The sequence below is a fragment of the Erpetoichthys calabaricus genome, chromosome 6, assembly GCF_900747795.2.
Source record: "Erpetoichthys calabaricus chromosome 6, fErpCal1.3, whole genome shotgun sequence".
Taxonomy (NCBI): Eukaryota; Metazoa; Chordata; class Cladistia; order Polypteriformes; family Polypteridae; genus Erpetoichthys; species Erpetoichthys calabaricus.
In genome coordinates, this window is record NC_041399.2 from 83,492,057 (window position 1) to 83,636,235 (window position 144,179).

General features: G+C 38.2%; 3 protein-coding genes across 4 annotated transcripts in view; 2 read left to right on the forward strand and 1 right to left on the reverse strand.

The window, feature by feature from the left end:
• Positions 1-8,892, forward strand: part of cidea (cell death inducing DFFA like effector a) — a 26,945-nt gene extending 18,053 nt beyond the window's left edge. The window contains exon 5 of the mRNA XM_028803779.2: positions 8,286-8,892. Within this exon, the coding sequence (XP_028659612.1) occupies positions 8,286-8,427 (142 nt within the window). The 3' untranslated portion in view covers positions 8,428-8,892. The remainder of the gene's footprint in view (positions 1-8,285) is intronic.
• A 23,956-nt stretch (positions 8,893-32,848) lies between these two features.
• tubb6 (tubulin, beta 6 class V) lies at positions 32,849-43,321 on the forward strand. Its single transcript, XM_028803782.2, has 4 exons — positions 32,849-33,016; positions 33,307-33,415; positions 35,383-35,493; positions 42,035-43,321. Exons 1-4 carry the CDS (start codon positions 32,960-32,962, stop codon positions 43,099-43,101), a joined length of 1,344 nt encoding a protein of 447 aa, XP_028659615.1. The 5' UTR covers positions 32,849-32,959; the 3' UTR covers positions 43,102-43,321.
• Positions 43,322-43,536: 215 nt separating this feature from the next.
• afg3l2 (AFG3-like AAA ATPase 2) lies at positions 43,537-94,951 on the reverse strand. 2 transcript variants are annotated; one of them, XM_028803781.2, is made up of 17 exons: positions 94,710-94,951; positions 81,667-81,766; positions 81,482-81,559; positions 80,164-80,294; positions 75,705-75,857; positions 70,743-70,817; positions 68,594-68,718; positions 59,465-59,738; positions 58,542-58,679; positions 57,976-58,129; positions 57,260-57,367; positions 56,997-57,122; positions 56,046-56,156; positions 53,611-53,726; positions 47,844-48,044; positions 46,937-47,131; positions 43,537-44,499 (listed from the first exon to the last, which is right to left on the reverse strand). In XM_028803781.2, exons 1-17 carry the CDS (start codon positions 94,803-94,805, stop codon positions 44,257-44,259), a joined length of 2,424 nt encoding a protein of 807 aa, XP_028659614.1. In that variant the 5' UTR covers positions 94,806-94,951; the 3' UTR covers positions 43,537-44,256. The 2 variants fall into 2 exon arrangements, with proteins under 2 accessions (XP_028659614.1, XP_028659613.1); XM_028803780.2 differs by having other exon boundaries at positions 80,164-80,297; positions 94,710-94,950.
• Between the last annotated feature and the right edge of the window lie 49,228 nt (positions 94,952-144,179).

Below are 144,179 nucleotides of genomic sequence, written 5' to 3' on the forward strand. Positions count from 1 at the left end.
TTAATAATAGCCAATCTGGATCTGAAAAATAGGGCAAAGGTGAACGTGACATCAGAGATTCTCATTTTATTGATTTGTAGATAACTGAGAGTAATGATGTCTTGTAGCAGAGGAGAAATGTCTTGAATAGGTATTTAATGAAGTAGCTAAAGGGCTGATTTTGATCAATTTATTTTATAACCCGAAAAACTTTATGAAAATCAGACAATTTCAAATTGTATGAAATATTACTAGGGACATTTCAAAGAAGAGAACAAAACAGTGATATTTTATGATAGAAGTCGGACATCAAGATTGGGGTAATTTAATGGAGGAGTTCTTCAAACTCTTGAGCCCTTATCAATTGTCTGAAGAGCAACAGGGATAGAGGGTATCCCTACTCTGCACCTTTAAAATTCAGAAAGGGCAAGAGAGATTTGAACTAGTGAGAACCACTGCCAGAAGAGATGAATAGGAGTTCTAGATTGTGCTGATAAATCTTGACCCAAACCCCATTGAGAGCATGACGTGCCATAGCAATCCCCAGGTCATCCTGTTGAAGGCCTTTTCTGCATCCAGAACCAAAAGCGCAGCCAGATGTGATAGAAGTGGAGCCTCGTCTCATATGGGGAAGGTGCCAGACACTGTCCACTGCTTGGCATACTTCTAGTAAAACCAGCCAGATTCCAATGAATCAGTGTGTGAACAACATTGTAGTCACCTTGCTAAAAACTTAGCATTTTTCACATCTGCATTCATCTGACAAATTAAGCTTTAATTTGTTGTTCTACTCAGGATCTTTATCCTACTCTAAAAGGAGAGTAATTAAAGCTGAGTTTACTGAGGGGTTCCCCTGTTTGGAGAGAGGAGTATTTAACAACTGCTGATGAACAGTTTCAAGGTGGCACCAAAAGGAAGATTGAACCTCAAGTGACAACCCATTTAGGCTAGGGGCTCTACCAGTTCTCATGGAGTTCAGAACATATTTCAGTTCTCTTATTAGTGGTAGAATCGAGTCCATCCGCCTCCACAGCTTGTTTTAATCTGGTAAGGTGCACATTTCTGAGAAAAGTGGATGTTTCGTCTGAGAAGCAGGAATTTTCAAGGAATAAATTTGAGTAAAACTCTTAATTTGTTGGTTTGTAATGGGTAAGGTGTGGTGATGCTGTAATTTATTTTTAATGACAGAAGATGGATGCAGATTCCTGACAACAAGTTGGCACCTGAAACGCAGTATTTGGCACAGGTTCGATGGATCTCGGTACGAGAGGGTTTTTAGTTTGTATCTTGTCATAGAAATCTGTGATTCATGGTCAGGATCTAAAACACAACTTTTCCTAAAATATAGATAGCTGTGCTTCTTAACCATAATCTTGTGGGTACATGCCTATGCTAAACCAGCTGAGTAACTAATAGTTAAATTCCTTAAGACACCTTTAATTGCCATTCGGGCATATGTAGGGTCACTGGCAGTGTTAAACTTATTGCTTAAAAAGCTATCCAACATAGAGCTTAGTTTATTACAAAAATAAGCAATCTTAATCAGAGACTTATTAAAGCACTATCTTGAGGCACACTTCAGGACTTAACACTGGTACATGTAAGAGATAACACGGCGATGATCTAACAAGGAGGCCAGATCCCAGAGACTGTGAGACAAGAATATAATTCAGTCTAGACATGATTGTGAAAAACCAGAAAGAAATAAGAGAACACCTGACTGAAAGGACTGGCAAAGTGAATCTGTCAGGTTAAAGTTAAAAGTAAGTTTGCATAGTTGAGTGGGTATCTGTGGGCCTATTAAGAAGGGGAATCAAGTATGCATTTTTCTTCATACCTAAAACAATTTCAAAATCATTAGACTAGGAATTTGTCATATACAGAAAGAAGTTGGACTGATATGGTGTGGGACCATATAGCAAGCAGAACAGTCTTCCCCCAAATTCTGTTGGTGTAGCAGAATATGTTGAAGTCATCAGAACTCTAGTCTAAAATTTATGCCTGCAGATTGTGGCACGCTAGAATAGCCACACCCTGTTTCCAGGAGACTGTAAATGAAGAGGCCATCACCTTGAAATACCTTTTTCATGTCCTTGACATATCACACCCCAGTAGCTTGGTCTCTTGTAGGGGTGCAATATCACCTTTTTTATGTTAAATAAAACCCAAAATGGTGGCCCTTTTTCACATGTGACTCTAGACCTCAAACATTCCGAGAATTAATTGTTAAATTGGCAATTAAACAAGATATCTATCAATAAGGATACAATAAAATACAGTAAGGGGGGGGGGGCACAATATAAGCATCCACCCAACTCATAGGGCAACCAGGGCTTATACATAAGAAAAATAGCAGGGCACAATCTACTTGCCCTCCCAAACTAGAAAGGCTTCCCAGAACCATCGCCCCCCCCCCCCCCCCCCCCCACAAAAAAAAATTAGCAATAAACTGTCAAGTCCACATAAAAAAGAAAATTATAAAGGTAACCTGAAAGAATAATAAAACAAAAAAAAATACAAACTTCATGCCCTCCTGCCTCCCAGGATTGAACTAGAAAATACCTCCAGAATGAAAAAGCATTTGCAATTCAGTATGAAGGTAAAAAGGGCCAGCAACAAATTTGAATCTTACAATGAACTGTAACAACATTGATCAAGACAAGAAACTAGAGTATACTAAACTGTAAAGTGAGAGGACATCCAGTAAAAAGACCTTTTATGCCTGCATTTAGAGAGAAATCCCCCCCCCCCCCCCCCATAAAAAAACATACTGCAGGACATCTTCTGATGGAAAAGCTGGAAGATGACATTATAAGAGAAGGATGCCGGAAGAGCAGAAATTATCAGTAACTTCCATAGCCTGTTTTGGGTTGTGAAGGCTAACCTAGCCTGTTCTGTTGGTGATCTTTATTTGAGGTGGGTACAACAAGAGCAAGGATTAAGATCAGATTTCTCTGCATTTTTCAGGACTGGAGACATTGCCTTTTCCCCTTGTGCGGATGGACCACTGAAGAAGTGGAGGAGTAAAATATGGTGACTGTTGTATGACAAATTAGTTGTTGGTTTTGTTTTCTTTTTTTTCTCTCCCCCAAGGCTTCTTTCAAAACCATTTGTTGACATAGTTAAAGATTTTTAGAATAAGTGGCATTGGAGGAGAATTGCGGTTTGAGTTGTAGATGCAACAACATTTTTCCATAGGAGAAACCTAGTAGGTGAGATATGGGAAGAGAATGGCCTGTAATTTTTTTTTTTTTTTTTTAATAAAACTCTGCATTTCTTTTGAATGTGCGGTACTGAAACATTATTTTGCCGATTTCTACCTATAAGATATGTCAGTTTTCTGTTTATGGAGGTTACCTAAACTTTCAGTGTTTTTAATCTGGTGTTTTGTTTTGGTGTGTCGCTTTAGTTAGTTTTTGTAACTCCACAGCAATCATCTTCTACTAATCTTTAAGTTCCTTTTAAGTGAAGCTAGTTAACACCAATTTCATCCTGAAAGCTCTACTAAAAGTAGGCATCAGTGGCTGCCACCTGCTTAGTGGCAATGAACTTAACATGGAGATGTTGCTTGAAAATATTAAAGATTTCATTTTTGGGCTGGGCAGTTATTTGCGAGTCATTCTTAACCAAATCGACATCACAGCAAAGCAGAAGGTAACGCTCGTTATAATTTTATATATATTAGTAAATTAGAAGTGTGCAAAACAAATAACACAAGACTGACAAAGGGTGTTGTGATTATATAAATAAAATCATTTTTTGCAATTGTTGGCATTATAAATGCTTTAAATAGTTAAAAACCAAAAACATCTGTGAAAAGTAAACAATAAAATATTCTTGTTTTACACTAGAACTGCCATGCATCTTTCTGTAGTTTTACTGCTGTTTGGTGGAAAACTTCTTTAGTATTAGTTGAACTCAAAACCACACATTTCAATCAACTGGGCAGATGCAAAATATATCCTTCATTTGTTATTTTATTTATGAAAATAGTTACAACCATTCTTGTATATTTCTGTGGATATGTAAAATTTGTAAACCGTAATTGGCTTGTTTTCTAATTACAAAACAGTCCTCATTAGCAGACAGTGCAAATTCAGCAGTATTTTCTCGCACACAAAATAGCAACATTTTAAAAAGTCTGCTTTTGTTTAATCATCTGTTTGTTTTATGCTCATCTTCCTACCTGGCTTTGCAGCATTCTATAGAAAGTGAGAGTAATGCAATAATGCTGTAATGCAAGTGAAATTTCAGTTGTTCTGCTGCTGCAGGATATAAAACCACTTCAGTATTTAATTGTAAAAAATCAAACCAGCAATTCTCTATACACCTGGAAACTTAAACTAGTAAATGAGGCAGAAATTAATATATTTTTATGTAAATAGTTTATACAAATTATGCCCATGCGTGCATATGTATGTATGTGGCAAGTAGCATGATGAAATGCTTGTGAAACTAATCACATCGGTAGTCCACATTTATCTTGGAGCCTGTAAGAAATTCCCACACTACAATGTGGTGACAACTCATTCACTTTTTTGTTATATGAGCAACCTCTCGCCTGACACTACCTTTTCACTTTATCTTCTTCTGCTAACCTGACCATCTCTGTGCTTCCTTTCATAGCAGAGTGACCGCTATTGTCCCTATGTGTTTAAAGTTTAGTACTGATCAGATTTGTCTTTTTAGCAAATAGTGTATTTGCGATGAAAAGTGATACAAAAATACTGTATGCAGTGACATTGTCACCCATTGCCTGTGAAAGTTTCAACAAGTCACATCACCACCTTTGCAAACCATCTTTCCTTAGAATCAAATGGGATCTTCCCCCCCCCAAGTAGAAAATAGCCTTTAGCATATATTTGTCATTTACTTCAGCAGCTAGCCTTAATTTGATGCTAGATCTTTGCTTGACTTTAACTGATTGAAAGAGCCTGAATATTTCTTTGAAAATAACTACTCTTCAGTTATTGTGGTCTGCCCTTATTTGTAAAGCATGGTGCAGGTCGGCAAAAAACTTGGCAAGTGTCTAATATACTGATAAAACTGTCAGCATACAAACACACAGAAAGCATCAGTCTGACAATGTGGAAAGGAACACGCGAGACAGCACTTTATGAATGTAGAAAGCTGCAATTGAAGAGTATAGCACTGGAAGGTGGCTTAACTCGCAACATTTTCACAGACACTGCAGACTAAAGAATATATGGAAATGTAACAATAAGCTGTTGGCTTTCTTTACTTGTATCAATGAAGATGCAAGATTCTAAAATTAAATACAGTACTTTGTTATATACCCTTTGTTGGCAATGACAGAGGTCAAACGTTTTCTGTAAGTCTTCACAAGGTTTTCACACACTGTTGCTGGTATTTTGGCCCATTCCTCCATGCAGATCTCCTCTAGAGCAGTGATGTTTTGGGGCTGTCGCTGGGCAACACGGACTTTCAACTCCCTCCAAAGATTTTCTATGGGGTTGAGATCTGGAGACTGGCTAGGCCACTCCAGGACCTTGAAATGCTTCTTACGAAGCCACTCCTTCATTACCCAGGCGGTGTGTTTGGGATCATTGTCATGCTGAAAGACCCAGCCACGTTTCATCTTCAATGCCCTTGCTGATGGAAGGAGGTTTTCACTCAAAAAAAAAAAAACCCATTCATTCTTTCCTTTACACGGATCAGTTGTCCTGGTCCCTTTGCAGAAAAACAGCCCCAAAGCATGATGTTTCCACCCCCATACTTTACAGTAGGTATGGTGTTCTTTGGATGCAACTCAGCATTCTTTCTCCTCCAAACACGAGGAGTAGAGTCTTTAACCAAAAAGTTCTATTTTGGTTTCATCTGACCATATGACATTATCCCAATCCTCTTCTAGATCATCCAAATGCTCTCTAGCAAACTTCAGACGGGCCTGCACATGTACTGGCTTAAGCAGGGGGACACGTCTGGCACTGCAGGATTTGAGTACCTGGCGGCGTAGTGTGTTACTGATGGTAGCCTTTGTTACTTTGGTCCCAGCTCTCTGCAGGTCATTCACTAGGTCCCCCCGTGTGGTTCTGGGATTTTTGCTCACCGTTCTTGTGATCATTTTGACCCCACAGGGTGAGATCTTGCGTGGAGCCCCAGATTGAGGGAGATTATCAGTGGTCTTGTATGTCTTCCATTTTCTAAAAATTGCTCCCACAGTTGATTTCTTCACACCAAGCTGCTTACCTATTGCAGATTCCGTCTTCCCAGCCTGGTGCAGGTCTACAATTTTGTTTCTGGTGTCCTTTTACAGCTCTTTGGTCTTGGCCATAGTGGAGGTTGGAGTGGGACTGTTTGAGGTTGTGGACAGGTGTCTTTTATATTGATAACGAGTTCAAATAGGTGCCATTAATACAGGTAACGAGTGGAGGACAGAGGAGCCTCTTACAGAAAAAGTTACAGGTCTGTGAGAGCCAGAAATCTTGCTTGTTTGTAGGTGACCAAATACTTATTTTCCACCATAATTTGCAAATAAATGTGATTTTTCTGGATTTTTTTTCTCATTTTGTCTCTCATAGTTGAGGTATACCTATGATGAAAATTACAGGCCTCTCTCATCTTTTTAAGTGGGAGAACTTGCACAATTAGTGGCTGACAAAATACTTTTTTGCCCCACTATATGTACTGTATAAAGTTGTCTTGTTTCATTTCTGAGATGCCTTCTCAAATTAAAACATTTTTGTGTATTAGAGTGACTATCTGTCATGTATACTGCTTATTCTGTAAATATAATTTTCAGGCATTTTGTAATTTTCTGCTACCTTGGAGAAGTATCTTCAAGGCAGTTGTGGATGACTCGACCTTTGTTAATGAGTTTTATTACACTGAGGCCTAATACAGCTATAAACATTAAATGTATATTTGAGTACTGCTGATTTTTTTTTCCTTTTAATAAATGCTTATTTATGAGTATTTTTATACTGTGCAAATCTTACTCCAGGCTTCAAGTACTGCACAGATGAGATATAGTAATGGCATCTCAAAGCCTTCAAGCCTCATTGACGCCCTCATTCCTTACCCACACCCATCGCATCTGACTTGTCTGTGCAGCTGCTTTGACAACCCCTGAGCTAGACTGCCAAATGACAGGTGATACCTCTCACTCATATTCATTATCTGTCTGGTTTAAGCAGAGGATTTACTTTTTCAATTTGTAATCCTTCATTACCTTTTAGACTGATTGATTAATATTTTTCATTGCAGACAATTTTAAATGGTAGTAAAACCAATATCATGGATATGAGGTATACTTTTATTATATAATTTTAATTATGGTTTAACTAAACTTCTGTTTGGGTAGGTAGCACTAGCAGTAGACATTTTGCTTTTGCTTTTAACTATTAGAGATACTGTATACTACTCGCAGAATTCTTAACTTCATGTAATTTAACTGGAATAAGAATTTTAAGAAGAGTCTAATAAACAACCATGTTAACTAAATATGAAGAAAGATACAGACATAATGGATTAAGCATCATCACAAAATGATTCCAGTGCTCTATGAAAGTTATTGGAGTTTTCGTTCATGAAGTATTCAACAACATAAAGTTAACTATAGGTGATCATCATTTAAAGTCCAGCAGCTTTGTGACTTGCAAGAAAAATCCTCAAAATATGAACAGGAAAGAATCCTGCTTCAGATGTGGAGATGCAGCTATATTATGAGAATCATAATGCTAATGCTACAGAGAAAGGACTGTTCCTAAACAAACTGTAATTTATACTGTCTTTTGCACATATTTAGAAGTATAATTAAAGTGTGGTACAAAAATAAAAGTCTGGTGGGTGGCAACTATTTTTCCAGTAATGAGTTCTGTCCTCAAGTAAAATTATTTGGTAAGTATTTATTTGCAGTCAAGAAGGTAGTATGGTTAGTGTTTAAAAATACTAAAAAAGGCACACAAATAACTGGCTGATCTCTGTGTTTTTGTTTTCCCCATTTTTTTAGCTTTATTTTTGTCATTCAGGATTTTGAAATTTTCTTTTTTTGTATTACACATAGTTGTCTATTTTGTATCATTATTAGTAATTGAGAGCTACGAGCCCACAGTGACGAACTTTTCTACTCACTGTTTTTGTTTCAAATTTTCTTAATTTGGCATCTTCAATGATACTATGTTTGAGCCAATATAATGTAACAGCATGCTTTGTTAATCAATGTTGTCATTTTGTCTAATGTAGTCTTCAAGTCAGTGAAGCTTGTTAAAATTTCAGTTGCTATAAGTGATTTGTGATGTGTTTCAAATATTAACTTGGTCTTTTTGTTTTTTGGGATTTTATAGAAAACTGCTTCGCTACCTCTCCTATATTGCTCAGGTCACAGGACAATTCTTACTTTATGGATCCACATACGTACTGCAGTACACAGATGAAAGCAGTGACATTGGATCATTGAGGAGCCCAGCATCTGCATCAAATAACTGATTCTGGAATAACCAAATCTGTCAACAAGAGCAGGAACTTTTTCCTTTGATTCTGGTTTCTTTTTTTTCCCCTCTTTTTATCTGTAAAGTGTACCTTTTATCATGATCTTGGTATGATTTGGTATTAATGGAGAAGAATTGTATTTGCACATATTTTTAACTTATATGTTTTCTGTAGTCCTTTTCTGAGTAAGCTCTTCCAATTGTGAATACGGAATAGCTGGACATTTGTAGTATTTATAATATAGTGAAATATCTATTGTGCATTCCTCTTTACACAACATTGAACTCATTCAATTTTTGGTCTACAGATCCTAAAATGACTAGACTTTTTTTTTATATCTTTGGTCCACATCGATTGTATTTATTTTATTTGTTTCTTTACTATAAAAGAAATCTGTTTAGTTGTCTTGTAATTTGTTATGATCACTGGTATATGTTTTAGTTATCAAGTGGTGATGTTAAATGTATGTTTGTATTTGAATTTTGGTTATAGTTTAAAGACAATTGTATCTTTTTTAGATTTTCCTAATTGTTTTTTTTAAAGTAATGTATTTAGAATTAGACTAGTTTCTGTGCATTACTCATGACAAATTTCTGACAAGAATGTATTTTAAAATAGTATTATACACAGCATGTGCTGAATCTCTAAGTTAAATGCTGGAGACCTTGTGCCTTCTACCTAAACTGTTAATTTAAAACAACATTTTTGTCATGCTAAACTGCATGAATTTCTACTGAAAATGGCATTTAAATAATTAGCAAAATTACAGAGAACATGCAAGCTTAGGTAACTGTGAACATTTTTTTTGCTGTACAGTATTTCAGAATCATGAGTGTAAAATCAGCTGTCCTGAACAAGAAATATAACTGAGTGCGCACACAAAAGCTCAATTATGTCAATGAGGTAAGAAACTGTGTCCTTTGGTGTCTTAGTTACTACTGTTTTTATTTATTTATGCTTTTTTTTTTTTTTTTTTTTTTATTCAAATTTATTGGTTCTTAATTTGGAACAGTTTAGCAGTGTTGTGTGTTTCTTAACCCATAAAGATTTAGTTAGTGGTGCTTTATTTACCAAATCAGGTAATGTCAAATATTAAAACACACAATTATCATTTTGTAACTTATGTAAATATGTCTGTGTAGAATCTACTGGAAACCTTTCATAACTGTTTTTTTTGTTGTTTTTTTATTATTATTATTATGAATACAACGACACTGCTGAAAGTGTTTACTTTAAAAAATGTGTTAAACAGCAGTCATCATCTTGGCATGTGCAGCTCTGTCAGCATTTTTAACAGTTACTTTTTTTTCTGTTCTTTTCAATACACAAATTCTGCTCTTTGCTACATTAACTGACATTTTATGAACTTACATTGCACTGATTTGCCTTCTGTTGAATATCAGTATTACACTCATTGCTGTATTTTGTATATCTATAGTGCAGATAATTTTATGAATGCAGGTTATCTACCAAGACATTTAATTAAAAGACTTAATGTGAGCCTCAACTTGGTACGTGTATCGCCATAAATATCATGTTTACAATGCTGTATATTTTTTAACCTAAACAGTTTATTAAAAAAAAAAAATTATTTTATTTGCATCCGTTTGTCTTTCTTAGAATAAAACTGCTCAAATCGGGGGGATCAAGGAATTTCTTGCAGCCCAAATAAAAATATAGGCCCTTCCAAGTTGTGACAGTCATTGCAGTGCTACTATGTAACAGTGACATTGCCTTCCATTTGAAATAAGAACATGTCACCTCCACTTACATTAATCTAAGGGGTAGCACTTCAAATTTTGGTGCTGCTTTTGACTCCACATAAATAAAACTCTTGGCATAAAAATGTTTATTTAATATTTTCTCAATGAACCACACTAAATTAATATTGCAGGTTTTTACTGGAAGTAAAGATTTAATACATTAGGGATGCATTCTTACTTGAAAAGGGCATATACTCCACTTCAAGCTCCAGTTCCAGTTCTACTCACCCAAACTCTAAACTGAATAAGTTAATGAAAAAAATGATAAATGGATGTTCCTACTGCTTAAGATATTAACGTTTTTATAGTGATTTGAAATTTTTGAGGAGCCTGTGGTATACTGTATGTTTTGCTTTTCTAAGAAATGTTAGAAATTGTGTGCTGCATTCAGAAACAGTTCTCAAAACTTCATTGATCTACTCCTTTTACAGCTGCAGTTGGTTTTTCAGATTAGTTTGAAATATGGTATATCACAGGAGCAGATGTGCTTAGAATTTTGAAGATGGGTTGCATCTAGTCTTATGCCAAAATCCACTAAATATTTATATTAAAAGGGATATTTTAAACTACACCTCAGTGAAAGTATAACGGTAGGATATAATCTGTATACTGATAGTCACCATTGTATATCGGAATACTGTTCATCAGGCTAAATGTCACTGTTGTAATTCATTTTGAATTCTCAAAATGAAGGTAGAAAAGATTTTTTTATTAAATGCCTAATATGAGGTTCATTTGAAAATAACTAAGAACCATGATATCCATCATCAGGGTGTTCATATTAAGAAATGGGGCTCTGTTTATATTCTTATTTACTAACTCTTCAAAAATGAAGCTGAGCTGGCTTTCCTATCACAGTGAGAATCAGAAATAGGTTGTTGCATGACGTCAACATGATGTTATGTATTAAACAAAAAAAGTTAAGAGTAGTCTGTGTTTGATCTAAAAATGAATGGCTTCCTTATACATGTTCAATTTAAAATGGAGAACCGGTCTCTAAAGAAGACATTTTGTTCATATTATATAACTACACAGTCTTTGCAGTGATGGTTTTTTTTTTTTTTTTTTTTTTTTAAAAAAAAAAAGGTTCGTTTTTCAAAATACAGTTTGAGGTTTTACCTGAAAATGTTAATTTAGTAGGTAAATGCTGCATTGTAGTGACACTCTTGCATCTTCATTTCTAATTGTGGAAGCTGTTAGCCTTTAAGGTAATCCACTGTGTGGTCCAGCTTATAATTTGCAATAATGATCATCAAAACGGATGTGAGATGCTCAGAGCTGGTTTTGGACTGTCAACCCATTGTGCTTACAATACCCCCAACCTCCTGGACCTCACCACAAAGCCAGTTTAAATTTCAAGTATGTTAACACAATGAGTTTTACAAAGCAATGAGTTTTATTGTGTGGATAGCTATTCTCCATGATCCCTAATCTGTCTCTCTATTCAGCTTTCAAGTTACACATAATGAGCCTTTGAAAAACAAACATTCTGTGTGGGCAGGCACAGAGCCGGGATAAGGCGAACTGCAGGCCTCACTGACCTCTCACATTCCCTGCATGCATGCAGCTTTATATAAGCACAACCAACTTTAACAAAGAATGTGTTTATGGCAATAAAAAAGAGAAATCTTTGCTGCATGTCTTGCGTGCCACCCCTCACTCTGAGCAGAAAGATAGTTTAAATGGCATGTATTTTTAACAGAATGTCTCTTAAACCGTGACATTACAGCAGCCTGTATACAGAATGATGCAGCAATTAATGTCAAAAACTCTATGTAGATTCTATGATGTAATTTATATTTACATGGTGTACATGCTAGTTTCTCTGCTCTATATTGGTTCAGTAAAAGACACAACCTTTTTACATGAAATGTTTTAAAGTTATGACACTGATCTTGAACATTGCATTTTTTGGCTCATAAACATGCTGTTTTGGTGTAATTTTGTTGCAGAACTACAGGTAAATATGTCACAAAAAATGTATTATCTTTTACCTTAATTTTTCAGGAAAGAGTTTAAGAAACACCAAGCAAAAGTTCATGTACATAGTTAGCATTGCTTTTTTTTTCTTTCCAGAGTCATAGTGTGTCAGAGCCTGTTGTAACTGAAAACTGGTGCAAGGCAAAAAATCACTCCATGACTGGGTACTCAGGCTGTACATACCCCAAATGAATGTTGTTTGTTTTTTTTTTAAGTTTTGACTGTTAATCTGTTTTTGTATTTAAAGGAAACCTGTATGAGCTGCCCTGAGAAGACACTCTAGTCATGTTTCAAACTGGAAACTTGTCATTGTCCATGTTCCTGCTGCCATACAAGATTAGTCTGCCTTTGAAACCTTATGGAATGGCCTACAGTGTTTAACATGGGGAAAGATGCTAAGCCTCCATTTTTTTGTGCCATACACAATGACTTGGAACATTCCTAATTCCTCTGTACCGATGGAGTGGCCTAGTGGTTTTAAACCACAATGTTGTCAGTTAAGTCTTGACCACAGACTTACGATGTGGCCTTGCCTGTTCTCCAACTGTAAAAAATATGCCTTGCTCATTAACAAAAATATCCAATTATATGGGATAAACGTTATATACTGTACACATACTCAAGATGCTTAGTTTTTATTAGTTAAAGGCACATGTCTTGCATATTCTATGGTATAATTGTTTCTGCCAGCCATAATGGTTCCAGAATCTTAACAAGTTATAGAGGCAGGTACTGGTACTCTCAATGGACTGAGTTCAGAAGGTAGATTCTAAAACCTTCTCAATTCATTTAAGAGGTGGAGGGGCCCAGAGGCTCTCTCATCAGGATTGGGCAAAAGGCTGAAAACAGGCCTGGCAGGACTCTAGACTATCATAAAGACCACTTCCACTCACACACACACATAAACATACACATGCTCACACCCCATATTCATATACAGTGACAATTTGCAAGTACCAATGACCATAACCTCAATATATAAAGAAAAAAAAACCTTTGTAATGAATTCCTTCTGTACTTGAGACTATCTGGTCATAGTAATTTTTCATGAAATGGGACTTGCAAAGCTATTCAGTTATGACAAATGATAGGGAATGAATGAAAGGCAAACTTATTTACAGCGACTAGATTGATATGGATCGCTGGTGAAGGTGGCAATGTGATGGCAAATTATAAGGTGACCAGATTTTCAAAGTCCCAAACAGGGACACTTGTGCAGAATGTATGCCCACACATAATATCCATCATTCAGAAATGATTATTGTAATAACTACAATGCTTGATTATGTGAGAGCTGTCTGAAATGGTAAAATTCTTATGAAATGCATGCTGGTCAATAAAAGGACTATGTAAAAATGGAGTCTCTAGTATGTGGCTGTCATCTTTGCCGGTATACATATTAATAAAAGGATCCAACAAGTGAACACTAGAAACACAGAGGAATGTACACAGTGCTTGAAGTAGAAATAAATAAATACTGGTGCTCTGTTTTTGTCTGCTTCTTTTTCCTCGCTGGGCTGCTGTTTAAATGTAACACAAGTTGTTAATCAAGTGGGGCTCTTTCTTAGAGTTTGGTGAGAGCTGTTGTATAAATATTCTGACAATGTTTCAGCAAAGCAATGCTTGCAGCACTGAAAAACTTTATTAGATGGGCAGAGTGTTAATACCGGGATATTTTAATTTTCTTCAGTTATTATGAGGATGCATTGCCTTAAATCGGGACTGTCCCTGTCACTGAGACATCTGGTCACACAGGGCACTTCATTCATACCTAGATAATATTTTGCTTTCCTTGCTTGTAATTTATACTTTTATGGCTAGGAAGATCATTTAAGTTACAGTGGTTCTGAAGATTTTTTGACAAGAAGTCTGGTTTTAGTTAGATCGTGTCTCCATGGCCTGGCAAGATCTCTATGAAGTTTCAAGGTCCCCTGGGGGCTGAGTTGTTTCATGTGTACAGATGAACACATATGGCCTATCGCAATGGGTGCTTTGCACATTATATCCAAACACACCTTAAAATAGCTCCAGGGATTTTCATGCACTAATGTCTGTAAAGTTTATAGAGAAAGTTGTGATATACAAAAAACATTGAGTAAATTCTGAAATAGCAGGAGAATGGACAGACTAATTCAAGACACTCATAACAGCTCTTTAAAACTGTAATGTGCAAAAGAGCATCTTTGAACAATGTGTCAGACCCTGAAGTGGATGGGCTTCAACAAAGGAGGATCGTGTCACTGGTTACAGCTTAGTGAGTCTTAGCACACATTAGTCCTACTAATATCAATTGAATAGCACAGCATACCTAAACATTGTTGCTGACCATGTGGACCCCTTTATGGCCTTTTCAAATAAAAAATGTACCTTGTCACAAAGCACCCATCATTTCAAACTGAGTCTATAAACGTGACTATAATATGAGTTTATGCCTGCCCTGCACATTCCCCAGATCTCAGTCCAATAGAGCAACTTTGGAATGAGGTAGAACAGGGTGAAAAATTGGTAAGAACTGCGTAGTATTATTAAATCACAATGGGCTAAAGCTATGGGAATTTTTCAGAATTCAGGCAGTTCTGGAGGCAGAGGCAATCCCAGCTTATACTAGGTAGGTGTACATAATAAAGTGGCCACAAGATGTGCGTGTACATGGTTAGTAAATAACAGTAGCCCTGTATGTGTAATAGACTTGGAGTGGTGTTCAGTATAGGAAGTGTCCACAGACACTGTGGTAAAACTTTATTTGTCTCAGCAAGTACTGCAAGTTTAGCTGGCCTTTTTCTAAATCTTTTGTATTTGTCTGTGAGGGATACAAAGGTAAAGAATTTCTAACTGATATTGAAAACTACGGTTTCTTTGTTTTTCTTCTTTGTTTTTCCCACTAGATGGACAGTAAAAATGATGGAAGGTACACTCTAAATTAAAACCTGAAATCGTTTTATTCTTACTCTTGTCCTAGTATAATACAAGTAAAAAGGGAAAGAAATATCTCCATTATGAGAGTACACATGAGACAAAATGACCTAAGAATAGAGGGGGCAGAAGACACTGTGACCTGTAGAAGATTGGAGAAGGACGATGTTTGTTCATTTATCACATAAATGATGGGGTTGGAAGAGTCTCTGCCTGAGAGCATTGACTCATGGGCTTTTATGTGTTTTATTAGTATACTTTTTTATTCTGCATGAATTGGCTTACTTTATGTAAAGTTATTGGCTTTATTGGCTACTTTACTTCAATGCACACAATAGCGGTCCAAAACATGCAACAGCAAGACAGAAAACTGATTTGATTATAGAATTGATTTAATAGGAAAATTGAATTGTATTTGTTATGTGAATTGTTATGTGGAAATATTTCACCTCACTTGAAAATTTGATGTTGATGCTAACAAAGAAACGGAAGTTTGCATATCCTTTTGTCCAGTTACATTTGTGTGAATAGTTTTAAAACTGAGTTCTATAATTTCTGTTTAAGAGCCCACAGCAATGCAGTGGACTGTCATGTAACACATGTATACAGTGAAGAAACTCAGGAAGCCCAATCCAAAACAGCTATCACAGGGGTTCTACTACAGTTTTCAGAGATTAATTGAATAGGGCTGCTCAGCTCAGTCCATGAAGGGTGTGATAATTCTTCTCAAACAAGGGTCTCTCACAAGCATAAAGGTTTGGGGACCATCCCCGTATAATGTCCGTAGGACAAAGAAACAGACATACACGTTGTAAGTTGATCAAAACAGTAAGTATTTGACGATCATTACATATAAACATGGTATTTTTATACAGACAAAAAAAAAACAAAATGGAGACGGGAAGTGAGTTGGCAGGAAATGATGTCGAAGCTGTGGGACGCAAGCGACGTCATCAAAGATGGACCGGAATTCATGTGGAACTGGTAACGATGTCATCAGGAGGAGCTGGAGTGGATGTCATGTGAAGAGGCCAGAAGAGACATCATTTGGGTTGGACGGATGTAATGTTTTTGGCAGCTATCTTTGGAATGTGTCCGTGTATATTTATTTTTCTCCTTTTTGTCTGATGTGAACAAAGAGAGAGAGGCACCATTACCGTATATATCTACCCTTCATCTCGCGATATTTCACTCACCTTTGAGCTTACCGACTGTCTCCTAAGCGCACGTGTGTGACAAGGGTTAAATGTTTTTATGGGAATCAGTGACATATCCATGAAGCTAATTCTGTATTGTATTGCATTATATATTCATATGTATATTCCCACAGTTTAACTTAATTTGTTTCACTGCTCTAACATCGCCCTGCGGTGGGCTTGTGCCCTGCCCGGGGTTTGTTTCTTGCCTTGCGCCCTGTGTTGGCTGGGATTGGCTCCAGCAGACCCCCGTGACCCTGTAGTTAGGATATAGCGGGTTGGATGATGGATGGATGGACTTATATGCAAAATTTACTGAATGAATGTTGAAGCATCCATCCATCCATCATGGGCTCTCCCTTAAAGATAGGGTGAGAAGCTCAGTCATCCGGGAGGGGCTCAGAGTAGAGCCGCTGCTCCTCCGCATCGAGAGGAGTCAGATGAGGTGGCTCGGGCATCTGATCAGGATGCCTCCTGGATGCCTCCCTGGTGAGGTGTTCCGGGCACGTCAAACCAGGAGGAGGCCCCGGGGAAGACCCAGGACACGCTGGAGGGACTATGTCTCTCGGCTGGCCTGGGAACGCCTTGGGATTCTCCCGGAAGAGCTAGAAGAAGTGGCCGGGGAGAGGGAAGTCTGGGCATCTCTGCTCAAGCTGCTGCCTTCGCAACCCAACCTCGATAAGCGGAAGAGGATGGATGGATGGATTCTAGAATATGCCAACATAAGTCCAGAAAGTAACTAATATTATAGAGGTACAAACCAAATTCTTTACACATTGTCTGATAGAAAAGAATTATCTTATAGATGAAAGTGCTGTGCCAAGTAAATGGTGGAAACTTGCCCTATAGACATGTCAGATTACTTGGTGTCTCTAAATTATCCCAGGTTTATGCCCTGAAGTGGAATGATGCCCCTCTAGTAATGGCTCCAGGCTTGTGCCATATGTTTCTATGATAGTTTTTGGCTCTTTACTATTCTGTAATGGAAAATGTTTAGTTTTACATAATAAAAACTGACAAATGTATAGCATTTGTCACTTGAGCTGGTAGAAAAGGATACTGGGAACTCCAGATGCCTCACAGCCTCTGGGCTGTGAGTGGCTAAATAGAGGAATTTTGATAAAATGTGGCAAAGGATTCCTACCACTATCTCAGATTGCCTGACAGCTTTAGTGGGTTCTCCCTATGCACAGTAGTACATGTTGATACATAAATAGCATTTAGTATTTGTTGTTGGATACACAATAGAAGTGAAACATTAATATGTCTCAAGAAATTATCATTTACTGAGCATGCTAAAATGTAGAAATCCTATGTCTGGACCATTAATGTAGGATAGGTAATGTTATGTGCCTCTCAGATGAAAAAATTTGCAAGTTCTCAGCTGTGGGCAGGAAAGTACCCCCCATGGGGAAAAATCTAGAGGGAGAAAGAGAGAGGAAAGTAGTACTTTGTGTGGTTACACAAGTAATGCCTCATTACAGTTACAGCTTAGCAACGTGAATCAGCATGTTTACTGTGTTTTACATCATTTTTGATCTTATTGTATTTCGCCGGGCCAACTGTTTAGATCTTTGTGCTACAATATACTCGGCAAAAAACAGTTTTATTTAGAAATTATTGTGAGAAGTGATGTGGCGAAAAATTGTCACCAGAAGCCTTTTTACCTGAAATGAAGGCTATTAGGACTCAGAGGATAGGCAAACAGTGTCTATAATTTTATTGCAATAAAATAACAATAAAAATAACACGGACTCAACCCAATATGGCCAAATTGAGCTGAGCCCTGAACAGTTCAGAACCCAAAACTTATATATCATTTCTTATCACTCTGACCTCATTCAATTAGCTCATTCTGTACCTGTTTTTACTGTCCATTGTTCATCTCTAGTTTCTGTTTTGCTTATTTTTGATTGGTCTTTGGCCGGGCAGATGTTTTCCTTTTTCCATCTTTGGGCTTTCTTGTGTCATTTCCTTTCCTAGGCCTTTCAAACTATTTTATAATGGTGGCTTAAACCTAAGCTTTATTTAAAAAGAAATATGGCATGTGCTTTTATTTAATCATTTACTTGGCAGTCCTGACTTGCATTAGTATCTACTCTAAGGTTAATGCTTATATATTTGTCTATATTTATTTATGCTAATACATGAATACACTAATTTTACTTTCCATTCATTACATCATCTTCCTTTTGCTGTTTCTGCTGACTCACTGTTCCAGCTGGCTTCTTACATGCCTACCAGAACCATTTTTCTATATTATGTCAGTGGTATCGTTCCTCAGCTTCCTAACCTTGAACACAGGTGCTTCTGTTCCCCCTTCTCCTGTCCTCAGGTAGTTTCCACACGTCATTCTTTTCCTGTTCTATCCTTCCTTTCTTAATACTGGTAATTTTCCTTCAAACTTTAATTAGAAAATGCAATAAATCTAAGATCTTTATTTTAACTATTTGCTATCTTATTAGTTTGTCATGTCTAAATTACAACAACAACAACAACATTTATTTATCCATCCATCCAGTTTCCAACCCGCTGAATCCAAACACAGGGTCACGTGGACATTTATTTATATAGCACATTTTCATACAAAAAGTAGCTCAAAGTGCTTTACATAATGAAGAAATGAAAAATAAAAGACAAAATAACAAATTAAAATAAGACAACATTAGTTAACATAGAAAAGGAGTAAGGTCCGATGGCCAGGATGGACAGAAAAAAACAAAAAAAATTCCAGACAGCTGGAGAAAAAAATAAAATCTGCAGGGGTTCCAGGCCACGAGACCACCTAGTCCCCTCTGGGCATTCTACCTAACATAAATGAAATAGTCCTCTTTGTAGTTAGGGTTCTCACGGAGTCACTTGATACTGATGGTCATACAGACTTCTGGCTTTTAATCCATCCATCATTGTTGGAACATCACGGTGCTTTAGGTAGATGGTGGTGGCGCAAGCCACCACCAACAGGACACCGGAAAAGGAAACAGAAGAGAGAGTAGGGGTTAGTACAGATTTTAGAGCCACCATGAATAGTTATTATAATGAACGGGATATACAGAGTATCAGGATTTAAATTACAGTGAAGTTATGAGAAGGCCATGTTAAAGTAATGTGTTTTCAGCAGTTTTTTAAAGTGCTCCACTGTATTAGCCTGGCGAATTCCTACTGGCAGGCTATTCCAGATTTTAGGTGCATAACAGCAGAAGGCCGCCTCACCACTTCTTTTAAGTTTTGCTCTTGGAATTCTAAGGAGACACTCAGTTGAGGATCTGAGGTTACGGTTTGGAATATAAGACATCAGACATTCCGATATATAAGATGGGGCGAGATTATGTAAGGCTTTATAAACCATAAGCAGAATTTTAAAGTCAATCCTGAATGACACAGGTAACCAGTGTAGTGACATCAAAACTGGAGAAATGTGCTCGGATTTTCTTTTCCTGGTTAGGATTCTAGCAGCTGCATTCTGCACTAGTTGCAAACGATTTATGTCTTTTTTGGGTAGTCCTGAGAGGATTGCGTTACAGTAATCTAGTCGACTAAAAACAAACGCGTGAACTAATTTCTCAGCATCTTTCAAAGATATAAGAGGTCTAACTTTTGCTATGTTTCTTAAGTGAAAAAATGCTGTCCTAGTGATCTGATTAATATGCAATTTAAAATTTAGATTACAGTCAACAGTTACCCCTAAGCTTTTTACCTCCATTTTGACTTTTAATCCTAATGCATCCAGTTTATTTCTAATAGCCTCATTGTATCCATTATTGCCAATCACTAAGATTTCAGTTTTCTATTTATTTAACTTGAGAAAGTTACTAAATTATGCTAAATCTAATGCTTTTAGAAGCTGTTAATTACTTTTACGGCTATTAATGCTAATATATGCTATTTATGCTTAATGTATAATTTTTTTTTCCTTCCATAGAAGGAAGTTTAAATTCTATAGTCACATTTCAATTCAATATTATTAATATTAATTAATTAATTTGTTGATTTAGAACATGCCTTTATTCAAAGCAGCTTGCAAAGCAAGATATAATATATAAAAGAATGATTAGAAGGTGCAAGCATCAAAAGCAACAGAAAACAAGATAAAAAGCCAAGCAGGAGGGAGTAGTACTACTTACTAATACATAAATTATACTTGAAACTAGACTAAGGTAAAACAAAGTCAAGTCAAGTCAAGTTGGGGAGCATGCACTGGTACAATCCATTGCTACACCCAATACACAACGAAACAACTTTGGATCCCGGTTGGCAACCCCCCAGTCCCACCCTCCAGAAATGACCCTCTACCTGCCACAGCCAGGTGTTATGTGGGCGACCCCTTGGCCTGGTCCAGCCACTCAAGTACCAACAATGAGGATCTTTTACGAGCTGGATCACCCTTGGGGAAATGTACCACACGGCCATAGTGCCGGAACTGATGCTCCCACACAAAGCAGGTAATGTGCCTCATTCGGGACTCCAAGAGCAACAGTTCATTCGACACAAAGTCAAGCCAACGGTACCCAAGGATTTACCGGAGAGACACAATACCAAAGGAGTCCAATCTTCATCTCAGGTCACTGGATAGCGTCCATGTCTCGCAACCATATTGCAAGACAGGAAGCACCAGAACTCTAAAGACTTAGACCTTTTGCAAAGACATCGGGAGCGCCACACACCCCTTTCCAGTGACCTCATGAGCCCCTATGCTCTCCCAATCTGTCTACTGACTTCATAGGAAGAGTCACCAAAGACATGAATGTCACTGCCAATTTAAGTAAACCTCTCGACAAGGTCGACATTCTCTCCGCAGACAGACACACTGCTGATGGCTGTGCCCAAGAGGTCAATAAAGGCCTGGATCTTGGTTTTTATCCAGGACACTCGCAAGCCCAGACACTCAGACTCTTCGCTCAGTCTCTTGAACGCATCAGCAAAGTCAAGATCCGTGAATCTTTCTTCACCAACAGATGCCCCACAGCCACTGGACCCCACGACCTTGCCCAACACCCAGTTCATACAAGCATTGAACAGAGTAGGAGCAAGAACACACTCCTGATGAACCCCAGAATCAACTGGGAAAAACACAGAGGTTCTGCCTCCACTCTGCACAGCACTCACAGAACCAGTGTATAGGCCAGCCATGATATCCAGCCACCTCAAGGGGATCCTGCGAGCTGTCAGGATGTCCCACAGGGCAGCTCGATCAATTGAGTCGAGTAAAACAAACAGTATCCTAAACTTGTTTTCAGTACAAAAACAGCTATTTTCTAAAAGTGAAACTTAAACAGTTCCAAAATTTCCAAAAGACGTCTAAAAATGAGTAAATTGGGTGCAGTTCAAATAGTGAAAGGGAGATCATCCCACAGTTTTAGTACATCTTGGAAAAGCAGGAATGGTCAGGAGACAGGCAGAAACAGAAAATTAATATCTATTATGTATTCAACCGTAAACAGTCAATAATAATCAATTTATGTACCAAGAGAATCAGATTGCTGCTATGTATAGTATTTTACTGCAATTCTCTCTTAGTAAAACCACTTCAAAGTCTTTTTCATTTGTGCTATATTTGTGCAAACAGGACATCTGAAGAGGAAATGCTACCTGCTGGATTGTTATTAACTTTTCGTTCTTAGTTTTTTTTTTTTCTTTCAAATGCCTATCCTGTTTTCCTGACCATCCACAGTTATGAAAACACTCAGCAGGGCTTATTCAATTCTGATGAATAAAGTTTAGAAATGAATCAGATTTTTTGCTCTGAATACAGCAACAGAATATGAAATAGTGAGACCTGTCAATTTCCTGAAGACTATTTGCTATTCCAAAAGTTTTACATGTATTTATTTATTAGCAAACAATAGGTTTATTTATAAAGAATAAGTTGGGATCGATGGATTTTTTTCACTAAAATAAAATCAAATATTTCAGTCTGGGTAATTCAGCTTAATTTAATAAATTCTAGCCATTGGTGAAACATTGAGTTCAAAAAGGTTGGTGGGGATCTTAAAAGCCCACTTTTCCCATTTCCCACTAATGAGATTTTGAAGTCATGAAAAATTTGGTCATACTTTCTTTTTGTTTATTCTATTTGGTGGAGACAGGAAATATAATGAGCACCTGCAATCACAGTGTGCTTATGCTGACATTCTCTATAATTTTTAGTTAGTTAACTGACTTTGGAAATTATATTTCATTTCAAAAACTGTGGTAAAATGTTTCTAGAGACCCCCTCAAAGTTTTGCCCAGATTCTGTGAAGTAAATATGAAGTTTACTATTTCTTCAGTTTTTGAGTGATGTTAAAGAAAAAAATGTACAGTTTTACATAGAATTGCATAGAATTACATAGAATTGTTTTTTAAACATACTTGCATGTAAAAATACAAAATTATATCCTCAGTTTTGAAGACTGAAATTAATCCAGCAGATGTGTTACATGTAAACAATACTTGGTATTTTTTATCATTGCACATCAGGATTATATGACCCATTTAGGAAAAAATATTTTGTAGTAATGTTGTCATTTTTCAGCAAACAAACTGCAATGTCAGACTGCATTCTTCTGCCTTACTTGTCTATTTCCCTCCTCATATACAGTACAGTAGTTCTGAAGTAGTTTTACCTTACTGCCTATAGGGCTGGCAAATACCAAGTGTATGCACTGCCCTGTGCTTTATCCTTAAGGATGGAAGGTGATGTTTCTGTAACTCTGTTTCCAAATAATGTGGTGAATCCACCGAACCTTTTAAAATGAAAAAAGAAAATGAAAAAAAGACTCCAGCAAAGATTGTTGAGTCTCTGCCCCACCTTTGCTGTTCGCAAATAACTTTCTCTCTGAGTGCCCAAAGAGCATGTTAAGACAACATTCTGCCATTATGTATTTGCCTCTTTCAGTATTCTGAACTCTAGTTTTAATTATTTTATAAGACATTAATAGTAACTGTGGGTTTTTGCTTTAATCTATTAAGTATCTGTTCTAAAATACACTGGTTTAAATGGCAGGCATCTGAGTACAGGGGAAGTCAGAGGTAGGAGAGATACTGATTATATTCTTATCATTATTTGGGAGGATAGAGGTTAGGTGCAACACTTATGAGGGTCAATATCTGTCAGTGCAAAACTAACTCATCCACTCACTTTATTTTAGATTTTTCCTGATAAATACTTGTAATTTATCAAAAACAGGTTATGAACGGCTCAGAAGGAACCAACAAACAAGTTTGTCACTTTGTTTTTGATCCTCTGATCTGTGATATAGCTTGTGCAGTGAGACATTGCAACTTACAAACACACAAATGTTTACTAGGTGCACTTTTGCTCAATGAAGTTCAGTTGGAATAATGCCTGATCAAGACACTTTTAAAAAGGGCCTTAACTCAAAGCTTTAAATGTTACAGGAACACAAAGGTTTTCTGTGCATTAAGTAAAGACTTGAATGTCACTAGTATTAAGAGAGGGGGCCACTGGCATGCAACAAGCAGGCATGCCATTGTCCATCTGTGAGATCTGACACCCATACTGCTGTTGAAACCGCCGGCAGGCACAATGCCAGCATCAGTGGCAGCAAAGTGAGAGCTAGGGTCCAATAGCACTGTCCTCAGTGGTCCTCAGTTTAAACTCCTAGATGTCAAGCCACACACACAGACAGTTTTCTGTTGCACCATCACTGTCAGCGTCTTGCACGGGTGTGTCAAGCAGTCACAGTCACACAACATGCCAAAGGATTGTATAATGACTGTTGGTAAAGTTAATATTTGTTCTTGTTGTTCTGTTGTTTTTATTGTTGTACTATTTTGTTTTCCTGTTATTTTCAATTGCTTATTGTTATTTAAGCAATGAATTATTTCAAAGATAAAATCTACTCTATAAACTGATTTTTAGCTGATTTAATTCTCATTCTGTAAACTACCTACTGTTGGTTTAATGGAGAATTTTCTGTTCTAACCTATATCACATTAACAACTAGCGACAGACTTTGACAGAATAATTAAGATATCTTGGTAATCAATTTTGAGTAAATAACCTTCAAATCTTTTTATCTACTCATTGCATGACCTGCTTATTCATTTAAAAACTATTTCAAATTGTCATTATGCTTTACTCCCTACATCCATTTATTAAATTGAAGTATATTTAATCATCAGCATAGGATCCCATTATGTCAAAAATTTTACCACTGGTGCCAGTGAGAACATATTACAGTGCATTCGGAAAGTATTCACAGCGCATCACTTTTTCCACCTTTTGTTATGTTACAGCCTTATTCCAAAATGGATTAAATTCATTTTTTTCCTCAGAATTCTACACACAACACCCCATAATGACAACGTGAAAAAAGTTTACTTGAGGTTTTTGCAAATTTATTAAAAATAAAGAAACTGAGAAATCACATATACATAAGTATTCACAGCCTTTGCTCAATACTTTGTCGATGCACCTTTGGCAGCAATTACAGCCTCAAGTCTTTTTGAATATCTGTGAATACTTTCTGGATGCACTGTATATAAAACAAGTTAAACGTTCAAAACATAAAAAAAAACAAAGAACAAGCAACAGAGAGTCATTCATGAATAAAGCAAAGATAAAAAATGTAATACTAAATATGTAAAATAAATGAAAAAAAAGAATTAAATATGAGATCATTAAAGCTTTAAGCAGCTTCAGATGACTTGCAACAGTAAATGGGAGGAAAAACAATAATAGATGTGACTCTGGGCATGTCTAGGGATAGATAGATAGATAGATAGATAGATAGATAGATAGATAGATAGATAGATAGATAGATAGATAGATAGATAGATAGATAGATAGATAGATAGATAGATAGATAGATAGATAGATAGATAGATAGATAGATATGTCCCCAAGGGGAATTTAAAAACTTTAAAGAACCTCAAGAAAACAGGCTTATAGATGGGAGTAGGATGTGGTCAGATCTGCCCAGTTGTGCCACATTTTTACATTTAATGGCTTTTAACATTTCAATGTTATCCAAGCCAGACATTTTTATGTGTGTTTTTATGGGTGTTGTTTGCTTTTATTTATTTTTATTTTTTGGGCACTTCTGTAAAATTTTTATTTCCTCCTGGGATAAAATATAGTAATGTATAATCTAATCTTATCTAATGCAGGTGCAGTTATTGTGTGCATAAATGGAAAATGACACATGCTGAAGGAATTTTCCCTGGTTGAAGTCATCAGAAGTCATCACAATTCCAGGGTCAGGATGATTCATCATTAGAGTGTTCGTAACAGAGTGAGTCATTTCTGTTGCCAGTCTCAGGTTTAAATTTTTGCTCCATCCAATTGTCAAAATTTATGGCCAGTAGATTAGTGCCTTGCTTGCAAATGAGTTTACCACGTTTTCCTAATTTTTACACATATTTAGTTTCATGACTCTGGCTTCTTTCAGCAGTCTAAATACATGCCACTACTTAAGTTTATTTGGAGTGATTTAGGATGTGTGTTTGTATGTATAGTGGGTGCCTATAACCTTGAAGTAGAAAAGCATAGGGAGCTAAGTTTATGTTAAAAGGTGGAGTGGTGGCTCTGAGGCTAGGGATCTGCACTGGCAATCGCAAGGTTGCCAGTTCGAATCCCGTAAATGCCAATAGGGGCTCTGCTCTGTTGGGCACTTGAGCAAGGCCCTTAACCTGCAATTGCTGAGCGCTTTGAGTAGTGAGAAAAGTGCTATATAAATGCAAAGAATTATTATTATTAAAATCATACAGATGAATTAATGAATAAGGCACAAAAAAATGTATAGACATACTATGAAGAAGCAGTCTTTTTCTAACATTTGAAATGTAGAGAAAAGCCAAGCAAAATGACACCTTTTATTGGCTAACTAAAAAGATTACAATATGCAAGCTTTCGAGGCAACTCAGGCCCCTTCTTCAGGCAAATCTTGCCTGAAGAAGGGGCCTGAGTTGCCTCGAAAGCTTGCATATTGTAATCTTTTTAGTTAGCCAATAAAAGGTGTCATTTTGCTTGGCTTTTCCCTACATTCATAATGGCTAACACGGTACAACACCCTAGTACTAACATTTGAAAGTAACCCATGTTTCTAAGACACATTACCTGAAAAAATGTATGCCCCCTAGAGTGGCAGTTTTATTATAAGAGTAAGAATTCACTATGCAACATTGGTCAGTTTTTCTATACCATTTTAATACAAGACTTGTTATAGTTCTGGAAATTCTAAATCAAATGAAGAATTTGTGTGACCTGCAGATCAACTACATACACAGCTGTTGCAATCACTTATGCTTTAACAGTTGTCCACTTGGGATCTGATGGACTGCTTTCAAGCCTTACAAAACCTAAAGCCAATAGGTATCTGGAATCTAGTTTTAAACTGGCTGTGTGATCTCAGGAGCTGTAGCAACACAACCGCAAGGTTAACAGGGTTTATCTGCAGACTCCAGATACAGTAAATATGGTGCCTAGATATTAAGATGACTTTGAAAGTGACACCACTCATTTTCATTTCTTGATATTCTCTTAATAATGACTATGCACAGACAGTTCTGAATTCTTAGTTTACAACACTCTGGTGCTTGGTCTGGCACTCTAATGTGATTTTTTCAAGCAGGTGTCACCTGTACACAAACATTTGAGTTGTGTCTGTTCTTGTTAAAGGGGACACTCCAATTTATCTCAGCATGGGATGCTTGTCATATAGCTGCAAAATGAGGAAAGACAACTTAAAATGTAAATAATGTGCTGGAGCAGCAGATGTTTAAGTTGATTAAATGCACACTTTAAGTTTATTGGTTGTACAGGGTGAATTTTATTCTGCTTACCAATAAGCACACAACTTTGCCTCGGTTCATTGTGGTTACCCATCTATGTTGGTGAATAAGAAAGAGAACAGGTTTTCAATGACAACATGCATCATTTTATAGAATTGTTCTGCGGTTCATTTCTTCAATATGTTCTGCCAGGCCATTACAGACAATTATGAAATCCAAACACCTGTGGTGAGTACATTTCATTCTTTCCTGTCAACATTTATTCAGGATTCTATTGCAACTTTTGCTGAAGGGCATGCAGTTTAGTGAAACATTAAGAATTCTCCCATGCAAAATAAATATGAGCAATATCAGTATTTCATATAACAACACATAATTCATTTAAATAAAGGTGTTTAATCATACTTCATTTAAAAAATATTCCTTTTAAAACAAAGAAACATGAAAACTCACTAATGCATTAAATGAAGTTCAAAAGGAATACTTTGCAACATGTATACTATAGCAGTTTGAAATATTGGTTGATAGAATAATTTGTTTTATACTATAACAAAAATAGTTTAACTTCTGTATTATGATATACCAGACCACAACCACTTTCTAAAGTAATTTATGTCACCACTTGATGCATATAAAACCTTGATTGCTTGTTTCCATATATATATTTCAATAGTTAGATAATACAATACTTACCTGATGGACAGCTTCATCTGTGTTTGATTTTTAGTGATCTTACTAAAGCAACTATACTATAAAAACTAAAACACTGCAATTTAATGGACCCTAAAGGGTAAAATATTTGTAATTCCTTGTAAGATGCTGTGTTTGCATCAGGTAAATATTACACACATGGTAACTAATAGACCTTAACAATTCTTGCTAAAAGATCAAAACAGAAATGCTAACATATTAAGTACATGGCATCTGGAGGAGAGGAGAGTTCAAAAAGAAAAGCTGTCCAATATGCTGGAACTTTCTTATAAGATACAATAGAGAATCAGGTCGCACAGAAATTACAAAATCAAAACACATGAACATTTTGGCTTAATTTAGAGGGAATGCATACAAAAAGCCACGTCTGTACAAAGAATAGATAGTAGGTTAAAGTTGGATAAATAGCTGAAGTAGTTAATAAAAGAAATGACTAAATAAATCCATTTTTATAATTTGTAAACTTTTCCACCATTTTTAGTTCGCTCACAAGTTTACAGGCTTTTGGGTGCAAGCTTCTAAAGTGAATTAAAAAACATAGATGATAGAAGACAAGTAAAAAGTAGTCTTACAAAATATGGTCCTCATTTAAAATTCATCATCCTTTTCCTCTGCATCATAAACTTAAGAATTAATCAGACGTTTTTTATATTATGCACAGTATTCCACAGAAATACACTCCTTTCAGTGTAATTAACATTAAAATACTATACAAGATGAATTAATTAATGTATTCAGAAGGTAAATACAAAAGTTCAGTATACTGACTCAAGTGGTGTGTTACTTATATAATTCACACATTATCACGATACAGGGATATTTTTTCTCATGTAATGGAGGAATTTTGTCATGCCAGTTTGAACAGTTATGACAAAAGGGGCTTTTTGCAAGGCTAGAGCTGGCATCCCAAGATCTATAACTCTTGTGCTAAGTACTCAGCATTGACAGATATTGTGACTGCATTTTAATTTGAGCCATGCAAGTGTGTAAGAATATGTATATGATGAATCTAAAATGTGCAAAAGACCGGCCTCATCAGGGCAGTTGAGGAGAAATTAGACCGATGTGTTTTGCCCATGTGAAGATTTCATTAAAAGAAATCTGAATCATATACAGCATATTAGAACTTCATAAATGATGTTCATTGAAAGAAATATAGTAGTAATCCAAACTTCAAAGTTTAACTGACTGTGATAGCATAAGAGGAAAAAGTAAATGTACTTGATTTGCTCTGCTGATTATTAAGGAAGGAGTACTCTTTTAGTAGAAATTTGATTTAGCATTCTTTGCTAAAACCACTAAAATCTGTCCTGACTTTGCTTATGTGTGTTGTGGCTCAAAAGCAATTTTCTACTAGAGTGGGACACGAGGAGCACAAATGAGGAACAAAAGTGAAAGCACACAACCTGGAGACAAACAATTGGAATGATACTGTAGGCAAATGTCTGCACCACTACAGAAGACTAACTGGGTGCAGTAGGAGAACCCAGTCATACCAGTAGAATTCTTTAGATGCATCTTAACAATGTTGTGACAAATTGTGATGAAAGAAGTTAAGTCACAAAGGATAAGTACAGATGTAAATATTGCATCCGCATTTAAGGACAGTTTTTAGGGACAACTGCTTTCGTGCTTAAATAAGGTCAAGATAGATAGATAGATAGATACTTTATTAATGTGTAAAGCTTCATATAAATCCCAGACTGGAAAAACATCATTCAAAACTTGTAAGCATGAAGGGGGGATATAAACATTTTTAAAGTAAAACTTAACAGAGCAGCAGCAATTGGTCTATTCATATAGCGATTGCTATTTGTTGACCCTCAAGGACTGGTCGCTACCTGGATTTACTATATAGTTTTTGATTAAGGTGTATTCATTTGGGTACTGGAAGCAAAATATACTGTAATAATAATACAGATTCAAAAGAAATTATCAAAACCTTGCTTTTTATTCCCATTGGTGCATTATTTGTTATAGCAAAGCAAAACATCACAACATATGAAAGCTGATGTAAAATAAAGAGTTTTGCTTTAAGAATCAGTTATACCTGTGGTATTAAAGTATCTCTCTTTAAATGGAGATGTTACATATGACAATGTTTCCTTTAATTCTGGCAAGTTAAGTGTACCTAAAGTGTTTGCTGCAGTTCATTCCTTCCCCACCTGGGATCAAATCTCAGCCTTTCCTCCAACAATTTTAATGGCCCAACCAGATGAGATGATGAACGTCCATAGTTTGCATGTTTGACTAGTGTCTAACATATCACTACCCTCTGACGCCATTATCAATGAAAATATATTTAGATATAAAATTTATTTTATTTTAATATAAAACACAAATCTTATCTGTTGCACTCTTTATTCCTGTTTAAATGCTTCCATTCCCTAAAAACTGAGAAATGTGCAGGTTGAATCAGCACCCCTGATTCACTTTGAGGTCCTGAGTACACTCTTAAAAATAAAGGTGCCAGAATGATTATTTAGAGGTGCCATAGGGGAACCATTTTTGGTTCTCAAAAGACCCATCCATATGAAGGTTCCAGAAAGGATTTCATTTATTTATACAGGTAACACACTCCTTACAGTAAATAACCAAGAATAGATGGTAACAGAGTTGTGAAATACCAATGTGTCCTGATTTTAAAAGGACTGTCACTGCCTACTCTGTATATCTTCTGCTATGTAGCCTACCATACATTAAAGATTTTTTTTCTAAATATCAGTAAGTATAAACATCCAACTTGTATGTGTGCCATTTGAAAGCAGATGAGGAGACAGATACAATTCATATTGGGAATCTGCACTTAAATATGTTTTGTACTGAGTTTTCTTAACCACCTTGAGCAAGGGAAAGGTGCTGTATAAATGAAATGTATTATTTTTATTATTATTGTGTAAGTGGTAACTGATTGAGGTATCAAATTAAAGACACCTTACATCTGCAGGTATATGATGGTTTGAGAAGTGCAAAATATACAGCATCTCTGTAACCAAAAACTAAAATTAGAAAAGTCAGTGATGTGATTGTTAATAAGAATATTGTGTTTTTCTTAACTTGATTGACTAATTTGTATTTTAATTATTATGTGTTTCAACCGATTTTTATTTTTTAAGATTTAGCATGATTCCAAAGCACTGGTCGGAGTGGTGGCCCTGAGGCTAGGAATCTGCACTGGTAATCAGAAGGTTGCTTGTTCAAATCCTGTAAACACCAAAAGTGACTCTACTTCATTGGGCACCTGAGCAAGGCCCTTAACCTGCAATTGCTCAGTCCTGGTTATGACATTAATCTGCAACCAGCCCAGCATGTAGGCCCTTCAACCTGTTGGGAAAAATCTGGGGGTTGGTGGCAGAATTGGCACTCCAGCCACCATAAAAAACCACACACTGGTTCCATTCCATCTGAACTAGTGTGGTGCTGAGGTGTCACCCGTTGCATGGCAGCACTCGGGTCCTAATCTGGGATCCTGACTTGGTTTGTCATGTGGTGGGTGCGGTGTCCCTTTTGGATCCTCACGCATTTCCATTTATCGCAACAATGATCACAACACTGACCTGCTGCACTACAGTACAGTGCAACAGCTGCACTTCTTACCGCGAGACTGCAACAGGTGACAAACAGCCAAGCTCACCACCACAAGGGCTGTGCTTCCATTGATTAAAAATGTATTTGAAATGAGTAAATCTCTTCATCATCATCTTAGATTCCCCAAATCCTAGTCACAGGTTATTTGGCAGAAAAAGATTCTTATTCCTGAGCCAACATACTCTGCAACATATTTTACTTTCAGGTTATTCTTTGAACTTCTCGATAAAACTGTGAATTGCACTTGCATGAGTGGAATCTTTAAAATATAAACAATGAACCTGTCTTAGTTGAATCCAGCTAATTACACGACAAAACAATGGAAGCGTTTGCACTCCAGTTTTGTAAAGCATGGTATTTTATTTTCAGGTTGTAAAGCTGCTGTCTTCTGAGCAGTTTTTATTTAAATTGTTCGTTTTACTTGCATTAGATTAATCATTACAATAAAAAAACACTCGCCTATATTAGCTCAATGCAAACTGTGGTGTCATGGGTACTTTGGTTTTGTAAAACTGGACCTTTTACTTCCAGGTTGTTAAGCTAATGTCTTCTGTGCACTTATTGAAAATTGAATATTATTTGCTTTAGATACATTTTCCATTTGCTTAATCCAGTTCTGGTTTAGAGTCTACCCTGATAGCACATCCTTGGACAGGATATTGGTCAATCGCGGGGCTAACCAATTCACACACCAATTTGGGATTGCCTATTAACCAAACATACACATTATTGGGTCAAGTGGTAGAAAATTCGGCGTCACAGCCGCATAACATGGGGACGACATCCTGAACGCTGGATCCATTAGACGTATATATAATTAAAATAAAACCGGTCAGCTTGTAATTTCCGAATACAGCTAAATATATTGCTATAGGTACTTTGGTTTTGTAAAACATGATCTTGTTCCTGCTGTTTATTACAAATTAATTTATGCTTTTAAGAGCGTATTTTTGAGTAATGTTTCGTTATTGGCCGCATGTGGCTCTACGAGACAAGAGTACATTTTTTTTTTCATTTTATTGACACTCTCGTATAGGCATAAAAATAAAACTGGAGAGAACTAAATGAAATCTGGAACTCAAAGTTATAAAAAGAACATATAATATTAACATATTACTGATAGGATAAAAACGTTTTCCAGAAGAAACTCACAGGCTCTCTCCTGAAAGTGGGCTGTCCTTATCTGAAAGCCTGGCTCTCGTTTGAATGCAGTCGTTCATTCTTCCTTTAGTAAATTCCCCTATATATGTTTTGGTGGGTTTTTTTTCACATTTGTTGAAAAACGTACACGCGTTAAATTTCACCGCAATGTACTATCCATTGTCACTGTCTTGAGACCTGCCTCCTCTTGTCCCTGAGGACAACAGCTGAGTGCTGCTTGACTCCAGCATTCGCACTTCCCGCTTGATTTATTGCTACGGCCAACGGAACAGCTGGAAAGGCAGTGCCCGCCTCTAAACAGCATCCCTACCACTGATTGGTGCGCTCGTTTGTCCATTAGGGATTGACCCATCCCTTCACAGACTGGTGTTCGTCAAGCAGGCAGCCTCCCTCACTTCAGCTCGAGTCACTTATCGGGAGTTGTCTCGCAGTCTGTCACTCCCAAGACGCAGTGGGCAACACTAGCGGCACATCGGCATCATGAGAGAGATTGTTCACATACAGGCTGGTCAGTGCGGTAACCAGATTGGGACAAAGGTATGCCATGAATTTTTCTTTTCTTTCATTTTTTTTGTACTATTACTGCTAGTCATTCTTTACGTGGGTAAAGTGCTTTAAACTTTTAATTTCCGGGCGGTACTTTTTGTCTCTTATTTAAATAAAGATGTAAAATCTCCTCAAACACTTTTAATTTTCCACTACTGAGTTTGTAGAACTTCCTGCTCTGTTTGAATAGTTTTAACATTACCCCCAAAAAAGTCTTTTCTTCTCTTCAAATCAATGGCTGTTCAAGTAGACACCTTTCTCTTTCTAATTCTGTTCTTTAGTTCTGGGAAGTGATCAGTGATGAACATGGCACTGATCCAGCAGGAAATTATGTCGGTGATTCAGCCTTACAGCTGGAGAGGATCAACGTCTATTTCAATGAAGCGTCCTGTAAGTATGAGAAGCATATTGAAAAAAATGGGGCGGGGGTGGGGGCATATATGTCTTCTGGTTAGGGATGAGACCCAGGGCCTGACATCTCTGAGCAGCTTTGTGTAAAAAAGACGTGCCAACAGCCGACAGTCCAAGGGATGGGCTGGGAGGAGGGGTGGTTTTGTGGAAGAGAGTCACATGCTTCACAGGGTGTCTGCCACAACGTGCTTCAAAGTTTGAAACAAAGTTCACGGCATTGCTCATCAGGAGCTTAGTATGAAGGCAGACTATGAGCTGGAAACTTGGATTAGGAAGGAAACACTTCTGAGAGAGTACAGTTCATTGAGGTGTCCTGAGATTTGATGAATTTGTTATTTCAATTTTCCTAAGTTAGATAAGTCTTGGATGTACTTTGAATCATCATGACTAAGAAAATGTTTCATGGTTGAATCAGATGTTGGCTATTCATTCCAGCCAAATAGTGCATGTAAATTTATTCACTTTATTTGATAACTGAAAGGCAAATTCCAAAACTCAATTAGTCCATTCAGCTGAGCTGTGCATTTTTCATTGAGTGGGTTTTGGAAATTCTTATAAATTAATTACATTATCATCATGCAAACATACTGACTTTCCTCTTATATTACAATTAATAAATGCAGGTTAACAACATAGCACTTGTCTTAAAAATGACCTCAGTGGTTCAATTAAGATGTAGAACTGTGTCATTCATCTGTATAATACCATGACAGTGGTCAGCACTGCAGCTTTGTAGCTCATTGAAAGCAAGTTCAAATTCTGGCCTGGTCACTGCCTACATGTTTTTTTTTTCTCCAGGAACACTAGTTTTCATTGCACATCTCAAAGACATGCTTCTCAGATTAAGTAAAAAGTTTAAAATGTCCCTTTATATGTGTGTGTATAGCCTGTGCTGGACTGCACTCCACCCAGGTTTGGTTTCTGCTGCTAGATTAGGATAAAGCAGGTTCAGTAAAATGTTGGTACAATTGTCTTGATAAAAGTAATCATTTTTGGGAGTGGACTGTATGTAACTGACCACAGTTGCTTTTTTGCCTTCTGCTTGATGTACTAATACTTTCCCATACCGTTCTGTTACTCTGTTGATATCACTAAGCTGGGTCTTTTGAAATTAAATCCACGTGCCCTGAAAAGCAAAGGCCACCATTTCAGAGTGTTACCAGTTTCTATCTCCTGTGTCTGCTGGCGACATTACAAAAACAGTTAGAAAATTAGGTGGATATTTTTACCAGTGTGGGTGGTTTCTGCATTATTGTTTAAACTTTTCTGACTCTGTTTTTTACAATACATGGTAATAGGGAACTACAGCCAGTTTCAGCAGTAAAATGCGACGAAACAGCCCTGAAAATAATTCTTACAATATACATATATTTAAAACTATTGCTGATTTTGCAAAGTCCAGCAGGTGTGGCTAAGAATATAAATCAATTCATCTGCTAGTACTTGCATTATACAAGAAAGAGCACATGATTATTGGAGGTTTGCAAATGAAGGTTAAATTTGCATAACTACTAGCATATCTTGTTTACTTCTCCCACCTTGCATATATACTTATTTATTTTTATAGCCCACACCACTGTTTTTTTGTTTTTGAGCAAATTTCTTCTGATAGCTAATCTTTTACCATATCATGCCAGAGAATGGTGAATGGACTAAGACCCTGGATCCTTGTCAGATGTGTTGCTGATAATTGCTATCAGAAGGATTACATGTGCACACTCACATACAGAGAACCAGCAAACATTGCATATTTCCTTAAGCAAATTCCTGCTTTTGTTCTTCACAAAACCAATATTCTGCTGCAAAATATATTTGCTAATCAGCTATATGAAGGTGAATGACACCTGTGTGAAATGTGGCTTTGTGTGTAAATGTTCTTTCTTATTTATCTTGCTCATTCTTAACTAACTTTGTTTACCTCTGTACTTCACTTTCTCTCTCCTCAGCCCAGAAGTATGTTCCCAGAGCTGTTCTTGTGGACCTAGAGCCTGGTACCATGGATAGTGTTCGATCTGGGCCATTTGGTCAACTGTTCAGACCTGACAATTTTATCTTTGGTAAGTACTTCACTTCAGTAGTCTGCTCAAAGCTTTTAAACATTTATATAGTTTTTCTTTTATTTGTGTCAGTGCTGCATAATTACAGTAATTCAAATGCATTATTTTGTTAAATGCTTCAGTCACTTTATCTTTTTAGCCTATATATTAAAGTCATGTAAACATTATAAATGCAGAGCACTGTCAAGTTAGGTGTGCTGGGCATGGGGGAGCGGGATACAAGAGTGCATAGTTCACATGAGCAAGAAAGACGCAAGTCTTCATTAAAATAATGAAGTATTATCATCCACTAATATAGGAACATAAAAGCATTCTAATGAGAAAAGAGAGCTCACTTGCTTTCAATTATGCTGCTAGACTAAAGCTGTGGGGAAAATAACATAACTTCAAAACTCGACTTTTTTCAAATTGATGTGGTTTAAGAGTTACCAGACTGTGGGAATGTGCAACTTTATCAGCTCTGTCATAGATGTTGTTTTTATATATATAGAATGTGCGTATACCCAATTTAGGAAGCACACCAGACTGAAAATATGCATGTGTGGCCCATCCTGTTAGCAGGACAGAAACTTCCCCTTGCATGCCAAAATACTACTCAGATGATGTCATCTGAATATTATAATTTTCCATAACCATGCTTTGTACTATACTAGGCTTGAGAAGATCTTATGACTAAGAAAAACAAGTATGGAGGTAAAAAACGGCTGTGGATACAGTTTTTGTGTTTCTGTATATTATACCTTGGGAGAACTGGCACACTTCACATACTCACAAACAATGTTTAGCCTTTTTTATTAGCTCCATGGCTTTCTGTTTTAAAGAGAAAAATATTTAGTAATGCCCCTTTACAGGTTTAACAGGAGAATGAAAAGCCTCTTAATTTTACTCTTACAAACCTTTATCTTGTTACTTAGAAAGCAAATGATTATAAAGTTGAGCCCAAGGTTTTGCCATCATTTGAAGGTGTCCAAAACTGTTTCGGACAGAGTTATTTTCTGAATCCCTCCAGGTAGCAAATTGAGACAGTCATGCTCTTCTCTTCCACTTATACATGGTAATGTAGACATGATCTCCATGGGACCAGTACTTCTGGTCATCAGGGGCAAGGCCAGCTTTATCTTAGTTGTCTCAAAGCCTTTATCAAGGCAATCTGGAATAATATTGATCTGGTTGTTGTAAGACTTTTCTTTAAATGCGAGTGATTGCAGCTCTCCAGGTGTGGGCCAGTACATGCTCATATAGTAAATTGTAGTCTAGGATTTTGGTTAAGATGGTGTTATATTGGTATTAAAAGTGTGATAGTTTTTCCCAGTAGAGAGTGAATAAACTAATTAGAATGTTTAACAAATTTAAGGAGTGATGCATTGAGAGTCACAACCCTACAGTGACAAAGACTGATAGTAGCTTTCCTTTATCTCAGCACACTTGTTTTCACTCCCTGACTGGGATGATCAGCATAGAGTGATAACAAAGTCCATAAAAGGACAAGCCTATGGTATGCTACAAACCATTTTATCACAGGTTACCCAAAGGTCTGGTACATGACATGGGACTGGTCCAGCAGGATGTATATATCATAAGAACATCCAACACTGTTTACTGGGGTATGTAAATGGACATTTCCAGGGAGCTGGTATGACTTGGTATAGTGCATCGGAAGTAGTTTCCTTTGGGCCATTTGAGTGAAACAGAGATTACTTATGGGGACTGGCAGAATGCCCAGGACACCCACATTCCCAAGTCCAGATTTCAACAGAAGTATTGTGCTGACATGGGGAGGGCTGTTCATACAAGACATAACAAATCTGGAGATGCTGAACCGGTTTTGTAGCATACTTCTAAATAAACTATAGGAAACATTTGGAATATTAAAGTACTGATTCACAAATGGATATTTTTTTTAATAAATGTGCTTTTTAATGAATAATGAAACTATATAAATATATAAATGGTATGTTCACTACATCTGTTCAGGTCATCAGCTTGAGTGACCCAGTGGTTAGCATTGCTGCCTCACAGCTCTAACTGACCGAGTTTGAATTTCAACCTGATTTTTCTGTGTGTGAAGTCTGCATGTTGGGCCTTTGTCTCAGTGCTCTGGTTTTCAACCCACATCCCAAAGACTCAAGTGTTAGAATGAATTGCTGCACAGAATTGGCCCTGCGGGAACTGGGAATTTATCTAGGATTGGCTCCTACCTTACATCCAATGCTATCTGATTAGAATAGTAAAACCACAATCAACTGACTGTTATAAATCCAGTAAAGCAATTCACATCTTTCAGTTTTATTGATGAAAAAAGCACAAATGGACTTAACTGTTTTTGGTCAAGAAATTAGTTATGTTATTAAATAACAATATGTAGGATCTCATTATGATATTATGGAGAATAACACAGAATTGGCCTGGACTGCCATGCTGCTCAAGCAGATTAATGCTTTGTTGAGCAGATGTGGACATTACCTTGTTCTAGGCCGACTTGTGGAGACATCCGATGTTTTTCTTGGGTTAATGACTTATTTAGCTCAGTGTATTATCCAGATGTGTTTCATTTATATTTGAGTGCTTATGACACCATTAGCAAAAACATACTTTAACTCTGTAGGGAAGACAAACACTAATTCTTTCTTTTTTACTTAAAAGGGTTGGAAATGACAATTATCTTTCAAAGAGGAGCTCAACTTCTACTTTATATGTTAAAAGAGTGGCTTTATTAATATTATATCTGGTATCAAGATGAATTACACCGATACTACATAACACTGTATGACTTTTCTAAGCTCTGTACATTTTACTTTTAATGCCCACATCTTCGTAAGTTGGTAGCTAGGTTTCCTGTTATTGATATATTATAACTATTGTCCCTGCAGGAAAACCGGATAAAGTACACCTGAAAAACACGTTTTTTTTAAACACATTTTGCCTGTTGTGGTAACTAACTCCTCAAACAAACCCAATTTAAACCCAGTGAAGTACTTGACACTCTGCTATGAAGCATCTGAGGAGTTAATATCAAGATTAACTTCAAAACAGATGTAACGTTTTTCTCTTTTCATCCCCCCCACCCTAAATCTACACTGCATATTCACTTCAGGGCACAGAGCTGGGAGCAAGGCTACAGATAACCCTGGACGGTATGCCACTCACTTGCAGGGCAGACTCACTCACACCAGACCACTTGAGATTTACAAATTAAGCTAACATGGATGCCCTTGGGGTTTGGGAGGTAAACTAGAGCACCACACAAAGAGAATATGCAAACTCCACATGAGTGGAGCCTGGAGGTAGGATTCAAAACCAAGGACTCTGTAGCCATAAGGAAGAAATGCCAAATGCCACAGGACTGTGCCCATTCCTACACTGCTATGCTTTGTGGATATTTATGGCCGAGTCCAGCACTTGATGATTATCTGTGAAAATGAAGGTGTTGTTTTAGTTATCCATGCACCTTTTTAATTACCAGATAGCTGAGAGATTAACTGAAGTGATGGCCACAAATCATGATTGCTAAACACTTTCATCTGAAACTGATGCTCTTGTGAAAGACTGTCATGCCAAGTAAGAAATCATATTAACAAGAAATCAAAGCTAAAGCAGTGACATAGGTAAGGTGGCCTTCCACTCTTACAGTAAATTTAACCAAAAAGTGAACCCACTTCTAAAAACTCACAGAAGAAAAACATTTTCTTTTATAAAAGAAAAACAAGTCAGGTAAACTGGGTTAATGAATGGCTGCCCTGCTCAATCAGGGTTAGTAGTGGACCAGAGCACTTAAGTTTATTATTTAAAGGGACTGATTTGTGCCTAATCCATGATTTTTTGCTGCTCTGTGCCAATTGTTTCTGGGCTAGGCCTCATGCCATTTCTGCCTTGAACTTGATTAAGAGGGTCTGTATGTTAGGATGACTTAATTTAATTCTAGAATCCCTTCACTGTACTGTCTAGAAATAATTTTTAAAAATCTCCAGGTTGACTCACTATTCAGTTTTCTGAACTTGTTTCTGTTTTAAAACAAAATTGCATTTTTATGTGGTTAAAGCTTAAACTTTGTGATCCGAGTGCCAGCAGATGCACTTGACAGAGCAGACTGTTTCTTTTTTTTAGCCTATTCAGCATTGTCCACCAGTTAGCCATCTGCACAGCTGTTAGGAAGAGGATGTGTGGAATGCTTACATCCCCCATAGCTTCAAAACCAGAGCTCTCGGGTTTCACCATAATATCCCAGCATTGTGGACACAAGATTATTCAGTTCTAAAAAAAAAGTTTCAAAAAACATCTCCCGAGTAGTTCCACAATGGGGAGTGCTTTAAATGTAAAGGATAAAAGTTTTAAATTTTCCTAATCTGCCTCCCACTCACTTCACGGACTTTTTGGAAGGGTGTTACATTTGTTTGTCTCCAACAGTTAATGAAGTCAGTGGGCCCAGTGATAGACTAGCACCTCACCTAGTGCTGCCAGGACAGGCTGTGGCTCCCCATGACCTTGAATTGGATTAAGCAGGAGTTACCCACAGACTTTGTGATGGGCTGAAATAAACCGATGCAGACCTTTATAACACATTGGAGAACTTCCAGTTAGTGAATGGGTGAAGTAATGCCAACAATATTCAGCCAAGCCGTAACACTCAAGACTCCAGCTCAGTGGAATCAGCAGTCTTGGTGTGTGTGTGTGTGTGAGTGAGTGATCCACAAACCACCACTGCACCAGCGTGGCAAATGACATAAGTGCCTTCATTCATGTGACTGTTTTTGTTTAGTAAAAACTAGTGTTGATTGGCAAAAGTATTTTTTGCAGAGAATTTGCTGGGTTCGTCAGTGACCCTATTCACTGAATTTTTCCCTGAAAATATGCTCTGGAACTATCTTAGGCAAACTTTTTTTCCCACCATGATTTGCTAGGCTAGTGTGGCATCACAGAGCCATAGCCGCCACATTGGGTGGAGATGTCAATATCCAATCTGCACTGTCTGCTCAATTTGTTTGGCACAGGACCTTCATGTGTGCATGAATAATTTAAGGGTGTATGCATGCACATGTAATGTCTCTACCCAACCCAATTTGCAATCTACATACGTTAAAAACAAACAAACAAAAAAACCCCAAAAACATTCAATGTACTTAACATCACACAACTCACAGCACCTTTATTTCAGGAGTACATTAGCTGATTACTATAAAAACACTTTGTTGTTCTGCACAGTTTAAGCATGTTATGCTTCTCACCATCTAGTGCAGATTGGGGAGTGACAGGGACAGCCCCCTTGAATATTTAACGCTGGTCCTTGGCATCACAGGGTCCATGGGTGTTAGTTACTCTTAGTGATAGGAGCTTGGGAGACACAGAGTGATGTAAAGGACTCAGAGTATAATTTTGTTTTAGGGAGGCATGGTGGCACAGTGGTTAGCACTGCTGCCTCACAGCTCAGGCCACAGCTTTTTGACCCTAATAGTCAATCCAGCATAGGTGGCAGAAACTTGCCTATCCCTCAGGAGACACTTAAAAGACCACCACACCATTGTGATCCACTCAACACTAGTTCATTTTTCTCCTTCCCCATTGACTTCAATGCATTTTGACAAGTTCACCGAAATTCCCTAACCTTGCCACATTTTCACTGAGCTCATGGGGTTCACTCACCATTAGTCAGAACTATGGCCTCAGATCTGAAGTTTCTAATTCTCATCCAGTATATGTCAACTGCACCAGTGGACTGCTCATAGCGGCACCAGGCTTTTTAAACCAAGACAGGGAAGGCAGATTAAATCATGTGGGGAAAAAATATATAGATGCTGGCTTTGTGTCCCCACATTAGATCATGTTAACCATAGGCTGTGTCTTGTTAATCAGAAACATAAGAGGAAGAAGGGACAACATGATTTGAAAAGTTCAGCTTGAATGGAAAATACACGTTTTACTCCACAAATACAGCAAACATAAAACATCAGTTTTCTCAAATGTCAGTGCAGCAACATCAAAGGGCAGGACATCAGGCTGATATTTGACTAGAATTAAGCTACTTGGTGTGTACAGCTGGCCCTGTCAGACTGAACGGGCCTTAGGATATTCTGCCTTGCATCCACTGCAGGCCAAATAGATACTAGCCCCCCGCAATTCTGTAATGGGAAATGCAGATTCAAACAATAATATGACCAAATAGATACCTGAGCAGCTTTAGAAGATAGTGTGGGTGCAGCGTTATTCATTCACCGTTCACCATTCATCCAGGCCTAAAAAGAAATTTAGTTTGATTATTTGGCAGAATATGAAAAAAACAGTAGAAACAGAACATTTGTTTAAATAGCTTTCATTAGTAGCGAAAATATCAAGGCTATTAAAAAATGAAAAAATCTAAAGGTTAAAAGCACAATGTTTGAGCTGTTCTTTGAATCTATAGATGAATGCTGAAGGAATTAAAAAAAAATGAAATGATTGACAAAAAGAATACAAAATAAAGGGAAAATGGTGGACATTCTTTCATTTATTAAATGTTCATCAGCCAAGAGGACTGAACATGCTGGTAAAAATTCTCTTGTATTTGCAGGTCAAACAGGTGCAGGCAACAACTGGGCAAAGGGCCATTACACAGAGGGGGCTGAGCTGGTGGACTCCGTGCTGGACATAGTGAGGAAGGAGTGTGAACACTGCGACTGTCTACAGGGGTTTCAGCTAACTCATTCCCTTGGGGGAGGCACAGGCTCTGGCATGGGCACACTGCTCATCAGCAAAATCAGAGAGGAATACCCTGACCGAATTATGAACACCTTCAGCGTAATGCCATCCCCCAAAGTATCAGACACTGTAGTTGAACCTTACAATGCCACTCTGTCCGTACATCAGTTAGTGGAGAACACAGATGAGACATACTGCATTGATAACGAGGCCCTTTATGATATCTGTTTCCGTACTCTCAAGCTCACAACTCCTACCTATGGTGACCTAAACCATCTGGTGTCTGCAACCATGAGTGGGGTTACTACTTCACTGAGATTTCCAGGTCAACTGAATGCTGATCTTCGAAAGCTGGCAGTCAACATGGTTCCATTCCCTCGTCTACATTTCTTCATGCCTGGTTTTGCACCCCTCACAGCCAGAGGCAGCCAGCAGTACCGTGCTCTTACAGTCCCTGAGCTCACACAACAAATGTTTGATGCTAGAAATATGATGGCAGCCTGTGACCCTCGGCATGGACGTTACCTGACAGTTGCTACGGTTTTCCGGGGTCCCATGTCAATGAAAGAAGTTGATGAGCAGATGCTGGCAATCCAGAATAAGAATAGTAGCTACTTTGTGGAATGGATCCCCAACAACGTTAAAGTAGCAGTGTGTGATATTCCACCCCGTGGTCTCAAGATGGCCTCCACTTTTATCGGCAACAGTACTGCAATTCAGGAGTTGTTCAAACGCATATCAGAGCAGTTTTCTGCCATGTTCAGGAGGAAGGCCTTCCTTCACTGGTTCACTGGAGAAGGGATGGATGAGATGGAGTTCACAGAGGCAGAAAGCAACATGAATGATCTGGTTTCAGAATATCAACAGTACCAAGAGGCCACGGCCAATGATGGGGAAGAGACCTTTGAGGATGATGATGAAGAGGTCAATGAAGAGTGAAAGTCACTCAGCAAATTGTCCTCCATGGCGTAGTGGTTTTTTTTCTAAAATAAACAGGAATGTTTGGGAATGCTGTGTTTTTAATAGTTCTGACCTAGTTTGATTGTGCTGAACCTTAACACGAGTGTATGAACTGTTTTCTATACTGGAATATAACATCTTTCTGACTGAAAAGTGGGGGTATCAATAAAACATCTAAGAACAATTTGTGGAGAAAAGATTTTCAAATGTCTGCATTTTTGTCATTTGGTAATTAACGATATGCTTTAAGTGCAAAATTCCTCAAACACCCACCACTGCATAAAAAGATATGTACAAGGTGCACTAAATCCAGTTTTTCAAGCAGAAAATAATGAAAACATGTTTCTGCAAAAGCCAATTGTTTTAATTTTAGTTCCTTTTTTTAAAAAAAAAATCAACAAAAACTCTACAGTGCACATTAAGAAAAATTAATCCTCAGTAGTTCAATCATTTTTCTTGACTCGGTGGGTAAACACATCATTGAACTTATTTATTGAACAGACTTCATACTCACCACCCAGCGGATATTATAGTGTGTGTATACTGTTTAAAAAAAAACAAAAAAAACTTTTGATAAACACCCTGACCAGATAACCAACTGACAAAAAATATGCACGTCATACTAAACTCTAAACGGTTATTATCTTTGTAAGATACAATTTCTTCCTCAGTTTTGTTTTTGTTATTTTTTTCCAGTATATTTTTAATATATAATGTATACTTGTGAAGATCATTATTTACATAATACATACAGAAATATATTACACGTCCATATTGAAACTATGACAGAAAAAGACTGGAGATAAATTACTAAATACACATCATTTGTTTATTAAAAATAAATCACATCACTCTTTTCTGCTTCAATTCTTCATAAACTTTCTTTTAGTTAAAGACCTGTGTGAAGAGACATTGGCTCTGCTACAAGAATGACTGCTGCCCAGCTATTTGAAGAAGTGCTCTCAGCTGTTGTGCCCAGTCATAAGAATTGGTATGAACAGTTGTTGTACAATTGGAAGCCGACTGCCAGCTGTCCATTAATGAATGACTACCACGTGCATGCTTGGAAATGTCTGTTTCACATGCAGGTCTTCCCAGAGAGCATATAAAACAGCCTATGTGCTACAGTGTCCTTTAAAATGGCATTCCCCCAGTGATCTGTCTGGCAATCTGCTCTTCTGTACTCTCTTCCTTCCCCTTTTCGCGGTCTTTATTCCACTCCTTGAGGCCGTCAGGAAGTGACGTATCTTCATCAAGGCTACCTGTGCCCTCAACAAATTCTTCATAGGTTGACTTTTCAGCAAATGGCCTCTTCCCTAATAATTCAACCATGTCGTTCTTATCAAGCACTTCCTTTTCCAACAGCCTCATTGCAACCTGAACAAGAAGCAAAGATCTTTTGTTAACACAGTTCAAGTAGGCTAGACATGTGACGTTTTCAAAATTTGTACAAGGAAACTGTAAACGTCACGGGGTAACACCGGTCTTCAAAGTTATTACATGAAAATGAGCCAGAAACATAATACAAAAACTTAAAAGGAAACATTTTGGTTGCAAATGTTAGACAATGAAATCTACATTATTTTCATAAAACAATCCCTCACATTATCCAACACATACTGCAAGTAAACAGCCTCACAGTGTGCCTCATGGTTTTTGTATGTAATGACTCAATACTAAAAATACATTTATTTAAAAGTCCAACCCTAAGTATGAACTATACTTACTAATAGCCATCCATCCATCCATTTTCCAACCCGCTGAATCCGAACACAGGGTCACGGGGGTCTGCTGGAGCCAATCCCAGCCAACACAGGGCACAAGGCAGGAACCAATCCTGGGCAGGGTGCCAACCCACCGCAGGACACACACAAACACACCCATACACCAAGCACACACTAGGGCCAATTTAGAATCGCCAATCCACCTAACCTGCATGTCTTTGGACTGTGGGAGGAAACCGGAGCGCCCGGGGAATACACGGGGAGAACATGCAAACTCCACGCAGGGAGGACCCGGGAAGCGAACCCAGGTCCCCAGGTCACCCAACTGCGAGGCAGCAGCGCTACCCACTACGCCACCGTGCCACCTACTAATAGCCATGTGATCTAAATTTACTAGAAAGGTCAGTGCAATTCACTTTGAAGAGTATAGCCATGAATGCTAGAAAACAAATGATGATGAATGAATGCTGTTATCTTTTAGCCTCCATACAGCCAAACTCATTTATGCCACTTTTTGAGCAGGCGACTTAGATATCAGATATCAATTCCATTCCAACCAGTCACAAACGTTTTAAAAAGTATTCTCCTTTATACTCAATTTTTAAATCATACAGTTTAAGAAAATGTAAACATATATTTTCTCCTGAATGAACAGCCATCTATCTATCCATCTTCACAACCAGCCTATTCACTTGTACTGTGTTTGTGTCTCACTATTATTTCGTCTCACTGTATGATACAATACTGTGAGTAGAAGGTATGACAATAAAGCCACCTGACTTATTTTGATGCTCACGGTAGTGTTATTCCAGGTATTCCAGGCCTAGGGAGTGGCAGGATCCAGCTCTGAGCAAAACACCAGTCTGTCACAAGGCTCACTCATGAATGCTGTGAGACTATATTCTCTTATACAATACCTGACAAATTTTGAGCCACAAATCAATCAAAGCCAGACATCTCCGAGTACTCCACTTTCATTTACATCTCATGCAAAAGCCACAAGGACACATAAAAAATATGCAAGCAGTGCAGCACAGAGGCTGGTACCAATCCAAATGACCTCCACTCCTGAGAAGAGGGGCAGTAGTTAGGGCCACTGCTCAGATGTTCCAACTAAGCAGAAATAAACAAATAAATAACGGCTTAAAAATGAGTTTTAGGCGCAACAGATAAGCTGCACTGTGACATTATTTGTTATTATTGCAAAATCTAGAAATGAATAGTTCAGTCAGTAATATCATACCACATTGACAGAGGTAAAACCACTTCAATAAAAAAATTAAGTACATATAAGAGGCAACGTGACACCTAGTGCTGATACCAAATGGCTTCAAGATCCTGGGTTCAAATCTCAGGCCTGGTTGCTATTAGTATGTAGAATGCAAGTTCTTCCATTTTTACCCCACACGTATTCCAGTTTTTCTTAGAATTTACATTCAAAAAATTTACATTACATTCAATAACTTTCTCTACTAATTCTTCAGACAAAACGGATACTTCTAATAATAACTCAAATAAACATCTCTTTTTACAACTGCATTCCACAGGTATCTGATGCTATAAATTGCCAGTTACCAAAGGAAACCCATGTAAAAAAAGCAAGGTTAAGGGTGAATGTTGGTGGTTTTACCATATTTCATATTATACATGTGACAATTTGAAGTCACACACTGATCTGAAAAAGAAAAACATGCATCATTAGAAAGAGTGATTTCCTTCCATAAAAGGACACTTGGCTGATTGTCTCAGAAACAAAATCAAAATGATCATTTGATAGTAAATAAGGTGATTGGCAAAAAAAAAGAAATATATATCAAATACATACAAAAATAAATGATACATATAATACATACAATACATAAATTATATACAGTAGATTCAGAAAATATTTGGACCCCTTAGCTTTCTACACACTCTATTCTGCTATAGATTTAATTTCAAAACGGACATATGCATAGATAGATAATGATATCTGAATTAGTAAATTAATAAATATGATAATGCTTCTTTATAGATGCTAGGATCCTGAGGACAAGTTGATCTGACAATTCGAGGATTGAAAATAAGTCATCTTCTAACTTTACACTTACTTTTTCCACCTCAGGTTTTTTTTCTTTCAAAAGGTTGTGTGTCCTCTCATAGGCAGTGTTGATGAGAATTCGTACTTCATCATCAATTAGTCTAGCCGTGGCTTCACTGTAGGGTTTCTCCAGCACCAGGTCTCCTTGTCGTGGAAGGTCAAATGAGACTTGACCTACTTTTTCATTCATTCCGAACTGCACAATCTGAGCATTAAGACATTAAAAAAAATCTTATATATAATTTGCCAGTCTACTCACTCACTCACTCACTCACTCACTCACTCATGTCTGTCCGAAGCCGAATGCGTGGTCGCCTTCTGTGCACGTCCGAAGCCGAATGCACAGTTGCATTCTGCGCAGCTGCCCGAAAAACCTTACGAGACCGACATTGCGGCAGGCGGCGGATTTACGGCCGCAAAAATTCAAAGAGAAAGGCGACTTCAACCAACATCGCGGCAGGCGGCGGATTTACGGCCGCAAAAATTCAAAGAGAAAGGCGACTTCAACCAACATCGCGGCAGGCGGCGGATTTACGGCCGCAAAAATTCAAAGAGAAAGGCGACTTCGATTAAAGCTGTAGAGGCCTGAAAGGCAATTTCGACTACAGCTCCAGGCCTAATTATGCATTCATTCAATACACCTATATCAGGTTTGTGATGCTTATACTTACTACTATTGCACTTATGCCCGTTTCATCTTACATTGTCGAAACTGACTCTTTGTCTAGTGTATGTATATATATATATATATATATATATATATATTTATATATAATGCATACTGCATATGACATATACAAAAAGTGTTACATTTAGCAAGAGTTTTACCCTCTACATTATCGTTCACATGACATTTATAATTCTAGAACAAACTACTTTTTTCTGTTCCTGACTTTCATGAAACTTTTTTTACAGACCTGTGCATAAGCGCTCTGTGTGACCTTCCTTAAGTCATCTTGGGCACCAGTGGTTATGCGTCCAAAAAATATCTCCTCAGACACTCTTCCTCCAAGGGTCATGCACATCCTGTCAAGGAGCTGCTCTTTGGTGTACAGATATTGTTCCTTAGGCAAATACTGGGCATAACCCAACCCTTTTCCACGAGGGATTATAGAAACCTAAGGATTAAAAAAAAACCCACAATATTTACTTTTTTTTGCTTTAGCTAGGAGTAATCTAGGCTCACCACTCACAAGCTGAAGGATGACATTTGGATGCAATGCCTGTCAAGCAACATAGAAGAGAAGTTGGATTCATGAAAACTGGACGCTGCTAGTGGAATCTGGCTCTTGATATGTGGATCATACTAACTCAATGCTCATTTAGGACACTGGAAAAATATTGGCAGAGCAATGATTACAAAAGCAGGCACCTCAAACAAGGGTGGTCTCTTTCTTACTTTGCAGAAGCTCCATAGGAAAGGCTCTGATTGGGTGTGTGGATAGTCACAAGTACCACACTATGTACAATAAAGTTGGAGTTTTCTCTTTTGGGCCACCTCAAAGCAACTTAAGGATGCAGAGAAGAAAACGTTTCCTACTGTTTGCCTTTCCGCATCTTTTGAAGAGAATAAATTTCATGGTTGAAAGTCATCCACCTGCAGACTTTGTAGTCCTACGGGAAGACTTTAATGCTCATGTGGGGAATGTGAGAGATACATTTTTACTGCATTTGTATGGTGGCACATTTTGAGGTAACACCATTTTTTTTAACTTGAATTGTTAAGTACTTGACTTGACTCTTAGTAGGTACAGCTAAATGTGAAATTCTCAACTCTAATCCCTCACACTTAATACTGTACTTTTGGATTTTGTCAAGTGTTTACAGGGAGTTTTTTGTGTAGTTATGTATTTTGTGCACACTCAATGTGTTTTTTTAATGAATTATTTTAAAAAGGAATAAAAATCAGACAGCCCAAAATTATCATATTTATAATTTACAAAAATTACAAGCAGTAAAGAGGACCAGGCTACACTTTGCAGCATTGGCTTTATATTAGTGGGGGCAGACACTAGAAGATGTTGGGGGGTCTTGACCTAAAGTTTGGGAAGCCATGATTTAAGCTATTTAGTTACTGATGGCTAAGACAGACTACATTTATGACAATTTCTTTTGATTTAAAGCTCTCCCAGATGGTAGAAAAGACACAATTGTTGATACTTGCAAACTTCACAGAAATAATACAGAAGGAGGACAACTTTGGCTTATCACTTAAGAGGAACTGTTAAAAGATCTAATGCTAGGCAGTAAAATCTGCAGCAGAATATAATCCACGAATGTACAACTTGATTTATATTCATGAATGAAACTAAACTATCGCTATATATTGCAAAATAAATCGCATCAGACTGCAGGCCTCTAAATACAGCTGAAGATACACGGCTGAGAGACGTCACTCAGCAAGGTCTGAAAATTCTTTGTTGTTTGATGTTTAATGCTCCACATCAAAATGCACAGTATAATGTATCTTGCAGAAAAAAAGATAAAAATAATCTCAGACTTTTTTCAGTTCACATGAATTACTCTTGATGTGCGATTTGTACATAAGGCATGAAAGGCTGGCCGGGTGGCTTAGTGATTAAGGTAATGAAATCCTAACCACAAGACAAGTCAATTCAAAACATCATATATGACTGCTTGGAGGATGTGATGCTCCTCTGAATATTATATATGCTTTCCAAAAAATGTGCTCAAATAAAACATTTCTGGAGCTTACCCTGCTATCCCCTTCTCTACATGTTTTTATAGTTGTAGTTGTAAGGATGAAGTTGTACCTTAAGTTTAAGCCATCAAGAAAATTCCCATACATACAAAAAACACAATGTATAAACAATGTTGGTTTAAGTATTCATTTAAAAATGAAATACTGATTTACATATGAATGGGTTCTCACTTCTGGCTTAAGCGTTGTTGAACGTTCTTTTAACTGTTTATGCACAACACTGGATTCAGGAGAAAATAAATTAAATACACTGTGGTTAGACTTGTTTATTGACTTAAATTATGGTCTTAAATTATGCAAACACATTTCAGAGATAGCTCCCATAGGATGTAATTTTGTTTTTGTTTTTTTAAACAAAGTGCATAGGAATATTCTATAGATGGAAGTACAGACAAGATGTAGCAGACCCAATCTATAAAATACAAAAATGGTATTTTCTTTCAAAACATGTGTAGAATTTATATGAATGTATAAACAATTTAAAAGGTAAAGAAACAGCTTACACTGCGGCACAGTGGTAGTGCTTCTGCCTCGCAGTTAGGAGACCCGGGTTCGCTTCCCGGGTCCTCCCTGCATGGAGTTTGCATGTTCTCCCTGTGTCTGCGTGGGTTTCCTCCCACAGTCCAAAGACATGCAGGTTAGGTGGACTGGCAATCCTAAATTGCCCCTAGTGTGTGCTTGGTGTGTGTATGTGTGCCCTGCGGTGGGCTGGTGCCCTGCCTGGGGTTTGTTTCCTGCCTTGCGCCCTGAGCTGGCTGGGATTGGCTCCAGCAGACCCCCGTGACACTGTAGTTGGGATAATGGATGGATGGAATATTACTTACAGAAATATCATATTACACTAAAACCCTCTGATAAAATACCAGTTAGTTAAGAAAGCACTGCTACAAATAATAATAAAGTCTATCACCTCTAAGTTGGTTTAACCAAGAAAAAGTGACAGGACCTGTGCTGCCTGTTAGATGTCTGGTCCAGAGGTTAAATATTTGGTCACCGTGTCATTTAAGGAAATAAAAGATGCATGTCGGAGTGCAGGCTGTAGTGCTGCATATTTTTGGTATGCTCCCTGTGGCGCTAGCTAGCTAGCTAGATAGATACTTTATTAATCCCAAGGGGAAATTCACATTCTCAAGCAGCAGCATACTGATACAAAAAACAATATTAAATTAAAGATTGATAATAATGCAGGTAAAAACAGATAATAACTTTATATAATGTTAACGTTTACCCCCCCCCCCCCGGGTGGAACTGAAGAGTTGCATAGTTTGGGGGAGGAATGATCTTCTCAGTCTGTCAGTGGAGCAGGACAGTGACAGCAGTCTATCGCTGAAGCTGCTCCTCTGTCTGGAGATGATACTGTTCACAGGATGCAGTGGATTCTCCATAATTGATAGGAGCCTGTTGAGCGCCCGTCGCTCTGCCACAGATGTCAAACTGTCCAGCTCCATGCCAACAATAGAGCCTGCCTTCCTCACCAGTTTGTCCAGGCATGAGGCTTCCCTCTTCTTTATGCTGATTCCCCAGCACACCACTGCGTAGAAGAGGGCGCTTGCCACAACCGTCTGATAGAACATCTGCAGCATCTTATTGCAGATGTTGAAGGACGCCAGCCTTCTAAGGAAGTATAACCGGGTCTGTCCTTTCTTATGCAGAGCATCAGTATTGGCAGTCCAGTCTAATTTATCATCCAGCTGCACTCCTAGGTATTTATAGGTCTGCACCATCTGCACACAGTCACCTCTGATGATCACGGGGTCCATGAGGGGTCTGGTCCTCCTAAAATCCACCACCAGCTCTTTGGTTTTGCTGGTGTTCAGGTGTAGGTGGTTTGAATCGCAACATTTAACAAAGTCATTGATTAGGTCCCTATACTCCTCCTCCTCCTGCCCATTCCTGATGCAGCCCACGACAGCAGTGTCGTCAGCAAACTTTTGCACGTGGCAGGACTCTGAGTTGTATTGGAAGTCCGATGTATATAGGCTGAACAGGACCGGAGAAAGTACAGTCCTCTGTGGCGCTCCTGTGTTGCTGACCACAATGTCAGATGTGCAGTTCACAAGATGCACATACTGAGGTCTGTCTTTAAGTTAGTCCACGATCCATGCCACCAGGTATGAATCTACTCCCATCTCTGTCAGCTTGTCCCTAAGGAGCTGAGGTTGGATGGAGTTGAAGGCGCTAGAGAAGTCTAGAAACATAATTCTTACAGCACTACTGCCTCTGTCCAAGTGGGAGAGGGATCGGTGTAGCATACAGATGATGGCATCCTCCGCTCCCACCTTCTCTTGATATGCAAACTGCAGAGGGTCAAGGGCGTGTTGAACCTGTGGTCTAAGGTGGTGAAGCAGCATCCTCTCCATGGTCTTCATCACATGTGATGTCAGAGCAACAGGCCGAAAGTCATTCAGCTCACTAGGACGTGATACCTTTGGGACTGGGGTGATACAAGATGTTTTCCAAAGCCTCGGGACTCTCCCCTGTTTCAGGCTCAGGTTGAAGATGCGCTGTAGAGGACCCCCCAGCTCCGATGCACAGACCTTCAGCAGTCGTGGCGATACTCCATCTGGACCCGCTGCTTTGCTGGCACGAAGTCTCCTCAGCTCTCTGCTCACCTGCGCTGTTGTAATTATGGGTGGGGATGTCTCTCCTATGCTGGTATCAGCAGAAGGATGTGTGGAGGGTGCAGTAGTCTGAGGTGAGAGTGAGAGTGGGTTAGGGTTGTCAAACCTGTTAAAGAAGTTGTTCATTCGGTTTACTCTCTTTACGTCTCTCTCGATGGTGGCACCCCGCTTCGAGCTGCAGCCAGTGATGTTCTTCATCCCATCCCACACTTCCTTCATGCTGTTATTCTGCAACTTCTGCTCCAGCTTTCTCCTGTACTGCTCCTTCGCCGATCATCGCTAGGGTGCTTTCTCATTTTCTTGCTAGGGTGTGACCTTGTCTTTTGCTTATGCTGGGCTTCTCCTCTTACAAAATTGGTTTTGTCCACAAATACACTAACTTTAGCAATGATTTCTCAAAACTTACTACTGGCATTGGTTGGACTGAGCTTTGCTTTTGCCAAGCTTGTGATCAAACAGAACTAAGTAAGATGGTGCTGTTTTCTGTCAAGTTGGTGAAACCTATCATGCTGCATTGAGACTACAAAGTGTTCCAAGGTAGACTAAACAAATTCAACTTGACAATTATAGTTTGACAAATATAAACCAACTTAACAAACAAAAACACTTTATTTTATTTTTTTTTTTAAATCAGACAGAAAGGTTCTAAACAAGAAAAAAAATGCCGGTCCTTGTTAGTTTGTTCAAGGGCACAGAAATCTTTAGTTTAATGTAGTATCCTCATTTAAAACAACACAGAGCAGAATGTCTCTGCAAAAGCAGCTTCATGAGTGCATATAAAAAAGGAAAGGGTTAATGTCAAAATAAAATAAAGCACTGCTTATAATTAAGAGTAAGAGATGTGCAAAGACAAACAGATCTGATCTGCCTATGTCAATGTTTATAACAATTGTCTTGTAAATTCTGCAAGATGAACCAGGTTAGAAGTGGAAAATAAACCTGAATAATAAAGTCACTAGCAGGAACAAGAGTGAAATATGCCAGACACCAGGCAATACTTTTGTACCAACAAAAATATTGGTCAGTTGCACACTATGACGAAATGAAAAGGGAGATGCTCTTCACAAAAGCTAACTGGCTTTTAGAGAACTTGGACGGTTTTTATATGGTGGGCAGGACTGAGCTCATTCTTTTAGTGGAAAATGTGTCAGGGCATTGAAGTTCAAATTCAAATACCAGGTTATTCTTTAAGTGCAAAAGGGAAAAGAAAGAGCCTTCAATTAAATGATTTTGTATTTAAATTACAGACACTGTTTAAAGGGAAATGTCAGACCTTGTAAAAATGTGTAAATCCTTGCATATAATATAATACAAACTGTAAGTTAACTAATCTGAACTCACCTTTAGCAAAGGATCGGCATGTTCCAAGAACCATCCAGCAACTGCATGCCCTGCCTCATGAAAGGCTACGGTCTTTTTTTCTTCTGGTTGAAGTACCTGAGTCTTCTTTTCAAGACCTGTACATTTTAAAAATTTGAATATTTCACTGTTTTGTTGTTATTTTGACCAAACACCAATACTATTCACTCGGCATTACTTTTTACTTGTTTTACTGAAACAAATACAAATTTAAATAGATTAACTTTGTCAGAACTTGACTCAAAGTAGACTTCCACTGTTTAATTATGCTGTGAAATTTTCTAGTATTTTATAATATTGTCATCTGAACTACTAATTTATAATGTAATATTGTATATCAGAAATTTACAGTATTTATTAAAATATATTTAAAAACAAGGTAAACCTTCCAAAGGGTACATGCACATTCTTACATGAGGCACAAGTCTCTCGCAGAGACAATTAACATACCTTTTTATTTTTTCTTTTAAAGAATACATTTTTGTAAACTTTGATCATTTGTCCAATGGTGCAACTGATGTTAAACAAGCAAAAAGTTTTGTTTTGTGTCCATAATAATAAAAGCTTCAAGTTAGTTAACCATCATAGAAAAAAGGAATCCTATGCTACTATGGTTTTCACCCATTATTATTTTTTTTTCCTTTTTAGGGATTATTTGTTTACAACTTTACTTCTTTAGTCCAAGGAGCTACAATGTAGTTCAGTCTGGATTTAGGCATCACAAAACAGTAAACTTTGGCTTATCCGGGTGATGCCCAGAAGTATGCCTGGAAGTTCAAGATTTGATGTTAAAACGATTTGAAGAATCTGATATATCTAATTAAAGTGCTCAGTCATAAGCAGTGATCAAGTACCTTTATTTATTATTATTATTATCATAAAAGATCAAAAAGGGAAAGTCATTTACCGAAGTATGAAAATGTTTTTGATCATCTGGTTTGAAAGTGAAAACACTTATTAAAACATGACAAACATCAATGAAGAATATTATGATCGAATTATTAGTTCTAACAGGCCAAAATACTAAAGACAGACAAAAAAGTGAACTGCAACTATGTGACATTTTGCCAATCAAGTGAACTATCATATAGTTAAAAATGAACCCACCATCTATACTTCCAGTTTGGTTTAAATGACAAATACATCCTTATACTACTGATAACAGTTTATCTTAAATACAAAATATCAGTCTATTATACAGTATTATACACTATATTATATTGTACCATGTTACAATCATCCCTCTTTATCTGCTTTTTCCTTATGTAATTTTTTGCTATAATGGCTCATTTTTTATATAAGAAATTCTATATCTGGACTGTTTTATCTTTATAACTCACTTTTAATTTAAAGCACTGCTAAAATATTTTTAAAGCCACACTGCACTATGGGAGCATAGCCTTGTGACACAGCATCTACATAGCAGTTTTCTCTCGGCTGCTCCTGAATACATCACCAGTACCAATATGCTCTGAATGAGCCACATCTGATAGTCGTGCGGCTTTGTTCACTTGCGCAGTGACTGCATTTATCACTAAATATTTATGTAATTTAGAAAAATGGCACCACCAAGTAGCTAAAATGAAAGCAATTGAAAAGGTACACTGTTCTATTGACAAGATTTAATAACATACATTAAAACTAATGCGAGATAAACATCATAGAGGTATTTAGCATGGCTTTTTTAAATAAAAAAAAATACTGCAAGCCTTTAGCTGACACTAAATAGATACAAAAGCAAGCTATAAAGACTACTTTGTCTTTCTTCACTTGGCAATCTATCAACTAACATTAAAAACCATTAAAAGTTGAAAGGGTAAAGGTAAGAACAAAACAGCTTGAGTTTTGAAGAATTCCAAAATTATGCAAATATCAGACTACAGAGCACTACCTTTAGAATACTGAACAAACCAAACTGTGATTTTAGATCTTACAGTATAGTATGACTTAAAGGCCTGGGTTTAAGATGGAGGTGCAAGAAAAAAAATATTATGATACAGGCAGATGCTCAAGATCTATTCTTAATTTATAAATGTTGCTGTCTGAGGACAAACATTCAATATAATACAAAAGAATAATAATGTAAACAAAAAAATGTACACTGTAAAGAAAAATCAAAAAATAGTTTTTACAGTTTTTCAATATTGTTATCATCCCATGTTAAATACTTTTCATGCATAAATACAAAGATATTCCAAGCCTCCACAAAACTAATTTGATGAAGATATTCACTAACTCATTGTTAGACACTGAGTTATATTAGAATATGTAGTCCTGATGTAGCACACTGACTGCAATAACTAAAACTTTACAGCCTTCCATTTTAAAAGTTAATATACTTTGCCTTCATCCTCTTATGCATCAAACACTGTAAAACATGTCTGCAATTTAATTGATTTTTATTAGAAATTACATACCTCCTATTACTCGCTCTATAGCTTGTTCAAAATGCTTTTGGTTAATAGCATCAGAAAGATGTCTGGCAGCAATCAGTGCAGCTTCATTGCATACATTAGCAATGTCAGCACCTAGAAAAATAAATTAGCCCATTTATTTCTAAAATAGAGCACGCAAAAGTACAAATATACAGACAAAATAAATGCTTGGAAAGTTCTTCAAGCTGAATTTTCAAATTCTAAATTTGTAAATCATTTTAACTGTTGCCAAAATGAAATGAAATGTTTTTCAGGTTGTATTTGTATCTTTTTTAAAACTGGCCAATTCTCCACATGTATAAGCTACTTCAATGACTTTATTAGTGCAGAAAAAAAAGTGCTCATTACTAATTCTCCGCCAGCCAGTGCTTTTAGATCAAAGTATATAATTAAAATTTTTGCACCCGAACATAACAATATCTAAAAATGTATCAGCACACTGTACTTTCAACTTGAAAAGAGTGATAACAAGTGTATTATAAGCCATGTATAAAGTAAAAATTTGACAAAATGAAGAACAATTCAAAAACATGTTTAAGGTGGCTTGGATCTAGTAAAGTGGATATATTGAAAATAGCAAGACAGCTATTTGATGACGGACTTATGTATTAATTAATACATTGCTTTAATTTCTGCAAAGTTTGGAAGATGAAAAAATGTCAATTTGCTCATGTTGGAATTCTGGTCTGCTTGCTGAAAACATCTGTGTAAAAACACTAATCCTGATCTGGGACAGACTGTAGGTTTATAGTATGTGGGGGCTAGAAACAGGAATCATAAAACAGAGAGTTGGTATGCAGAAAGAAATATCTTTCATTTATCAGCTTGATGGTTTTTGGTACTCCAGGTTTGTTTCCTTTAACCTACTAATAATAGTAATGCTGCTCTTCATACAAACGACATTTGGCTGAACATAATCTGTACTTTACTGACCTGAAAATCCTGGTGTTAATGCCGCCATTTTCCTGGCTAAGCTCTCTTTGTCTAGACTGGATTCAACCTTTAGAGGTCTTAAATGAACCTTGAAAATCGATGCTCGTCCTTTAATATCAGGGGGACCTGTTCGAGATAGGGTGGGGGAGGCCAGGAGAAAAGCAAAAGTTTATTGTGAATTCTTATTTTTTAGTAACACATTTAAATTTTAAATAAAACAGTAAATATTATTCAGTATATGAAATATATTCATCACTGCTCACCAATGTAAATCTGTCTGTCAAATCTGCCTGGCCTCATTAATGCAGGATCCAAAATATCTGGCCTGTTGGTTCCAGCCAAAACAACAACATTGGTTGTTGTATTAAACCCTTTAAAAGCATACAGGAAAAAGAAATAATGTCAAAAAAAGCAAAAATGGTTTCATGTTACTTTGTACAATCATTATACGTACATTAAAATGTAATAAAACAGAAAAAGCTTTCTACAGAAGCACTATTCTTTTTTTCAGTCATTGCAACACAAGAGATACCAAATAAGATAATTAAGCCTGGAATTTACACAAGTTCAAACATTACGTTTAGCTTGCCTCTGGCATATTAAAATTAACAGCAAACAACGTCACCTTCAGACTGTAATAATGTTGACTGAGAGCATATGATAATGAACCTTTCTAAGAAGAGAAAACCATCTTCCATGCAGTTTCTTAAAACGTTCCTAGGAAAACATGGATTGACAATTCCTGTTCTGCTTGTTCATTCCTGTAGGTCATGCCACAATAAAATGTTGCCAAAACAACAGCATTATGTATTCTATTTTTTGTGGGACCAGTAAGACAGCAAATAAGCTTTTCCAGATAAAAAAATAAGGAAAAGAGTTCCCAAGTAATTATTATTAAGGCATCATTTTCATTAAATTTTTAATGAAGACACTTAGATGGATTCATTTGTTAGATATTTCAGAGGGATTTGTTTCTTACCATCCATTTCTACCAGCAGTTGGTTTAAAGTGTTCTCTTGTTCACTCTGTCCTCCGAAATTCCCACGACCTCGCTTTCTCCCTACGGCATCAATTTCATCAATAAAAAGAATGCAAGGAGCATTTTTACGGGCCATGGCAAACAAGTCACGAACCTGGAAGTATAAAATATTAGTTAAAATGAAAAAATAATAAAATTAGACACTTAAGTCTAATACAGCAAGACATGGCCACAGAACCCCTTATATAAATAAATGGTAAGCATTTTATCATACCAAATATTCACCAGAAAAATATAAATAGCAATGAAATGTTTAATGTTGCTCATTTATTCTAGATCTATTGCTAAAGAGTTTATTACTCTAAATGGTCATCAATGAGATTAGTAACTGACCAGAACTAAAAATCACTTTATAAGCTAGACATTTTTAAATTGACCGGCACATTTCAAGAGTTCTGTATTACTCTCACAAACACAATATTGATTATATCAACTTTTGTTAAAAATGAATGCCTTTAGCTTGTAATAAGCATCAGAAATGTTATGACTGAAAAAGTTATCATTACCCGAGCTGGACCAACTCCAACAAACATCTCAAGGAATTCAGAGCCATTTACTGTGATGAATGGAACATTGGCTTCTCCTGCAGTGGCTTTAGCCAACAACGTTTTTCCAGTCCCTGGAGGTCCAGTAAGAATAGCACCCTATAAGGGGGATCTTTTTAAATACAGGTTTTACTAATAAGTGTGGTTTGCAAGCACAGAGATTCAGAAAGTGTCCAGCTATGGATTTATAATAATAAAAAATTAAGACCAACATTACACATGATAAATGGAAAAAAAAACATAAATGAAAAAAAAACATAACTTGAAGAAACAATAACAAGCAGCTTAATTTATTTAAAAAATAAACAGAGAATCCATGTAAATGTAGTAGAACATGAAAGGATGAAAGCGTGACTTTCTTGAGCTTTAACATGTAGTCCTACATTCTATACTATACAATCTTTTTTTTCAAACCATAAAGATTGAACTATGGTGTCATTCTTCCTAACACTGAGCATGATGACAAACATGTTAAAGCTAAACTGACTGAAAATGGTAACTTTAAAGTAGCAAAATCAAAAACTAAAACATTGAAAGTATTCTGACTAAATGCACATTATTATACAAAACAATAATTAAGTATATTTATTAAAGTTATACAAGCAAATGTTGCAGTGTGTATGAAATGTTCTGTCCAGAACATAGGTTTAATGTATTTTTTATAAAATAAGAAGTACTAGAAGAGCATTCTATTAAAATCCACTTTATATTTAACTTTACAATACAACAAGCAACAAATCTGATGTAGAAATTTTCCAATCTAAACTGGGCAAGATATTTTAGGAAGACAAGTATTGTACATCTGTCAAATGGCTTAAAACAGTTATAAAAAACTAAACTAGAGCAGGACAAAAGTGTTAGCTATTAATATAGGTATGTCTTACCTTTGGGATTTTGGCTCCCAAATCCTGATATTGTTTGGGATTTTTGAGAAAATTTACAAATTCCATAATTTCCAATTTGGCCTCTTCACATCCTGCAACATCTTTGAACTTTACATCAATCTCATCTCGCAGTACTTTGGCAGTTGTTTCCCCAACACTGAACAGACCTCCCATTCCGCGGCCTGAACGTCCACCACCCATAGGACCCCTCCGTAGAGTGTATAGGAGGAAGCCAATTATTAATGCAGTTGGAAACAGGCTCAAAAGAAAGGAGCTGTGGAAATGTATAAAAAAAATGAGAATATGTAAGACAAATATGAAATATATGCCAATAGTGATTTATTAAATGAGTAAATGCAAAAAATGCATTTACTTAAACACTTCACACATGAAAAATTAAGGAAGCTGCTTCCAAACCTTGCAGATTTTGGTACATTAAAGTTGTTAGTTAGATTCTGGATACTACATTATTAAACAAGCAATTCACTTAGGATTTACATAAATAAATTTATACACTTGTTCATTTTATCAACATTTTGCAAATGACCAGCTTAATTAGGACTGCTATATCAAAGTGTATACAATATGAATTATATATCATTGAAAAAATATTTTTCCACAGGTTTTACCCTACATCTCAGTGTGTTTCTTGTAGTGGTTTAGGAAATCAATACTTTTTCCTCTTACATGCACTTTTCCACGGTTTATCTGTTATATACTTTGAAGGAAGACCCCAATAATCTTTTTTAATTTTTATTTCAGCTAAGAGTCTGACAGAAGGAATAATAGTCTTCAGCATGAGCCTTTGGTGATGTGAAAGGTTTTAATATGGATTCACAAGCATGTTAACAATATGGAGTTTTTCTTGCATATGCTAAACATTTGACTAACTGCAATATGTCTCACATTAATGTATGAAAAACTGTTCTTACCATGTTTTACAGAGGTTTTCTCACACAATTTTTAATAGCCTTCCCATTTTAATTACATAAAGTCAGGGAGCAAAATAATCTACTAATTACTTGTTTAATTTCTTCTGAGAAACATTGTGTGTTATTACTAAAATAACTAAATAAACAAATAAACTGAAATTAAATAGATAACACATTTCTTACTAATAAAAGGAAGATTGCTGGTTAAAACCTATTTCAGTCAAGTAAAACTTGTGGGCCAGTGGCACTAAACCATAGTTTATACAAGCAAGGAAAGCAGCTGGTATTATGAAAGGAAAGTCTGATCAATGAGGCTTTCCATTTCCAGTAATGTCTAAGTGCCACCTAGTGGCTAAAGTTTTCAAAGAAAGAAAAGTAAATAAATAAATATTTAGTATTAATTTAGCAACATTTGAAGAGCAAAGATTTTTTGGATTTCAGTTCTTCCCACTGCTCATTATATAATAAGACCAGTAATGTCACTGATCTACTCTTTCAGGCGAATTACACAAAAATGGCTGCTTTTAAAGCTCCCAGCTGAAAGAACATTTTTGTTATTGTAAGAATTAAAAGGAAAAAAATAATGTTCCCTTTTAACTAGCATTTGTGTGTATCTTGTTAAAATTAACCATTGCCATACAAGATAATATAACACAGGAACTCACTCTAAAATATCTTTCACCTAATCAGTCTATATATTTTCTATTTAAAAGTTTAGAATAATTAACTAGTCCTTGGCTAGCCACATGCTAATAAATTTATTTATTCAAATTTAAAAATACACATTTATACTATTTATTACTTTTTTTGCTTCTGCAATTAATTCATCATTAAACTTTTAAAGTTACCACATTGCAGTGAAAAGTAAAATTAATACTATTAAATGGTGAAAAAATATAACAAACTGTAAAATTAAACAATCCTTTTAACAAGATTTAAGTTTATAATCATTTGCCGTGGAAAGCTAAAAACAGTGTCTTTGAGGCAAACATTTGCCTAAAAACTGAATGCTGGCAATAATGTGACTAGTTAATTGTAAGTCAGAAATATACATGAGAACCAATAAGCTCTGATGTAGAACACCAAAACATGAAAGAGATAAAATCAAAGATGAAAATGGAACAATTTCAAAATAACTGTAAAACACTTTGGGAAGATATCAAGTTGTTTATTACAAATTACACCACCCTGTTAACCCCAGCTGAATTCAGGATGTCATCTCCCGTATCATCTGAGTTTGGGGGGAAACAAAATATGTTTGCCAGAATCTTACCACAAAAACAAAAAAAATAAGTGATTTGCCATTTAGGATTATGGAAGGATGTGGCAAGTATGTATAGTATATAAATTAAATGTATTAAACAGAAACCAATATTAACATAGACATTTATCTATAAGTATTAAGGAACAGACCATTCATTAACATCCAACAATTTTATTCTAGTATAGGGTCACAGTGAATTAAAGCCAGTTCTGGCAGCAATGTAGACAAATCTCTGCCCTCATCCTTAATAAATAGGCCTTACCACAGATTTGTTACCTGATTACGCCAGACATTGTTTTACTGAGTAATAGAAAAGGAATGTAAAGCTAGGATATTACTGATAACACAGGTATAGCACAGTTTGAACTAAAAATAATAATAAAAATTAAGCCAGTGGCTTAACTAAATGTGGTACTAAAGCTGTATAATTAAAACAAAAAAGTATGATATTTTTGTCATTTAATTAAAAAAACCTTTTAATGCCCACATGAAATACACTATATTGCTGAAGTATTGGGACATCCCTTGAAATCATTGAATTCAGGTGTTCCAATCACTTCCATGGCCACTTCCACAGTGTGCAGAAGTCAATTGCTACAGACCTCTAAAAGCTCAAGAACAGTGTGTAAAGAGCTTCATGAAATGGGTTTCTATGGTCAAGCGGGTGCATCCAAGCCTTACATCACCAAGTGCAGTGCGAAGTATCGGACGCAGTGGTGTAAAGCATACTGCCACTGGACTCTAGAGCAGTGGAGATGTATCCTCTAGAGTGACAAATTACGTTACTCTGTCTGGCAATCCAATGGACGAGTCTGAGTTTGGCAGTTGCCAGGAGAACGGTACTTGCCTGACTGCATTGTGCCAAGTATAAAGTTTGGTGGAGGTGGGATTATGGTGTGGGATTGTTTGTCGGGGGTTGGGCTTAGCCCCTTAGTTCCAGTGAAAAGAACTATTAATGCTTCAGCATACTGAGCCATTTTGGACAATTTCATGCTCCAAACTTTGTGGGAACAGTTTGGGGATGGCCCCTTCCTGTTCCAACATGACTATGCACCAGTGTACAAAAAAAGGTGTATAAAGAAATGGATGAGCGAGTTTGGTGTGGAGGAACTTGACTGGTCTGCACAGAGACCTGACCTCAACCTGACAAAACACCTTTGGGATGAATTAGAGTGGAGACTGCGAGCCAGGCCTTCTCGTCCAACATCAGTCCCTGACCTCACTAATGGTTTCCAGGAAGAATGGTCAGAAATTCCCATAAACACACTCCTAAACCTTGTGGAATGCCTTCACAGAAGAGTTGAAGCTGTTATAGCTGCAATGGGTGGGCCAACTCCATATTAAAGCCTATGTATTAAAAATGGGATGTCATTAAAGTTCATGTGTGTGTAAAGGCAGATGTCCCAATACTTTTTGCAATATATTGTATGTGTTAAATCATGTGATGCTACAAATATTTCAAAAGTGTATTTATTTTCTTTAAAAATTGTTTGGCACACAACCAAACAACATCATACTACAAAAAGTATACCTGCCAATGTAATGTGGGCTGTCAAAGACTTGTAGCAGCAAATTGAAGTAATTTTTCTCCCTAGCAAGGTCAGGGAAGCTAGTAAGAATTCACAAGCAAATAAGAATGTGTAAGGGTACATACCAATACATCAAGAATACCCACTAAAGCTTCCCAGAGATATAAAAGTAAGAAAAGCACTTGAATGCCATAATAAAAAGGAGGTAGATATTTTTAAGTTGAAAAGAATGAAAAATGGAAAGGCAACAGAACCAGATGAAATACTAACAGAAGTGGTGATGATCAAATACCATGTCAAGAGGTCAAGGAGGTGCATATATGAGAGAGGAAGACCACAGATGCATATGAGGATTGTCCGGGATATATGTTAAGGAGTGAGGACTCTGGTTAACAGACAAGATCCCAGTTAGAGCAGGTCTACACCAGGAATCTTCTTTACGCTTTTATTTCTTTGATTTGGTTATGGATGCGTTGAGTCATGGAATAAAATACCAATCTCTCTGGTGCATGTGTTTTGCTGATGACATTGTGTTGTATAGCACCAGAAAAGAGGAAGTGAAAAGGAAGTTGGAAGAATGGAGAAGGACTTTGAAAGACAGAAGACTGAAGATAAATAGGAAGACACAGAGAATATATGAGGTTTAATGATGATCAGGATTTAGAAGTTAGCCTACAGGGAGAGCTAGTGAAAAGATTGGACACATTTAAATATCTAGTCAGTGGTAGCCTAAAATGGAAAATTAGATGCAGAGATAACTCATAGAGTGCAGTTTGGATGAAACAACTAGAAAAAGTTATTACAAGTATTGTGTGGGTGTGTAAGGTGGTCAAAGTGGCTTAAAAGGAGGGCAGGTGTCCAAAGAAGAAAAAAAAAGTGCTTTGTTTTTGTATTCTGTGTTCCATGTACCTGTCTGGCTGCCTTCTGTTGATCAACCATACTTAGTCGTTGTGTCCTGAATTGTTTCGTTGTTGGGGTCTGGATTGTCTTCTGTCCACTTGTGTGTGGAGGACTGATAGTGGATTCATGGCTTTCCCGCAAGAAAAGGAGCGCTCCTGAACCATCCACCCATCTTCACCTTCACAGTGTCTACCGGTAGGACTGTTTTTTCATTCTCTTTCAACATACAGATCTCTGGACTTACTATCATCATCATTTCATTACATCTGGTGCTGTTTTCCATGGACTTTGCTGTGGGGGTTGTTTGTGTTTATGTGTTTAATGTAATTTTGCCGTAGGGGGTACAGGGGTGGTATTGTTTTCATTTATTTCATTTTATTGTATTCTTAAATTGTTGTTTGATTCCAGTGTGCATTATTTTGTCTCTGTTTGTGAGTGTGTGCGGGTCGGGCCAAGGCTGGGAGCGTCCTTGGGATCTCCTACATAAAAATAAATAAATCACCGTGAATCTTAGCGGCACTGGACCAATACAAGTGGAAGAAGATGATCATAGCTGGGATTGAATGCTCACCTACTTTTAATCATATTGACTAATAATTCCAAATTGCTTCAATCTAATTGCAAGTCTTTGGATGGTAACAGGAAAATACAATTCACAAAAGAAAACCTAGGGAAAGTCATGAGATCACACGGAGGGGTGGGATTCAAAGTGCTACATTATGCAATCAATTCACCTCAATGTACGGAGACTTGCCAAACAAATGATGTATAACAATCTCATCACTCAAAACTTGGTGAAATTTAACTTGAAGAATATATTATTTCTACCAAATATTAAACAAGGGAAGCAGTTAGTACAGTTATTGGATTTACGCCAGTTGAGTCAGGATTTTCATCCATCCATCCATTGTCCACCACTTATCCGAAGTCGGGTCGCAGGGGCAGTAGTCTAAGCAGGGAAGCCCAGACCTCCCTCTCCCCATCAACCACCTCCAGCTCCTCTGGGGGGGCCCTGAGGCGTTCCCAGGCCAGCTGGGAGATATAATCCCCCTAGCGTGTCCTGGGTCTGCCCCGTGGCCTTCTCCCAGTGGGACATGCCCAGAACACCCCCCTAGGGAAGTGTCCAGGGGGCATCCTGACCAGATGCCCGAACCACCTCAACTGACTCCTCTCAATGAGGAGGAGCAGCGACTCTACTCCGAGTCTCTCCCGTATAACTGAACTCCTCATCCTCTCTAATCTCTAAGGGAAAGTCCAGCCACCCTGCGGAGAAAACTCATTTCTGCCGCTTGTATCTGTGATCTTGCTCTTTTGGTCACTACCCAAAGCTCGTGGCCATAGGTAAGGGTAGGAATGTAGATCGACTGGTAAATCGACAGCCTCGCCTTTTGGCTCAGCTCTCTCTTCATTACTGCGGATGCCGCACCGATCCGTCTGTCAACCTCCTGCTCCATTCTTTCCTCACTTGTGAACAAGACCCCGAGATACTTGAACTCCTCCACTTGAGGCAGTAATGTGTTCTCAACCCGGAGGCAGCATTCCACCCTTTTCCGGCAGAGAACCATGGCCTTGGATTTAGAGGTGGTGACTCTCATCCTCGCCGCTTCACACTCGGCTGCAAACCGCTCCAGTGAGAGCTGGAGGTTACTGTCCATGGAAGCCAACAGAATCAGGATTTTTACTAAGATTATTTTCACAGTTTGATAAATACTTAGGGGCAACAATTACATCCATAATCTTTACTTACTTAATTCTAATACAAATTTGTGAGGAATCAGAGAAAAGAACAGAAGGTATAAAACTGTTTTATGTATGCTAAACCACTGCAGAATACTAGTGTAGCAAACCCCAAAATAGTTTATGGTAAGAAGATTCCCCACTAAATGGGCGTAACCTACCCTTCAGATAACTGCATTTTAAACAAGTTTTACAGGTGTTGTCTCATACCACTGTTAAGTCTCCCATCAACCAATAAATCACAAACCACCAAAGCTTCATAAACAAAAAAATAAATACAACAAAACAAACCAAATAATACAGGACATAAAAGACAGATATACAGCATTGCTATGAATGCCACAACCATTAACACCACTCCAATTCCTAACACAGTCCAGATTATGTTATTGGGCAGTTCAATAAAACACTCATCATTGGCCTTAAATTTCAAACTTCATTGATGAAATATCAATAAACAAACATAACAAGGAATTTCAGTGAAACATACAATAGAAACAACAGGAAAGCAATAAGAAATGTGAATATTAAGAGACATCTTATAATCCTTGTGAATCTTGATGATTGCCTCTTGCAGCCACAAACCATTGTATGACAACTTCTGCGCACAATCCTAATGAACCTCTGTGGAACGTTCTCCTATTCTTGTGGAAGTTGTAGACAAGGTTGTTAGCAACTGGATAGGAAGTAAGTCGCACAATCCATGACATCTAAAAGGCGTTCTATTGAGTTACGGTCAGGAGAGAAGGTAGGCCAAAGCAGCTCCTGCACACTAATATTAATCCCTCAAGAAAATTGTGACCACAAAAACTGTGTGTGTGGCACTGACCTATTCTAATGTTAGGAGGTGTCAAGGAGCTGTGAGCAAAGGGCCTCGAACAGCTTGCACTCCTCCAAGGCCAGTAGCCTAGAGCCTATGCCTCACTTTAGAAGGAATTACAGTTGTGCTTGAAAGTTTGTGAACCCTTTAGAATTTTCTATATTTCTGCATAAATATGACCTAAAACATCATCAGATTTTCACTCAAGTCCTAAAAGTAGATAAAGAGAAACCAGTTAAACAAATGAGACAAAAATATTATACCTGGTCATTTATTTATTAAGGAAAATGATTGACTAGTACATATTTGTGACTGGCAAAAGTATGTGAACCTCTAGGATTAGCAGCTAGTTTCAGCAGTAGCACAGGCAGCAGATTTGACATGATTTCTCAGATTGCCTAGTCTGATATGTAGATATTGCTGGTCATTTTAGGGTGACCACACCTTAGGCTGTCATCTGTACTTCCAGTCCGCTGAGACCTTGTCTGCAATTGTGACATAACAGAATGGTTTAATTCATGGTGTCTGACAACAATGGCATAAGACATGCCATGCTTATGGCCCTATTCCCTAGATTTTGGTGACATTCAAGGCATTATGGAATGCTTAGAAGACTGACTGAATCAAACTGTTTTGAATGAAGTCCATTTAGTTCTGCCACTTAAGGAAAGACTAAGAGTGAGTAAGAATAGTCTGTTGATTTCAGATTTTGTAACAGTAAGATGTTTGAAGGTTAGGCAAAAAACTAAAGATTGTAATAGGTCAAATTGATGAAAAGAGCATTTTCGGCATTCTTGGGGTGCCAAAACCAGTCCACACAATGTAGTATTGTAATGGCCAGTTATGTGGAAAGCTCTAAAATGAGAGGTACATATGAGTTTAAATGCAAATTACTACTTTAAGTACCTATACAACACATCAGGTCATGACGTTAATGTGTAGTATGATATACAGGACCATTGTCTTTTGATTGAGGTGCTGGACCAAAAAATAAACTGCTCTAGACTCAATCCCAATTGTCAGCTCAATGTGCAACATTAAACAAATAATTTATCCTGCCAGTGGAACAAATTATACAAAGCATTCTCTTTGAATCAAATATTCTTCATATGTAAGTATTTAGGATGGTATTCAGACATAAAAGGTGCTATATAAAATAAAATTGTTTTGATACTTGGCAAGTGTATTTCTGAATTTCAGGCAGCTTATGTGGATTGCTTAAATATACTTTCTGCTCTTCACACGCAGAAAAACAATTACCATTTAATAAGTGCATGAAGACTTAATAATATACCATTTATTTCTTTACAGTTACTGGTTATGTTTACAAGATAAAATGTATATGGTAAACACATAGTTTATATTTGAAGGTTAAACAAAAAAATTATGATGATCTTCTTACATAATACGCTACTGTGACTGTTCATTTGTCTGTCCAGGATTTTAAATCACCTGTAGCTCGCAAACCGTTTCAACTATTGACCTGAAATTTGGTACACATATACTACGTGACGTCTACTATCTGCTTCCGGGGTGATGATTTTTTATTCCTCTTTTTATCATTTTATTTTATTTTATTGTAGAATCAACTCTCGGCAGCAGCCAGCAGCGCAGCGCATGCGTACCGGCATCGTTCTCATTCCCTAACACCTTTGCGGTCACTTCCCCTACCTCTTCATATCTTAAATCATTCTTGAGGCAGATTGAAGGCTTAAGTACCAGCTTAAGTGAATCAGTTTTAACGCGAAAAGATGCCAGCAGAAGAAGAGAAGAAGCGGGCCGCTAGGGTGGAGAAAAGAAGAGTTGCTTACGAAGCGGCAAGTGCATCAACCTCTAAGCAAACGAATGCTAAATGTACAGAGAAAGAGGATGAAAACTATAAGTGTATTCACTGCACGTTATCGTGCAGTACACTGTTACTGGTATATTATAATCTACGACTCTTACCCATCACTCTCTGCAGAGTACACCACAGGCAGCTTGTTTTCTCCTTCAATGCCAAGTTCTAGCTGAGCAGTTTCTAGGTTTCTTTCAAATGTATCCACACTTCCAATATTAAACCACACATATTGCTAAAAGGTAAAAAATAGAGTCAAACAAGATAAAATTAAAAAAATAACTGTTATTCTAATTTTATAATTAAATAAATAAGCACATCATAATGTGGGAGATACTGTATCTGCACTCTACTATTATGAGTTTACTACTTGAACTTTATAAACATTTGGTTTTGTACTACTCTACATTATATCACATTTTATTAAATACCACTCTCAGTTCAGGCCTGCTCACAAAGCTTTGCATTTTTTTTAAAACTATCTTTACTGATCTGTGGTGGGCTTGCGCCCTGCCCGGGGTTTGTTTCCTGCCTTGCGCCCTATGTTGGCTAGGATTGGCTCCAGCAGACCCCCGTGACCCTGATGTTAGGATATAGCGCATGGGTGTCAAACTCCAGGCCTGGAGGGCCGCAGTAGCTGCAGGTTTTCATTCTAGCCATCTTCTTCATTAGTGACCAGTTTTTAATGCTAATTAACTTCATTTGCTTTATTTTTAATTAACTTGACTCAGGCCCCTTAGATGTGTCTTTTTTTAATTAGCAGCCAAACAATAATGAGACAGAACGAGCCACCACATGACCAGCTCACCTGTGCCCGTTCACACAGTATCTGAAAATAAAGAAAAGTGAAGGTCTCGGTAAGGTTGATCTCTCAGGTCACCAAAACATTTTGACGAACAGAAAATCAACAGTTTTGGAAATGTCTGCTGTGACAGAATGAGAGCAGCAACAGGCCACAAAATTAAATAACAGGCTAAATTAACAGCAAGAATCAGCTTCTCATTAATAGATTGGTTGGAGTGAAATTGGTTGGAGTTTGAAATCCCAGTTTAGCTGTTCACCTGTTGGCTCGTTTCACATCTCATTTCTAATTGGCTGCCATTTCATGAAGAATGGAATCAATTCAGAGGACTGAATCCTTAAAAACAGGGCTATTAAAATGAAGGGAAAAGGAGTTAATTAGCAGTGAAAACTGGTCACTGATTAGGAAAAGGGTCAGAATGAAAACCTGCAGCCACTGTGGCCCTCCAGGCCTGGAGTTTGACATCTCCGATATAGCGGGTTGGATAATGGATGGATGGATCTTTTACTGATTTTAAAAGTGGAAAAAACTTATTAAAAGTCTGAAAGGAAAAAACAAAGGTGCCCCCACATCCATTAAGAGATGATAGAAGAAAATATAGAGAGAATATAACAGCCAGACATATCCTGATTAACATGAAACAAGCAGCTGTTAATTAGTACAACTAGCTTTTTAAAGAAATAATATAGTGTAATGAAAAGAAATTAATTTAGGCAGGTAAAAGTTCTAAACTAGTTGTAAAAAAAAAAAAAAAAAAAATCTAAATTGACCAGACATGTATTGAACATTGATTTCAAATTTTCCAATGAGATGCTAGGAGGGGATGCCAATTGCAAACGCCACTTTAGTGAGACAGAAAGAGTCTTGTTGCCTCTGTCATAAAGAATAATAACTGCAAAAATACATTATATTAGGGACAATTAGTGCTTGCCCATGAAAATACAACAGCTAAAGTCTTCCCAGGCAGTATTTTCCTTTAACTGCTGAAACAATAAAAAGGTCAGTCAAGATTACATTCAAAGCTGATTTATGATTTGCTTTCATAAGCAGATTATAAACATGCAAGTAAATATCTTACTGTACTCTGCGTACATGACAATAATGACCGTATAATACTACACACCATGTGAGGCGAGACGGTCGTTTCTGGCTAACCGTGGCTATCACGGTTGCCATTTTTTAGAACCAGAACACATGAATGCAAAGCTACTTTGAGGCTGCTAAATTACTTTTATCAATCGCCATTTCAAAAAGAAAAAATTAAATCTTTAAAAATATCATTTACAGCACATAATTCATCTTTTTAATTTGAGAATAGGTGCTTTAAAATTATATTAGTGATTAAACAATTTTTAGCCATACTCCATTCTAAGCACTGTCCTGGGACTCATTTTGAGAAGGAGTATCAGAATAAAAGATTTTTTTCATTAAAAACAAAGTATTTAATAGCACCTCACCCCATCAACAGGTAACTTTCCTGGAGAAAATATTACTCTGACATATCGCTTATTCACCACTTCTAATCTGTCAACCTGTTTATTTAAAAAAAAAAAAAAAAAAAAAAAAAAAAACAGTAAAAACACACAAAAAATCTTAAAATTAGAAAATATGCTCTTTAAGTTTAAAAATGCCCTTATACAAAATGAAAAGGATAACTACAGCAATAAATTATTTGTAACCACATAATTAATACAATACAGTTACTGAGCTTGTTAAATAATTGGAAAACACATTAAGTTCTTTCTGGTTCTTCTGTACTATCCAATTTATTTCAGCACCTTTAACTTAAAATATTTAGTTATCAGTTTCATTTACAAAATGCAAACAGTCTGTGATCACAGCTTACTTTTGTTTTTATTATTTTTAAGATCAAATATTACAAGACATGAATATTTTGTGGTAAGCAGGTACTATTTTTCACTTTTATATTACGGTTTTTGGGATTTTCAAGTGTCAGCATACACAGTGTACTCACTCAGGACTGATCTTATAGTCTGGCAAAACCCAGAATCTCACAAAATGTGTTCAAAGAGAACGAATACAAAATTATGTTCTGTAATTAGGTTAGTGCTTAATCATTTCATTGATGAATGATTGCTGGAGTAATTTTTTGGGTGATGTTACATTAAGTAAATACTGTACATTTCACAGTATACTTTATTAACATGGAATGATTCACGTGACACTCATCTTTAATTTATGAGCCTTCAGGGCATTACTTTTGTTCCTTTAAAAGATCATTTTGAAGCATTTAGGATAATTATATATATTAAAATACATATTTGCAAAATTTGACCAGATACAGTATATGCATACTTATTTATTTATTTTTTAAAATTTTATTTATTAATTTTATTGTAATCATTCCATACAAATAGATCAATTTATAACAAAAAAAAAATTGAAGTCAAATCAAACCCCACCCCTGAGAAGGAGAGCTTAGCCAAAGGAGAACTGCTTAGGGCTTTTAAATAAGGCAACAATAAACAAAAGAAAGGAAGAAATACTGTATATATAGGTAAATAAAAAATGGAGAAGGGAAATAAATGCGGTAATAGTTATTTCTCTTATTCTAAAATAATATTGATTAGATCCTGCCAGATTTTGAAAAAATTCTGTTCAGATCCTCTAACTGAGAATTTGATTTTTTCCTATTTCAAACAATATAAAACATCGGTTTCCCACTGACTTATCAGAGGAGAGTTAGGATTCTTCCAATTTAACAAAATAAGTCTGCGTGCCAAAAGTGTAGTGAATGCAATCACAGTTTACCTGTCCTTCTCCACTTCAAGTCCGTCTGGAAGAACACCGAACACAGTTTTTAATGGGTTAGGAGGGATTATGACCCCAAGGCTGTCTGAAAGGCACTTAAAAATTTTGATCCAAAATGATGTTAGTTTGGTGCAGGCCCAAAACATGTGACCCAGTGAGGCAGGAGCTTGGTTGCAGCGTTCGCAGGTTGGATCTTGCCCTGGAAACATTTTGGACAGTTTTAAGCGAGACAGATGAGCTCGATATATAATTTTTAGTTGAATAATTCTATGCTTTGCGCATATGGAGCTCGAGTGAATTCTCTGCTTTGCTACCTTCCACTCCTTTTCTGATATATTGATTAAGAGATCTTCTTCCCAATGTCCTCTTGGGTCTTTGAAAGGTAGGGACTCTAATAAGATTTTATATAATGCGGAAATGGTGTTTACTTCCTCAAATTTGAGCAGTATTTTTTCCAACATGGTGGAGGGTACAAGGTGAGGAAAATCGGGCAGTTTCTGTTTTTAAAAAATTTCTAATTTGAAGATAGTGAAAGAAATGTGTAGTTGGGAGGTTGAATTTGGAATGTAATTGTTCAAAAGATGCAAATATGTTGTCTATATAAAGATCTTTGAGCATTTTAATCCCAAAACTTTTCCAGGTATTAAAAACTGGATATGTTTGCAAGGGTTGAAAGAGGTGGTTCTCTTGCAGAGGTGCCAAGGATAAAATATTTTTCATCTTAAAATGCTTTCTAAGTTGGTTCCATATTCTGAGTGAGTAAAGCACAATTGGGTTATTAGTATATTTGTGATAACTTGCATTTATTGGAGCACACAGCAGGGAGTATAAAGAAGTACTACAGGATTTTACTTCTATTGCGGGCCAAGCCTGTGTATGTTCATTTTTTTGTGTCCAGGTTTTTATGGCTTGTATGTTTGCTGCCCAGTAATAAAACTGAAAATTAGGTAAAGCAATGCCGCCTTCTGCCTGAGGTCTTTGTAGGGTCGCTCTTCAGATACGTGGATGTTTTGAGTTCCAAATGAATGAGGTTATTGTTGAATCTAATTGCTTAAAAAATGATTTATTGATATATATTGGAATGTTTTGAAATAAAAAAAAAGAAGTTTAGGAAGGATATTCATCTTAACAATGTTAATTCTTCCGGCTAGAGTGAGATGAAGGGTTGACCATCTATGCAAGTCTTGCTTAATTTTTTCCATACAGACGGCAAAATTTTGTTGAGAAAGAGCTTTATGTTTACTTGTGATATTTACCCCTAGGTATTTAAACTGATCTGCTATGGTAAAAGGTAGGGTGTCCAATCTAATATTATATGCTTGTGAATTCACCGGAAAGAGTATACTTTTATTCAGATTAATTCTAAGACCAGATATCTTTTGAAATTCTGTGAGTGCTGTTAAAACTGCAGGCACAGTGTTTTCTGGGTCTGATATATATAAAACCATGTCATCTGCATATACAGAAATTTTCTGTTCCAGTCCTTCTCTGATAATCCCCTTTATCTGATAAGAATTTCGACAGTGAACCGCCAGTGGTTCAATGGCGATTGCAAACAGCAGTGGTGACAAGGGACATCCTTGCCTGGTACCACGTTCTAGCTTAAAGTAGTCTGAACAAATGTTGTTAATACAAACTGAAGCTTCTGGATTGGTATACAGTAGTTTGATCCATGCACAAGTATTTGGGCCAAACCCAAATCTCTCCAATGCAGTGAAAAGGTAGTTCCATTCAATCATATCAAATGCTTTTTCTGCGTCTAATGATAGTAATATCTCTGTGGTGTTTGATTTTGCTGGTGAATATATAACATTAAACAAGCGTCGGAGATTAGAAGATAGGTGTCAGCCTTTAATAAATCCAGTTTGATCCTGTGATATTACTGAGGACAGCACTTTCTCCATCCTTCTAGCTAGAATTTTTGAGAGTATCTTAACATTATTATTCAGGAGTGAAATTGGTCTGTATGATGCACATTGTAACAAGTCCTTATTTTGTTTAGGAAAGACGGTGATTAATGCTTGACGAAATGTTTGAGGTAGTATTTGGTTGTCTCTAGCTTCTGTAAATGTTGCCAATAAGAAGGGAGCTAGCTGAGTGGAGAATTTCTTATAAAATTCTACGGAGTAACCATCAGGACCTGCTGATTTCCCACTTTGAAGTGACTTTATAGCATCTAGTAATTCTGTTAGTGTCAGAGGTTTATCAAGTTCCTCAGCACTTAAAGCATCTATTTGTGGTGTCTGTAATGTATCCAGAAATGCATTAGATTGTGTGTTGTCTTCTTTGAACTCAGTAGAATATAAGGATTTATAATAATCTCTAAATGCGTGCATTATATTTTTATGGTCAATGATTTCTTCTCCATTTGTGTTGGTGATTACTGGTATTGCATTGCAAACTTCTTGTTTGTGAATTTGTTGAGCTAAAAGCTTATTAGCTTTTTCTCCGTGTCCATAGTAATGATGTCTTGACTTATAAATAAGTTGTTCAGTTTCTTTAGCTGTTAAGATGTTGAGTTCTGTATGCAGGGCCTGCCTTTTCCTGTGAAGAGCTTCACTTGGACGCCTGGCTTGTTCTTCATCTATTCTAGTAATTTTGCTTCTTAGCTCTGACAGTTTCTTGGTTTCTAATTTATTTCTGTGGGAAAGATATGAAATAATCTGTCCTCTTAAGAAGGCCTTTAGAGTTTCCCAGAGTGTTACTGCAGAAACCTCTGTGGGCGTGTTTGTCTCTACGAAGAAGCTGATTTGTTTGGATATAAATTCTGTGCAGTTCTCGTCTGCTAATAGAAAAGAGCTAAGACGCCATCTACAAGGGGAGTGTGAGGGGCTTAATGATTTTAGCTCCAAGACTAGAGGGGCATGGTCGGAGTAACAATTGTGTCGTATTTGTACAATTTAATCGTAGGCAGGAAATTACTATCTATAAAAAAATAATCAATTCTTGAGTAGCTATGATGCACTGGTGAGTAGAACGAATATGATCTTGAGTTTGGGTTAAGAAACCTCCAGGGGTCTGATAAGTTGTGGTCAGTTAAAAACTGTGTAATTGTCTTTTTCTCCATCACAAAAATGTCAATATCAGTTTAAAAATCAAACAAGGTCTGAAAAGTAATTATCACTAGATTGGGAATGCAAAAAGAATCTAGTTCTTGGTGTCTGTTTCAAACCTTGTAACAAAAATTCATCAAGTAATATAAAGCAACACACAATTTATTCTCTCAATTGGCTCCTAAAGCTCTCAAGTTAACCAATCAAGCAAAAAGCAAATCAAGAAGTCTTACTTTGTTGCAGGCATCAGTCAATCTAAAGCTCTTTTTATATGAAAGCTCCAAACAGGAGTTTAATTGAGAAAGCAGTTCATTTAGGAAGGAGGTTGTTTAGGACTTTAGCAACTCACGTGTACATGTGGGCTAAACCTGTTGTTTGTTGATGCTTCTCTTTCATTATGTTGTTTAATCAAATAAATATATTTAAGAGTCTAACGTGGTAGGATCTAGTGACCATGAGTGTGAAGACTAGTACTATGGAGATATGCCAAACAAGGATACACCTAACCATTACATATCTTAAGGATAACCTTTTTCTTGCCTTAAGGACTATTTAACAATAAAATGTTTAATCTTATAAACTTTCAATACTTACAATTCCTTTAGAAAGATAATTATTGACAAAGTCCTTCCATGTCACTTCTCTTCCAGCATTTCGGAAAAAAAAATAGTAAGCTATAAATACCCAAAATGCAGCACTGCTGAAAAAAAACAGACGAAACTCCTTGTCATCCCAAGGAATATCCCCCTGACACAAAAAAGAGAAAGAAGAAAATAAAGAAAAATAAAATGATCACATAATGAATCTACAGTAAACTGAATAATGAAGTCCTTGTTGACTAAATGCACAACTGCATATTATCGTAAAAACTGGGTTTAGGTACAGGTCAGAATTAAATATTGATAACGTCTGAATGACACAACTAATCTATAACCAACACCATGACAAAATATAAAATGACACAAAAAATACATGCAGTAGATATGCATTTCAAATAATGTTCTAATTTAAGCCAAAAGTAACTTTTTTTTAGTATTTTAGTAATGTCTAATTGCTTTAAAGATGTTATTGATTTATGTTAGTTAATATTATCCATTGACTTGGTCATGACTACTACATTCAATCATTTCTATTATCTTAAAATATATTACTATACAGAAAATATATGCTGTTCATTTAAAAATGTATATAATTTATGTTAGATCAATGCGACTCAAATTGTGTTCACTTGTGCCATTTTATGTGGATTGTGCAGAATGGCACAATGCACCCTTGAATACAAGTGTACAGGAACCAAACTGTGGCTGCTGTTAACACTCCGTGGCCTAGGTTCTCTGGACGCACAAACCCCTCATCCTTCCCTGAACACCCTAAGTCCAGTTGGTCAGCTTGGCATGGAGTACAAGAAAGGAAGATGAGCTGCCAACGTGTGATATGGCAGTAGACCGTAAAGAGACTTCTCTGTTGTTCGTAATACTTTGTCTTATACTAAGACTTGTCGGTTTTACTTTTCATTTTTATTGTGCATTTTCAAAAAGGCAGTTTGGTCTTGGCAGTTGTTGGTAGGGTTGGCACCCTCTGGCAGTCTGGCTGGAAACTTGAACACTGGACCCACCCTCCTCCCTGTTAGGACTGACCCCTGACCAACAGTGCACCAGCTGCTTGATAAGAATGGTAGGTGGCCATGGTGGCAGTATTTTTTGTGATTTTAGGGACTGCCAATAAATAAATAAATAAATAAAACAGGCTTGATGGGACTGAATGGTCTCCCCTCGTTTGTCAAATTTCTTATGTTTCAGTCAAAAGCAAATGAAATGATTTAGTGTACATCACTAATAACACAAAAATTATGCTTCATCTTTTCTGTATATCATATAAAAAGGTTTGGGAGCCCCTCTTAATTCTTTGGATTTTTGTTTATCATTGGCTGAGCTTTCAAAGTATCAACTTCCTTTTAATATATGACATGCCTTATGGAAACAGTAGTATTTCAGCCATGACATTAAGTTTATTGGGAAATAAACAGAAAATATGCAATATGCATCATAACAAAATTAGACAGGTGCATAAATTTGGGCACCCCAACAGACATATTATAGCAATACTTAGTTGAGCCTCCTTTTACCAATATAACAGCCTCTAGACGCCTCCTATAGCCTTTGATGGGTGTCTGGATTCTGGATGGAGGTATTTTTGACCATTCTTTCATACAAAATCTCTCCAGTTCAGTTAAATTTGATGGCTGCCGAGCATGGACAGCCTGCTTCAAATCATCCCATAGATTTTTGATGATATTCAAGTCCGGGGACTGTGATGGCCATTCCGGAACATTGTACTTCTCCCTCTGCATGAATGCCTTTGTAGATTTTGAACTGGGTTTTGGGTCATTGTCTTGTTGGAATATCCAACCCCTGCTTAACTTCAACTTTGTGACTGATGCTTGAACATTATCCTGAAGAATTTGTTGATATTGGGTTGAATTCATCTGACCCTCGACTTTAACAAGGGCCACAGTCCCTGAACTAGCCACACAGCCCCACAGCATGATGGAACCTCCACCAAATTTGACAGTAGGTAGCAAGTGTTTTTTTTGGAATGCGGTGTTGTTCTTCCGCCATGCAAAGCGTTTTTTGTTTTCTTGGCCTGCCAGACCTGGGTTTAACAGCAACTGTGCCTATGGCCTTCCATTTCCTGATTACATTCCTTACAGTTGAAACTGACAGTTTAAACCTCCAAGATAACTTTTTGTAGCCTTCCCTTAAACCATGATACTGAACAATCTTTGTTTTCAGATCTTTTGAGAGTTGCTTTGAGGATCCCATGCTGTCATTCTTCAGAGGAGAGTGAAAGGGAAGCAAACTTGCAATTGACCACCTTAAATACCTTTTCTCATGATTGGACACACCTGTCTATGAAGTTGAAGGCTTAACGAGCTAATTCAACCAATTTGGTGTTGTAAGTATTCAGTATTGAGCAGTTACATGCATTCAAATCAGCAAAATTACAAGGATACCCAAATTTTTGCACAGCCAGTTTTTCACATTTGATTTAATTTCATACAACTAAATACTACTACACTAAAAATCCATCCATCCATTATCCAACCCGTGATATCCTAACTACAGGGCCACAGGGGTCTGATGGAGCCAATCCCAGCCAACACAGGGCGCAAGGCAGGAAATAAACCCCGGGCAGGGTGCCAGCCCACCACAGGGTACGCGCACATACACACACACACCAAGCACACACTATGGACAATTTAGGATCGCCAATGCACCTAACCTGCATGTCTTTGGCCTGTGGGAGGAAACCAGAGTACCCAGAGGAAACCCATGCAGGCACGGGGAGAACATGCAAACTCCTAACTGCGAGGCAGCAGCGCTACCACTGCGCCACCGTGCCGCCCTCACTAAAAATCTTTGTTCAGAGAACACCCCAGTACTCAGATGTTCCTAGGAAATGAAAGACATACCACTGTTATCTTTTTTGTTGAAAGTAGAGTAAATTATTATGCAGGCTGAGAGGGGTTCCTAAACCTTTCCATTTGACTGTAAAAGGTGTCATTTTGCTTAACTTCTCACTGTATTATATTTCAAATTTATTTATACACTTATGATTTTTTAAACCTGCTATTTCAGACCACTGAATTTGTAAAAGTCATCAACAAAATCCATCACAGGGCATAACTACATCACATCTGAACCTACTTAAATAGTGCAAATTTACACTTAGCAATCATTTTTGGGCTGTAAGAAGAGACACAGAAAGAATCCGGATGAACAATGGAATTCTGTAAAAATGCTACACCGATCCCTCTCCCACTTGGATAGAGGCAGTGGTGCTGTAAGAATTATGTTTCTAGACTTCTCTAGCACCTTCAACACAATCCAACCTCTGCTCCTTAGGGACAAGCTGACAGACATGGGAGTAGATACATACCTGGTGGCATGGATCGTGGACTATCTTAAAGACAGACCTCAGTATGTGCGTCTTGGGAACTGCACATCTGACATTGTGGTCAGGAACACAGGAGCGCCACAGGGGACTGTATTTTCTCCGGTCCTGTTCAGCCAATATACATCGGACTTCCAATACAACTTGGAGTCCTGCCACGTGCAAAAGTTCGCCGACGACACTGCTATTGTGGGCTGCATCAGGAGTGGGCAGTAGGAGGAGTATAGGGACCTAATCAAGGACTTTGTTAAATGGTGCGACTCAAACCACCTACACCTGAAAACCAGCAAAACCAAGGAGCTGGTGGTAGATTTTAGGAGGCCCAGACCCCTTATGGACCCCGTGATCATCAGAGGTGACTGTGTGCAGACCTATAAATACCTGGGAGTGCAGCTGGATGATAAATTAGACTGGACTGCCAATACTGATGCTCTGTGTAAGAAAGGACAAAGCCGGTTATACTTCCTTAGAAGGCTGGCGTCCTTCAACATCTGCAATAAGATGCTGCAGATGTTCTATTAGACGGTTGTGGTGAGCACCCTCTTCTATGCGGTGGTGTACTGGGGAGGCAGCATTAAGAAGAAGGACGCCTCACGCCTGGACAAACTGGTGAGGAAGGCAGGCTCTATTGTTGGCATGGAGCAGGACAGTTTGACATCTGTGGCAGAGCCACAGACACTCAGCAGGCTCCTATCAATTATGGAGAATCCACTGCATCCACTAAACAGTGTCATCTCCAGACAGAAGAGCAGCTTCAGCGACAGACTGCTGTCACTGTCCTGCTCCACTGACAGACTGAGAAGATCGTTCCTCCCCCAATCTATGAGACTCTTCAATTCCACCCAGGGGGGTAAACATTAACATTATACAAAGTTATTGTCTGTTTTTTCCTGCATTGTTATCAATCTTTAATTTAATATTGTTTTTTGTATCAGTATGCTGCTGCTGGAGTATGTGAATTTCCCCTTGGGATTAATAAAGTATCTATCTATCTATCTAACAGCCACCCAGCTTATCCTCAAACAGTCTTCTAAAACTACAACACAGCAATTCTTTCTTCTGCCTCGTCTGTACAACAGCAGTCACATATTTTACTAACCTTTTGTAACCTGGTCCACCAAGAAGAATCATCTTTTCTCCCGCCTCTTTTTCCACCTCCTCCACCACTGCCACTGCCTCCATCTCCGCCTCCGCTATTTCCAGTAGAACGCTGTGCTTTTGAAGGTTTTGCTTCTGACAATAATATAGTTACACATCAGTTATATGCAACATTATGAGCTCATACCTCTATGTAGTCCTACATTGTGAGTATTTTATTTAAGCATTTTTGAATATGTAACACACAAATATTTTCCAATGATTATAATTTTTAAGACATTTCAAATTTACAGTGGAAATCTATAGCATAAGAATATGTACTGCATAAAGCACAGGTAAAACATTTATCGAACAATTTTTATATAGTGCATAACTGAGTTTCACATGCAGCAAACTAGCACACTAGATAGTTAAGGCTGCTGCCTTACAACTCCAGAATCCTGGGTTTGAAGTTCAGGCTCCAACACTGTCTGTGCAAAGTTTGGGCTCTTCCCATACCCGCATGGGATTTTCTCTGGGTACTCCATTTTTCCATCTAAAAATGTGTGTTACGTTAACTGGCACCTTTAATTGGCAAGTTCTGAGCAAGTGTGTCCTGTGGGAGTTGGTTCCCACCAAGCAAACAATGCTGCTGGGGTAAGTACAAATTTCTTGTGACCCTAAATTGGATAAGCAGGTTAGAAAATGGATGGATGGACACTGTCCTTTTATTCAATTCAATTACCCAGTAAGGCTGCCATAACTTGTAAACAAGTCAAGCTGAACTTTGTTCAGAACTCAGATACTGAGACTTTCATTATTAGACAGGCCTGGATTGTTGCTCAAAAGTTGCAGTAAAACGTAATAAGTACAAAAACAGCAGATACATAGGAAATTTAAATTAAATATATGTTACAGTACATTAGCAAGGGCCACTGGGAACCTTTCTAAAACATTCTAGTAATAAAAATAAACTTCTATTTTTTACCATGGGTACAGTAAATTGCTATACTGTATATGTATCCTTTAGTTTTCACATTAAACTCAACAACATATATAACATATCTGAACACAGTACTGGATTCTACTCCCAGCATGAGACACATTGAGCAAATGTTCAGTAATTACATTTGTTTATAGGTTTCTCTGAGTAACTGTATAAAAATAAAGCTTATGCAGTATTTTTAGCTCACAAGCTGTGGCACTGAACACTTTTGGAAATTATGGAAATTCTGATTTAGGCAAGCTATGATCGAAGATCCCATCTAACTAAAAACAAACTAAAGTGGTAATATCAATGTAATAATTAATATAATCTTGTACAGAATCTGAAAAATTACCTTTAGTTTCATTATTGGTACTTTTTAAATCATCAGGGTTCTTTGTATTTTTGTTATTAGGAAAATACTTCTCAAAGCCTGACACAGGGAAAGAAAAACAAATAAATTAGTAACGTGGAGACTGCTTATTCAAAATCAGTTCTTTACAGTAGTTATAATGTTGTTTAATTTATTTTGCAGCATACCTTTTGGAGGTCTTGAACACAGACTTCTGTATGTGCTTACCACACTGGCTAAAAAAGTGCCTCTGTCTATTCTCAAAGGACTGTTAACTTGATCAGAGATCTGGGGCAAAAATTTAAAAATAAATATTTAACATAAGATACCACATATGACATATTAAATATTTTGGTGTAATTAACAAAAAAAACTTTATGTTACAGCTTCCAAAGGATTGGAGTCTAAATAACTTGAGGTTTCAGGGTGACAAATCTACAACCCCCAAATCCATACAGTGCAAATTCTTTACTTCTGAATTGCATTGGGAAGTACAAACAAATACAAAACACATATCAAACAAAAAAAAGAGTATGAACCTGCGTAAAGTGAATGTTTTAAAGTCAATGAAAACAACTTTGTAAAAAAAAAATTGAATACCAGATTGTGTGTCAGTTTAATATCTCAATAAATACACTACTCAAAAAAAGGAACACTTAATCATTACAGTCAAACACCAAGTCAATTAAGCTTCAAGGATGTCAATCTGTCCAGTTAGAACGCATAAGCGATTGTGAATCAAGTTCACCTGCTTTGGTGAAATGAAAGTGACAACAGCTGCAACAGATAGGCAACAGAAAGATAACCTCCAAAAATGGAATGGTTCTGCAGGTGATGGCCACAGACAATTTTTCCCCCCTTTCCCTCCTGAAGGATTCTACTGTAGTTTTGTATTTTGCTAGTGTCCTTGTTACTGCTGCTAGCATGAGGCGGTACCTGCAGCTGATTCAGGTTGCACAGGTAGCAAGGCTCCTCCAGGATGGCATACCTATATGTGCCTTTGCAAGGTTTGCTGTGTCTCCCAGTGCAGTCTCAAGAGCACAGAGGACATACCAGGAGACGGGCCATTACAGGAGGAGAGCTGGACAGGGGTGTAGATGGGCATCAGTCCAGCAGCAGGACCAGTATCTGCTCCTTTGTGTGACTACTGGTGTGCATGATTCTGAACAAACTTTCAGAAATGGACTTCACAAGGGTGGCATTGCCGGCCCAATGTCCTCTAGTGGGAACTGTACTCACAGCCCATCACCATGCAGCTCGCTTGGCATTCACCAGAGAATATACAATTGGCAGATCCACCATTGGCACCTCATTCTCTTCACAGATGATAGCAGACAGATGTAAAAGAGTCTGGAGAGAATGTGATGCTAGTTATGCAGCCTGCAACATCATCCAGCATGACCAGTTTAGCAGTGGGTCAGTGATAGTCTGCAAGGCATATCCTTGGAGGGTCACACAGATGCACAGAACTGTAGGTGCTTCGTAATTAGTACCATGACTGCTGTTAGGTACCAGAAAGGAATCCTCAGAGCCATTGTCAGACCTTACACTGGTGCAGTGGGCCCTGGGTTCTTCCTGGTGCAGGTCAACACCCAGCCTCATGTGGCCAGAGTGTGTAGGCAGTTCCTGGATGATGAATCAAATTGAGAACCTCTGGGACGTTATGTGTCGGTCCATCCAATGCCGCCAAGTGGCACCACAGACTGTCCACAAGTTCACTCAAGCCCTGATCCAGGACACTATCCGCCATGTTATCAGGAGCATGCCTAGACATTGTTGTGAGTGCATACAAGCATGTGGGGGCCATACATCCTACTGAGTCACATTATGAGTTGCTGTGATGAGATTTTCACAAGTTGGATCTGCCTGTGATTTCAATTTTTGACTTTGATTTTCAGTGTGATGTTAAATTCAGTCCTCAATGGGTTGGTGATTTTAGTTTCCACTGACAGTTGTAACATGATTTTGTTCTCAATGAATTACACAGTACCACTCAGTAAAGACTTTCCACTTGAATATTTTGTTTCAATTTAAGTGCTCCCTTAATTTTTTGAGCAGTGTATATTATTTAAGATATGCAGGTTAAGCTATCTAGTGCATTAAAACTGACCTTTCTGAGCAAGAGTAAATGTGTATTGTGATGGACTGGACTACCAGTTTTTAAATTCTTGGCAACCAAACAACATATTCACAAAGCCCAGCAAACTACAAGATTTCTCAGATCTTTCATCAATAAAATATTTTCCTAATCATAAACAATTTGATAAAATCAAAATATCTAACTATTCATGTATGATCTTAAGTTGCGTGTTGTTCTTAAAAGACAGTTGCTTATACCACACCAGAACGCTGTAGCTACCATCTAACAAGCACACACATGTACTAAAGAGCAATATAGCAAAACTGTGCAGCAAGTCTATAAAGTAAGCAAGACAAACAATAGTGTTAAATGTAAAGCAATTGAGGCAGTGAGGGCAAGAATGACAAAAGTAAATTGTATCCCCTTGTTATTTACCATAAAATAAGGTAAAAACACATACTTTATTATGGGTTAAAAAAAATAAAAATAAAAAAAAAGATGAGAGGACAAGGCAAACCATTCCACTACTGCTTTAATACCAGTTACAAGTAAAGGTAATCATAATTACAAGAGCCATTATGACAAAAATTAATGCAAAATAACTTTTCAGCATATTAACCTCTTTAGTATTACATTTTATCTCAAAAAACATGTAAAAAGTGTTATATTATTTTGCCTGAAATCTTATCTTTCTACTGTAAATCATGTGTAAGTGCCATATGGGATGGATTGGCATCCCGAACAGGAGAGGGGAAGGTCCCTTACCTGGACGGAAAGCTCCAGGTGAATGGACAGGAGTCATGGCCAGATGTGTTTTGAGTACCTTTCCTGGCTGGGATAAAATGAAAGGACCAGGAAAGACTGGCTCTGGGGGATGTTTATTCCCCCAAAATGCTAGTTGGCAGCCTTCCTCTGGCAGGGCTCCCATTCATACTCCTGCGTGGCATCTTGGGACACATAGTCTCAGAGAATAACCCTATTGGGGTGTGTGGGTGCTACCAAAGGGAGCTATAAGAAAAGTGCACACCTTAAAGGACGTTCCGCCTGACCCGGAAATGCTGCCAGGCTGCAGTCACTTGGCACCGGAAGCACTCCCGGGTCCTGAGATAAAAGGAGCTGTCTGGCCTCATCCAAGTGAGCTAGAGTCGGATGGAAGGTAGAGAAAGCTTGCCTGGAGGAGAGACAGAGAATTTATCGTGGAAGAAAGTCTGTTGAATGGTACTGGAGTCTGAGTCTGTGTAAGGTATTAGATTTAAATAAGCCACTTTTATTGAAACTTTTGACTGTGGAACTGCACTGGTGTTCTGGGTTGGAGGAGCTGCAGTGCCCTCTAGTGTCCACACATACAAAACACTAAAAGTACAAAGTCAGAAGTGTAGAAATTATCATAATAATACAAACAATAATAATACCACCATATACACTGTCAAAATGTGTCATTAGTGTGGTATATCTTGAAGCACGGTGAAATACACAATCCCACGTCACAGTCGGGACAATAGTAGCGCAATTCCTTGCAGATTTTCTTTCCAGACTGATTAGCTTTTGAACAGCACATTGCACATGTGTGATTGCCATGAGTGTCACTTTCGAGTTCATCAGAATCATTTTCGATTTCACTGTCTGCTTCAATTTCACTGCATGAAGACAGATTCACTTCATCATCACTGCTGATGAAAGGCATTTCTTATGAGATGCCACTATGAGGCTAGGAGAAGAAGATATGTCTGCACCGGTACCAGGGTAGCACTTGGGCCTGTCTTTTACTCAAGACATGCCTATATATTCCCCAAAAAACACACTCGGCACTAATGCTGTTGGCACTTTTACAGCCCAAGTAATCCTCATGTCTAACGCTTATGCGAGACGCGTCTATACAGTTGGCCGAGTGACACTCAGGACTAACGCTTTTAGTACTGTTTTTACAGCCCAAGTGATGCTTGAGTCTAACACTAAGGAGATTAAATGCACAAAGTAACAATGACTGCAGGGCAGGGACAGCATCACAATCAATTCAGAGAAAGTACCAGACTGTATGCAGAGAGCATCCCAATGCCACCTATAAAGGTGGTCCTTTGTTTACAGGCAAAACTAATTTAAGGATTGAAAAGGTGAGAAAGCACAGTAACATTACTGTAGACTGTTTAATATACTGCAAGATCTAAGAAATGGTGATGGAGTGCCGCGTCATTTTATGAATGGTACAACTTGAAAACAAAAATGTACGCTTATGCAGCAGGTAATTTGTTTCAACTGGCAGAGCTTTCTACCACTGAGAAAAAAACCAAAATATTCAGCAGCTTGTTGATCACATGTGATGGTTTGAATGCTCCTGTCACAAATTTTCAAGTATTCTAGGAAGTGGGCATTAACCTTTCAAAATCAGAGGGCTATTCATTATAAGCATATCTTGCCTTATGCAGTCATATAAAGGGCACAAGAGGAATCTCATAAAAAATAAGATGTTGACCATTAATCAATATGTACTCTGGTCTCCTAACAGGTTAGCTGGAGATTTTCAGAACGCTTGTTACTATCAGCCCAAACACTGCAGACTGTGAGCATTATTTTCAGGCCTAAATCTCATCTTTACTAACATGAGGACCTGTTCAATGCTTCAAGCATGACACATTTCAATGCAGGTATATTCATAGATCAGTGGCTGTTGTCAACTAAAGATGTATGACACTGTAAAGGACATACTGTATCTGTAACCCTGAAGGAAAGACTGTTGATGTTTTAAAGACACAAATTAGTCAGGTCTAAATTAGGTACGAAAACAAAATTTGAGAATACAGTATTAATGCAAAATTGTGTTCATAAGAATTATTTATGAGAGCTTTTTTTTGGTCCAGCATCTCCTAACTAACCAGCATGAGAAAATCTCTACATATGGTACACTGTTCGATTTGGCTTGATGTCTAGTTATGCAAGATGTTGAGATTTTTGGGATTCCCCCAATTTCTGGCCAATGATACCCAAAAACCTCAAATTTTTAGGCCATTTTGGGCCATAGTTTGGACAGGAAGTTACATAATTATGACGAATAGCAAACCAATAGGTGTCTTCTGCAAAAATGATTCGGAGGACTTGAAGTTGTATATGCCACATTGTTCAACCCGAGAGGTTAACCCCCTAAATGGGAGATGTGGAGTCAAAGTTACACTATTTCACTTAACTTTGAAAAAATGGGATTTGTTAATATAGGAATGTGGAGTGTTATTTTATGCTGCAACCCCTGGCAAAAAGTACGGAATCACTACTCTTGGAGGATGTTCTTTCATCTGCTTGACTTTGATGCATAAAACACATCACAGATATGACACAACACTATTTTATTTAAAGGATGAATATTCTGGCATTGCAAAACATATCTCAAAAAATTTAATGAAATTGATGTAATTAATGGCACATTTTTGTTCAGACCATTATGGAATCACTCAACGATGAGGAAAAAAATTACAACTAGTACTTTGTTGAACCTCCTCTCTTTTATGACAGCTTGAATTCTTTGAGGCATAGAGTTCACTGATGAAAACCAATATTGTTCATCAAACAGGTCCCAACTTTCTTGTATAGCAGATGAGAGATCAGCTTTGCAGGATAGAGTCTGTCACACACGTGCGAGTAGGAGGACGTTGTATGGACCAAGCAAAGGTAATTCCACGTCAGGCCAGGGGGTGGCAGGGTGCACTAAACCTTTTCCTGTTATCTCTACAGACTAACAGCGGGAAAACCTGTCTGATTTAGAGCTGATGACGTCACTTCCAGTTCTGGCATCCAGAAGAATGTCACTTCCGGTTCCGGCGCCCAGAAGAACGTCACTTCCCGTGCACAGACTGACATCAGAAGAACATCACTTCCGGTTCCCCTATGTCACTTCCAGATCCTACACATCACTTCCGGTCTGATCCCTTAAAACCGCCATCTTTGCAAACCCTCACCAGTTCTGTTTTGGACTCAGTCTTGTGAACATCTCTGTTCCTTTAAAAGCCTTTTGCAGCCAGTGAGATTATATGGGTGGCTGCCCCAAAATTTTTTTTGAGTGTGTCGAGTCTGATCCTTTTTACAAGTCTTGTCATGGACTATTTTTTTTCCAATTTCCACCATAACTTTTCAATCAGATTAAGATCCAGACTATTTGCTGGCCATGTCATTGAGTTGATATGCCTTTCCTGAAGAAAAGTCCTGAAGAAAAATATTCTTTGCTCTGTGATAAGATGCATTACCACCTTAAAAAATGACTTAATTATCACCAAACCTACTTTCGATTGATGGAATGTGAAAAGTGTCCAAAAGTTCAATGTACACCTGTGCATTTACTGTAGAGGTGGTGATTGCCATCTCCCACTGGTCTTTTACCAGTCATGATAAATTGCTGTTTTTTGCTTGTGTCCTATCCTTCTCATAATTTACAGGTTCCAGTCCCCTGATTAAGTGGGAATAACATTATTTTTCGCAGAAAGAGTACTGTAATAATGGTTGAATAAAATCTTACTGAATATCTAAGGCATAACTTTAAAATCATTTTACATATATGATTTCTAGTAAACATCAAATTTTAAAGTACCATGGTTAAGATTAGGGATGCACCGATACCACTTTTTTGGAAAACGAGTACGAGTACGAGTACTTGCATTTCAGTACTCGCCGATACCGAGTACTTGCCGATACCGAGTACTTAATAAAAACATGATTTAAATTTACAGGTAACAGCTTTAGTCATATAATTTAACAAAAAAAAAACAAGAAACTCTTGTCTATCCACTGGGAGGTTAGGCTAATTAGCGACACGGGGCTAACACTGCTTGTCCAAATATCCGTGGTGAAACTAAACGCAGAGGAGGCTTGCAGTAGGCTGTGGATATGTTTTTTCATGGAGTCGTGTAGTTTAGGCAGCTCCGTGTCAGTCATGTAGCGGCGGCTTGGGACATCATATCTGGGCTCCAGAACATGGAGGAGACGCAGGAATCCCACATTTTCTACCTCCGAGAGTGGCTGGTCACTCAATGCAATGTACTCGATAATTGCCTGTGTTATTTTCACAGCACGTGGATTGTCTCTGGACATTTTCTCTCGTCTTGCAAGAGTCTGCTGCAGCGTGGGTTGTGTTGGTTTAGAAGCGTGGGTAAACTCTTTGTACTCGTTGTCGTGTTGGGATTTTAGGTGCTTGATTAAATTACTTGTGTTAAATGCGCTACCTTTTGAGCCTCCTCTGGACAATTTCACTGAGCACAATTTGCAGTCCGCCTTTGTTTTGTCGTCTTCATTCACTTTAAAATAGTTCCACACGGCTGACATGTCTCGCCTCGCCTTCTCCCCGCTCTGAGCTGCAGCCGGGGCCTGGGGGTGGGCACTCGGCGCCTGTGATTAACCCCTTACACGTCGCTCAAACATAGACATTTCTCAGACCGTGGTATCGGTCCCTGGTATCGGGGGACTTTTAACGAGTACGAGTACTTTAGAAAATGTGGTATCGAGGCCGATACCAGATACCCGTTTCGGTATCAGTGCATCCCTAGTTAAGATGTGTTTATGCTCAGAGCTGCCCAAAAGGCTTCAACTCCAATAACCCCACATTGGGTTACACAGCTTGTTAAAATAGATAAGATAAAATGTAAAGGACCACACCAGAGGATGAAATGGCTGAAGAGGGGGTAAAAGTGTCCCAGGTACAAAAAAAATACTGAAGTCTACATTTAATACGAACAATTCAAAATATGGTGTATGCTGCGACTTGATCATTCTTTATCCCATTAAAACAAATATAACTTAGCAAAATTTTGTAACTAACGAAAATCTTAATGATGCAACAATGCACGTTAATCCTCTTGAGTGTTTGTGCAATTTATCAAGTAGCTATACAGTATGTATTCATTTTCTGAATGTATTTGATTCAGTATGGTGTTACAAGCAGTTAAAGGATATGGCAGCAGAACTGGGTATAAGGCAGGAAACCCTACATAAAGGTTCTAGTTTACTTCATGGCATACTAATTCACACCGTTGTAAGTGACCAAATCAACTGGCACACACATTTTTGGAATGAAGACGTACCCAGAAAAAACATTTTCACACAGACATTTAAAATATGTGCAAACTCCACAAAGACTGGGCCTCAGGAAATGTAAGGCATGTGCACAGAAAACATTGCCATATTGCCAATGTAAGAAGGGTAGTTTGTTCAAAACAATTTATAAAACTTCCATCCATTATCCAACCCACTATATCCCAACTACAGGATCACGGGGGTCTGCTGGAGCCAATCCCAGCCAACACAGGGCGCAAGGCAGGAAACAAACCCCGGGCAGGGCGCCAGCCCACCGCAGGGCGCGCACACACACCAAGCACACACTAGGAACAATTTAGGATCGCCAATGCACCTAACCTGCATGTCTTTGGACTGTGGGAGGAAACCGGAGCACCCGGAGGAAACCCATGCAGACACGGGGGAGAACATGCAAACTCCACGCAGGGAGGACCCAGGAAGCGAACCCAGGTCTCCTAACTGCGAGGCAGCAGCGCTACCCACTGTGCCACCGTGCCGCCCTTTATAAAATGTTCTATACTTAATTCAAAATGGAGACAAAATTGCCTGCAACTTAATATGTACGACTGTGGTTTCAAACACACAAACAGTTGGTGTTTTGCAAAAATCTGAATTGTGGGCACACTGATGTAAGAAAGCGAGCAACTGATAGTTCTTAACTAAAATCTCTGCTTCCTTCACTAAAGTGAAGGAGAACCAACCAGAGGAGGCCTAGCAATCTTCAGCAATATTAATTAGAGAATCATCCAGAAGAGCGCATCATGGCTCAGCAGTGTAATATTTTTTTTTCTCAAATGTCAACTTTTCAATATTGCCTAAACCAATTAAACTGAGATTCCCATCAGTAATCTCAACTCTTTAAAGTCACTAGTTTGTCTTAATAACACTTGTTTATTTGAAATATCTCACCACATGTGCAACTGGCCCTCAGAATGCTGTTGTGTAGCAACGTGCATTTTAAACATGGGAAGCAATTACAATACACTGGTAGACTGTTCTCCCTATCCATCATGCAGCCAAAATTTTGCTACTCCAGATGTTCACTGGTTTTAAGCCATTAAAAATTCTGTCTCTGAGAAAAAGGTTTGAGAATGACAATGAGGTTACTGATGAAGTAGTAGTGAGTGCAGGGTTCAGAGTAGTCCACCAAGTGGATACATGACCTGGTTTATAACTGATTCAAGGCCATTGAATCTTAAGGAGATCATTTAGGATAATGAGGAGTGTTGCAAATACTTCAGGCTATTCTATAGGTATGTTCAAACAAGTCTATAATAAATGCTAACAACAATATAAAAAACAAAAAAAGTTTTTTTTTTTTTTTTTTTTAGGCAACCCTTATCCTTCTTTATATCCCATATTCCCATGTACCATTGAGGCCAGTGGTAGAGGCCTTCTATCTTGAGCAGAGTCACTTCCTCTCTTGTGCCAAGTGTACTGCAGTTTGGACAACCATTGCAGACTATTCCCAAAAATCATCCAACCATCTTACTTTCTGTCTTCAACTTTTCCTTCTTCTAAGGACTATTGTCTTTATCAATCTGTCACCATTCATCCAACTACCATACTAATAATAAGTTAGGTTTGAAGCTTATTCAGTGAGAAGGCAGAGCACATCTTGTTTTGATTCCTATTATCCCAACTAAATGTGAAGCGTGTCATCTCTCGATTATAAAAAAAATCTTGGTGGAAGGGAGACCAGGGAGACGAGACGTGATCTTCTCAGAAGACACTTTAAAGACCCACGAGATGAAAGTGATTGGCCACGGGGACCTTAAACAGGAGACTTGGTGCCAAGAGATTGCAATTTGACGTCCCGCGAGAGACACTTTTAACGTCACGTGAGACAAGGCAGTGAGACAACATTTAAAACACGTTCAAGAACATCTAACCAAGCAGTTGTTGGAATGCTTTTGGCAGACAGACATCGTGTGCTCCCAACTCTTAAAACAACGACAAGCGACAAGCAGAACACACAGCTCGCCAGCAGCAGCAGCAGGAAGCCAGCAGATGATTTGACTGCTTCTCCTTAGCGTGCGTTCAGCACCCTCCCCCCCACCCCCTTTTACAACGCAAGCAGCAGAAACGCGAAGTGGCAAAAGGGCAGCTGCAGTATAGGCTTTGAAAGGATCGATGCAAAGCGCAACAAGCTGAACATGCAGCTCGCCAGCAGCAACAAGCCAGCAGATGATCCAACTGCAACTCCTTAGCGTTTGTTCAGCCACCCCTTCACAACGCAAGCAGTGTTAAACATCCTGCGAGAAAGTGATTTAACCACGCTTGGGGCCGGAAATAAAGGACAAGTATTGTTTTTACAAAAGTTTTAAAGTAAAAGTGAAAATAATGCATATGTAACAATTCCCATGAGAATAACAATATCTTTAAATTGCATATCCAGTAAACCAAACCCAGGAGTGGGCGAGCGAAGCGAGCAGGGTGTGGAGCCCCCAAGTATATATACAAAAACAAGTATATACTTCCTTAGAAGGCTGGCGTCCTTCAACATCTGCAATAAGATGCTACAGATGCTCTATCAGACGGTTGTGGTGAGCGCCCTCTTCTACGCGGTGGTGTGCTGGGGAGGCAGCATAAAGAAGAGGGACACCTCACGCCTGGACAAACTGGTGAGGAAGGCAGGCTCTATTGTAGGCATGGAGCTGGACAGTTTGACATCTGTGGCAGAGCAACGGGCACTGAGCAGGCTCCTGTCAAACATGGAGAATCCACTGCATCCACTAAACAGTATCATCACCAGACAGAGGAGCAGCTTCAGCGACAGACTGCTGTCACTGTCCTGCTCCACTGACAGACTGAGGAGATCGTTCCTCCCCTACACTATGCAACTCTTCAATTCCACCCGGGAGGGCAAACGTTAACATTATTCAAAGTTATTGTCTGTCTGTATACCTGCATTGTTATCACTCTTTAATTTAATATTTCCTTTATTAGTATGCTGCTGCTGGAGTATGTGAATTTCCCCTTGGGATTAATAAAGTATCTATCTATCTAAAGAATTAAATAAGATATTGAGAGAAAACTTCTCTCCTTCATCTAACTGGCTTAATCCAGTCTAAGGTTATTGGGAAGTAGTACCTACCCCTGCAGCATCAAATGATGGTGGGAAACTACACAGGACTGAGAACTTGTCAATCATAGAAGACAGACAATCATGGACATTCATAATGTACAGCTATCAATTAAACCACTGTGCACATTTATAGGGTCATTTTTCTCATGTGTACACTGTACAGTATACGCTTCACAGGTGAAAGAAAAACAAGAATACCCACAGAAGAAAGCACTGCTCTGAAATTAACCTATAGAAAAACTATCACTGAAATGAATATATATTTTTTTGAAAAAATGTTACTCTAAAATAGCGGCACGGTGGTTGTGCAGCTGCCTCACAGTTGGGAGACCAGGCTTCGCATCCTGGGTACTCCCTGTATGTAGTTGGTATGTTCTCCCCTGTCTGCGTGGGTTTCCTCCCACAGTCCAAAGACATGCAAGTCAGGTGGATTGGTGATGCTATGAGGGGCATTCAATAATTTATCTAGCTCAGTAGGAAAGAAAAGAGTAAAAAAAAAAAAAAAAATTGTTTTATTTTTCAATATAGTCACGTCAGGAATGCAGGATGGATGGTCCAGCTGCTGGAACCTACATTCTCGGATGGCAGCCTGTGATTGACGTGACATGTGAACCAGCGTGTTGTCGTGAAGAAGCTTACTTGATTCGCATGAGGACTCTCCTGACATCCTGTCCTTTGGAATGTTAGACTCTTATTGCGCCACAACTGTGCATGAGTAACCTTGAGACATGGCACAACATGCTTGCTAATTTCTTTCACATTCAGGTATATAAATTATTGAACACCCTTCATAAACTGGCGCTTGTAGGTGTGTGTTTTTGCCTGCGATGAACTGGACTGTTCCTGCCTTGTGCCTCATGCTTGCTGGGATAGGCTGCAGCTCCCACCCCCAAAGGCAGCCTTAAAAATGGTATGATTACTCCAAAATATCTTCATCTTACAACACATATACTTGAGTGTTATGTTAACTAGTGGGGTATGTGTGTGTTTGCATGTTACTATGAAATGAAAAAGATTAAAAATACACACACTTTACTGTGAAATGAGATTACAATAATATGCTTAATTAAAGTGTCTACATTTCACAATAAAATGCAAAGGAATTTTAAAATTACAGCATTTATCTATAAGCTGACAAAAACTACTTTAGGATTTAGGAGCCATAAGAAACTGGAATCTGTTCAAGTCATATTGGGTACAAAGGACTCATTCCAACCAGGTCAATTTAGTGCCAACAATAAACGCAAATATTTGTTGCTTAGCAGATCATTTATATAACAACATGACTTTCTGCCATTTCAGAGGTAACAAAAACATTATGTAAACAGAATCAAATTATAAAGATCTGCATTAAGAAGACCGACAAAAAAAAAGATTAATCATCTCCTAAGACCTTTTGTTTCAACCTTGACAGATGTTATGCTCTGTTTACACTAAGTCCCATAAGTGTCCTGGTCCATTTTCAGCAGATAAAACACGGCCAGTTCTAAGAGATTACAATGTGGCTGGTATGCCTAATTTGTTTGAGGATGCAACAGCTCCGTCGTTGATTATTAATCTATAAACTACTTTGCTACAAAAATTACATCCATTTAAAGTGATCAAAAATTAAAATTCTTCTTTTTACTCTTCGAACAGCGATGTGAAGTAGGTTAAGGCCTAATAAACATTTCACCTTTACATATCGTTAGAATCTGACAAGGAAACAGTCAGCCGCCGAATGCAATTTTTCATGTTATCACAGACCAGCTCAGTTGAAATCCATGCTCGATTCTGTATCCAGAATTTGAAACGCAGCAGTTGCATTTTAACGCATAAAACAATTTTCTTCACTGCATTACGAAAGTAACAATGTCACTGACCTTATAGGACACTGAAGCTTTTGCCATAAGATGTACCCAGTTTATCGCTTGCTTGTTGCCCCTCGCTAGTCAACACCAGGTCACTGAACCCCCCGCCCTGCAGTATTTCATAAAATATAAATACTGATCACACATTATATCAAATAAACTCACCAATCTTAGAGGACATGCTCTGCAAGCAGAAGGAGACAACAAGCTCCGGTACAGGCTGCGACAGCCCCTACAGAGCTGAAGATAACAGTGAGCCATTAGATTTTCCAGGCATACAAAGCCCCCGTCACAAATCAGAAAAAAAGAATTTAGATTTGAGGGAGCATTATTCCATGCTTGTCGGCACGTCTACACGTTCTTTGAGGTCATTACGCACGTCCAATAACACAATACGTTGGTCTCCTTCAGCAGGCAGGCGCAACTGTTTACGTCATACAGGTGCGACAGGCAGGGACACTCTTCGTCGGTGTGTCATCACCCCTTGTCACTACCCGATCCACGTACGGATCATCTGTTTTTTCTCGTGCCTTTATAGTAATATATTTTGGAATGATTTATTCATTTGGCTGCAGCCAAAAAATACCTCTCTTTCTCATTTTATTAGAAGTGATGTAATCGTTGGGATTCTAATGGGGGATATGAAACTTAACTGTTTGTTGAATGTACTCCATATTTTAAGGAAATTCTTTATTCACAAGTGTAATTCATGAATAAACTAAATTAAAAAAAAAGATCCGCATGCACACGCGAATTGAAAACCTAATATGCCGTAAAGTGTTCACGCATGCGTTAAATATAGGTAAAGTGTGCGAAGACGTAGCTTCTGTTGGAGAAGGAACATGACGGCAACGGGGACCGGGTAGTGACACACTCCACTTGTGCTTGATAAAAAAAAAAATACACTTTACTGCACGACCTGATCTGAACTGTGCATGCCAATTCACAACTGACAGTACTGTATATTAATTTCAGTTCCACATTCTTCTTCTTCTTTCGGCTGCTCCCGTTAGTGGTCGCCACAGCGGATCATCTTCTTCCATATCTTTCAGTCCTCTGCATCTTGTTCCGTTACCCATCACCTCCATGTCCTCTCTCACCACATCCATAAACCTTTGCTTAGGCCAGGGGTTCTCAAACTGTGAGTCGGGGATGGGGGGGCGGGGGGGTGGGGCGCAAAGATGTGAAAAAAAGAAAGCAAGAATAGAAAATATGAAAAAAAAACATCTATTGAAACCAAAACAAATTAACTTAAACTACATTCTGATACTTGAAAAATAAATCTACAGTTAGTTAAATGTCGATAAAAGTTAAGTAGGTATAATAAAATATGCATCTATAATATATATATATATATATATATATATATATATATATATATATATATATATATATATACTAGTCATTTAGCCCGTTACAATAACGGGCGCTAGAACAGTAGTGCATAAACATTAGTAGGAACAGTCTATATTAAATGGCAAGGGACTTTGACCTCATGCTTTTTGTTGGTCGTATTAATCTTTCTTTCAGGCTTTCTTTTGTTGATGTTTACTTGCTGAGCTGACCGTTCTTCGTGGGCTGCCGCCGTGTATTGTGTGCCTTTAATTTTCTGTGATAGTAATACTATCTTGTACAGCTCTATTCAATAAGGGCGCGCACAAAAAGGCGAGCTTCAAAAGGGCGACCTCAATTGAGAGCGGCGAATAAAGGCGTTCGTAGATAATTTAGTTCAAATGGCTCTGGAATATGTGAAGAGCAACAAAGGTGCAGATCTTTATTTACGCGCGCCTTTATTCGCTGCGCCCAATTGTGGTCGCCCTTTGGAGGCTCGCCTTTTTGTGCGCGCTCTTATTGAAGGATACCGTCTTGTACGTCCGCTGGCTTGTACGTCCGTAATATACCTTTAATTTTCTCTGACGGTAATACAGGCGTGCGCGTCGGTAATATGCCTTTAATCTCCTCTGACAGTAATACTGGCTTGTATGTGGCTGTAATATGCGTCACTGTATTGTGTACCTTTAATTTCCTCTGGCAGTAATACTGGTTTGTATTTCCGTAAAACGCCTCTAACTTTCTCTGACAGTAATACAGTATCGCGCATCACACCGTGCCCTGCGCATGCGCACGTCATCAGAAGACACCCACACACGGACACCTGGACGCACATAGGGATTTTATATATAGAGATACTGTATATCCATTCAGGTGCTGGTCATAAAATTAGAATATCATGACAAAGTTGATTTATTTCAGTAATTCCATTCAAAAAGTGATACTTGTATATTAGATTAATTCATTACACACAGACTGATGTATTTTAAATGTTTATTTCTTTTATTGTTGATGATTATAACTGACAACTAATGAAAGTCCCAAATTCAGTATCTCGGAAAATTAGAATATCAATTAAGACCAATGCAAAAAAAGGATTTTTAGAAATGTTGGCCAACTGAAAGGTATGAACATGAAAAGTATGAGCATGTACAGCACTCAATATTTAGTTGGGGCTCCTTTGGCCTGGATTACTGCAGCAATGCGGCGTGGCATGGAGTCGATCAGTCTGTGGCACTGCACAGGTGTTATGAGAGCCCATGTTGCTCTGATAGTGGCCTTCAGCTCTTCTGAATTGTTGGGTCTGGCGTATTGCATCTTCCTCTTCACAATACCCCATAGATTTTCTATGGGGTTAAGGTCAGGCAAGTTTGCTGGCCAATCAAGAACAGGGATACCATGGTCCTTAAACCAGGTACTGGTAGCTTTGGCACTGTGTGCAGGTGCCAGGTCCTGTTGGAAAATGAAAACTGCATCTCCATAAAGTTCGTCAGCAGCAGGAAGCATGAAGTGCTCTAAAACTTCCTGGTAGATGGCTGCGTTGACCTTGGACCTCAGAAAACACAATGGACCAACACCAGCAGATGACATGGCACCCCAAACCATCACTGACTGTGGAAACTTAACACTGGACCTCACGCAACATGGATTCTGTGCCTCTCCTGTCTTCCTCCAGACTCTGGGACCTTGATTTCCAAAGGAAATGCAAAATTTACTTTCATCAGAGAACATAACTTTGGACCACTCAGCAGCAGTCCAAAGGCGAGACGCTTCTGACGCTGTCTCTTGATCAAGAGTGGCTTGACACAAGGAATGCGACAGCTGAAACCCATGTCTTGCATACGTCTGTGCATGGTGGTGGTGATGGTTCTTGAAGCAATGACTCCAGCTGCAGTCCACTCTTTGTGAATCTCCCCCACATTTTTGAATGGGTTTTGTTTCACAATCCTCTCCAGGGTGCGGTTATCCCTATTGCTTGTATACTTTTTTCTACCACATCTTGTCCTTCCCTTCGCCTCTCTATTAATGTGCTTGGACACAGAGCTCTGTGAACAGCCAGCCTCTTTAGCAATGACCTTTTGTGTCTTGCCCTCCTTGTGCAAGGTGTCAATTGTCGTCTTTTGGACAACTGTCAAGTCAGCAGTCTTCCCCATGATTGTGTAGCCTACAGAACTAGACTGAGAGACCATTTAAAGGCTTTTGCAGGTGTTTTGAGTTAATTAGCTTATTAGAGTGTGGCACCAGGTGTCTTCAATATTGAACCTTTTCACAATATTCTAATTTTCCGAGATACTGAATTTGTGACTTTCATTAGTTGTCAGTTATAATCATCAACATTAAAAGAAATAAACATTTGAAATACATCAGTCTGTGTGTAATGAATGAATCTAATATACAAGTTTCACTTTTTGAATGGAATTACTGAAATAAATCAACTTTGTCATGATATTCTAATTTTATGACCAGCATCTGTATATAATCTTCATTTGGCTCTTGATCTTTGTTTGTCCGCGAATGAATTAGAAGAAGAAGCACTAGATGGCAGTAGAGAGACAGCTAAAACATAGGCATTGCATTAAGAATCTCCTCCAGGCTTATACTACTGAAGACTGTAGTACTCCAGTCACACCTCAAAACACAGACATTCAAACTAAACAAATTGTTGTGCTTTAAATTAACTAATCTTTTATATAAAATCTTCATTTGGATCTTGATCTTTGTTTGTCCGCGAATTCCACGCATGCGTAGACCACCTTCCAGTTTAGTACGTTGTAGTTACTCACAGATGTCAACAATGTGCCGGAATAACGAAAGGGGTGCTGGACAGTGTTACGCTGGTTAGCTCCTGAGGCCTGGTTAGAGAATGAGATTGCCGAAGATAAAAGGTACGTGCCTACGTAACATATGAATGAAAGAAAGACAGTGGGTGAAATGGAGAATGGCGGCGCGCTAGAGCGCAGCGGCTACTCCGGATTCAAAAAAAAGGTGCATTTTAGCTGTTTTTAACTATTTAACTATTTATTTTGTTCGTACAGGCAATAACTCATGTGTGTGAAAGACACACAAAGACTCTCATACAACCGCGTCACACTTCTGGAAATCAATTCAAGATTTAACACCAACAACTTACCTGAAGACGCTCTAACAAAGAAGCTCCGTGAGCTAGGCCTGCTCTGTGAACCCGCCCCCGAATCACCTACAGGTATCATCCCAGCAAGGAGACGCCGCAAGCGGTGTGAGCGTACCCGGAAGCGCGGTAAACGAGGAGGTGTCCGAGCTAAGCTAAAGGCTAATCCAACCAGACCGGCTGTTCCGTCCATCATTCTGGCAAATGTTCGTTCATTGTACAACAAACTGGACCATATCCGACTTCTAAGAGCAAATCATCGCGAAGTAAGAGACTGCTGTGTTTTTATCTTCATGGAAACCTGGCTGAATGATAATATCTCCGACGCGGCTATACAGCTAACAGGGCTACATGCTATCCGTGCGGATAGAGACGCCAACAGATCCGGAAAAACACTCGGCGGCGGCCTGTGTGTATACATCAACACAGAATGGTATGGAAACACAGGTATGATCACGAAGCACTGCTCATCGCTGGTGGAATTTGTGGCAGTTAAGTGCAGACCTTATTATTTGCCGTGAGAATTCAGTATTATTGTCATTGTGGCAGTGTATATTCCTCCCGATACAAATGCTAAGGAGGTGCTATGCGAGCTGTATGAGGCCATCGGTGACCTGCAATCTCGCCACCCTGAGGGATTTTTTATTATCGCTGGGGACTTCAATCAAGTGAATTTAAAGACTGTTCTACCTAAACTCCACCAGCATGTTAAATTTCCGACAAGAGGAGACAATATATTGGACTTGGTATACACTAACATCAAGTCTGCATATAGAGCAACTCCCCACCCTCACATTGGACTGTCTGATCACATTACAGTAATGCTTACTCCGGCATATATGCCATTGCTGAAGAGAACAAAGCCGGTAATAAAGCAGATCAGAACATGGCCAGATGGAGCTACTGAAGCCCTGCAGGACTGTTTTGAGAGCACAGAATGGAGTGTCTTTAGAGAAGCGGCGACCATTGATCATCACATTGACATTAATGAGTATGCCGAAGCAGTGACAGGATACATTGACAAATGCATTGGAGATGTCACCGTCATCAAATCTGTCTCAACACGCACTAACCAGAAGCCATGGTTCACAGCAGAAGTTCACGAGCTGCTGAAAACAAGGGATGCTGCCTACAAAGCCAATGACGAAGTGGCACTCAGAGCAGCTAGAACCAACCTGTCCCGAGGCATTAAGTTAGCAAAGCGGGAGTACTCAAAGAAAATTAATGATCACTTCACCTGCTCAAGAGATTCTTGGCGAATGTGGCAGGGCATCCAAACAATCACGGATTATAAGGCCCCACCGCATATGTGTGTTAAAGACACCTCTCTACCAGACGCTCTTAACACCTTCTATGCCAGGTTTGAGACACAGAACAATAAACCAGCATGGAAGACCATCCCCTCGTCAGACAATCAAGTTCTGTCCCTGTCTGCAGCTAGTGTGAGAAGGACTCTCACCAGGGTCAACCCACACAAAGCTGCTGGACCAGATAACATACCTGGACGTGTGCTCAGAGCTTGTGCTGACCAGCTGACTGATGTCCTAGTGGACATCTTCAACATCTCCCTGAGCCAAGCTGTTGTGCCACAATGTTTTAAAAACACCACCATCAGACCTGTCCCAAAGACAGCTACAGCCTCAGAACTCAATGACTACAGCCCAGTGGCACTCACTCTAATCATTATGAAGTGCTTTGAGCGGTTAGTTTTGAGTCACATAAAGAATCAGCTGCCCCCCAAACTGGACCCTCTACAGTTTGCATATCAATCAAATCGATCAACTGACGATGCAATTTCAATGGTATTCCACCTGATCCTGTCACATCTGGATCACCGCAATGCACATGTAAGAATGCTGTTCATTGATTTCAGCTCAGCATTCAATACTATCATTCCCAGGCAGCTGATCAGTAAGCTGGATCTGCTCGGACTCAACACCTCCACCTGCAACTGGATTCTGGACTTTCTCACTGAAAGACCTCAAACAGTACAGATTGGGAATAAAAGATCTAACACCATCACACTGAGCACAGGTGCCCCCCAGGGTTGTGTGTTGAGCCCGCTACTCTTCACGCTGTTGACCCATGATTGCACCTCCAACTCTGACACAAACCACATTATCAAGTTCGCCGATGACACTACAGTAGTGGGACTCATTGAGAACGACGATGATGTGGCGTACAGAGAAGAGGTGGAACGGTTGGCACTTTGGTGTAAAGACAATAATCTGTCTCTTAATGTTGAAAAGACAAAAGTGTTGATTGTTGACTTCAGGAAGACAAAGGCTGTCCATCTCCCACTCAACATTGATGGCGTCACAGTAAAGAGAGTGAAGAGCACCAAGTTCCTAGGTGTTCATATCACAGAGGACCTGTCCTGGACCAAAAACACCAACTATCTTACAAAAAGAGCCCAGCAGCGTCTTTACTTCCTGCGACGACTGAAGAAGGTGCACCTCCCTAAACCCATACTTACCACCTTCTACAGAGGCACCATAGAGAGCGTCCTGACCAGCTGTATTACAGTCTGGTATGGAAACTGCCATGCCTCCGACCGCAAAGCCCTTCAGAGGATTGTGCGGACTGCTGAGTGCATCATTGGCAGCTCTCTACCCAGTCTGCAGGAGATCTACACCTCACGCTGCCTTCATAAATCCACTAGCATCATGGCTGACCCCAACCACCCCTTCCACCAACTGTTTACTCCTCTTCCATCTGGAAGACGACTCTGCAGCATTAGGAGCAGGTCTGCCAGATTGTGCAATAGTTTCTTTCCCCAAGCAGTCCGGCTCCTGAACACCATGCTGCCCTCCTCCACACTGGACTCTTTACTTCACACACTCTCTGGATTACAAAATACTACTTAATACTGTATATGTTTTTTAGTTATATATATATATATATATATATATATATATATATATATATATATATATATCTTGTGTACTGCACCTTTTGACTCTGTAGGACGATATTTCGTCTCACTGTGTACTGTAAGTATATTGTTAGGATGACAATAAAGCTCTACTACTACTACTACTACTACTACTACTACTACTAAAATGAATGACAACGTAACAGCACGTTCTGGAACTTATTATTGTTACGTTGTAGCTGGCGAGTGCTGCGCGTCTCACAGTTATACCGTGGCTTGCTCACATGTCAGTGAAGTGATCCCTATTTATGCTTTAAAGAGCCTGGATACCTATGTGTCCCCCTTTTATAACCATTGCTCCGTGTATATTGCCTTACTCTTTGGATTGCCACAAAGCAACCTGCGAGATTGGAGAAAGGTTGAGAAGAGATCGTGAGAGGAAATGACAGCGTCGTGAAAACGAGACGGACTGTGAATGGAGAGAAGCAGAAATGCTCCTACACCACCACATAATTACTATTCGGAGAGTGATTCCGAGTAGGCAGTTCCTATCGAATCAATGTCCAAGGATTTTCTTTTGTAATTTTGTTTCCCTTATAAAAAATCATAATGCTGTGCGACGAAGGGCCCAGTTCACGACTGGCAGCCGCGTTTAAACAGGGAGCCCTTCACAGGCAACTTTAACACGTGCAACGTAGTTGGGCGCACATGGCTAGTATATATATATATATATATATATATATATATATAAGTAGAACAAATTGGTATTAGTGGGCTCCTTTCAAAAAAACATTAGGGGGGCGCGATTAAAACTTGGGTCACAAATACTTAAAGGTTGAGAAACACTGGCTTAGGCCTTCCTCTTTTTCTCTTCCCTGGCAGCTCTATCCTTAGCATCCTTCTCCCTATATACCCAGCATCTCTCCTCTGCACATGTCCAAACCAACGCAATCTCGCCTCTCTGACTTTGCCTCCCAACCGTCCAACTTGAGCTGACCCTCTAATGTACTCATTTCTAATCCTATCCATCCTCGTCACACCCAATGCAAATCTTAGCATTTTTAACTCTGCTACCTCCAGCTCTGTCTCCTGCTTTCTGGTCAGTGCCACCGTCTCCAAACCATATAACATAGCTGGTCTCACTACCGTCCTGTAGACCTTCCCTTTCACTCTTGCTGATACCCATCTGTCACAAATTACTCCTGACACTCTTCTCCAGCCTGCCTGCACTCTTTTTCATCTCTCTTCCAAAATCCCCATTACTCTGTACTGTTGATGCCAAGTATTTAAACTCATCCACCTTCGCCAACACTACTCCCTACAACCTCATCATTCCACTGACCTTCCTCTCATTTACACACATGTATTCTGTCTTGTAACTACTGACCTTCATTCTTCTCCTCTCTAGTGCATATCGCCACCTCTCCAGGGTCTCCTCAACCTGCTCACTACTATCACTACAGATCTCAATGTCATCAGCAAAAATCATAGTCCATGGGGACTCCTGTCTGATCTCATCTGTCAACCTGTCCATCACCATTGCAAATAAGAAAGGGCTCAGACCTGATCCCTGATGCAATCCCACCTCCACCTTGAATGCATCTGTCACTCCTACCGCAGACCTCACCACTATTACACTTCCCTCGTACATATCCTGTACAACTCTTACGTATTTCTCTGCCACTCCAGACATCCTCATACAATACCACAGCTCCTCTCAAGGCACTCTGTCATATGCTTTGTTCAGGTCCACAAAGACGCAATGTAACTCCTTCTGGCCTTCTCTAAACTTCTCCATCAACATCCTCAGAGCAAACATTGCATCTGTGGTGCTCTTTCTTGGCATGAAACCATACTGCTGCTCACTAATCATCACCTCACTTCTTAACCTAGCTTCCACTACTCTTTCCCATAACTTCATGCTGTGGCTCATCAATTTTATTCCCCTGTATTTACTGCAGTCCTGCACATCCCCCTTATTCTTAAATATCGGCACCAGTACACTTCTTCTCCACTCCTCAGGCATCCTCTCACTTTCCAAGATTCTATTAAACAATCTGGTTAAAAACTCCACTGCCATCTCTCCTAAACACCTCCATGCTTCCATAGGTATGTCATCTGGACCAACGGCCTTTCCATTTTTCATCCTCTTCATAGCTGTCCTTACTTCTTCCTTGCTAATCCATTACACTTCCTGATTCACTATCTCCACATCATCCAACCTCTTCTCTCTCGTTCTCTTCATTCATCAGCCTCTCAAAGTACTCTTTCCATCTGCTCAACACACTGTCCTCGCTTGTGAGTACGTTTCCATCTTTATCCTTTATCACCCTAACCTGCTGCACATCTTTCCCAGCTCGGTCCCTCTGTGTAGCCAATCGGTACAGGTCCTTTTCTCCCTCCTTAGTGTCCAACCCCTCATACAACTCATCATACTCCTTTTCTTTTGCCTTTGCCACCACTCTCTTCACCTTGTGCCTTATCTCCTTGTACTCTTGTCTACTTTCTGCATCTCTCTGACTATCCCACTTCTTCTTTGCCATCCTCTTCCTCTGTATACTCTCCTGTTTTTCCTCATTCCACCACCAGGTTTACTTTTCCTCCTTCCTCTTTCCAGATGTCACGCCAAGCACCCTTCTTGCTGTCAACCTTACTACATCTGCTGTAGTTTCCCAGCTGTCTGGTAACTCTTCACTGCCACCCAGTGCCTGTCTCACCTCCTCCCTAAATTCAACCTTGCAGTCTTCCTTTTTCAACTTCCACCATTTGATCCTTGGCTCTGTCCTCACTCTCTTCCTCTTCTTGATCTCCAACGTCATCCTACAGACCACCATCCTATGCTGCTTAACTACACTTTCCCCTGCCACCACTTTGCAGTCTTCAGTCTCCTTCAGATCAACTCTTCTGCATAGGATGTAATCTACCTGTGTGCATTTTCCTTCACTCTTGTACGTCACCCTATGTTCCTCCCTCTTTTTAAAATACGTATTCACCACAGCCGTGTCCATCCTTTTGGCAAAATCCACTATCCTCTGACCTTCTTCATTCCTCTCCTTGACACCATATCTACCCATCACCTCCTCATTTCCACTGTTCCCTTCACTAACATGCCCATTGAAATCCGCTCCAATCACCACTTTCTGTCCCTTGGGTACACTGTTCATCACTTCATCCAACTCACTCCAAAAATCTTCTTTCTCACCCATTGCACACCCAACTTGCAGTGCATATGCACTAACAACATTCATCATCACACCTCCAATTTCCAGCTTCATAACCATTACTCTGTAGCGGGGCCACATAGTGTTTAAATGTCAGTTCTGAGTGCGTCTCGTTTCATTGTCCCGTTTACTGTTTGTGCATCAGTTAATGCCGTCCCCGTAAAAGGGGAGGGATGATGGAAGGAGACCACAGCCACAAACCTGGAAAACACCTGTTTACAATCAATCAATCACAGCCGTCACAGGATTATTTAAGCCATCAGGAGGAGAAGGAAGAGAGAGGAGAGAAGGAGATTTTTTTTCACCATCACGACCACGAGCACACTGTACCTGTTCTTTTCCATATCGCGCTTAGCCATCCAGTTTGTTTTTCCATCTGCCGGATTTACTTCAAGGACCTCACCACGAGAGACCCCGGAGTAGGACTTAATCATCCACCACACACACGAGGATTCACGGTGAGGCTGTTCCATTTTTTCTGGGGAGAATCAAACAACGCAATTTCAATAATTCAGTCATCCGCTTTCAGGACAGTTTCTTTATTACCGGACTCACGTTCTCATTCATTTTCAGTTTATCATTCATTGTTGTCATTCGTGTTGTGTGTTTATTTGTTACAGGGACAAGGGAGGGTTTTTGTTGTATATATATATATATTTGGTGGTGTCTTGTTATTGCTGGGGTGAAGGGATATTTATATTTATATGTTTCTATTTTTTGCATGTCTTATTTTACTTAATACATTTAATCCGTTTAAATTTTACATCCTGTTTTTGTGTGCTTATATTTTTCACCGTCGATTGTGGGGGGAAAGTTTAATTGGCAAGAAGTACGGCTTGATAGTAAGATTATTTCTCAGTCAATTATCCAAGCCACAGGTCTTGGGAGTGTAGCTGCCGGCTGGGTAAAAGGGGTCGGCCGTTACAACTCTGCCTGACATTCTTTTCACCTCCAAAACACTCTTGACATACTGTTCCTTCAGAAAACCCCTACCCCATTTCTCCTCCCATCCACACCATGATAGAACAATTTTAATCCATCTCCGATCCACCTGGCCTTACTCCCCTTCCATTTAGTCTCTTGCACGCACAATATATCAACCTTCCTTCCCTCCATCATATCTGCTAACTCTCTCCCCTTACCAGTCATACTGCCAACATTCAAAGTTCCTACCCTCAGTTCCACTCTCTTTACTTTCCTCCTCTCCTCCTGCCTCCGGACATGTCTCCCCCCTCTTCTTCTCCTTCTTCTTCTTTGGCCAACAGTAGCCCAATTTCCACCAGCACCTTGTTGGCTAACAGTACTGGTGGCCGTCGTTGTTAACCCGGAGCTCAACCGATCCGGTATGGAAATTTGTATTGTTGTCCACCTACTGATTTGACAAAATTTTACACCGGATGCCCTTCCTGACGTAGCCCTCCCCATTTATCCGGGCTTGGGACCGGCACGAAGAAACACACTGGTTTGTGCATCCCCTGTGGCTGGGTTAATTTCTGTTCCACATTACTTGAGCATAATGACATTATGGAAATACGCCATTGTTCCGCACAGATTCATTATAGGTTGTGTCTGGATCAAGCATGTTATTTTTCTAATTTTCATTACACAACGAAGCAACTTTACACATAAGAAAAGATGAGAAAAATAAAAATCACGGTCAGACCCATGGATGTAATTCTCTGATCTTCACCCTGTGAATTAAAGAACCAGCCTCCGTGGACTGACGTCCTAGGGTTCCCCATTCGTACACCCAATGAGCTCCAATTAGGGCAAAATATGTGTCGTGTACTCTTTGTATTATTTGGCAGGTACTGTATGTGTGTATGTATATATACAAATTTGTAGTCTTTATATTTTTCCACTTACGTAATGAATTATATACAGTCTCCTTTCTATTTTGATCTATTGTAATTTCCCTAGATGGACAAATTATATTTGTTTAAAATATCTTTAGATTTTAATTATTTTCTTTTCTTAATGCTAATTTTATTATAAGTGATAATGTAGCGCTGTTTTGCATGGCATTATGACGATCCCGTTATGCCAGTATTAATTGTGACTGTCCACTTGTTAAGATTCTTTAATCCGCTCTCAGTTGTTGCAATCAGGTCAGAGGAAAGAGGAATCAAGAGTATAAAGCCACAGGTTCAAACACTCCTTTATTCCAACGGCTACTAATCTTATATAAACATTCAACTTTACACAGACATAAATTGTGAACTGTTATCACCTGAATCAATCATTAGTCATATCTAAATTTTTATGTGTGTTATCTTTGATCTACTGTAATGTGTTATAGTAAGTGCTTGCTGCTATATTTATTGTATTTGTAATATGTTTGTTTTTTGTGATGTGTTTTTAATGTTACGTTGTGATGTCTCTGTAAAACCCACTGAGAACCAAATCTCCCTTTTAAGACAATAAAGTTGAACTGAATTTAACAGCCATAAAATAAAATATTCTCTAGTAACCGAGCAGGATTAAAACAACATGAAGTCTTCTTCTTCTTCTTCCAGGTATGTCATCTGGACCAATGGCCTTTCCATTTTTCATTCTCTTCATAGCTGTCCTTACTTCCTCCTTGCTAATGCCCAATTTCCGCTAGCACCCTGTTGGCTAACAGTACTGGTGGCGGTCATTGTTAACCCGGGGCTCGTCCGATCCAGTATGGAAATTTGTATTGTTGTCCGCATATTGATTTGGCAAAATCACTGGCAGCCAGTTTCCCTACGCATGTTCGTATGCGCCAGTGATTTCCCATTCTTAGTTTCCATTTTCTTTTGTTTGCATATACAGGGCCTAACAAAGCAGCTCATGTTGCAAAAGGAGTTACAATGTTAACCAAGCAGAGGCCTGAAGTGCTGGAAGAGGTGGAAAAACTGTTGCTAGTGTGGTTGAACAAGAAGCAACTTGCAGGGGATAGCGTAAGCGAGGCGATCATATGCGAGAAAGCCAGGAAGATTCATGCAGATTTGCTGAAAAAGAAATCCTTCTTTGAGTGGCGAAGCTGAGGAATTTAAAGCCAGTAGAGGATGGTTTGAAAAGTTTCGCAAGAGAAGTGGCATTTAATTTCTTTTCCCTGTGCTTAAAACTCATAAAAAAAGTGTTTACAGCGAACGGTTCGTAAGGGCCTAGCGCAAACTCTTACAATGTTAGTTTTCTCTGTTGTTCAAGGTTTTCTCAGTGTTATTCAATGTTTTTACATTTAGTTTACTATTACACTGTGCATTCTATGGTATAATTAACTATTTTTGAGCTTAAAAAAATATATTTACATACAGTCTGGAACGGATTAATTGTATTTAAATAAAATCTTATGGGGAAATTACGTTCGGGTTGCGACCAAATCGGGTCGCGTCCAGAGTTTTGGCATGAATTACGGTCATGACCAGTGGTACCACTGTATGTTTAACATAGCAGGAATACTTTTTAATCAGAGTATAGACTCAAGTCAATGAAACTTCTGGGATATTGATCTGGTCAGTTAAGTAGCAGAGGGGGTTGTTAATCAGTTTCAGCTGCTTTGGTGTTAATGCAATTAACAGGTGCAGTAGTGGAGCAACAATGAGACGACTCCCAAAACAGGAATGGCTTAACAGGTGGAGGCCACTGACATTTGTTTTTTCACTAGATTTGCATTTGGCTATAGTCAGTGTCACTACTGGTAGTATGCGGCGATACCTGGACCCTACAGAGGTTGCATAGGTAGTCCAACTTCTCCAGGATGGCACATCAATATGTGCCATTGCCAGAAGGTTTGCTGTATCTCCCAGCACAGTCTCAAGGGCATGGAGGAGATTCCAGGGGACAGGCAGTTACTCTAGGAGAGCTGGATAGAGCAGTAGAAGGTCCTTAACCCATCATCGTATCTGCTCTTTTGAGCAAGGAGGAACAGGATGAGCATTGCCAGAGCACTACAAAATGACCTCCAGCAGGCAAAGGTGTGAATGTCTCTGACCAAACAATCAGAAACAGACTTCATGAGGTTGGCCTGAGAGCCCAATGAGTTCTAGTGGGCCCTGTGCTCACTGCCTGGCACCATGGAGTTCAATTGAAATTTGACATAAAATACCAGAACTGGCAGGTCCATCAATGGCGCCCTGTGCTTTGCAGAGATGATAGCAGGTTCACCCTGAACACATGTGACAGACTTGAATGAAATGAGTACACAAATCACTAAGCATAACGTATAAATGGTAAATACGTTTAACTACAACACAAATACAATAAAAATGGCCAACAATGGGGATGTGCTAAAAACTATTAGGGAAAGGTAACAAAACATATTTACAGATTGTTGCCTTAGTATTTTAAAAAATGTTAGCCAATGTTTTGAGCACAATAAAAGTGAATTATTAAATTTTTTAAAAATGGGGTGACGCTACTTTTAGGTTTAAATCAATAAAATTGTGTTTTCAAAAAGATACTACTCAGACTCAAAGAGTTATTATCCAGCAATATTTCATAAAAATTATGTTATATTTAAACTGACATTTTTCCTAATCAATCCCTTAAAATATGTTCAGAAATAATATTTCTATATCACCTTTTCTTACAAGTGTAGCTCAAATTGCTCTACAAAAATATACAGTTACAAAGAAAATTAAAGGTATTATAAAAGTAAATAAGAAGCAAATGGATGAGTCCTTGTCCTTTGTAAGAAATACATTGTATGGTGAAATGGCCAGGGAGAAAGACAAACTGGCAGCCTTCAAGAATGCTGGAGATAATAAACGTCTACAGGTCTCAGGCCAATTCCCACTCAGCCCCATCTGCACACCTCAGCATACACAGAAGTTGAAAAAAAAACAACAACATAGGCCAATACCTCGTGATCACTTGGAAAAGGTGCAGCAGATCCAGACCAGAAATTTAGATGGAGAATTCTTGGAGTGCCAGGCAGGAGGGCCATCCACTACTTCAAAATGCCCTTCCTTCTTTTTTAACTGCTGCCCCATTACACAGCTGGACTCTTCCACCTCATTATAACCATTAAAAAGATAAACACAGTAGATAAACATTGTTCACACACTTAGTTCAAACATTAATAAAGTGTACCTTACTTCTTGTTCTGCCTCCTTTCTTGGTACACCTGTAGAGCATTACCAAAGTAAATCGTCAAAATAGATGAAGTCTGCTTAGAGTAAAGTCTTTCGAATAATATTGTTTTTTAAATTACTGTGTTTTTTTGTTTGATTTTGAAAGAATCCAGACATAATTGTCATTATATGTAGCATCATTTTTTTCTTTCACATTACATATACAGTGGACGTCGTGTTACATTCTCTGTATATCTGAATAAATATGTTAGTTTTTCTCTCCTGCCTTAGTTTTGGTTTAGGCTAAAATTAAGTCTTGGTTCTTTCAAAATCCAAAAACAAAGCACAGTAACTTAAGAAAATAAATGCTATTTTGAAACACCAAACAACATCCCTGTTTAGTAAGTGTTGGTACTGATTTGCCTCAGTCTCTGTGTTTGTGAGGATTCATACACTGAGGCTTTCCTGTCTAAAATTAAAAAGCCCATGTTAGTTACTGGAAAATATAAGGAAACAAAGATAACAGTATTAAAGCCAACAAAAGATTACAGATCAAGTAATAAATACAGGAAGTCTTAGCAGGAATTGTACACAAATTACTTCTAAAACGGAAAGCCTCAGTAGTCTTATTTCTAGCAATAGCACATCTAAGATGAACCACACATCATCTCAATTTGGGAATCTTAAAAGCAGAAGAAAAGGACATCCATTTGTGTCTTGGAGTACACTGGCATCTATTCAGCCACTTGGAAGGCTGATGACAACCAAGTATCCTGTAGGCTCAAGAAAAAACAATACAAAAAGGGGTATTACGTTCTGTAACTGAAGCAATAAGAAGTGCATTATTACTAATGAGCACCCCTCTCCATTATATTTCAGTTAACTGTATGTGTATTGTGAGAGACAGCCGGACGTCCCCGAACTGGAAGAGTGGAGGAAGACTGTCTTTCCAGGACACTGCCTCCCCCAGGACACTAGGTGGCAGCTCCTCTGGATGGTAAATGTACCCCGGATTCCCACAGGGCATCATGAGACATGGAGTCCATTTTCTCAGCCCTGTTGGGTGCCACCAGGGGGAGCTAATAAAGGACCTGGGGACTCCTACTTTTCTTACAACCCGGAAGTACTTCGGAGTCACGAGTACGAGTTAACTTCCTGGATGCTTGAGGAGGATGATGATGTGGCGTATGACCCGGAAGAAGAGGAGAAACACTTCCAGGTCATGGAATATATAAAGGACTGTTGGAGACCCAGCAAGCTGAGCCAGAGTTGGGAGGTTGGGTGACAAAGCTGCTGGGAGTGGAGGATTGTTATTGGTTGAATTATTATTAATTATTGGTATTGGAGAATTGTGGCGAGTGTGGTGCTTTGTGCACTATATTTAAGAAAAATAATTAAAAATTCTTCTTGGTGCTTTTACACGTGTGTTCTGGACGTCTGTCTGTGGGGTTTCATGGGGCAACAGCGCCCCAGGCATCCACAGTATGTACATCTCCTGAATTAACAACTTAAACAATAAGCTAATGACATGTCATAACAGCAGGTGCTCAGCCTATCATTGTGCTACACGAGACATGACCACACTTTACTGATGGCGTTGGACATAAATTTTAAAATTGCCTGGTCTGTGCTATAGAAGTTTTTTCTACCAAGCAAGGTTAAATAATTCCATTTCAAAATTATAAATAAATATTACCCAACTAATAAATTAATTCATAAGTATGACATTAATATAGCTCCAAAATGTAGTTTTTGTACAAATGAAGATGAATCCCCTCTCACATTTCTTTTACTTCTGATCCTTTTCTAAAATGTTTTGGAACAATTTATTTCTGTTACTGTCTAGAATGACAAAAATCTATCACTTTCTGTTTAATTATTTGTTTATTTTCTGCATGCAACTTTGAACACAAAACGTTAGAAAATATAGTAACTGTGCTTTCCTTGCTTGGTAAATTTAATATATATATAAGTGTAAAGTTCAGAATGTTAGTTCCTCTATTACATCTTTCTGTATGGACATTAATATGCTAGAAATAGCTTTAAAAATAGAAAAAACACTAAAGCAATCAAAATGTGCAAGATTCTGAGCTGTTCTATTAACAATTTGTAATATTATTCTCTGTATCCCTCTTTCTTGTAATAATTTAGCTCTTGTTACTGTTGTATGTAATTTAGCCTTCATCATTATATATTTGTTAACTATATTATGAATAAACTGTTGTATTGATGTAATCTGATATCAGCATAGTAAAAAAATACTTTGGAGTGCACACTTTACACCAGTCTAATGTCAGATGTAATTCTGTTCCTAATTTGACACCTAGGTTACATTGTTTTGCTTAATTATTAGCATGCAGTTCACTCTTTCAAATCAAAAAATGTGGCCAAATGTTTAGAAAAATATACCAGCAAATGCTAATTGGGTGATCCAAAAAATATGACATGTGTACAATTATCTGTTAAATACAGTGACTTTTACCTTTAAGCCACGAAACTGCAACTGAAAATGAAAATCCTTATTGCCTTTTTCATCAATATGATGTACTTTGTAAGTATGCCACAAAATAAAACATTATAAACTTCAGACATATGTCACATTTCATTTCACTCCCTCTTCTTTCATCCATTTTCCAACCCGCTGAATCCAAACACAGGGTCACGGGGGTCTGCTGGAGCCAATCCCAGCCAACACAGGGCACAAGGCAGGAACCAATCCCAGGCAGGGTGCCAACCCACTGCAGGACACACACAAACACACCCACACACTAGGGCCAATTTAGAATCACCAATCCACCTAACCTGCATGTCTTTGGACTGTGGGAGGAAACCCACGCAGACACGGGGAGAACATGCAAACTCCACGCAGGGAGGACCCGGGAAGTGAACCCAGGTCCCCAGGTCTCCCAACTGCGAGGCAGCAGCGCTACCCACTGCGCCACTGCGCCACTGTGCCGCCCCCTCTTCTTTCAACTGCAGTTAAATTATTCAGGTGACAAATACTCTTTCAAGCTGTTATAAAATTCAAAAGTTCACAAGAAGACCACTTACAGACAGAGCTAAACGAAATACAAAAATGATTCTTGAGTACAATTCAAATATTACAAGTGACTCGTGTCGTGAAACATTAAACATGCGCATTGGAAACCAGGCAGTGTCATAAAAGTAATTTTTAGTAAGCACAGAGTGCATGCACGAGGCAAATGAGATGTGGACTCATAACATAAAATAAAAAAAAAATGTAGATCTGGCACCGTTGTAACAGTAAATGTCTGTGCATGTGTGCTCATGTATGAGCATGTGTGCGCATGCATGCACATCTCAGGCAGTCCTTGTGTGCATGCATGTGTGGATCGGGCAGGCAACGTAGATCGGTTAGCAACAACATTGGCTCAGTAATGACATCATCACACAGTCATAATGCTGCCATAAAACAGAGTAGCAGAAATTATGTATTTTCGCACATGTGCAGTCCAAATCGGGTAAGGCAGAGGAGCCAAGGTGGCAATCAGAGAGGACTCAAATGTTGAACGCTACTGTTATATTCAGGGTGCTTCTTATCCCAGACTGTGTAAATAACATTGTTAAAGGCTAGTATTGTGTAGATCAATGTGTTATTCTTATTTTTTTTGCTTTAAATATATCAGTATGTACCCTTTAATTAAATTAAACCACAGTTAAATGGAATTATGAAGAGGCTCACTATAGTTTCAGCCAAACATTTGCAACTGTGCTGACTTAGTAAAATTATTATAATAGAAATGGCAACAGCATCAGGTAAAGAGAGAGCTAATGACAAAATTAAGAACTCTCACCACATTATAAAATTGGAAAACGAAATGGAAGTGACAGAGAATATTGACGAACATTCCTATGCAGTACAACTACTTGACTCAGAGCTGCCTCTATCAACAGATTCAATGCCAGAAACAACATTGAAGAGTCCTGAGATGAAAAAGATAAAAACAAATGTTGATATTTCCCTAAAGGAGCAATAATAAAATATCATTGAAATTCTGGGTGTTAAAATTGATGACTTAGAGTGCACTGTTAAAGCAAATATGTTAAGTATAAATAATGTTCAAAAAAGTATTGACTTTGTTGTCAGAGAAGTACATGAACTTAAAAATGATGTAACTGAAATGAAGAAATCATGTAACATAAGTGATCAGCGAATTAATGAGATCGATCAAAAGATGAATGATCTGGGGCCTCATGTATAACACTGCATAGAATTCAGACTAACACCTGACATATGGACAAAAACAGAAATGTGCGTACGCACAACAAAATTCAGATGCATAAAACTGTGCATAAGCAAAGTTCTAGGCACTTCCCCTTTATACTTCTCCCAATCACTGTGAGTTTTAACGCAATGCACATGCCTACAGCCCCACCCTGACTTCTCCCATAATTTCATATATTTGAATATGCAGGTCAGTATAAATAGCCCCTACCGTTTAGTGTTTTGTTAAAAGACAAAGGTGAAAGCACATATAAAAAAGAAGAATTTCACCAAATGCAAAGTGGAGGTCCTACTCAGTGAATTGAGGCAAGATAAAAGGTACAATTTGGTGGCTTAAGCAGTGGTATGAGCACCATAAGGATATTGAAAATTTCAAGTTCAGAAAGTCACACAGTGTGTGAAATAAAAAATAAGTGGTCAGATGTCAAAGTCGACGTGAAATGGTGAGTGCCTGAGTGTCATACGGAAGTGCACACAGAGAAGAAAACAAAAGCTATAGGGAAATATCAACTTTTATCTTGAAATGTCAATTTTAATGTAGTATATTTTGTCATTAAAGTAGAACATTGTAAACTTCATCTTAAAATCGATATTTAATTTATTAGAGTTTCTCAAATCCCATTGTAACAAAACTAGTATGTTAAATTCTTTGTATTTTAAGTGTTCCCTGATCCATTTATTAATTGCTATGTGCTTCTTAAATGGGCTTTGTCTTATGCCAACAGGAGTGTGCAGGCAGTGATCGTCACACAGAATACATTGCATTCATGATATTACAGTTATTTGAACATTTCAGAATACTAAGATGTATACTTGATATCATTTCCCTGGAGAAATGCTTTAAAGCATGTATTAAACATGTGGAGGCACAGTGACACAGCGGTAGCGATGAACTAGCACCCTGTCCAGGGATTGTTTCTGCCTCCCACGAGATGCTTTCTGGGATTTGTGTGACCCTTCATGGAATTATTTATTGTATCAGTACTCTGTCTGTCAAACGTACCAACCCCCAATTCCTGTCCTTCCATTTTCTTTCTCCACGTCACCAATCGCCACAGAATAAGTAATAAATGTAAAATCATATGTAAGCTAAGAGTGCCAATTCTTCAAAATGTTTAAGGAACATTGAAAAATCTTTGTTATACATGTTTAATTAATTCATCCATCTATCCATCCAGGGTTGCACCAGCTCTAGCAACCATACAGTGTGAGGCAATTAACAGTATTAACAGTATACATTATTTAAATGAAGTTAATAATATATATGTGAAATGTAATATACATACTTTAATGCATTTCATCGTAAAAATTATATCAAACATACATCCTAGTATTCTAACAGCACACAACTCCAAGAGGATAGCTCTTGGAAATATAAATCAACTGAAAATCCAGTCATCATCATATGTAATTATACACTGTCTTCTACTGAATTTAATTAAATTTCTTTATTGTCATTGTATGGTACAATGAGTTTCAATATGCACCTCCTCCATAAACCTATTTTCCTATAATATTAATAACAATAATAATAATAATAACATGAAAGCATAAGTACAATATACATGTACAGTATGTATAGTGCCGATAGTGCAAATGGTTCATAAAGTGGCCAAGGTTGCGCAATATTACAGTTGTAATGCAAGTTTAGAGTGAGATAGTTGTAAATATAAGTACAAGCAGTTCTACTGGGAGCACTTGATGGACTGATCGAGTGCGTTTATAGCTCTTGGGATGAAACTGTTTCTGAGCCTTGAGGTCCATACAGGAAAGACTCTGAAGCATTTGACGTACTGTATGGGAGAAAATACAGGGTAAAGTTTAAATTATATAATGCACTTATTTTTTTTTCTGAAGTGACAGTATTCTACCAATGTAGGTTTTTTTGGATTACATGGCTGGGAAGCCTCTTGTGTTATTTATTCTTCCTAGTTACTAAGGTGTGATATTATTATTATATATATATTATTATTATTATGATCTTTTTAAACAATCCAGAATTGATTATTGGTTAATCTCTGATGTCATACTTGAAAAAGTTAAAAGTCTGTCTATTGAACCTTCGTTATTAACCAATCATAAAGCTGTACATCTTGCTTTGGATTTAGAAATTGGAATGCTAAATAATGTTATTAAAAGCTACTGGAAATTTAATAATAAACTATTGGAGTACATTTTTTTTAAGACAGAGGTTAGGAAGACTATTCTATCACAATAGAGTCAAGCATGCTTAAACCAAACAATTTGTAACTGTTGGGAATTAATGAAGTTGGAAAGTAGACAGCTTGCTGTAAGAAGGAGGAATGAAATTGTTAAAATTAAAAAGATGAAAGAAATGGAAATTAATGAGGAAATTATTTCTATATTTTATAAAAAACAGTGTTGATGAAAATGATAAATGTAATAAATTAAATTGCAATTAGATCTACTGTAGATAATATGTATGAGGAATGGCAAAAGGTGCCTTTATAAGATCAAGGAGGATATGGGTAGAGAAAGGCAAAACTAATTCTAAATATTTTTATAATTTAGAAAAGAAAAATGGTGAATTGTTATCAATAAATAAACTAAGAATAGATAGGATTGAAACTCAGATCCCTGAAGATATTTCGAAATATATTTTTGAATTTTATGGTCAATTTTATTCAAGTAAAACTAGTTATGTTAAACATACAGTATATCTAACTTTTTAAGCAGCACCAGAAAACATTATTCATGTATATATGTCAACCATTTTGGATGTGCCTTTGTCTGTAATCAAAGAAGTAGACATCAAATTATTTCATTTTTTATGGAAAAACAAGCCCCACTATTTAAAGAAAGACATAATACATGGACCCAAAAATAATATTATATTTAAAATTAAATGTTTCCATCATTTTCTCAGTAATAAAACACAAACTTGGCACATATTCCCCAATTTAGTCTTTAAACAGGTAGGGGGCTTGGAATTTCTTCTTAAATGCAACTTTGCAAATGGTAAAATTCCACTAAAACTGTCTACTTTTCATAAACAGGTTCTTTCCATTTGAACAGTAATTTATGAACATTACTTTTCACCTCATAGATATACCATATGGAATAATAAGAATATCAAATTCCAAAGCAAATCCATATTTTTTAAAAACCTGTTTGAAAAGAATATCTTATTTTTTAGCAGCTTATTAACAAAGAATGGAAACTGTTAAGGTATGAAGAACTTATTAGTAAGTACAGTGTTACAATCTCACCTTATGACTTTATTATTATAAGAAAAGCTGTTCCCCAAAAGGTTATTCAGTTGGTGGGTTATCAGGGTATCACTACTGTAGATGCCACAAATTTCACCTCATCCCTTCTTTTGGATGGAATTGTTATTAGAACTTCCAAATATAATAATAAACATATTAGGAACATTATTTGCCAGTCATTTACTCCTACTTTAGTTTCAAAATGGAATATACATGGCTGATTGGAATAAAATATGGTTATTACCTGACAAATATTATATCACAAATAAAGTGAAAGAGGTTTCTTTTAAATTGACTCATATGATTTATCCTGTTAAAGTTTTTATTGCACAAAGATTTAATATTGAAACTGATGAAAAAATGTGTATTGTGTTGGAAAGATCCAGAAACATTCTCTCATTTTTTTTTCTGAATGTCAATACCCAAAGACAGTGCTTGTCAAACTGGGTAATGGCTCCCTCTAGTGGCATGCCGGGAGTCTCCAAGATGTTTTACAAAGCATTTTAGATTTTTTTTTATGATTTGTATATGAACGAGCCTTACTGTTTAGAAAATTCGCTTAAATGTTTGACAAACTGTGATGGCAAGTGGTGGAATCAAAAATGTTGGTTCAAAAACAATACAATCATGGATACAAACAGGAAATATTAGAAGTGGAGTGAATATGTCAAGCAGAACAGCAGAATGATGACAGTGAACCTAGCACAAGTGTTAATGGTGACATTAGCAGCACCAGGGAGCTTCCATTGCACCAGACACCAAACAACTCAAAACAATAAGGAAATATGACTCGAGTTACATCACATTTTAATTCTTTTGGAGTGGGACAGAAGATGAGCCCAGGCCGCAGTGTGTCGTGTGTGGTGATGTTCTTAGTAATGAATGAATGAAACCATCACATCTCAAACAGCATCTTACAACCAAGCACACAGTGCTGAAAGACAAAACAGTTGATTTTCTTCTGAGAAAATGTGAGGATCTAAAGAAGTCTAAGTCACTAATTTAATTTTCTGCTACCTCCATAGCCAAAGCACAAGAAGCTTCATTGTGCCAGTCTCAAAATAGCAAAGCCTGTAAGCCGCACACAATTGGGGAGAAACTTTGTCTACCATTACACAAAGGTAATACGAATCATGAGTAGGGAGAAGGCTGCCAAACAGCTGAACTTGGTGCCACTTTCCAATGATACGGTGTCATGGAGAATACGAGCCAAGGCAGATGATGTTAAAAACACACGCATTAAAAGTAGCCACTGTTTTTCAATTCAGCTCCATGAAACTAAGATGCTGTAGATATGGCTAATTTGCTTGCTTACATTAGATGTGAATATCAGAGCACAGCTCAAGAGGATTTTCTGTTTTGTCAATCACTTCAAACCAGAACTACAGGTGAACACATCTTCCAGCTCCTGAATGCATATGTTCAAGAGAATGACTCGATTGGAAAAAGTGTGTTGGTGTCTGCATGGCACTAGGGCCATGACAGGTCGTGACAGTGAAGTAATTGCCTGGATTCAGAAGTTGGCACCAGAAATGCGATGGACTCACTGAAGCATCCTTTGTGAGGCCATCTCAGTGAAGAAGAATCCCAAAGAACTTAGGTCTGTACTAGAGTTTGATGTGAAAATTATGAATTTCATAAAGGCCAGACCAATTCTTTCCAACATATTTCATGTGTTCTGTGATGAGATGGGCAGCAAAAAGCAAAGTTCAACTTCTGCTCCATACAGAAGTATGGTGACTTTCAAGATGGAAGGTGACTTACAAGATGGAAGATGACTTACAATATGGAAGGTGCTTTCAAGGCTTTTCGAATTGCACAGAGAAGTCCAAATGTTCTTACAGGACAAAAGCTTCATTTTATCAAATGTTTTTGATGACACTGTGTGGCTCAGTCAGCTGGCATACTTGTCACACATTTTCTCTCATTTAAATTAGCTGGATTTGGAACTACAGAGACTCTCCGTCAGTGTTATTGATGTTTGGACAAAATCAACGCAATGCTGAAAAAGATGCAGTTATTCGAAACAAAGGTCAGGACAGGTGATGTTTCAGCTTTCCCCAAGTTGGAGAGTTTCCTGTGTGACAATAGCCTGACCCTCACTGATGGAGTCAGGGGCAACATCGTTGTGCACCTTGTCTCTCTCTCACACAAAAGTTATAATAATAATAATAATAATAATGCATTTTATTTATAAGGGCACTTTACATTAGCAGTAAATTTCAAAGTGCAACATAAAAAGATTAAACAAAGGCAAGGCAAGATAAAAACAGAGATAAAACAACAATAATTATAGCATTCTTGTTAATAAGCTTTCCTAAATAGAAAAGTCTTTAGCTGTTTTTTAAAACAGCCCACAATCTGCTGTGTTCTTAGGCTCTCTGGTAGGGCATTCCAGAGCCGTGGAGCAACGGCTGCAAAGGCTCAGCCTCCCATTGTATGAAGTTTGGTCACAGGGGGGCGAAGGCGGTAGGTATTTGTAAAACGGAGGTTTCTTGTAGTGGATTGTAATATAAGGAGTTCTTTAAGATATTGTGGAGCATTTCCATGGATAGACTGGTGAGTAAACAGAGATTGTATTCGATACAGAGATGGATAGGAAGCCAAAGAAGTCACCGAAGGATTGGTGAGATATGTTCATATTTCCGCACCCTCATCAGGATTCAAAGTTAACTGAATATTTCCCAGTGATCTCAGAAGTGAACAACTGGATGAGAAACACATTCATCATTGAAGCATCTGCCATGCCCTAGGACTTCACAGTAAGTGAACAGGAGAGTTTAATAGAACTATCTTGTGGCCAGACGTTTGCTTTTAGAATTCAGACATTGTTGGATTTTTGGATACAGTGATGCACCGAATACCCTGCACTTTCAGACAAGGCCGTTTGTGTTCTCCTTTGATTTGCAACCATGCAAAAAAGGCTTCTCTTCACTCATCTTCAGAAAGACTAAATACAGAAGAGGTTGAAGCTGACCTCAATTGACTCAGGTATCACAGGACTTTGTTTACAGAGCCATGCAAATCCTTCTCATTAGGCAGTAGGTAAGCCTAAGATGTCAGTAACCACCAAATTTTAAAATTTCTATTTTGACTGTTGGTATAGAGCTGTTATTGTTAATTTCCTTACTTGCTGTGTCTTTGAATGCAATGTAGTTAGTATCCTCAAAGTAGTACAGTGAATTCTCTTTACTTGCTTGCATGTGTGTTTGCGGTATTGCTATAAATGTTTTAATGCAGTAAAGTTGTTAATAATCTCACTGAGTGTTTCAAACCAGTGCAGTTGTTATTATCGCAACTTGATTGGTGTTTCAGTCCAGTACAGTTGTGGCTGCAGATGACAGTCAATAATAAATGATATTCATATTACAAATAAAATTGTCTCCTGTGTAAACTATATATGTAGTTCAATATGCCTATGCTACTGTATTTAAATGCCAGTCAGAATAGTGGTACTTGAAGAGCCAAATATTATCTGAGGTGGTATTCATTGTGGAAACTTTGAGAATGAATGGTCTCAGACAGTGGCTCCCAAACTCGGTCCTGTGGCCCCCACTGTGGCTGCAGGTTTTTGTTCCAACCAGATTCCTAATCAGTGACAACACATGATAGCACTTATCTCATTTAATTAGCATCATGATTTTTACATTTATAAGACATTTAGAAATATTTCTGCTTTTGCTATAGATATAAATGCTTAACTCTCTTTTGTTGATTTCATTATATTTTGCCCTTTCTCTGTGTAGTTTTTCCCCTTCATTGTATCTTATTAATGATAATTATAAAATGAGCAGAGCAGACACCCTGGCAAACAACACTGAATAATCAAAGGCTACTACTACTTTAGCATCAGACCCACTAATTAGTAAATAATGGATTAATTAAACAATTAGAACACCTGGAATAGTAATGAAAATCAAAATTAAAATATTGCTAAAAAGAAAAAATACATTATTCCCATATAACTGTTTAGTACATTTTAATATATATTTTTTTAACCAAACTAATTTATCTAATTTCTAATTTATCTAATTATTTAATTCCCCAAAACACAGAACAGAAAAAACAGTTCACTTATTTAGCCCAGGAGTCCAATTAAAAAACAGAAGCTGCTTGCAAGAAAAACCTGCAGCCACAGTGGGTCCCTAGGACAGAGTTTGGGAAGCACTGCCCTAAGATATTCTGGCCGGATTTACAAAAGTTACTGAATTACTCTGTTAATGCTAAATTAAACTGAAAAAACTTTGAAATATATTTCTGTGTTTGAAAATAAATTATATTAATCTCAAAACAACATACCTGATAAATTTGTTAGTAATTCACGGATGAAATCATATTGATAAAATGAAATGGTCTAAAAGAAAACCATACTGTAACATTTTTAAGATTTGACGTAATTATTACCTTCAAAATATAAATGGCTGCAAGAACACCAAAGTTATAAGAAAACTGGTTATTGCGAATGTACAGAAAATAAACGTTGATATAAATATACAGTACAATGCGTCTCTGTATAATGTTTTTTGTATATTATGTATGTATTGCATCCCAGATGAATGGCATTTGTAAGAAGTATATACTTTTGATTGTGTTTTGTAATATCTTTAAGTAATAAAGTATATAATATATATATAGTAGAGTCTCACTTATCCGACCTTCGCTTATCTGACATTCTGTATTATCCGACGTCCCACCGCAAAAAAAACCCAAAAAAACACATCAATCGGCAACAAGAACTGCAAGTTGTGAGCGTGAGTGTAGTCTATTTTTTGTTGCTAAGTTCATTTTTTCAGTTAATTTTTTCTGTTGTTTTGTTGTAAAACATGATTATTAGGTTCATATTGTGTAAAATTATAACATAGTTTGATGTTTAATAGTCTTTTTCTTAACACCTCCCATTATCCGACATTTTCACTTATCCGACGTTCTGCCGGCCCGTTTATGTCGGATAAGCAAGACTCTACTGTATATAGCCGAAGGGTCCTCGCGTAAGCCCGTTTTAGACATGGGAGTGCAGGAGATCCCTGCACATAACCCGATGATTTCGAGCTAACGTGAATGCTTTGAACTTCCCTTCACCCTGACATCCTTCTCCATTTTGATTGAATGCTGCGGTCATCTTTTAACAAAGATTTCAAATGCACTCTCCAGTGTCATGTTCACCTCTCAAACTTTCCTTTTCAGGTCATACCGGGGGCTGCATGATGTCATTTTCCCTGGCGCACAGCTAACGGTGCTGCCTCCCGTGCAGTAACCTCCCGCTTCGCAACTTTTGCCTTCCTTCGGATTTCTTTTTTTTCAGCTGTCACATTTTTAATGACAATTCTTCGTTTCAATTCCATGAACTTTTAATGTCACTTTCGGAAGGTCCCATTTTCTTCATTCCACGCTCTCGGCTTTTACATTTCCTTTCATGCCTTCACTTTCTCTACACTTTACGCGCTCCCTTCCAATTCTTTGTTTCACTCTGTGCATTTTAAATCTTCCTTTCAGGACGTCACTTTCTTGCTCCTTCCCTGCACTCATGCTTTTCAATGTTATGTTTGCCTACTCGGTTGGTTCACTTCTTTTTGCACTTCTTACTTCATTCTGGGACCACCGTAGGAAACGTGTCGCTTCCATCTTTCTTATCATTGATCTCACGTGAAGCAATGACATGTGTTATATGGTTCGTTTCACCTACTGTATCCACTTCCTGTATCACTTATGTCCCCAGTGGGTCATTTCAATGGTATACCGAGTAGTCCTGAAATGTGGGATCAGGCAGCCTCCCAGTGAACTACTGCTTTGGTTTGCAGCTGGAAGATACAATCCATTTAGCAGATAGTTCTTCAGATCAATAAGTCTGCACTTGAAATGAAGATAGATAGATAGATAGATAGATAGATAGATAGATAGATAGATAGATAGATAGATAGATAGATAGATAGATAGATAGATAGATAGATAGATAGATAGATAGATAGATAGATAGATAGATACTTTATTAATCCCAAGGGGAAATTCACATACTCCAGCAGCACCTTACTGATACATAAAACAATATTAAATTAAAGATTGATAATATTGCAGGTAAAAAAAAAAAACAAAAAAAAAACAGACAATAACTTTATATAATGTTAACGTTTACCCCCCTCACTGGGTGGAATTGAAGAATCGCATAGTTTGGAGGAGGAACGATATTCTCAGTCTGTCAGTGGAGCAGGACAGTGAAGACCCTCCTTCCCACTAGAGAATGACACCCTATAAATTACTTGAACGATTCGCACCGTCTCATTCAGCTACTTGTTGCTTGGGTTTCTTATTCTGGCTTTTTTAAGGCTTATGTCTGTGCTGTTTGGAATCTCCTCCAATTGTGCTGTACTATCTGGATGCCCTGATCTAGTCGCTCCTCTCTTTTTTGACAGGCATTGCAGTGCTTATGTTCTCTGTACCATTCAATGCTTTTCTAGAACTATTTAAACATGTGAAATCCAATCATTTTTATGTAAATATAAAAATCAAGTAATGTTTTCCATCAAGAAGCTATCACAAGCATCAATGTCTGACATCTGGGTGAGACTGGTTTTCTGATGATGATACTCACAGTTGTAATTTAGACAAGTGACAGACAGTCATACGTTATGCAGCTTTATGCTTGTCATTTTTAACTCATCATAATCCATCTCTTACTTTAGTCCAATTATTGGGTTTTGGTGATACCAGGAAAGTGCCCTGGAGTAGTGTGACAGCCCATCACAGGGTATACAAACACACACACACACTCCTACCAGAATAATTTAGTTTTTTTCAGTCAACCTAACCTGAATGGCTTTGGGAGAAAGAGAGAAAAACCTTTAAAGAAATGGGGAGAAGGTCAAAAATCTGTGTAGACAACGACAGGCCCAGGATTCAAAAGTCCTGCAGCTGTGAGAGAGCAGCCCTAACTACTATGCCAATTTTCTGCCAAAAAGTCTTCTGCATTGTTTAAAATTTAATGAATTTATCAATTACAACAGCAATGTCAGCTAGCTATTTAAATAATTCTTGTAAAGCTGTCTACAGTATATAACAGAGGGAGGTGTTGAAAACTGCAACACCAAGAATATAGGGAAAGTGTCCAAAGCATTCATGTGCCATTGTCAAGATCTAAGGATGTTTGTTTAAGTACATCACATAATAATGTTAGGGGCGGCACGGTGGCGCAGTGGTAGCGCTGCTGCCTCGCAGTTAGGAGACCCGGGTTCGCTTCCCGGGTCCTCCCTGCGTGGAGTTTGCATGTTCTCCCCGTGTCTGCGTGGGTTTCCTCCGGGCGCTCCGGTTTCCTCCCACAGTCCAAAGACATGCAGGTTAGGTGGATTGGCAATTCTAAATTGGCCCTAGTGTGTGCTTGGTGTGTGGGTGTGTTTGTGTGTGTCCTGCGGTGGGTTGGCACCCTGCCCAGGATTGTTTCCTGCCTTGTGCCCTGTGTTGGCTGGGATTGGCTCCAGCAGACCCCCGTGAACCTGTGTTTGGATTCAGCGGGTTATAAGATGGATGGATGGATGGATAATAATGTTATAATGGAGCCAATTTCTCAGTTATTCAGGGACTAGTTTCTGATTTTATTGAACAAATTTAATTCCTGTTTCTGCTTTTTGAATTAGCAATCTAATGTCATAATAAATATTAAATAATTACAAAGAAAACATAAGAGCTAAATTCACTTTTATCTGTAAATAATAATCCAACACTGTTAAGATGAAATCTTCATGAGGCACAATGGTGAAAAGGCAGAAATTTGCCCTGGGTAGTTTAAAATTATATATAAGTTATACATTGCACCACAAGAAATGCATTTTTATTGCCATGCTTGGAGACTGAAACAGTATGTAAAAAATAAAAAATTGTTGGCGTCACCACAAGGTGGAGTACATGAACTAAAGCAAAAAAGAGAAAGTGAAACCACAATACAAACAATAAAAAATTATTAACCTAATGTATAATAATAATAATATTAATAAAAAAAAATAATTGCTATTATTTTTATTGTTGTTGTTGTTAAAATAAATGTCACTTTTATTAGTACTTGTAATTAGATATGGTGGATTCATGTGTTTAAATTGCCACAAATTTTTCTTTCAGGTAATGTGCAGAAGTTAACAAATTATTGAATTTCATTACATAATTACTAAAATGCACAAGTAGGACTACAATTGTAGTACTGGGTGCGGTTTTGATCATAACATGACAAAACATTTCTTTCAATCTATTGTCCTGCTTCCTCCAGCTGTGCATATATAATAATAATAATAATAACTCTTTACATTTATATAGCACTTTTCTCAAAGCACTCCACACAGGAAGATCCAGGATGCAAACCCATGATCTCCTAAGGGCTTGTTTATACTTCACACTCAGAACGCGTATATGCCTGCATCATGGCTGCCACGCGTTCCCAGCGTTCATTTGATGCATCCTCTGAGCAGGTTCTCAGAAATTAACGTGACGCATGCGTGAGTTGCAGTACCAGAAAAATTTCGGGAGGCGCAGTGTGCTAAAAGTTGGAATGTGACGTCAGAGTTTCTGTTTACTATCTACATGTGACAGAAAGCCGCATTGTGGATCCTACGAGATCGGTGTGCGCGCTTCGATGTTTGATGTATGGTTCGATGTGGTGAAGCAAAATGCTGACATACAGATGTATTCGTGGTGCTTTTATATTCAAGCATCGCATATTCCTGATCGTAATGACACGATACGTTTTAAAAGTCTCACATATCGTCTTCTGTGCCATCTTTTTTTCTAGGGCTTCCTCCTGTCCTGACAGCAGCGGACACTGCGCACATTAATTGTATGATATTCCAACTCTCTGCACATTTAGAATCCTTAGATTTATACTTGATATCACTTTAATGACAAAATGCATTAAAGTATGTATGTTACATTTTACAGATAAATCGGTAATTTCATTTAAATAATGAATACTGTTAATAATTACACACATGGGGGTGACACAGTGGCGGAGCATTAGCGCTGCTTTCTTGCAGGGATTCACATCGCTGATATTCCCTGCCTGGAGTTTACATGTTTTCCTGCTGGGTTTCCTTCCAAAGATATGTAGATTTGGTTACACTAAAATGACGCTAGTGTATGTGAGTGCTTGTATTCACCTTGCGATGAGCTGATGCCTCGTCCAGAGATTGTATCTACCTCGTGCCCAATGCTAGCTGAAATGGACAAATCCCTGGACTGATGGATTAAATCATTAAACATCCTTTTCAGATATATTACGGTAAGGTATCATCGGAATTTAATGGATGTTCCAGGCAATTCACAACACAGCGAAGCCGAACCTGTTCTCACCTTGATAATATCTCGCACTGCCACCTGGTGGATTCCTCCAGATTTACGTAAAGTACACGCGCAAGTATAAACAGTACAACGCTTGCGTAGCAGGAGCGTCCACTGCAGCATGCGTCGCGTCGCGTGAAGTATAACCCCGGCCTTACTGTGAGGCAGCAGTGCTACCATTGTGCCACCTGCGTAAATCTCACTGATGTCATTTGCACTTGGCAGTTTAATCACCCCTAGATGCTGATCGTGTTATCTTCTTACTCTTTTTGCTTTACTGTGTGAAAGTAATCAGTCTCAACACACGAAAAAGGTTTGGGACAGCCACCCAAATATATTATTCCCTGGCTGCAAAAGGGTATTGTAGGCAGCACTGAAGTACACTGGTTGAGTTCCAAACTGAACTAGTTTGAATTGTGAAAATATTTAAAACCCAAAAGCAGAAGTGATGTCACCTATGTCCAGAGCCAGAAGTAACATTGTTCTTGGCACCGGAAACGGAAGCGGCATCTGTCTTGGCGCCGGAAGTGGAAGTGGTGTTGTTCAGCGCACCAGAACCAGAAGTGATATCAGTCTTGGTGCCGGAACCGGGAGTGAAGTCGTCGATGTTGTATCAGAAAGGTTTTCCTATATTTGGCCTGCAGAGATAACAGAAGTAGGTTTAGTGCACCCTGCCATCCCCTGGCCTGGCAGGTAATTATCTTAACTTGGTCCTCTCAGCTTCGTCCTAATCACACGGGTGTGACAACTGTTATAGACTCTCTATATCATTGGTTCTCTGGTCATGCTGCTGACTGTATGTTCAGCATAACTTAACCAATAAATGTCTTTGTCCCTGATTTATGACACCCTGATAACTTCCTTATTTCTGCTGTGTACGTTCTGCGTTAATCTCTTTTTAAACTTTGCTGGGTTGATGCTGTCTTCTTAGCACATTTTCAATCTTTCTGTTCAGTTTAGTTGAATTTCCTTCTATCTGTGTGCTTCCAAAAGCTGTAATTCTAAAGAAACCAAATATTCTCTTCAACTGTCTTCAAATACCAGGGTTTTCTCTGTCTTAAGTTCTTAATGATTAGCTTCTTTATTGGCTTACAGTGTATAGAGTCTAACTAAACTATGATTATGAATATTTCTAGTTTTAATTGCAACATTATCAGACCCTCTATAATTTTGTTGTCCTAATTGCAAATGATGCCTGCCTCAAGTCTGATGATGGTTTAATCAATCTGCTACTTCTTAGAGTCTTTGCTTATTTTAAAATATTTCAACACAATTCCTTACTAAAATGTCTGAACAATTTTTTGTATTTGAGAGGAACCTGCTGGTCTTGGATACCTTCTTACCCCTTTGGATACATACAATCATTAACCTTTACTAGTGAATTCAGTGCCTTGCAACATTAGTTTTTTGGTGTTTCTCATGTTTCTGTAGTTGATCCTCTGCTTGTTAATACCTACAGGCTTTTGCTAATTCACCAGAGTGACTTGATGTTTCAGTTTTTTACTGATGGTATCTTAATCTGTCATGGAAAAGGTGGCTGCTGGACTCAGTGGCTTCAAAGCCTGGATGTCTGTCTGCAAACCTCCTACAGCCCTACATACTTAAAGATGTCTTGTCTTGTCTCATTACTTAAGAGTCTTTGTCTTGCTAAACCTTGGTTCTAATTTTAAAGAATACACTTGATACTAAATGGGAGAGAATGCTACTGCTGCAATAATTAATTGTGTGAAATGGAAAATCCTTATCTTCGGGCTAACATTATCAAAAGAGTTTTTGAAACAAGCCTGTAAGGTAAGCCCGGCAGTATGGTGTAGTGACTTTAACCCCAAAGGCTGTTGGTTTTGATCTGGATTCTGGTTCATGGTGTAAACCTGAACATGTTGCTTAACTTGCCTGTATTCCAACTATAAAAAAGATATCTTATTTATTAACGTATATATGTATTTTATTGTTATTTTTGTTATTTTGGAGTATCTGTGATTATTTTTACATATTTTCTGTTTTGTACTTTCATTTTAAAATTTACTGATGTGTTATGTTCTTTGTAGGTGGTGCTCCAAGAGGTGAGGCTACCCTGATGTCATTACATCTGAGCCCTCCCTTAAAAGGTTAACAAGTGGGAATCATTCATTTAAGGAATTTCTACTATTCCTCATGCATGCCTTGAGACCATGCTCAAGCCTTTGAGGAAATAAGCAATACCACCACGGGACAAGAGGGGGCACAGACTCTAACAGTATCTTCTTTTTTTCCTGCAGCATTGAACAGCTGCCCAGGGGATTGCCTAGCCTTGCCCACAAAGATCAAAGAAGGCTCCGCCTCTTCAGATCGTGACGATAAAAAAGGAGTCAGTCCCGGAGGGTGGCATTGCATTCTGACCTGACGTTTAAACTTAGTTTACTCTCACAGCAAAAGCCACTTATTCTTGTTTATAACTTGGTCCTTTATTGGCTGTCTTTTTTGTTTCAGCTAAACGGGGTGATCTGGGGACCTGGGTTCGCTTCCCGGGTCCGCCCTGTGTGGAGTTTGCATGTTCTCCCCGTGTCTGCGTGGGTTTCCTCCGGGCGCTCCGGTTTCCTCCCACAGTCCAAAGACATGCTGGTTAGGTGGATTGGCGATTCTAAATTGGCCCTAGTGTGTGCTTGGTGTGTGGGTGTGTTTGTGTGTATCCTGTGGTGGGTTGGCACCCTGCCCAGGATTGGTTCCCTGCCTTGTGCCCTGTGTTGGCTGGGATTGGCTCCAGCGGACCCCCGTGACCCTGTGTTCGGATTCAGCGGGTTGGAAAATGGATGGATGGATGGATAAACGGGGTGACTCGGTTAGTACCCCAACTATTTGTCAGAGTTCTTGTCTACTTCCTGACCACATATACTGTTTATTGCTGTATTTTTATTTCAGTAGGGCTGTGCAACTTTGTGATGCAATAAACGATTTCAGAGACTTCGTCAATGACATTGTGATCTAAGACAGATAAGGAAACACTTTAATAAATGATGAAGCTCAACAAAATATCACATTTAAAATAAAACAACATTTTTTAACCAGCTTAAGTCAATTCAGTGTCTGGGAGGCCTTAGCCTACCCAACAACATCACGCACAAGGCGTATATAAGCCTTGGACATCCCATGGCAGGACTTACACATACACACACACAAACTTACACTTAAACAGAACTAATTTGAAATATTCAGTTAACACACAGGTCTTTGGGGCTGTGGGAGGAATTTTGAAATACACAGATAAAACACCCACATTATGACACAGAGAAAGTGCAAACTCCACATGATCAACAGATAGACGTAGGCTTCAAATCTAAGACACTGTATCCATAAGGCATCCATGGCACCATTGCAAATTTAGAATGAATGAAAGTTACCAACTTGGGTTGGATGCAAGTTATAGCTGGCATACAGCCTGACCCTCAGTAGGTGAGGGCAATGGTAGAAATATTTGCACCAAGATATAGAACAGAACAGAAGTACAATGGTAGATGTTATAGTGGATACTCATTCCCAGTTTGTCAGTCAGCAAGAATGTAATATGGGAGAGTAGAAGCATGATCATGCAAAGGAATTTAGCTCAAAAACAATCTAGCCAAAGATACAGTACAGTCGACCCTTGATATACGACCGGCTTGACATGCGAACAACTTGATTTACGACCAAAATTTTTATTTTGATTTACGACCAACATCTTGCGATACGACCTGAATGCGGTCACGTGTATCCGCTTGCGCGATTGTAAACAAACAGAAACATTCCTATTAATGCGGCACTCATTCAATAAAATGTCAGATTTGTAAACTCTCTTGGGACCTCCCCCAACTAGAAGACATGCCAAAGTCCAAACTCCGTATGGAAGACTGTTTATCTGTTGCTGGTGCAAAAGCCGGCTTAAAGCTGTGCTGAGTCTCTCAGCCAAAGCAAACAGAAAAGATATGGATGGGTGATATGCATGTGATATCCCTGCCCGGCAATGGACAAGCAAGCTTCCACAGTCGCGGCAATCGCGCTTCAGGACGCACTTCAGCATGTCGTTCCCATTGAGTGGGGAGTGGGGGGGGTCTCAGAAGAGTTCAGAAACAGTTCCTTGTATCATCGCAAGGAAATGCTGAGAAAAATTCTCGTCAGAATAACTTGTAGGCAGGAGGAGATTAAAATTAACGCAAAAGAAGCTATTGAAATGATTGCAAATGCCTGAGCGCAAGTTAAAGAAAGCCTTTAAAAAGCCTTTAGTTTCATTATCATCCTCCTCCCTTCCTGCAGCCCAAAGATGTCACATTAAATGGTGAGTACAGTATGAAATTGTTGTTTCTGGTAGGCTATGCACTTTTTATAACTTTTTGGTTAATACATTAGAAAAATTATTGGTGTTTTGGTAAATTATGCACATTATACAACCCTCTTTTTATTATGAAAAGGTTAAGTAAGTGTTGCAGTGGGAGGTTCGGAACGCATTATGGGTATTTCCATTATTTCTTATGGGAAAAATAGTCTTGACTTACAACCAACTTGAGTTACAACCAACCCTCGCGAACGAATTGAGTTCGTAAGTCAAGGGTCCACTGTATTGAAATTTACAACCCAGCCAGACCAGTGAGAATATCCAGGGATACTGCAAAGGGTGACTTAGAAGATGTAATGTATCAAAAGTATGCCCCAAAATGGTCTCCAATCGCTTACTTATGACAAAAAATGATGTCAAAAAAAACTCATTCCTACACTTTTCAGATGTGAGAAACTGTGCAAAAATGCACTCACCAGCCACTTTATTAGGTACACTTTGCTAGTACCAGGTTGGGACCCCCTTTTGCCTTCAGAACTACTGTAATTCTTCATGGCATAGATTCAACAAGGTTCTGGAAACATTCCTCAGGGATTTTGGTCCATATTGACATGATAGCATCACGCAGTTGCTGCAGATTTGTCAACTGCACATCTGGGATATGAATCTCCCATTCCACCACATCCCACAGATGCTCTTTTGGTTTGAGATCTAGTGACTGTGGTGGCCAATTGAGTACAGTGAACTCAATGTCATGTTCAAGAAACCTGTTTGAGACTATTTGAGCTTTGAGACATGGCACGTTATCTTGCTGGAAGTAGCCATCAGAAGATGAGTATTGTCATAAAGGGATGGAGGGATTTATCATAAAGGGATGGAGACCAAGTGTCTGCTTCTCACTTGGTGTCTCCTCTCAGGTCTAGGTGGTATACTGTGTCCCTATTTGAATCTCTTGCCTACGAGGTGCTCAACGCTGTGCACCTGGAAGGAAAGTATATATTAAGAGACACATTCAAACTTATTTTTTCCATATTTATGTTCTAAAGTCCCAGATTTGGGTCAGTAATCCACATAAACGACTTCAAGATGGTGATATGGCACAAGGACTAAGAAAGTTAATATATCAGTATCTGCACACAGCATCAAAATGGAATTATTGAATTGCTGTTGCCAGAGGTAGGTTGTTCAGATCGACATCCCATTGGATATAAAAAGGATTCCCATATAGTGGGAAGTTGGGTGTGAGCTGGAAATGTCAAAAGAGAGAAAGCGAGAGAGCAATCACAACAACTATAAAGGAGTCAGGCAAAAGATGTTATCATTTATAAGAAAGTCAGACTGGGCCCTCCATGGTCAGGGTTATAGACCCATTTCATGTTGTCTTATGAACCAGAAATCTGTTTAAGAAAGATAACTAGGTCAGCCCATGGACCAACTGGTATATGCTCATGGACTACCAGTAGTCCATGGACCATACTTTAAGAAACATTGGTACAGATAACAACAAGCAAATAATGCCACTGAATCAAAAAATCCTAACTTCACAAGGTTTTGAGGAAGGTACAGTGTGCGTAGACTGATTTAACCTTAAAGACATAGATTTTTTGATCAGTACCTATTACAGTATTAGTCAAATTATTCAGGATTACCACCATTGTCATAAAACCATCACCAAAAAAATCATCCATCCATCCATTATCCAAATAAATCATAATTCCCATAATTCTGCAGGCAAAGGGTCTACAAATAGCAAAAAGCTTCACCTGCATAAGCTGGGATACTCCAGTCTCAAATTTGTATCTTCTAATTTAACCTTTCAGTGATTTGAAGCACCTTCTCGATGAAGTATACCATCATTTTCCACTTAATATAGTTAGATATTCAAGAAAGTATGTATCCATTATTCCTGGAAGGCATTAGTAAATTCAGGCATATTCTGTTGTGACTTATTTCTGGTGCAGAGAGAATTCCAAAAAAAAACTGAAGGAATAAACCACCTTCAGGCATAATAATAATTCATTACATTTATATAGCGCTTTTCTCAGTATTCAAAGCGCTATCCACACAGGGAGGAACCGGGAAGCGAACCCACAATCTTCCACAGTCTCCTTACTGCAAAGCAGCAGCACTACCACTGCGCCACCTGCATATCAAATGTGCACAGTTTTCAGCTTTACTCTGTCACATTCTTCTTCCAAAAACATGATGCATTAAACTTGCTGAATCACTAATCATTGCTCCTGCTAACTCTGCTACAAATTCCTTCTTACAGATAACTTAAAAAGCTACATTTAAAATCTTTTTAAGATATATGAAATCCAAACATACTCACTGTTTTGCCAGGAAAACTTAAACAGAAAACTGGAACATGGATGCAGGAGAAGGTCATGTGCATTAAATCAGAACAGCCATCATTGTAACCCAAACACTAATCAGAAGTCAAAGTCAGGAAGAAAAGTGATAGTAATCAAAAAATGGAATTCAAGACTGTAGCATGCTAAAAAGGTCTTTTGTTTTATCTGCAATGCTCAGATGATGCTAACCTTTAGTCGACAGCTTTTGTACTATCGCACTTGTGATGTATAGTCACTCATCTTCTGGAACCACACCAGCAACTGCATCACCGACATAAAAAAAATAAAATAGCAACAAAATGAAAATAAACATTGACCTTAATAACTACACCTTAAAGAAAGAAAATAATGGAAAGGATTAATTTTGTAATGTTAAACCCCACCCCAAACCACAGTTCTAGAGAGTGAGAAAATTTGTAATGACCTGAATTACAACACTCACAGAGGTCCAATTTTCATCTCTACAAAAACTTTAAAGTTGTTGTCTAATCTTTTGATAATTTGTGTTTCTTTCACCCATGTGCACTCCAGCTTGAGTTTATACACCACTTGAAATGGCATCAATTTGGGATCATCACTTATCTGACATTGTCATTTATGCAATTAAAGCTTAAGATATGATCATTTAAGGCATTAGTAGCCTATCTATTCAGTTCTACGCAAGAAGAAGACATTGATGGACAGTTCACACTCTTATTTATAAGCAGGCCATCTCTTTTCCTTCCACCTGCACTTGATTTTCAGCATGAATCCAGATTTCTTATTCTGCTTTTTAAGGAGAAATTCCCTGTCTCTACTCACTATATTGATGACATTACATATTAAATGGAGCATTGTGAAGACTATTATCAACAAGTGAAGGAAATACAGCACTACCATGGCATTGCAACGATCAAGACATCCTTCAAAATTGATAACGACTCAAAAAGAAGGGCCATCAGGAAGGCTACCCAGATGCCAACAGCAAAGTTAAAGAAACTGCAGGATTAATGGCAATATCTGGCCATACGACAGCCATTCAGTGTATTTTCATCAAACCTGAGCTGTAGGATGGAATAGCAAGATAGAGGGCATTTCACACAAAACAACATTCAAGGCTCTATAAATCAGGAAAGAGGAAAACCATGCAGGAAAACGTCTTATAATCTAAAAGTCCAAATAGAGAATTGGATACACAGCTCTTTACCCAAGGAAACGCAGTGCCTGTTGTCAAGCATGGTGTAGGCAACATCATGTTATTGGCCTGCTTCACAGGATTAAGGGGGGAAATTAAAAGTATGTAATATTAAGATATTTTGTCTTATGACTGGATGCCCTCCAACAGAAAATTAAAGTTAAAGAACTTCACTTTTGGTCATGATGATAATTTAAAGCACTCAGCCAAAGGACTGAGCCATAAAGTGTCTCAGTTAGAGCTGGAACCTTAATCATACGGAAAATCTGTGGAGCTACCAGAAAGGGGCTATGCACAGACATTCCTCACACAATCTGACAGAGCTTGAAGTATTTTGCAAAGAAGAATGCTATCAAATTTCAAACTGTATTTACGCTAAGCTAGAGAGTCCAATCCAAACAAACTTACATCTGAATGAAAGTAAAAGATGCTACAACCAACGTTTAGTTAAAGGGCGTGTTCACTTATGCAACCAAAGTTGAAAGTTGCTTATTTCTTTTTTTCCTAAAGATTATCCAATTGCTTTTCACCTAAAAATGTTGGTTACAAAATCCTATTACTGTTGAAACAGTTATCATTTAGGCCTTTATATCAACAAAGGATGAAATTTCATTAAGCCTATATAGGCTTTTGTTGTCCAATGCATTTACAGAAGCTCCGTATTCTTTGTTTCAATATTTATTTATCTATCTGCAGTAATGTATTCATTTATTTAAAGAACTTTTGTAAAAAGCCAATTTTTAACCAGGTGACAAATAAAGTTCTATCTATCTACAGTATTTATTGTGACTGTGTGTTCTTGCTGAAATAATTTTATTGTCACAGCCTAGATCCAGTGGACTAATTTCTTTAATAATTTTAAAAACTTTAAGCATATCACATCCTAATCTCTGTTTGCTTAAACTGAAAGGGTTCAACTACTTCCTCTACTTATAGCTCATACTTCACAGTCCGGGAAACAGTCTATTGGCTCTTCTCTGGACATTTTCTAATGCTACTATGACTTTTTTGTAGCCTGGAGACCAAAACTGCATGCAGTACTTTCAGGTATGGTCACACTAGTGCATCATAAAGCTTGACTTTTCTCATGTAGTGATATTTACAACAGTAGTATTATTGTAAAGAAAAGGGGTGTGGCTAATCTACGAGAGGAAAGAGGACATACTTATGCTGGAGTAGCGTGTATGTTTGTATGTGTGGCATTCAATAAAAGTTCCTGTGTTCAAGATACTTACCTCCGACTGGACATTCAGTGTTATGACAACGTTTACTCTGCACATCTTGCTATAGAAATTAAACATTCTGTTAGTCTTCTTAATGGTTTCTGTCCACTGTATGAATGTGGACAGTAACGAGTCCACTGTGCTTACCAGTTCCTTCTCATAAGGTGTACTGACAAGTTTCAGACCCCCCCTTTTTGTTTTCAAGTCTAACATTTTTCTTCCTACACACAGTATATTACATTACATTTACTTTAATTATGCAGTATTTCATCTGCCAAAAATTCATCCAAATCTATACTCCATCCAGGTCCCTCTGTAATGATTCTGCTGATTGTAAATTAGCTGCCTTGGTATCAAATTTAACCAGTCTGTTACTTACATTAGCATTCATATCATTCATATACTGTATATTCAAAATAGCAACAACCCCTGCACTGACCCCTGAGGGACACCACTTTCCTCATGCTATACCCCTTTCCTTCCTGTGTTTTAGCCGTTTTTCTACTAGTCTACTCTTCTTTTACTTTGATCTTACTCTTTTCCAGGAACTTGCAGTAAATCATTATACTTCACTAATGTGGGGTCCTTCTGATAATGCTTACTTTGACTTTGTTTCTGGTTTTCAATTAATATTACAATTAATTCTTTGACAGTTCTGTTCATTTTTAGCCACCGCCTGTGTTTTTGACCTCAATTCAGTTCATTCCTTTTGGTGCCTCCAGCACTCTGTTGTACCAAATCATGTCTGCCTGCTGGCACTCCCTTTTAGTTATGTTTTAGTGTCGAGGAAGCTAAAAGGTGCTTCCACAAATATTTTAGTGTCCCTTTTTGATTACATTTCCTGGTTGCTACTTTGGCTCGGTCTCACAAAGATTATAACAACAGCCATATACTCTAAATATTCTGCAGGGGTGGATTAGTGGCATGAATCTATGAAATGGATATGTTAAACATTAAAACTACCGAATTATTAGAAGAAAACATAAGGGGGGTGTGCATGTTATGAATGCCTTGTATGCTTCATGCTCTATGGGGTGATTGAAGTCAATTGTAGAGGGCTGCATCTACATAATATTCAAAAAATTTGATATGATGGTTCTAAAAATTTTGCATGCTACATTTGAATGAAGATATTTGGATCTGGCATCCTTACATCTTTATGGGTTTAAATTCTAGCCCTGGCACTTCCAGTGAGGTGTCTGCACTTTCTTCCTCTCTCTGTATGAGACTTTCTGTGGATACTCCTGTTTTCTTCCCAGATATGCACATATTAGATTAATTAATGACTTTAAATGAGCCTGGTATGAGTGAGTGTGGTGCCCCATTCATGTCTGACTGGTTTGTATTAGACACTGCTGGGTTAGGCTCAGATCCTGCATCATTGAACAGCATCAGAAATATTAATGGATGAATGGATGGTTTGTTTCTTTCTTATTGTGTCAGTGCTTATTGATTTAATGATCTTGCACAGGCCACTCAGATTCTACACAGAAATAATGCTGTACACTGTACATGTAAAAATGTATTACCTATGTAATAAACAGAGCAGCTGTTAACAATAATTTTAAAACTGTTTATTATTTAACTAGTTGTGTTAACCATACCACACACTATCTTGACTTCAGTAGCTTCTCGTTTTTTTGCACATCTCCTATTAGAGTAGGTTGCACTGAACCGTTTGGCAGAATAGAAGGTGGGTGCAGGAGTGAGCACAAAAGATAGTGTGCTGTTTACCTCCATGCCTCACCTTTAAATAACTGGGTGTGTGCTTGTTATTCAGTCTCTGGGACATGCTGAACAACAATTTCAGAAATGTTTGCTTGCCCTTCTTAATTTCAGTTTCAAGCCTAATCTTCCAGCAGTATATACATTCTGTCTGTTCAAAATCAGAGCAAGGCATACAGTTTCTAATTAATTTCCAGCTTGAAGTATCTTTAAAGTGAATATGATATTTACATCAGTCAGAAGAATGAACACAGACTCTTTGAAAGTCAGCATGCTATATTTCTCTGCTATGCAACTCCTACTATGTGTAGTAGTCAAAACAAGTGCTTTGACTGCCAATAATAGCTATGGAAAGAAATAATTATAGCTATTTACTAAACTGCCAAATGCAGTTTGGCAACACCTTTACCATAATCTACAGTACATGAATGCCAGTCAGGGCAAGTAGATGCCAGTAGATGTCTATAACCCCAGAGGGGGCAGGCAAGTCCTCAAAAACAAAGACAACAGCTAAAGGAAAGGCTATATTGGGGGGGGGGGGGGGGGGGGGGGGGGGGGGGGGGGGGTCGGGGGGGGGGGTCGTGGTCATTCCAGACTCACTTGCTACAACCAGTATATGGTGGCAATGGAACACCAGTAAGGAGATACTGAGGCTCTGCATAACTCAATTCAATTGAACTTTATTGTTAATTTTGTTTGTCAAGAGGGGTCAAACAGAGAGAATAAGACATCATGTTAAAAACACAGCAAACAAGTACTGTACTTAACCATCAAGATTTAACTTTTTTAAAGCCTTTAACTTTGTTTCTTGGCTCACATATCAAACAGGACAGAAAGTAACCAGAGCATGAGATGGAATAGTTAACCTGGCTAAGTTTGAAACTGTATATCTATCATGTCTTTCACCAAAGCCAAATCAGAAATCTGGGACTTTGTCAGGAATTCAAAGCACTGAAGACAAAAATTAGAAAATTAACCCACATAAAGAAAACTCACACAGAACTCTCTTAGTGTTTACTTGCTATTTCGGATAACAAGGGTAATTTCCAGTCATCCATGTAGCAATGTTGTGGCAATGTCAACAAAAAGTCGGTGCGTACAAAACAAATATAGCGTCCCAATAGATGTGAAAATAGTTTAACAAATTTAAATATTATTTATTTAAAAAAATAAACATCAGATATGTAATCGCCATATTCCAAAATAACAATAGTAACAAATAAAAGTTGATAATAATGTTGAATAACCTAAGTAAAAAATAAAACAGAATCAAAATACTCTAAAAATACGAATATTGTGTGCTCCCAGTAAGCACATCAAAATCAAAGAATAATAAAATAACATTGGTTCTTTTAGACAGAGAATGTAATGCTTCTGAAAGCTGGTTCATTAAATTAACTTTGGTTAGACTTTCGGTTGAGCCTTTGGTGCTATGATAACCCTGGACTTGTTTTCACGTAGTGCTAGAATATTGGATTTTTCAAAACTTAGCCTTCACCGGTCTTTAAAACCAGCTTTAAGAGGTGTGTAATCAGAATGGCAAAGATTTGTACACTATAGACAAGTCAGATTTTAAAGGTCACATTAAAGCTTAATGCGAAGGTATAAATAAAAGAAAAAGAGTTAAAGAAAAATTCCATAAAATTAAATGTCAGATAACAAGTATCAGACAAAGCAATGTGTTCTAGGATTGCATTTCCTTTTATACTGGTAGGTGCCCAAATCCAGAACTCATGTGGCCAACAGTAAGGTCTACTGAGAAGCCAGGTTGCGAACTCTACGCTATTTACTGTTCAGAAAGGCTATAGAAATCCAGTCCATTTATTGTTGACTTGACTAGCATAAAGCTAATTGCAATTTTGGGAAAAGTAAACCAAAAAGATTTATTCCAAATAAATACAGGCAACACATGTGTTTAGAGACTCCATCAGACCTCATAAAGAGTTCAGAAAATGGCTTATTAGATTCTCATCATGCCAGGGTTATAGTAACCCCATGGACATGCATTCATTCCCCATCCCATATGTGATTGTTATTGTCAGACATATTGACTGATGATATAATCTGGTTTTGATTTTGTGTACACAATCTGAAATAAAATTTTTAATATAAATAAAATTAATCATTTTATTTACAATAAAATGTACTCCACATGCCCTGTGTTGGCTGGGATTGGTTCCAGCAGACCTCCGTGACCCTGTGTTCGGATTCAGCGGGTTGGATAATAGATGGATGGATGGATGTACTCCACATGTGAACATTAAACTAAATACTTGTTTTGTCCAGTTTAAATGTGTTATTTTTGCATTGTAAAAAGCTTTATTAAACATTGCTTGGCATCTTCCTTTAAAAATTGTTTTATAAACTTAATGACTAATCTATTTTTGTTCCAGGTACATTCCTGAACTGTTTTTATATAATTAATTTAAACTATTCATACATATTTCAGGGTATTTGAAAACATTTCACAAATGCGTCAGCAGTTGTTTTATCTTTGCATTTTGCCTGAGGTTTGAAACCGTAAAGCTTAACTGTTTAATGAGTATTGTTTTTTAAATTATCGGATTAAAAATTTGCCGAAGCTAATTATTATACATGTATTTACTGTATGTATATAGTACAGCAGGTGCAAGTGAAATAAATCTTCTCTTTATCATCAAAGTGTTATCATTTATTCTCTGGCAGCTATGTCATGCCTCAAGAATTTAGGTCCAGACACCCGAACCAAATCCAACAGTTCTTTTCTTTAGCATGTGGCTCACCCAGGGAGAAAACACAAAGGGCAGAACACAAAGACCGCTAGAACTAAATAAGTAGAACTTGTGCTTATCATTTTGAGTTTACTGCCAAACCTGTGTGTTGTTTTCTCCAGTTGTCCATCCTCCTACTGTCTAAAACCACAATATATCCCAAGTGCTCTGGCTGCACTAGTCATCTTCCAGGGTGTTTTTGTTTATCCTTTGTTATGAAGATTAATGTTAGTATTTTATCATTCTTTGTTAATTGTTATTTAAGACTGAACTTGATATTTAAAAGAAACAGCTTTCTGGAAAGAAAGCATATATGAGTGAAAAGTGTAAAAAATATGGAAAAAGGGCATTGTTTCCAGGAAGGGTTTGTTACTAATAAGAACAGCTGTGTTTTATGATGTTCCGAATGTTTACTTACCTTTCCCCTTGTGTTTTTAGAAAATTGTGTTGTAACTGATTGCACAAGAATGCTTTGTTATAACACACATTGTATCTGATTTAGTTTGTAAACAACTTTCTGAATACAATGCTGATGCCTTGATTTGCTATCTGAGATGTCAGAAGCATGGATTTTGTTTGTGAGTGTGACAATGCGGGTCCACTCCAGACTCCCTCCTCACATATGGGAGACTCTTGAACCCAACACCATCGATAGTTATGACCCAACTGAGCGGACTAATGGAGACAAATCTCACATGGAGCAAGGTAATGGTAGAAAAGTGCAATGGTGCTTTTATTATAACGAATAAAAAACAAACCAAAAACAGTGTCCACAGTGCAGTGTTCCCAATGTCCATAAATAAATAATCCATAAAAACACGTGAATCATAAGGATTAAAATCACAATAAATAAATCTAATAAAAGCAGAGGTTAACATGCAGTCACTAGCTCTTCCCGATCTCAGCCCACCTTTTTCTTTGTCTCCCTGGCTTACCCATCACTCGTGCAGCCGGGGGAGACTCAGCAGCAACGAACTTCATTCCTCTGAACTCCATCTTGGCTGCCACCAAACCAGACCATCCGAGGTCAGCTGTCCTCCCCATCTTCCTTCATGCACCCACAGTCGTACCTCTGATCCATAGGGAGGTCATCCACCATGCTCGCCCCACTCGACACCATTATTCAGTGAGGCGAACCAGCCCCTAGAGTGCCACAGCCTATGCTCCTTTGTGGGGCCCCAGTTTGTGCTACCGTTCTATTCTAGGTGGTCAGATCGTTCTCCCGGGACTGCTTTTTAGTCATCTTTTCCTTGTTTTTTTGCCATCTTTCTCTTTTTCTCCCTTCCTGTTCCGGCCCGTACTTATATGGCTCTCTGGGCGCTGTGTCTTAATCATGCACTGCAAGTAGCCAATGAAGCAATTGAGAACAATCACATCCTCATGTGCAAGTGCGACTCGCCCCAATTGCCTCTTTAACTCCCCACTGTCATGCAATTGCGACCACGGAGACTGACACACTCATTTGGATTATTTAATACTGGCCATTCTTTTGAAACCACAGACCCGCTATACCAAAATGAACTTCAAATAACAAAGTCAGGGACACTTTCAATTCTATGAACAAAATCCCAAGGAAGAAAGCCAAAACTGGAAGGTAGGCTTGAGAAGGCAGTTTTTGACTTAGTTACCTGTATAACCTTTTTTTTGTTTATCTGAAACTACATTTGAACATTTGATGTTGGAGGAAATACTGATTGGAACAAAAGCAAGGGCTGAACTGGAAAACTGAGTCTGCCTGAGCTGTTTCAGTGGTGAACAATGGAGAATGCTACCCCTTCACTGGTACAGGAGGTTTCCAGGAGGTGTGCAATTGGCTACAGAGCCATAATAACTGGAGGAATACATACTGCTCTCTGCCTGTGCCATTTTCCATCCTGAAGTTGAACTTTCATATGACAGTGCAGAAAGCTTCAACTTTTTCAAATTTAATATGCAGGATCTAAACTTTAACTTATGAACTGCTGTCAGTCAATGTAGATTTTATAAATTCACCATCTCAAATAGTCAAATAAGTAGTTTCCTTTCATCTGTATTGTGTGTATTAAAAAAATAATAAATAATATATTTTTAACTTTACATGTCAAAGCGGGCGGCACGGTGGCGCAGTGGGTAGCGCTGCTGCCTCGCAGTTGGGAGATCTGGGGACCTGGGTTCGATTCCCGGGTCCTCCCTGCGTGGAGTTTGCATGTTCTCCCCGTGTCTGCGTGGGTTTCCTCCGGGCGCTCCGGTTTCCTCCCACATTCCGAAGACATGCAGGTTAGGTGGATTGGCGATTCTAAATTGGCCCTAGTGTGTGCTTGGTGTGTGGGTGTGTTTGTGTGTGTCCTGCGGTGGGTTGGCACCCTGCCCAGGATTGTTTCCTGCCTTGTGCCCTGTGTTGGCTGGGATTGGCTCCAGCAGACCCCCGTGACCCTGTGTTTGGATTCAGCGGGTTGGAAAATGGATGGATGGACATGTCAAAGTTAACTTTATACTTGAAATGGTAATTTATATATTTAATGTTACTTGCTGCATGTAGTTTGTAAGGAGAAAAAAATGTAATCTCATGTTTTCATGAAGAATATAGATAACAAACTTTTTGATTGAATGGACATCTATAGAGACCAATGCTAGACCACAGCAAACAATAGTAAAACATTCATAAAAAAATCTTATGTTACTTGTGTCACATCATCCACATGTGAAGTCATCCAGTTGTATGCTCACAATGGGAAAAACACATTCCTTTTTTGTTAAAACTAGAGAGCTGTGCCCCCTGCTCCCTTCGCTTGCCAACCCCAGGGCGGGCGCTATGCTTAGAGCAGTGCATGCACATAAAACAATTTCACACTGTAATGAGTCAGGGAGAAAGTTGGGTCTTAGTGAAAGTAAACTGGCTGAGTTAATGTTTGTTTGGAATGTGAATTGTCCCTAAGGACGCAGAGGGTAGACACAACAAATAAATGTAGTTTTTTGATGTGATAATCATTAGTCAGTAACAGGCTCAGGTCATTGCATTGACATCCGTATTTCCCATTCGGGTCATTTGTGGTTCCTGGTAGGTAGTTCCCAGTATTTTGTTAGGTATTTTTTTAGCTCCTACTCCATGGTATAAACTTTTCGTGCAACCAGGGACTATCATGTGTGAGGCTCGGGTGATAAATTGTGCTGATTGGTTGACCACAAGCAATGGCGCTATCTTACAAATCTGTTAGTAGCTTAGACTTTGGAAAGTTATCAGTGAAGATGGATGAACAATGAGGTTCAGGCTTTATTAAGTGTGTTTCGGGATGATGATATTCAAAAGGATTTGGAGTCATCCACCTGAGTCATTCACTTTTGACTGAACTGGGGATTAAACACAGCACAAAGCAGTGCAATGAAAAATGAAAACTAAAACTAAAATAAGACTACAAAAAAATTAAAGGCCATAATAGTAAAAGTGGTTCTCACAGAAAAACCAACTCATGGTCACATTCTTGGTCACAGAACAGCATATTCTGGAAACGTCAGAACGAAAGGTTCAATGGCAGTGCTTTGGAGCCAAACACGGATAAATGACAGATGACAACCACTGATATATCATCTACTGAAGGTATTTGTAAAATATCATCTTAACAGTAATATGCAATTTGTACATTATTTTTTCTATTTTGTAATGCATTTACAGTTCCTTAATGCTTGTGTACACATTTTAATCCACATGTTTAGACTCATATTACGACTTTACCTACTGTATACTCATTTGTATTGATTCTTTGCT

What these genes read in the sequence shown, in the direction of transcription:
- tubb6 (XM_028803782.2), top strand. Translation starts at nt 32,960, where the DNA reads ATGAGAGAGATTGTTCACATACAGGCTGGTCAGTGCGGTAACCAGATT. An exon ending in GTAACCAGATTGGGACAAAG is followed by an intron (nt 33,017 to 33,306) that starts GTATGCCATGAA and finishes TCTGTTCTTTAG; the next exon opens with TTCTGGGAAGTGATCAGTGA. An exon ending in ACCTGACAATTTTATCTTTG is followed by an intron (nt 35,494 to 42,034) that starts GTAAGTACTTCA and finishes TTGTATTTGCAG; the next exon opens with GTCAAACAGGTGCAGGCAAC.
- afg3l2 (XM_028803780.2), bottom strand. Translation starts at nt 94,805, where the DNA reads ATGGCTCACTGTTATCTTCAGCTCTGTAGGGGCTGTCGCAGCCTGTAC. An exon ending in CACAGAGCGCTTATGCACAG is followed by an intron (nt 47,132 to 47,843) that starts GTCTGTAAAAAA and finishes CTTAATGCTCAG; the next exon opens with ATTGTGCAGTTCGGAATGAA. An exon ending in AAAAACCTGAGGTGGAAAAA is followed by an intron (nt 44,500 to 46,936) that starts GTAAGTGTAAAG and finishes CTTCTTGTTCAG; the next exon opens with GTTGCAATGAGGCTGTTGGA.